Genomic DNA, 144,179 nt, shown 5'->3' on the forward strand with positions numbered 1-144,179 from the left:
GAACAATGACAGAAGGAAGGGTGAAGGCAAATGGAGGAGGGAGGAAGAGCGTGCGACAGCAGTTCCAAATTGAGAGGGAAAGGCGAAGAGTCGGTGGACGGTTGCCAGTTTGCCACGGTACACGAAGAGGCGCCCCGGCCTACACGTCCTTTCGGAAATTGTACAAAAGGACTCGCCGCCGTCTCACTGACATGTTGGAACGGGACCACATGTCAACGAAACATGGTGTGTAATTTCTCGTGCAAAATGCGATCTGGCCGCGTTGCCCCGAGGTGCCGCATTATTTCTCGACCTTTATTTTTTTAACATACAATCTGAGTGGATAGCTCCTGTGGTCATCACACGTGAGCGGATATATAGGTGGGCTAGGTGGGCAGGCGGTAAGTGCTAAAAGAGTTGATCTCGAAAAAAGAGTTGATCCAATGCTTGGTTTTGTTTGGATTTTCCAACTATGAACATTGGATAGAGTGAATCAATGGCTTACGTTCAAAGTTATTCTCATACTATAGAATGGTATACGAACGTGTAGATATTTGGTTGATTTTATATCGCTGAATAATATAAAATATTATGAGTGCAGACGCTCCACCCCAAGGTTTGTTGCTCCTTCTCGGTCGTCGGGAATCTATGTTCTTCCACTCTTTCGTTTAAGACATGAGCTTTGTTCATCCTTTTGCCGACACGCGGGACATCTATATGCCTCCATTTTACAAAATCATACTATATGCCTCCATGACACGCGGGAAATCTAGCATCAAGGTGGCGTGTCATGCAAGAAAATGGAGATATGCAGTGCGCAAGTGACTCGTGCACTTCGATGCCACCTAGTAATACGCAATATTTTTTTCTCCTCGATGGCACGTGAATAGTGCACGTACTCAATGACAGAGCACGGGATGGTAGCCATGGACATGGTCAGCCCTTTTTGAAGAAAGTACTAATAAATAACTTTGATGTGTCCCGTCAACTCGCAGAACGACGAGAAGCTTGCTTACTACGCCTTCTCCCTCGCCAATGCGTGCGTGGTGGCTCGCAGCACGAGGAGAAACTTTTGCTTACAAGCGGTGGACGTGCAATAGTTCATTTGGTGTCAGATTGCCAGAAGTACTACTGTAGTACCATCATTATTGTTCGACTTCCGGAAGAGGAGAAGAGCCAAGCGCAAGGTCACCTATTAACCTAGTACAGTACTACTATAGCCAAAGCTGGTCCACCTTTTTAGAGCATGGTTAATAAATATAGGCGTCTCTTGCAGCGGCACATCATTTAGAGCAAGTACTCTCTTCGTAGGAACAAAGGAAGTGAAACAAAAGTTGGAGTGGATGCTAGATTGCCAATTAAAACATGATTACATAGGAAAAAAAATCCTATAGCATTCTATCCTATGAATCAAACGACCAATGTAGGAAAATTATGAGGGGGTCTCGCCAGCAGTGTTCCTGGGCTCGCACCTAGCATCACGGTGGTCGAACTTGGAGTCATTCATCTGGTACACGTGGCATCTCAGATCTGGACACAAGGTGACGCGACCTCTCACTTCCTCCGCCATTTGAAGCGGCGCGCCGGTGGAGGGCTAGCATACTCCAATATTAGGTTGGCTCTATGTGATGTGGCAACTTCATATACTAACCGGATGCTGGCTATACTAATATGGTACTCACACTCCAAGAAGTGACTCGAAAACCATTCATAAATTGAGTCTATGACATGCATTTGCAACTGAAATGTACCATTCATTAAATACAACAAGTCATCAACACACAACAACAATGAGGATACATGTTGGATTATAGATTATTTCCAACAAAACATTCTAGCAAATACTAAAGTTTTCATCACACAACAAATAACAAGCAATGAAATGAACTTCAACTCAACCAATCCTCGGCGTTGGAAACGCTTGCTTTGAACCATAGGTGCTCTGGGAAGGGCCAGCTATTGTCAATATCGAGAGCAACGCAGGACTGATCATCCAGGCTGAAGCGGCATATATCAGGACCAGGGTAGGGAACCACCGAAATGTCCGAGGTATAGATACAGTTGCTTCTCATAAATGGTAGTAACGTTGTGTCAACAGCAGCTGGATCACCTTTCACCATCATCGGATAGTTTGGTCCAAGGAAGAGCGAGTTTGCTCCAAGACTATCAATACTGAACTAGGGAGAAGGTGTTGGCGCTAGCACACTAGTATCCGTCCTGAATACCATGCAACGGGTGTTGGAATAGGTCAGGAGAGGGCGACCATGGGAGACAACACCTGCTTCCTCAGTAGTAACAGTCTGAGTGCACTGTATACAAACAAGAAGAGGTGATCCATCAGAATTAGTTGCCAGGCGCCACTGAGTATATAAGTTCTGCTCCTCCTCATGCTCGTGATCATCACCATCGTCATCTCCCCCTTGCTTATAAATTTTTTCAAGTATAGGTGGTGGAATGTTCACAGGACCTTGGAAACACAAGAAGAAGGTTAATTAGTAAAGGGAAACTTGCTAACCCGCATGCATGTGGATGAAACAATTATAATTACGGTGGAAGACAAACGTATGGAAACTACGAGGATCCCATGCAAAAACAGTGCCACGAGTGGTGGCAGCAAACACAAGATCCTCGTATTCAATTGCATCATAGTACACATCCGTGTATAGAAATTGATTGTTGAGCAATATCCATCCAGTCGAACCACGAAGGACGGCAACAAGCTTGTCGAAGATAGCAACAACTTGATAGTTCTTGTAATTCCAAGAGCGGTTGGGAACTCGACAAATTGCTATCTTCAGTAGACGACAGTCACCATGATCGTATTTGAACATACGTAGATCATCTGTGTGCTCAACCTCAGGGCACTCGGAGATTTTTGGAAGTGGAATCCGCTGACGAGTGTACACATTCACAAGTTCCCACTCGCAATTGTACCCAATATAAACAACCCAATCTCCATTTGTGCCAGCCCAGGACTTACCCTTCAGCGATGGCATCTTGACATCACACGTATCATTATCAAGCGGCATCAACTTGCACAAGGCGAGGCCTCCGTCGTCCGTGCCCATGCGAACATGCTTATAGCGAAGAAGAACAAATGAGGTGAGGCTTGATTAGGTGGCTTTGCAAGAACTAGGGAGGAACACAAGTTATGTACTTTAGGCTAAACATATGAATTTAGAAGATCAACTTTTCCAATTGGACATAAACAAAAGCAAAGGGAGATCAAACCGCTCCTGGACCCTTGGGTTCCTTGTAATGATGTTATTAGTTGAGTCGAGAATGGGCTTGAACGAACCTGCCATGCTAGCCGAGGTGATGACGTCGCACCGATCAATGAGTTCCCCCACCACATCATCTTTCAGATCGGGGCAAGAATAACGGGGTCATTTCCAGCTTGTTCCCTCCATGGAGAAGACGATTGAAAAATGGCAGAAGGAAGGGTGAAGGCAAATGGAGGAGGGAGGAAGAGCGTGCGACAGCAGTTCCAAATCGAGAGGGAAAGGCGAAGAGTCGGTGGACGGTTGCCAGTTTGCCACGGTACACGAAGAGGCGCCCCGACCTACATGTCCTTTCAGAAATTGTACAAAAGGACTCGCCGTCGTCTCACTGACATGTTGGAACGGGACCACATGTCAACGAAACATGGTGTGTAATTTCTCGTGCAAAATGCGATCTGGCCGCGTTGGCCCGAGGTGCCGCATTATTTCTCGACCTTTATTTTTTTAATGCCGCACCGTTCAGTTTTGAAGCACGACTAACTGGTACTGTTTGCAGAGAAAATATAAACTACTCTACCACTACTCCACCTCCAGTACTAGTAGTATAAAAAAGATATATAGGCTGGAGCTTCAGAGCTTTCTTGCTAAGGGCTGCCCACTTGCTTCTCACACTATCACCCTCTCTCCAGATCTAAAAAAGACGACCTCTCTCCCCCTCCTCACCGGTGGTCACAGATCCGCCGGGGAAGAAAAGGACGTGCAGCGTTGACGCACTCGTCGTCGGCGAGCGAGGTCATGCACTGACGACAAGGCCGTCCTCTCAGACCTAGCGCCCGCGCGGGATGGCCTCCGTCCCCAAGCTCGCTGCCGTAGTGCGTGCGGAGGACGACGACCACGAGCGAAGCCACTTCCCGCCGACCCTCAGGTATGCTACCTCTTTTCGAACCAGACCCTTGTTCTATTGCCCCATCTGCACGAGCGCAGAATTTTGTTTGGGCAAAAACAAAATTAATTTGGCAGCACTTAGATCTTGCCCAGGCTCTAAACTTGAGCTGGCTCTGCCACTGTCGTTGCATGTGGATCTTTTTCCACTCCACCATCTTCCCAATTTCCTGTCCTCTGCTTTGTTGGTCATGCAGACGAAAACCTTAATTTGCACTATTAAAGGAAACCCTACTTCATGCAGACCAATCCATGTCTGGGTTGAATAAGGAAAGGAAGGGAGACTGTACTGTCCAAGAGAGTAGGCATCGTACCCGCATCTAGTCTAGGTTAAAAAGGGGAAAATCAGTAGCTAAGGAATGAGTCTCGTGTCTCTTGGTTGAAGAAGGGTAGAAAGGCATGACAACACAATAGAGAATGACCAGGTCGATCGGTTTGTTGTCCTCACATAGGAAAAAGGTGGCTAAAGAGAACAAAAATGGGACGTAATCCACATATGTTGCCTGGATATTTGTTGCTCTGGGCAACCATACCTCCCTCACCACTCTATGCGTCCGTGGAGGTACATCGTACTGGTGCGTCCACTGTCCGAATGGGTCTCCCATGCTCTTATTGCCACTTTTTTGCTGTTAGTATAACGCCAGCGGTAAAGTCAACCAATGCTACTGCTAAAGTGATGCCACATTTAACTAATGCCGCATTCAGTCTAATGCCACCGATAATTTTAAGCAATGCCATTTAATGTCTCTGGATTATTTCAGGGTTAGCTGTTGATTGTGGACGTATTAAAGATTTTTCAGCTAAGGCATTCTAATGTTGTTGCACAGCCAATATACCAACGATGAAACTTGTTACTACCTTCAGATTTTTGCACTGTTAATGCTTATAGATTACATACCACACTTTCATGAGATAAGTCAATTTTTTGTATAGTGTCACCAAAATGCCAAGGCGCTGATGTCATTTTATTTTGGTTAAACTGCACAAAAAATTATGAAGACAAGAGGAAAGGTCAAGAGTGGGCACCTCCTCCTTTGGCTATTGTATTGATTCGTTCGATCAATTTTTTATGTTTGATCGATTATCAAGATTGGGATAGCAATTTTCCATGTCCACTCGAGTTCGAAATGATATTTACCTTGAAGGTACATGGTTTGCAATTTTTTAATATTGTCATTAGTTAATAATGCTAGTTACCTTCAGACTTTTGTATTTGGTTTAATGCTCTTGCATAGCTAGTATACCAATGCTGAAACTTGTTACCTTTACATTTTGTATTGTTAATTCTTATAGAAATCTTCCAGTGCTAGAGCTTATGGAAATCTGTTCAGTAAAACCATTGTACTGTACCCTGTAATAAAATAACTACTCTACTGTTGCACTAGCCACTGGATTAGTGTATATTTGTACTATTCGAATGGTGTTGCATTAGCGTATGGACATATATAAAGTGTGGCAAGCTTTCCCAGATATGTGCTCAAGAAAACTACTACCTGTTTTTCTAAATACCGAACGTTTGGGTACTTTAAATTGAACTGCGAAAACGTCTTATATTAAGGAACAGAGGGTGTAGAGTTCACTCAAATTATCCCGGTAAAGCTAGTCACACCTTTGTTAAAATTAATGTTCATTATGTTATCGGAGGAGGTCTATATGTTTGTCTCTAATGCCTGTCGACTACATACCTGACATCATGATGTAATGTTAAGTCATTTTCTTTTGTACAGTGTCACTGAATTGTCAAGGCGGTGATGGCATTTTATTTTAGTTGAACTGCACAAAATATGCTTAAAAGAAGAGGAAAGGTCAGGAATCGATCATTCTTTCAGAAAGAACTATATATGCCTTTCTGACATCAGCCGCTGTTGCCTTATTTATTCCTTCAAACAGGTGGTTAGAAATAGTCTTGCTACCTTTTCCCATTAAGAAATTGGAATGCTTATATTTGTGAGTCTATGCTTCAACTAGTGCCACTTTTATAGTAATCACACTTCCAATATCTATGCAAACAGAGATGCTTGATTTTAGTGGAACTGCACAAAAAGTCCAACTGGTTCAACATTAGGAGCATGTTTTCTTCCAAACCTTTATATCCAATTGGTGGCACTATGAGCTGTTCATTACGAAGGTACATGGTTTGCTACTCTTTTTGTACTGTCATTAGATAGTAATACTAGTGGTTTGCATGTGAATTTATTGGTAGGGTGGACCTACATTGGAGGTGCAGGACAGGATTCAATGATTGGATGCTCAATTTCGGTTGTATCGATTTCACCTCTTCCATCACTGCGAACATGGATATCCTTGGTCTGATGAAGAATAGGCGCTATATTTCTGCTCTAAACCAGCAAATCAATTCAGTATGAAATTGTCCAGGGCAAAACATGACAGATGCTAAGCGGAAGAGACATGTTTAAACCGAAAATACAAGGTGGGGTATATGTTTACTAGCTGCTTGATATTTGTGCAGACAAAGATGTCTGCCCGTTGCTATTTGGCAAACACACAAAGTGACCGCAATTTTGGTTGAACTGCACAAGAGAATAGTATAGTCACTGCATGCAGTGCCATTTGAAAATAGACACAGAAAGATTGGATAGTCACTTCATGGACTGCAGAAAAGTAGTACTGTACTATTTATTGGCCAACACTAGGTGCTTCATTGCTTTGGTGTTATTATACAATGGGCATCATTTTGCCTAAGTTAAAGTTTGTATTCCGAAAATAGTCTCGCCGTGTGATCGAGAGAATACCAAATCATATTGCAGCGGATGTTCCTCCATCATGTGTGGTTCATTCTCATGGTTCCAGCTGTTGGTGAAACCACTTACGTTTGCAAGAGGAATTGTAGACTTCACAAACAAATTTGTCTTTCAGTATGTACTGAATGTTGGCCAAGAGAAGCATCCGTGTTAGTAGGAAGAACAAATGTTTTTTCTAGATCTTTGCTTTTGGAGCTACATATTTATATATGATCTGTGAATCATTGAGATGCAGTAACATGTTGATCTTATGTATGGGAATCGTACTAGTTGGTTTTGAATTTGGGCTACTAATGTGAACATATTACAATGCCAGGCCTGTGAGTCTCGTGTGAACATTTTGAACGGATCGGCTCTTACTGCTGTGCACAACATGATCCTTATTTCTGTATTCTCAGTGTTTACAAGTTACTAATAGTTCATTATTTATGTTCGCTCAGTGTTTACAAGTTACTGATCGATCACTAGCTAGCCTACTAATGCGCTCCTGGCAGTTTTAGTTCCGACGCAAGATCCGAAGTGGTAGTTTTTTGAATAAAAATGCCTACCTCTGAAGAAACTGACAAGCTGCTCTGAAGAAAATGCCATGTGAATCTGAAGAAATTGCCAGCAAAAACGTTCGCAAATGCCTTATCTCCCAGCGAACGTTCATTAGCTAATGCGATCGTACACGTACACCATCCGACCTACTCGATCCTACACGTACACTATCCGACCTACTCGATCCTACACGGATAAATAGCGGATCACGCACGTACTACCTCCTTTCCGGTTTGCAGGGCTCAATTCAAAAAACGACCTACTCGATCCTACACGAATAAATAGCGGATCACGCACGTACTACCTCCTTTCCGGTTTGCAGGGCTTAATTCAAAAATCTAACCAACCAAGGTAGATGATGAGTGGTGGAATCATTTTTGACAAGGAGGGAGTACCTCATCTGGATGATTCGAGTGCACTCGTTTGGCCATCATGCCGACGTGCGACCCAGCACGGACGGGATGCACCACTGAAGGGACGGGACGGCACAGTCATAATTTCAGTTTTTCTAGTTTTCCACGGCAAGCTGGCGCGCTAAGCCATGCCTGCTTATGCATTGAATTCCGATGACCGCGATGACCGTCGCGTTTCCCGCGACACGCTAGTTCGCCTACCTTCCGCCTATAATTACTGTTTCCCGGGCTTCTCCAGTGGCACCATCACCCAACTTGCCCCATCCTCATAAGCCTCCACCGGCCCGACGTCGCTCGCCACTTATCCTCGCTCTCGCCACGTCCGCCATGCCCCCGCCCGTCCGCAATAGGCGACACCGGAGGCGGTCACCGCCGGAACTAGTGTTCGGTTTTTCACCGGAAGGCAGACGGAGGAAGGAGGCATTCTATCGGTCTTTAGATGGCAATGCGGAGATCGAGGAGTTGTTGGAGCGTGACCGCCTGGCTGAGGAACAGGAGTTGTTGGAGCGCGACCGCTTGGCTGAGGAGCAGCGTATCGCCGATTTGCGCCGCCAGCGGGACATGGAGCAGCAGCGCACCGACTCTCTGAGTCATGAGCAGAGCGCCAGCAACTGTGCCGACTATGTGGAGGCCGGCGCCCGGCAAATAGCCCTGGAGGCTCTCGGGCACGCACGCGTTCTCAACGCCGATTTTTACTACCAGCTCGTCAAGTGGGTTTCCCGCTTAGAAGCCGAAGCTTCAGTGGACCACGTTGGCATGGAAAGGGCCAACGCGCGCGAGCAACGCGCCCTATCGCACCTCTGGCAAGTCCGAGGCGAGGCGGAGGACACCGGTGCCGGCGTTTAGCATGTACCGCAGATGGCGGGCGACATCGTCTAGTTAGTACTTGTACGCTACTAGAGTATTAGTGGGAGTAGATAGTTAACTTGGCTATGATGGTTGTCAACGTGGAAGTTCAGTACTCTATATGTTGATCAGACCTGTTACTTTGCTCTGAATGTTGAACTTTCCGTTTGAACGTATGGAATGGGCTATTATTTTTTTAAATGGGTTGTATTTGTCCTCCACGGGTTTAGAGGCTGACTTGTGGGCCTACCAAGTTGACGCATACACAATCAGGAGATGATTGTACGTGGAGAGGATGACAACAGGGACCCGCCAAGGTCATGGCAGTACGCGAGCAAGTGCCTCCTTATTTCAAGCCAATAAAAAATGGCTCCTCCTAATGGATTTCTGACATCTGGGTCCCATGCCATTGTCAACGTAGTCAATAAACGAGAGAATTGCACAACGAGCGGCTGACACCAGGGACCCAGCAGCTCGCCCAGTTATTTTTGTTTTGGGTTAATTTGATAAATGCCACTCCAAATCTGGTGTTTCCGAGAAATGCCACTATAATTTCCAAACTTTGAAAAATGCCATTTCATGCCATTTCCAGTGGCATTTTTTGAAGTCTGGAGTGGCGTTTTTCAAAGTTCGCAAATTGCAGTGGCGTTTTCCAAAGTTTGCAAAAATTGCAGTGGCATTTTTCAAAGTTTGGAAATTACAGTGGCATTTTTATGAATCGCCATAATTGGAGTGGCATTTATCTAATTTGTTTTTGAGACGGAAGCAGGGTGTCAACTGGGCACTCTGGCCTGTCTAGACAGCCTTTTCTTTTATGTTTACCACAGACCAACCCAGTAGTTTTTTTCTTTCTGAAAATGGCTAGCCCAGTTTTTTTTTTGTGATTTGCCAAGTAAGTCGCTTTGTCAGGCCTGTTGGGCTGCAAATCTTTCAAGACGAGGAGAGCTTCATTCGGCTGGACGAGAAAATGGCCTATCAGTAATGAGAAATGGGCTATACATTTTTAAAACACATCAAACCGACAATTAGTTTCAAATTTCTTTTTTTCATTTCGAGATTTTAAATTGCATTAATTTTTATGCGTGGACAATTTGTTGGATTTTATATTGATATACATTTATTTTTAAAATCAGTTTGAATGTGACTCAAAATTTTGGGATTAAAAACAGTTCGGACCGCACCGAAATATGCAAAATTCCGTATAATTTTTTAACCGTGGCCACAATATGGGCTGTAATGCTAACAAAAAGAATATGGGATCCAAAAAAACCTTAAGAATTAGCAAATGGGCTATAAATTATCAGAAATAATGGCAGATGGGCTATATGCTGTTTTCCACAGATTTGAGGCTTTCCTAAAAAAAGGTTGACGCACAAGCAGTGACTGTTGGATGTCCATCCAACGGCCGTCGTGCTTCTTCAATCTCTGCTCTTCCTGCTCCAGCCGCTCAAACAAGCGCCGGTGGGATTGCCTAATCCCTCCTCCCCGCGGCCGGCTGTGCTGCCGCGCAGGCCTCACCGCCCCACTGTACTGCCATCGCTGGCCTAGCCATCCCTCTACTCACCCACACCTGCTGTTATTCTCCGGCGACGGCAGACGAACCAGTAAACCCTCGTACAGTCGTACTCCCCTACGCGTGGGAAACAACTGCCGGGTCTTCCCTGCCTCCGTGTCGTTCCCTTCCTAGGCCTCGCCGTCGTCCACCGCCCTGGTGCTCTCGGCGCGTCCTGGCCAACGTGGTCAACGACCGACATGCATCTGAAGTGGACTGTACGTGGAGAGGCTGACAGCTGGGTCCACGACCGCACGCAAGGAAATGCCTCCTTATTATGCGCAAAATAGTGATTCCTCCACCTGACATCTGGGACCCACTGAAAGGGCCACTGTATTTCGCGAAAAAAATGTTACCGCCGCTGACAGCTCGGACCCACCAGCTATATCTTCGCACACAAGGAAGTGCGTCCTTATTACGCACAATAAAATGAATACTCCCCCTGCTAGCTGGGACCCAGTATAGTGCCAGGCTGACTTGTGGGCCTACTAAGTTGACGGGGACGGAGGGCTTTGTCAACTTAGTCAATATGCACGATTTTAGCTCCAGTGACCGTACGATGTCCATCCAACGGCCGTAGTGCTTCTTCAACCTCTGGTCTTGTTGCTCCAGCCGCCCAAAGCAGCGCCGGTCGTGCCGCATGCTCCTGCCTCCCGTGGCCGGCTGTGCTGCCGCGGAGGCCTCACCGCCCCCTACCATTCCCACCGCTGGCCAGGCCCTGCGGCGACGGCAGCCTCACACCGCAGCCGAACCAGTGAACCCTCGTACTCCTCTCCGCGCGGGCTTCCACTGCCGCGTCTTCCCTAACTCCACGTCATCCCCTTCCTAGGCCTCGCCGTCGTCCACCGCCCTGGTGCTCCCGGTGCGGTGTGGTCAACGTGGTCAAGGAACGGCTTCCATCGGACGTGGACTGTACGTGGAGAGGCTGACAGCTGGGTCCACGGTCGCAGCAAGGAAGTGCCTCCTTAGTACGCACAAAATAATTATTCCTCCACCTGACAGCAGGGACCCACCGGACGAGCAACTGTATTTCGCGAAAAAACGTTTCCCCCTGATTGCTGGGACCTACAGCTACATCTTCGCATGCAAGGAAGTGCGTCCGGGCAAAAAAAAAAACGATTTGGCCCCCTGACTGCTGGGACCCACCAGCTACATCTTCGCACGCAAGGAAGTGCCTGACAGTCGGGACCCACCTGGTCGAAGCATACGTAGCGTTGTCATTCTGGTTGCGAACGTGTACGTACATACTGGTCGTAGTAGAGGCGCACACGTGTCGTAGTACAGGCGTGCACGTAGCATGTACACGTACATACAACGGCCAGTGTGCAAGAAAGAAAATACGGCCACGTACGTACATACGGGCAGGGTCTCGAACGCCTACTCGCGCGTACGTACTGCCAGGGCTCGTGTACATGGCTGGGTCGGAACGGAGAAACAACGTCGCCGCCGTGTTCATGGGGAGCCAACCGGCTGGGTCGGAACGGAATGCGTCGTCGTGTTCATCGGGAGGGCTTGGACGGAACAGCCGATGGAAACGAGGCCTGGCGTATCGCAGAACGGAGGAAACAGCCTTGTGTTCGACCGGCCACGTTCGAAATGGGATCCTGTTCATCGGGAGGGGTCTAGCATACTGCAAAACGGAGGAAACGGACCTCCTACGGTCGAAACGGGCTCCTGTTCAACCACCCCTCCACGGGCTACTGTTCATCCTGCCCTCCACCGTCTACTGTTCATCCTGCCCTCCACGGGGTGGTCCTGTTCATCCAGCCCTCCACGGGGTCCTGTTCATCCAGCCCCAACCGGCTCGATCGATCGGGGTACTGTTCATCCAGAGGCAACGCCACGGGGTCCTGTTCATCCACCCCCACCGGGAACTGTTCATCCAAACCCCCCGCAACGCTCACTGTTCATCCAGAGGCAGCATCGATCGGCTTCAGTTAGCAGCAGTGGCGAAGGAATCGCTCGATCGGGTTCAGTTAACAGCCATCGATCGATCGCCCGGGTTCAGTAACGCGTAGCCTGCAGTGCAATCGCTCGGGTTCAGTTAGAGCCCAACGCCTCGCACCCACGCGCGTGCGTGTACAAGAGAAACGCGCATCACTCGGCCCCGACCACCCACCGTAACCAGGAACACCCCGATATTTTCCTCGCCCTCGCTTCTTCCACGGTTTTTTCCGTCATGGACGGCCCAAAGAATGTCATGCAGCCGCGTCTCCGGCCCGCCCAGGAAGAAAAGCCCATTTTCTGTCATGATTTTTTGTCATAGAAGTAGGACCCCACCACATCTATGATGATACCGGGTTTTGTCACAATTACCGTCATAGAAGTGTCATAAGTATGACAGAAAAGATTTTCGTTCGGCCCAAAATGTCACGGATGTGTATTTTTTGTAGTGAGTCCTGTTCATTGTGTCCCTAAGAAAGGAGGTATAACTGTTGTTCCTAATGATAAAAATGAACTCATTCCACAAAGAATTGTTACAGGCTATAGAATGGTAATTGATTTTAGAAAATTAAACAAAGCAACTAGAAAAGATCATTACCCTCTGCCTTTTATTGATCAAATGCTAGAAAGATTATCTAAGCACACACACTTTTGCTTCCTTGATGGATATTCTAGTTTTTCACAAATACCTGTTTCTCAACCTGATCAAGAAAAGACCACTTTCACTTGTCCCTTTGGAACTTATGCTTATAGACTTATGCCTTTCGGTTTATGCAATGCACCTGCTACCTTTCAAAGATGTATGACTGCTATATTCTCTAACTTTTGTGAAAAGATTGTTGAGGTTTTCATGGATGATTTCTCTATTTATGGGAAGTCTTTTGATGATTGTTTAAGCAATCTTAGCCAAGTTTTTCAGAGATGCGAGCAAACAAATATTGTCTTGAATTGGGAGAAGTGCCACTTTATGGTTAATGAAGGTATTGTCTTGGGTCATACAATTTCTGAAATATGCATTGAAGTGGACAAAGCTAAGGTCGATGCAATTGAGAAAATGCCATGTCCTAAAGATATCAAAGGTATTCGTAGTTTCTTAGGTCATGCTGGTTTCTATAGAAGATTTATCAAAGACTTTTCTAAAATCTCTAGGCCTCTTACGAATCTTTTGCAAAAGGATATTCCTTTTGTTTTTGATGATGATTGTTTAGAAGCCTTTGAAACACTCAAGAAAGCCTTAATTTCTGCACCTATTGTTCGACCACCTGATTGGAACTTGCCTTTTGAAATTATGTGTGATGCTAGTGATTATGGTGTTGGTGTTGTTCTAGGACAAAGAGTTGATAAGAAACTGAATGTTATTCATTATGCTAGTAAAACTCTAGATAGTGCTCAAAGAAATTATGCAACTACTGAAAAAGAATTCTTAGCAGTGGTGTTTGCTTGTGATAAATTTAGATCTTACATTGTTGATTGTCGGGGAAACGACACCTATGGGATCACGGGGAATCCCTTCTACGGTTGGCGGGCGTGGGGCTGTGGAAAGAGCAGGTTTAGAAGACCAACACGGGGGGTTTATCCAGGTTCGGGCCACGAGTGACGCGTAATACCCTACTCCTGCTGGTTGGTGTTTATCTGGTGTTCTTGGACTAGCTACAAAGCGTGCAGGGTTCAAAAAGTCCGAATCCTCTCTCAGTATGCCGCGGGCCTCCTTTTATAGTCAAAGGGGTTGCCACAGTGGCACACAGGAGGTGGAAAGTTGTACAGTGTACAAGCTTATCGCTTGACATCACCGGACAAAACGCATTAAATGCGCTACTTAGGTGTCCTCTTGCTTTATCGGGGACGGCAACGAAGCCCGTCCCGTCCGTCGCCGCTTTGCCTTGCTCCGACACGCGTCCAGGCCAACGAGGCGTGGAGCGCCACGTAGGCTGGCAGGCTGCTGAGCTGGTGTGGTGGTAGGGTCTTCACGAAGATCTGCATGCCACCACGCAGGTGCTTGACTAGATGGCTTAGGAGCCATGTACTGCCACGTGGGTACTTGCTTAGATGGTGGGTCGGCCGCTGAGCTGGGGCGATGACGGGGCGGCAAGCCCTTGCCGCGATCTTGCTGATATTCCCGGCAAGGGTCTTGCCGGGGCCTTGCGGGCTCCCTTGGCAAAAGTTTTGCCGGGGCCTTGTGGGTATATTCGGCAAGAGCCTTGCCGGGGCCTCGTGGGCATCCTCGGCAAGGAGCCTCGCTGTTGTCTTGTTTTCTGGTTCCTATCTAAGCCTCGCAGGCCCTTTGTCTTCACAAAGATCTGCATGCCACCATGCAGGCGCCTCCCGACCCTTGGTTCCAATGTCGTTGATGGTGTTGGAACTCTTAGGCTCAAGGGTGGCGGCCTCGCTGGTGTTACATAAGCTGCCCCGGCAAGGCTCTTGCTGGGGCTACGTAAGCTGCCCCGGCAAGGCTCTTGCCGGGGAAAGCCCACCTTGTCCCTTTGCTCCTCACGCCTCTGGCTTGGCGCTGCTCTGGTGGTCTTGTACTTTTGCTTCCTTCCTCTGCCCTGCTAAGTGTGGTCGTAGGCGCGGCTCTAACTGCCCGTGCACAAGTAAAGGGGTACAAAGAGGGCCCCTACTTTTGTACACCGACAGGAGCCCCCGGGCCTGGGCCACACATAAGCGCGGTGCGTTGTTGGGCTAGGCCCAGAACGGTGCACGGGCACGCGAGGTAGAGTTTTTACTGCAGTAACTCCCCTACTCGTTGCGCTTCCCCACGACCCGCGTTGGATGCGTGATGCGGGGGTCATGCGTGACGTGGGGGTCATGCGTGGGTCAGCCGCAGCGTGCTCGCGTCACGTCGCGGTGAATGGTAAAGAGGTGGCCCGCATTTTCCCCATAAAAAGGAAAAACCGCAAGGGTACTGCTCGTTTACCCTCTGCGCCCTCTCCAATCTCGGAACTGCCGTCCCCTCCTCTTCTTCCTCAAGCTCTTGTCGAAGTTCTTGCCCCTGCTCGCTGCTGCTGCGCCCCCATTGCCCTTGATTCTTCGCCCTCTCCCAGTTGCCATGGCGCCCAAGATAGGTAAGGGCAAGGGAGTGGTCAAAGATGACAGAGGGAAGGAGGCACCGGAGAGTGAGTTGGCGGTGCTGCGGACGCAGCACACCTATTTCCCCTTGACGGTCGATGCGGTCCACCTCAGGGACTACGTCAGGCCCTTGTGGGGGAGGAAGACGACGGGGCACCCCGCTACGCACATCATCCCCGCCGACTTTGCCAAGGCCAGCCCAAATCGTTACCCCTTCTTCATGGATTACTTCTCTTGCGGGCTCAGCCCCCTTTCTCTGATTTCTTCAACGACATCATGCACACCTACGGCTTTCACCTCCTCGACTTTACGCTGAATGCTGTGGCATGCATGGCCTTCTTCACCCACCTCTGCGAGGGCTTTGCCGGAGTGCTCCCCAGCACGACGCTCTTCCGCCACTACTTCTATCCTCGCATCCAGCCAGGGGACGCCATTTCTGGGTGCATCACCTGGATCCCGAGGATCCAGGAGAAGGGCATGTACCCAGAGGGTGCCCAGAAGGAGATGTGGGACAAGTGGTGGGGCCGGTGGCTCTGGATCAGGGAGAAGGATCCGTAGGAGTTTTGCCGAGTTCGTCAGAGCCCGCTGAGGGAGTCCTGGACTAAGGGGTCCTCGGGCGTCCGGCCTGTTGGACATGGGCCGGACTGATGGGCTGTGAGGATACAAGACCGAAGACTCTCACCCGTGTCTGGATGGGACTCTCCTTGGCGTGGAAGGCAAGCTTGGCATCCGGATAACCGACTTTGTACAACCCTAGTCCCCTCCTGTGTCTATATAAACCAGAGGGTTTAGTCCATAGGGACGATCATCATACTCATACATGCGAGACTTCTAGGGTTTTAGCCATTACGATCTCGTGGTAGATCAACTCTTGTAATTCTCATATTCATCAAGATCAATCAAGCAGGAAGTAGGGTATTACCTCCATAGAGAGGGCCCGAACCTGGGTAAACATCATGTCCCCTACTTCCTGTTACCATCGACCTTAGACGCACAGTTCGGGACCCCCTACCCGAGATCCGCCGGTTTTGACACCGACATTGGTGCTTTCATTAAGAGTTCCGCTGCATTGTCTTTAAGAGGTTCGATGGCCCCGTCAATCATCTACAACAATGCTGTCCAGGGGGAAATTTTTCTCCCCGGACAGATCTTCGTATTCGGCGGCTTCGCACTACGGGCCAACTCGCTCGGCCATCTAGAGCAGATCGACAGCTACGCCCCTGGCCATCAACTCAGGTTTGGAAGCTTGAACTACGTGGCTGATACCCGCGGAGACTTGATCTTCGACGGATTCGAGCCCATGGCAGCCGCTCCCTGCCGCAGCGATGAGCATGACCTAAATCTGCCATCGGACCATACCCAGGAGATTGTGCTTGTAAGTGCTCCGGTCCTAGATCCGGAGCAGATCGTGCCACCCGAGGACGAGAAGCTCAACCCCGCCACGGGAGCCGCAGACTCAGCGGCGCTGAAGCCGCACACAGATTCAACCTCGGGTGTGACCTACGTTACCGGAACCTCAGATTCGTCTCCGGTCTCAAGTTCCGAACTACGCGCGCCTGCGTCCGTCGAGCCCGATCAGGCATCAGTCATCAAATTCAGTGCCACGGACATCTTCCGGCACTCACCTTTAGGCGATGTGCTGAACTCATTAAAAACACTCTCCTTAGCAGGGGCCTCATAGCCGAATTATATCCGGTTCGTACTAGGGGTTGATGACGGGGAATTTCGCCTCCCACCCACCTCCCACTTCATAGCCACTTTCGAGGACTTAACCGACATGCTCGATTACGGCTCCGAAGACATCGATGGTATGGACGACGATGCCGGAGAAGAGGAAGCCAAAAACCCGCTGTTTACTGGACGCTGGACGGCCACCTCCTCGTATGACGTGTACATGGTGGATACACCCAAAGAGAATAGCGGCGATGACAAGGGAGACCCAGTCGAGGATAAACCTCCTGAGATACTACCAAAGCACCGACGTCAGGAACACCGCTCCAAGTCACGCCGTGGAAAAGACAGCAATACCGGCAGAGGAGAAAACAATACTCCGGATAATGCCGAAGACAATGAAGACCCCGTTGAACCAACTTCCGAACAGGACGAACGGGAAGACGGGCATGTTAGCCCTGATGAACAGGCCATAAATGAAGACTCGGAGGACAGTAATTATCTTCCGCTCTCCGAGGAGGAGGTGAGCCTCGGCAACGAGGATTTTATCGTGCCGGAGGAACCTCTCGAGCAGGAGCGCTTCAAGCGCCGGCTAATAGCCACTGCAAGGAGCCTAAAAAAGAAGCAGCAACAACTTCAAGTTGATTAAGACCTGCTCAACGATAGGTGGACTCATGTCCTGGCAGCCGAGGAATACGGCCTCGAGCGCCCAACCAAAAGTTATCCAAAGCGCAAATTGCTACCCCAGTTCGATGACGAGGCGCTGGAGCCCGTACCATCATCGCGCAATGCGGCTGATCGACCACCACATGGTTGGGACAAAGCGGCAACTCAAGCCGAACACCAGCCCATACTACCTCACCATAAAGGCAGAGATAAAACAGCTCGGGGACATACATATGACATGCGGCAGGACTTGGACAGTAGAGCAGGTCAGAACATATCGATCTATGGATCGCGGGGGCGTGCCCCGACACGCGACAACGGCTACCTAGCCGGACACAACAATCATAATCACGCCCGGGCCGAGAACTGCAGATGGACTCCATCCGAGCTACGTCGCGACGTGGCCCGATATAGAGGTGCCGCACACCCCATTTGCTTCACTGACGAGGTAATGGAGCATGAATTTCTAGAAGGGTTTAAACCCGTAAACATCGAATCATATGATGGGACAACAGACCCCACGGTATGGATCAGGATTTTCTTCTCCATATTCATATGGCCCGCGGTGATGATCTCCATGCCATCAAATACCTCCCACTAAAACTCAAAGGACCAGCTCGACACCGGTTGAATAGTCTGCCCAAAAACTCCGTTGGCAGCTGGGAGGACTTGGAAGAAGCCTTCCTCGACAACTTCCAAGGCACATATGTCTGACCTCCGGATGCCGACGACTTAAGTCATATAATTCAACAGCTCGGAGAGTCAGCCAGGAAATTCTGGACTAGGTTCCTAACCAAAAAGAGCCAGATCGTCGACTGTCCGGTTGCCGAAGCCCTAGCGGCCTTTAAACATAGCATCCGAGACGAATGGCTCGCCCGACATCTCGGCTAAGAGAAGCCAAAATCCATGGCAGCCCTCACGACGCTTATGACCCGCTTTTGCGCGGGTGAAGATAGCTGGCTAGCCCGTAGCAATAACAATGCAAGCGAACCTGGCACTTCGGAAGCCAGGAATAGCAACGGCAAGCCCCGACGCAACAGACACAAGCGTCGAAGCAATGGTGATAATACCGACGACACGGCGGTCAATGCCGGATTCAGTGGCTCCAAGTCCGGCCAGCGGAAGAAGCCGTTCAAAAGGAACAATTCGGGCTCATCTAGTTTGGACCGCATACTCGATCGTCCATGCCAGATACACGGCACCCCCGATAAACCAGCCAATCACAGCAACAGGAGTTGCTGGGTTTTTAAACAGGCCAGCAAGATAAATGCCGAGAACAAGGAGAAAGGGTCGCAAAGCGAGGACGATGATGAGGAGCCCCGTCCACCGAGCACAGGGGGACAAAAGAAGTCCCCCCCAGGTCAAAACGGTGAACATGATATACGCTACCCATATCCCCAAGAGGGAGCGCAAGCGCGCTCTCAGGGAAGTCTATGCGATAGAGCCAGTCGCCCCAAAATTTAATCCATGGTCGTCATGCCCCATCAGCTTCGATCGCAGGATCACCCGACTAGTATCCGTCATGGCGGTTCAGCCGCACTGGTCCTCGACCCAATAATTGATGGATTCCACTTGACGCGAGTCCTCATGGATGGTGGCAGCAGCCTCAATCTGCTCTACCAGGATACAGTGCGCAAAATGGGCATCGATCCATCGAGGATCAAACCCACAAAAACTACCTTTAAAGGAGTTATACCATGTTTAGAGGCCCGCTGCACGGGCTCAATCCCACTAGAGGTCGTCTTCGGATCCCCGGACAACTTCAGAAGCGAAGAGTATCGTCCCCTTCCGCAGTGGCTATCACACACTGCTCGGACGAATCGCATTCGCTCGATTCAATGCGGTGCCGCATTATGCTTATCTCAAGCTCAAGATGCCCGCACCACGCGGCGTCATAATAGTCAATGGAAACATGGAGCGCTCCCTCCGTACTGAAGAGCACACCGCGGCCCTAGCAGCGGAAGTACAGAGCGGCCTTCTAAGACATAATTCTAATTCAACAGCCAAGCTCACGGACACCGTCAAGCGAGTCCGGACTACTCTGCAGCATGACAATCCGGCTCACTAGGAGCTAGACTAGCAATTCGACCTCCGCCTCAGTCCCGACCAAGTGGCGGCATACGTATCACGCGTACATAATTATGCACTAAAATTACCATGGGCAGAGACGGAGGCATAACCAGATTGTGGTCCACAATACGGATCGACCTTCTCCGGACACACATACTTTCACTTTTCTTTTTATCCTTTTCAGGTTTCTTTTCCACAGGCCCCTCGCGGTGGCCTGCTCAGCGGTCCTTTCAAAGGACGGATATACCAAGGCGGCAAGTAGCACAAACTTCGTGAGGGGATTTCTAGATGTCGCCCTCGACGGTCATTCTACTTGTTTTCAGGACCCACACGCAAGCTCCCCCCTTGATCTTGGCATGTAAAATAGCCCGGGTGCTTCTCGCACTATTTGTACGAATACGTTTGACGTACTTATCTAATTATAATGAAAACTGTTTGCGGACCAACTTATGTGGCATTAGCTTACAATTTCATTTTCGTTATTCTTATCAACTGCGCATGTACACTCTGCTACGCTTTAATTTGCCAGGGGCTTCACTATGCTCCACATTACGGCAACAAAGTCCGAACACTTTTACAGTACAGTTCGGCGCCCCGAATTTCAGCATTATATGCATTGGCTCCGAATCATGTCTTTGGTCAATAGTTGGGTTGCCGGGCTCCTGTGCTTACTGCCTTACGTTCCGCTCTATTGGCTAGGGTAGTAAAGGGAGAACTACTACGATTGTGTCCTGGTTTATCCAGATGACCACCTTAGTAGAGAAAGCCGAAAACTGACCGTCATGATGCGGCGTGAGCCGGTCAGCTGTTCGGAGGTTACAAATCTTTTGTGATTTTTCCGCATTATGCTACGGATCGACCTCAGCCCGATCAGGTGTTTACAACACCCTAGTCCGGATTAAATGCTAACTAGGGGCTGCACCTACATTTTTATTGTCAAACTCCTATGGCTAAGTGAGAGTGGTAAAGCCACATAGTCCGATTGCCTGGTTCGTTGCGCTAAACACCTCCTTCAAGGACCAAATTTTTGGATCAAGAGTGTTTAGATTCCATCCCGAACACCCCTGTACTACCTACGTGGGGGCTTAAGCCGACGACTGGCCAACTCTTAGATTTAATAAAAACGGCCGCACATGAGGTAAAATTTTAAATAAAAAATAACAAGCATTATATTACATGACAACTTTTGTTCCAACATACAGGACATGATAACATGAAAGTATTTCATTCAAAGATAATGTCCTTAGAACACTGCTCCGCTATAGTGCGGGATCCCTCCAGGACATCTTCAAAATACCGCTCGGGCGTGCGGTGCTCCTTGCCAGTGGGCGGCCCCTCGGTCGCGAGCTTGATGGTGTTCATCTTCGCCCACTGCACCTTGACGTGGGCGAAGGCCATCCGCGCACACTCAATGCAGACCGACCGCTTGATGACGTCAAGCCGGGGGCATGCATTGACCAGCTGCTTCATGAGCCCGAAGTAGCTGCTGGGTATAGCTTCAGCGGGCCACAACTGGATTATTAAATCCTTCATGGCTAGTTCAGCCAGCCTATGCAGCTCGACCAGCTGTTTTAGCTGGTCGCTAAGGGAAACCGGATGTTCTGGCGCAAGATATTGCGATCAGAACAACTTCTCCGTCGAGCTCCCCTCTTCGGCTCGGAAGAACTCTGCAGCGTCGCCTACACTGCGCGGCAAATCTGCAAACGCTCCTGGAGAACTCCAAATCCGGGTTAGTAAGAGATACCTCTTCTTCAAATATTTGCTTTGCATAATGAAGGCCTTACCCGCCGTGATTTTCTTGGCCTCTCGGATCTCCTGGAGAGCGCCCTGGGCTTCAACCCGGGCATCTTCTGCGCTTTGGCAAGCCTTGGCGAGTTCAGTCTTATGGTCCGCAATGTTGCGCTCCATGGACTCGCATTTCTTGATGGCCTCCTGGAGCTCCAGCTGGACCTCATCAACCCTAGCCTCGTGTTTCTCACGGGCGGCTTGCTCCTTGGCCGCTCTTTCCTCGGCCTTGGCCAGCGCCTTCTTGAGGGTTTCCACCTCAATCGCCGCTCCTACAAATACCATGACACTATAGTCAACATAAATCATCAATCCTTTTCGATATACAGTAGGTCGTTACATACCTTGCTTCTCGTCCAACTGTTTCCTTGCTTGGCCGAGCTCCTCCTCGGCCCGCTCTAGTCTCTGCTTCAGTCCGGAGACTTCGGCAGCATGAGAGGTCGCGGCCAGCAGCGACGCCTGCTTATTCACATAGACATATATGGTTAGTCTCCTGTGAAAAACTATTCGATCCTCTGTTTGGCTATTCTTTCCGAACACCGGACGAAGTCTCAGGGGCTACTGTCTATACTGTGAGTTTCTTTTTACATAATTACGTCGCTTACCTCAAAGCCTGTCAGAAGGTGGGTGCAGGCTTCGGTTAGTCCGCTCTTAATGGACTGAACCCTTCCAATCACCGTACCCATGAGGGTGTGGTGTTCCTCCATGATAGAAGCGCCTCGCAGCGCTTCCATTAGTGTATCCGGTGCCTCTGGATGGACAGAGGTCACCGGTGGGATAGGTACACCTCCTTCTTTCAAAGGAGGTTGCCTGCTCGATTCCGGAGCCGTATGGGTCTCCGAAACGATATTCGGCTGGGGGCCGCACTGGATAGGCCCCCATCGCCAGTCTCCGGGGGGACTTGCTCCCCCAGGTGTCCGGCAGCCGAGGTCTCGCCCTCCGGCACCATCCTAACGGACCTCTGCGCCTTTCCCTGACCAGTAAAAGTCCTTCGGGACACCGCCTCGGTGTCGTCCATGGCCTTGGGAGAGGTGGCTGTCGGCAACGAATCGCTGTCCACAGCCTTTGGATCCAGCAAACCCCTCGATGAGGATCGCTGGGAACTGTTGAGGGACAGACTGGAGCACGTGATTCGACGCATTAGAATTACGAGATAGAGGAGTCGAACATATAAGTACGATAGAGCCCTCGAATACTTACGATCCGGCCGGGGGCTCCTCCCTGGGGCGCCATTGCTGTTGTCGGTGTCCGGCGCGGTGTCGTCCGCGAGGGAGGCTCTCCCCCTCTTGGACGCTTTGATCTCCAGACGCGTGGAGGCCATCCTTTTCTTCCTTCCCCCCTCAGGGGGGAGTCGCTTTCTTCCTCCTCCTCCTCCTCCTCCACGTCGGTGGCGGGTGAGGACCGAGTCTCGGCGTCTTCGGACGTCACGTCTGAAGTACCCTTGTGACGGAGGCTACTTCTGGCCCCCTTGGCCTTCTTCTCCGGCGCCTAGTAGGGCGCCGGAACTAGCATCTTTGTCAGGAGCAGAATTGCTGGGTCTTCGGGCAGGGAGCCGGACTCTGGATCAGCTCCGCCTTCTTCGTCCAGCCCTGAAAAAGTAAAGACAAGGAAGCTTAGACATGCCCCTTGAGTATGTAAGTAAAGGATACACCTTGAAAACATGGAAAAGCTTACCGGACTGGCGGGGTGGGTCAGGTTGTACCCACGGTCTTCGGTCTCCTTCCGCCAGGACTTGTCGGCCTTGAAGAGCACCTTCCAAATACCTTTGTGCCTCACGCCGAAGAAGTGTTGCAGGGTCTGGTGCTTGGCCGGATCAAACTCCCACAAATTGCAGGTATGGCTTTGGCATGGAAGGATCCGGCGAAAGAGCATTACCTGGATCACATTGACAAGCTTGATGTTCTTGTCGACCATGCTCCTGATGCGCGTTTGCAGCGCTATCAGCTCATCCGATGACGCCCAGTCTAGGCCCTTCTCTAGCCAGGAGGTGAGCTACATCGGGGCCCCGGACCTGAACTCGGGAGCCTCGGCCCAGGTGGTGTCACGGGGCTCTGTGACGTAGAACCACTGTTTTTGCCACCCTTTGACAGTCTCCACAAAAGTGCCTTTTGGCCATACGACGTTGGGCATCTTGCTCACCATGGCGCCTCCTGCTACCTCTTGAGCACTGCGTTGGTTTTCCCTTGAAGAGGAAAGGGTGATGCAGCAAAGTAGCGTAAGTATTTCCCTCAATTTTTTAGAACCAAGGTATCAATCCAGTAGGAGGCTACGCGCGAGTCCCTCGCACCTACACAAAACAAATAAATCCTCGCAACCAATGCGATAAGGGGTTGTCAATCCCTTCACGGTCACTTACGAGAGTGAGATCTGATAGATATGATTGGATAATATTTTTGGTATCTTTATGATAAAGATGCAAAATAAAATAAAAGCAAAGTAAAAAAGCAAAGGAAATAACTAAGTGTTGGAAGATTAATATGATGAAGATAGACCCGGGGGCCATAGGTTTCACTAGTGGCTTCTCTCAAGAGCATAAGTATTTTACGGTGGGTGAACGAATTATTGTTGAGCAATTGACAGAATTGAGCATAGTTATGAGAATATCTAGGTATGACCATGTATATAGGCATCACGTCCGAGACAAGTAGACCGACTCCTGCCTGCATCTACTACTATTACTCCACTCATCGACCGCTATCCAGCATGCATCTAGAGTATTAAGTTCATAGAAATAGAGTAACGCTTTAAGCAAGATGACATGATGTAGAGGGATAAATTCATGCAATATGATAAAAAAACCATCTTGTTATCCTCGATGGCAACAATACAATACGTGCCTTGCTGCCCCTACTGTCACTGGGAAAGGACACCGCAAGATTGAACCCAAAGCTAAGCACTTCTCCCATTGCAAGAAAGATCAATCTAGTAGGCCAAACCATAATTCAAAGAGACTTGCAAAGATAACCAATCATACATAAAAGAATTCAGAGAAGATTCAAATATTGTTCATAGATAATCTTGATCATAAACCCACAATTCATCGGTCTCAACAAACACACCGCAAAAAGAAGATTACATCGAATAGATCTCCACGAGAGAGGGGGAGAACATTGCATTGAGATCCAAAAAGAGAGAAGAAGTCATCTAGCTACTAACTATGGACCCGAAGGTCTGAGGTAAACTACTCACACTTCATCGGAGAGGCTATGGTGTTGATGTAGAAGCCCTCCGTGGTGGATGCCCCCTCCTGCGGAGCTCCGGAACAGGCCCCAAGATGGGATCTCATGGGTACAGAAGGTTGCGGCGGTGGAATTAGGTTTTTGGCTCCGTATCTGATCGTTTGGGGGTACGTAGGTATATATAGGAGGAAGGAGTACGTTGGTGGAGCAACATGGGGCCCACGAGGGTGGAGGGCGCGCCCTGGGGGGTAGGCGCGCCCCCCTACCTCGTGGCCTCCTCTTTTGTTTCTTGACGTAGGGTCCAAGTCTCCTGGATCATAATCTTCCTAAAAATCATGTTCCCGAAGGTTTCTTTCCGTTTGGACTCCGTTTGATATTCCTTTTCTGCGAAACTCTGAAATAGGCAAAAAACAGCAATTCTGGGCTGGGCCTCCGGTTAATAGGTTAATCCCAAAAATAATATAAAAGTGAATAATAAAGCCCAATAATGTCCAAAACAGTAGATAATATAGCACCGAGCAATCAAAAATTATAGATACGTTGGAGACGTATCACCTCCGCACTCTGCGTGTTGGCCGTCCACCACCTTCGGCTTCACATTGAAGATCTTCAGCCACAATCCGAAGTGGGGTGAGATGCGGAGGAAGGCCTCGCACATGACAATGCTGAGATATTGAGGAAGGAGTTGGGGGCCAGATCGTGGAAATCCACCCCATAGTAGAACATAAGTCCACGGACAAATGGGTGGAGTGGAAATCCCAGCCCACGGACGAAGTGGGGGATGAACACCACCCTCTCATGGGGCTCCGGGGTAGGGATGATCTGTCCCTCTATCGGAAGCCGGTGGGCGACCTCCTTGGCCAAATATCCGGCCTCCCGGAGCTGGGTGATGTCCTTCTCCTTGACGAAGGACACCATCCACTTGCCCTGCACTCCGGATCCGGACATGATCGGAGTGCTTTCTTGAGGCGGAAGAGATGAGGACTTGGACGCTGGAACTCGAGAATGGGTGGGCAGAGAAAGAGAGAAGGCGTGGGTGAAAGGGGGTGAATCCTTATCCCTTTATAAAGGCAACGAGTATCAAGCGCCTCCCCACTCGCCTTAAAACTCGTCTGTTTCCCAAGGGCCGTGCGAACGGCGCGGTTGGATTACCCACGCCCGTATTAATGAGAATCCCGCATTAAGGGGACACGATCTCTGCTTTGACAAGACGAGCCAGTAAAACCGCATCTCGAAATATGAAGCGGCAGGCTGAAAAACGGTTCGAAATAATGACCGGATGGTGATGTGGTGCCACACTACAAAAAGTTGTTAGTAGATTGGACTCGTGAAATATTATACTCTCTGCGGTTGTGTGTGGTACTTGTTTTGCAGAGCCAGACATGTTCTTTGTGTTCGAAGGCTGTTTTGGAGTATTCGGAGGAGGAACCCGCCTTGCAATGCCGAAGACAATCTGCGCGCCGGACACCTTGTCATTGAAGTCTGGTTCAGGGGCTACTGAGGGAGTCCTGGACTAAGGGGTCCTCGGGCGTCCGGCCTGTTGGACATGGGTCGGACTGATGGGCTATGAAGATACAAGACCGAAGACTCTCACCCGTGTCCGGATGGGACACTCCTTGGCATGGAAGGCAAGCTTGGCGTCCGGATATGAAGATTCCTTTCTCTATAACCGACTTTGTACAACCCTAGTCCCCTCCGGTGTCTATATAAACTGGAGGGTTTAGTCCATAGGGACGATCATCATACTCATACAGGCGAGACTTCTAGGGTTTTAGCCATTACGATCTCGTGGTAGATCAACTCTTGTAATACTCATATTCAACAAGATCAATCAAGCAGGAAGTAGGGTATTACCTCCATAGAGAGGGCCCGAACATGGGTAAACATCGTGTCCCCTATCTCCTGTTACCATCGACCTCAGATACACAGTTCGGGACCCCCTACCCGATATCCGCCGGTTTTGACACCGACACCTGCCGTCCCGCCGCAAGGACTGGAGCGACCTTGAAGCCAATGACAAGAAGCTCACGGTCGCCACCACCAGGATCCATCGCCTCACCATGGCCGGGCTCACCCTTGAGATGATTGGGGCCGATTTCATCCGTCGCCGAATCGCCCCGTTGCACAACAAGGGGAGACCGGCCTGGGACTTCAGGAATGCAGCTGATGTCATGAGGCTCCGCCCTGGCCTGAAGCACAACTTCACGGTGCTGGGGCATGCCCATTTTTGCCAGAGGCTCTTCCAGCTCAATGTGAATAGCGGCGGCAGGGCTGAGAGGACCGGCAAGGCCATCAAGGGGCCTCTGTTTGGGTTGCCGGCGGGAGTGGTCCCGCTGAGCAACAACTCTCGCCAGTCCGCTATCATCGTCATGATGCCGGACTTCAACGCGCACGGCCTCGACCCGGCCTGGGGCGAGCCGCCAGCAGAGAAGGTGCAGGAGTTTTTTCGACAACTTGTCGGAGAACTATGTCCACGACAAGCCGCTGCTCATCCGTGACACCACCAAGGAGGAGCTGGACTACATCACCGACAGGGCGGCGGAAGCGGCGCTTGCCAAGGAGGCCGGCAATATCAGCGCCGTGGAGGACGAGGCCGACGCGACCGCGGAGGAGAAGGAGCTCACCCAGTGGGCGGAGTCTGCCGGGGAGGCCAGCGGCGCCAGAGCCCCCCTCGTTGAAGACATGGTCGAGGAGTCGACCGAAGAAGAGGCCAAGGCTGTCAGCCCCTCGGTCGAAAGGAAGAGGCGCGTCCTGCGGCGGGCTAGCTCCGGCGAGCCGGTCCGGCCCGGCAGGACCGCGCAGCGGCAACAAGTTCAGGAGCAGTCCATGCGCCAGGCGAGGGCCGCAGCAACGAAGGCCGCGGCAGCAAAGAAGGCGGTGAAAACCGCCGTAGTGAAGAAGAAGGCGGCTGCCTCCTCCTCATCCAAATGGCGTCGGACCCCATCCCCTTCTCCTTCTCCTTCGGATGGCAACTCGGAGGTTAATTTTGACCTCGGGTCCTTCAGCCAGAAGAGGAAGAGGAGGCTAGTGTAAGAGGAGGTGGAGGACGAGTAAGTGCTTCGCCCTCCATCTCCTCCTGAACCCACGCCTATGCTATCCTTTTTTAACTTGATATTATCCTCACAGGGATGCGGAGACGTTGGCCCAGAGGGTGGCGAAGAGGGCCAGGGCCTCGACGGGCGACGAGCCCCCGACGAGCACTCCGCGCACGCTGGAGTTGGTGGTGATCAGCCCGGACAATAGCCCCCGATGCAGCCCCCGCTTCAGCCCCCAGTGTGAGTCCATTACTCACTTCCTGTCAGTGTGCGTTGGGGCACGATCCCTTGGTGCTAATCTTGCCGGGTTCGCAGGAGGAGAGTAGCAGCAGGAGTAGCCGCTGAGGGCCACCCCCAACACGCCGCCCCGTCAACCACGCTGCCCAGAGGGGTGGCCCCGACGAAGGCATCAAGCACCGAGCCCTCGCGCACAGAGGAGGTGAACTTGGGCGGCAATGGCTCCATCCCGGCAACAGACGTTGGCGGGGAGGGAAACACTTCTTCCTAGCTTGGCGCGGGTACGTGGCCTGCCTTCCGTCCCTGTGTTTTCTTGTTCTTGGACCTTGATTTTGGCCCCGTCTCATTCTCCTTCTTGGTATCCAGACCCTCCCTCGGCGGACCAGGAGGACATTGATGCCGTCATCGGGGAGGTCATCAAGGACGCCGAGGCCGAGGCTCACAAGATCGCTGCCGAGGAGGCCGCCGCTGAGGAGGCTGCCAAGGGGCCTGCCGGGGAGGCCGGCAAAGCCGCTGCCGAGGAGGCTGGCAAGGGGCCTGCCGGGGAGGGGGTGGCTGATGACCAAGCTTCCTCCCCTCCAGCCCCTGGCCCGGGCAAGTACTTGAAGGTGGGTGATGACCTGTTCGTCCACCTCCCGGGGACGGCGAGCACTAGGGCACCAATCGAGGGGGAGGTGTTCGACGACGAGGCACTCGCCACTGCCGGGCTTCAGGTCGTTGATGAACCGAGCGCCGGCGGTGGCGGTTCCCAAGATGAGCAGCTTCTCCGGGCCATGAGCGCCAACTTCCAGAAGCTCCAGGCGTTCCACCGTGCCCGCCTAGACAAGGCGAAGTCCAGGATGGCGGCAACAGACAAGGCGGAGGCGGATCTTGAGGAGCGCGTCGCCCAGACGCAGGGCCTGGTTCCGCGAGGCTCAGGAGGGACTGAAGGTTGCCTAGGACGAGCTGGCTGAGCGTAAACAGGAGCTCATCCTGAAGCAGGTCGACGTCGAGAAGGCCCAGGAGGCGGTGAAGGAACAGGCCGCCAAGGACGCGGCCTCTCGGCAATAGCACCAGGCTTTGTTGAACTCCCAGGAGGAGGAGCTTGCGGCCCGTGAGGAGGCGCTCACTGCCACATTCCGCGCCAAGGATGAGGAGGTCGAGAAGCTCATCGCGCAGCGTGCCCAGGAGCTGGAGCAGAGGCACAAGGAGGCACTCAATGCTCATGCCCTGGTCCATGCCGGCAAGGTGAAGGAACTCGAGCTGGAGCAGGAGGAGCTGAAGAAGGTGGCCTCGGAGCTGACGAAGGAGAGGGACACGGCCAACCGTTCTTCGGCAGATGCCCAGGCCGCAGTCTCCGACAAGGCCAAGCTGCTCTCCGAGGCCAACGACTCCATCAACGACCTTAAGCTGAAGGCGGACGGCTTGGAGGGGAAGCTCCCGGAGGCCGGGGCTCGTGAGGAGACCCTGAACAAGGCCCTGGAGGAGGAGAAACGACTGCAGAGGGATGGCGCCGCCGAGTACGAGGAGCACGCGAAGGGTGTAAACCTCTGGATCAGCCGCCTCGTCAACGTCGTGGAGAGGCTCACCGCACAGCTAGCCGCCATGGGCTTGCCGGATGTCAGGTACTCCCCGAAGCCGAACGTGAGCCCCAATGCCAGGCTGACCTTGTTGTTCGAGGGCGTCCTCGGAGCCCTGGAGCGGCTCCGCTCCAACCGAGCGACCTCTCTGGCCAATGAGGCCCGGAAGCTTTGCCGGGGCGCCCTGACCAAGGTCCTCACCAAGGTGGCGTACTGGAACCCCAACGTCGACTTCGCCGACGCGCTGGAGAGCCTACCGGGGGACGTGGACCTCGCGGCGCTCGAGGAGCGTATCGAGCCCATCATCAGGTGCGTCGACGGAGTCCAGAGGATGGAGGGCCAGCGCCGGGACTAGGCACCCCGTTTCTCATTGCCGCTGCGGGTTCATGACCAAGACAATTTTATCTTAAGTTAGAACCGCAACAATGATGGATGTAATATAACTCTGCAGTACTTTAAGATGAAACATGCTATCTTCCTGTATTGATCTTTTTTTGTACGTCTGCACCCTATGCACAGTAGGATAGGGTTCGCCGACGCGTAAACCCATGCTATGGCGCCTTGAGGACGGATCCTTAGCAGCCTGCCGGGGGGCGCTTGCTGCCAGGAAAACCACCTTGCCGTGCTCAGTGCGGCCACTTAAACTGTTGAGCGGACTCGAAACAGGGCAAGGGCGTTGCTAATAGCGGGCAGGCCACCTTGCCGTTCTCAGCGCGGCCGCTTGAACTGTTGAGCAGACTCGAAACAGAACAAGGGCATTGCTAATAGCGGAAGGGTCCCATGGCGTGCAGGTTTTCTGTACAAAGAGCAAGATCTTTCGAGGAGAATAACCTTATATTAAGAAGAATTGCTCAAAGTTACGCGTGACTTAGCTTTTTGCGGCCATGTAGATGGTCGTTGCAGCCGTAGACGGCACCAGAGTGCAGCCGATTGGCGTCGCCTTCTCTTCTCGGGCCATCGCGAAGAGGGCGTCGATACGTTGACTCCAAAACCGGATTTTCACAGCTTGCGCCCCCAACCTGGCGCGCTAAAGATGTCGGGGAAACGACACCTATGGGATCACGGGGAATCCCTTCTATGGTTGGCGGGCGAGGGGCTGTAGAAAGAGCGGGTTTAGAAGACCAACACGGGGGGTTTATCCAAGTTCGGGCCGCGAGTGATGCGTAATACCATACTCCTGCTGGTTGGTGTTTATCTACTGTTCTTGGACTAGCTACAAAGCGTGCAGGGTTCAAAAAGTCCGAATTCTCTCTCAGTATGCCGCAGGCCTCCTTTTATAGTCAAAGGGGCTGCCACAGTGGCACACAGGAGGTGGAAAGTTGTACAGTGTACAAGCTTATCGCCTGACATCACCGGACAAAACGCATTAAATGCGCTACTTAGGTGTCCTCTTGCTTTATCGGGGATGGCAACGAAGCCCGTCCCGTCCGTCACTGCTGTAACGCCCACGATGCGGCTATATCTCCCACGTGTCGAGGCACGACTTAGAGGCATAACCGCATTGTGGTATTGTCGCAAGAAGGGTTATCTTCACACAATCCCATGTAATGAATAAGAATGGGATAACGAGAGTTGGCTTACAATCGCCACTTCACACAATACATAAATTAATTCATACATCATCCAAAATCCACACATAGACCGACTACGGTCAAATCCAAATGAAAATAAGATAACCCCAAATGCTAGATCCCCGATCGTCCCAACTGGGCTCCACTACTGATCATCAGGAAAAGAAACATAGTAATGACCACGTTCCTCGTCGAACTCCCACTTGAGCTCGGTTGCGTCACCTGCACTGGCATCGTCGGTACCTACAACTGTTTTTGTAGAATCTGTGAGTCACGAGGACTCAGCAATCTCACACCCGCGAGATCAAGACTATTTAAGCTTATAGGAAAGGATGGGGTAATGAGGTGGAGCTGCAGCAGGCACTAAGCATATATGGTGGCTAACATACGCAAATGAGAGCGAGAAGAGAAGCAACGCAACGGTCGCGAAGCTAGAAATGATCAAGAAGTGATCCTGAAACTACTTACGTTCATGCATAACTCAAGCCGTGTTCACTTCCCGGACTCCGCCGAGAAGAGACCATCACGGCTACACACACGGTTGATGTATTTTAAATAAGTCAAGTGACAAGTTCTCTACAACCGGACATTAACAAATTCTCATCTGCCTCATAACCGCGGGCACGGCTTTCGAAAGATAATACCCTGCAGGGGTGTCCCAACTTAGCCCATTATAAGCTCTCACGGTCAACGAAGGATAAACCTTCTCCCAGGAAGACCCGATCAGTCTCGGAATCCCGGTTTACAAGACATTTCGACAATGGTAAAACAAGACCAGCAAAGCCACCCGAATGTGCCGACAAATCCCGATAGGAGCTGCACATATCTCGTTCTCAGGGCACACCGGATGGGCAAGACGTCGGGTTGGCATAGACCCTGGTTGCCCAAGGGGCGCCGGACATCACCCAGTTTGGGCCAGCACTCGAAGGAGCACTGGTCCGGGGGTTTAAAATAAAGATGACCCTCGGGCTCGCGAAAACCCAAGGGAAAAAGGTGGCAAATGGTAAAACCAAGGTTGGGCCTTGCTGGAAGAGTTTTATTCAAGGCGAACTGTCAAGGGGGTCCCATAAATCACCCAACCGCGTAAGGAACACAAACTCAAGGAACATAATATCGGTATGACGGAAACTAGGGCGGCAAGAGTGGAACAAAACACCAGGCATAAGGCCGAGCCTTCCACCCTTTACCAAATATATAGATGCATTAATTAAATAAGAGATATTGTGATATTCCATAATATCCATGTTCCAACATGGAACCAACTTCAACTTCACCTGCAACTAGCAACGCTATAAGAAGGGCTGAGCAAAAGCGGTAACTTAGCCAAACAACGGTTTGCTAGGAAAGGATGGTTAGAGGCTTGACATGGCAAATATGGGAGGCATGATATAGCAAGTGTTAGGTAGCGCAGCATAGCAATAGAACGAACAACTAGCAAAGCAAAGATAGAAGTGATATCGAGGGTATGATCATCTTGCCTGCAAGGTTCTCAGAGTTGTCGAAAGCTTGATCCTCGTAAGCGTACTCAACAGGTTCCTCGTTCACGAACTCGTCTCCCGGCTCTAACCACAGCAAGAACACAAGCAATGGAACCACAATCAATCACGGGAAATGCACAAGCAACATGATGCAAAACATGCATGATATGCGAGATGTGGTATGCGATGCATATGCGTGCTCCGGAAGAAAAATAATGAACAAGGTAGTAACTTGGCAAACCAAGTATGCCACTGGAAAGATGAGATGATTTCGGTCGAAATCGATATAAAGATCACCGGAAACGGATGTACGGTTTGCAAATGGCAAGCAAAACAAGAATGACACAAATCTGCGATTAACAGCATGATAGCACTTAGAATACATCATGTAACTATGCTACAACACCCCAACATAGCAACAAAGCATATGGCAGTAATCTACAGGAGATGCTTGACAAAAGATGAACACTGAGCTACGGCTAGATCGCACCACAACAGGTTCAAACAAGCATGGAAAAAGTGCAAAAGATATCAGGTTCACAGACTTGGTGAAATTACTGGACATGGCTGAAACAGCATCAGGTAGCAATGCTCAGAGCAAGCAAAACACATGCTACAGGAACTTAACATAGCAAAACAAGGCATTTCATGAATCTACTAAATGCATAGAACAAAAGTCTTTTACTGACCATGAGCCAAAAGGATCAGAAGATATGATGGCACTCATGTAAACATAGCAAGTTTCGTTAACAGGTTTCAGACTTTGCAGAAAACAGAGCATGGCAGTAACATAAATTATGAGGGCATCTTGGTGAGCTTGATTCACTCACCACAAAGCAATGCATGACAAAATAATCATACCTACAGCAAGATGGCATGTTTATGAAGCTAACCATGGCAAGAGCAAATATATAGCATGAAAGGATCAACTACAACAACCTTGGCAAAATTGAATATCATGTTGAGATTCTGCCAGAAATATTTTATAGCAAAAGTAGAGCAAGATTAAGACATGCTATGGCACTCCATAATTGCAAACAGGGGCAGGAATGGAAAGAGAACAACTATATCTACAAAACATCCTTACTGAACATGCCCAAAATAAGCATGGATCTCTCTATAGACACATGGATACATGGCAACAAAATAACAGCAGTCACAGACTTACCAAAATTCTAAGTCTCTGAAAACAGAAACATCATGAAGCCTAGTTTGCATGCTTGTGCTAGTCACCGCATAGATCACAAAAATACATGGCATACACCTCTGTAAAGATGGCATGGCATAGATCAAAACACCTGTAGAGCTCTTGCCCATAAGATGCACACATCAAATGCAACAAAAATTAACAAATCACCAAGTTCTGATAAGTAACAGCAGTTAACAGCATATAACACTCTTGCACCAGAGATTTGGGCATCAAGATGGACTCAAATGAACATGACATAATGGAACAAAATTAAGAGCATCTCGACGCGAACATTTCGATATATCATGCACGCAAAACGGAGTAGTATGCGATGAGATATGATGCGATGAACAGGAGCATATAATGTAAAAATCTCAGGACTTGGAGAAATTCGAGGGAGGGAGAAGTCAACCTAGACCCGATCTAGGGTTCGGGCTCGGCTCGGGCTCGCCCGAGAAGAGGCGGCGGCCGGCGGAGGAGAGGAGGGAGCCGGCAAAGGAGAGGGGCGGCGCTCGGGCGCGGGACTCGGGCGGCGCGGGCTCCTGCGGGTGAAGGCGACGGCGTCTCGGGAGGCGCGGAGGCGCGGCGGGGCGGCCGGAGCTCGCCGGCTCGGACGCGGCGACCGGCGAGGGCGGCGATGCGGCACTGGAGACGGGAGGGCGCGGGCGGCGGGGAAGCTGCGGGCGGCGAGAGGCGCGCGCGGGCCGGGAAGGCTTGCCCCGGGCCCGGGCGGGCTTCGGCGGCGGGGACGGCGACGCGCCACGTGTCGCGCTGGGGTTGGCGCAGGGCGGCGGCGCTGAAGCGTCCGGCGGCGGTGGACGTGTCCGGTGGCGGCGGGGGCGATTTTTGCTAGGGTTTCGACCCGGATTTCGGAGGGGGAGGTGTTGGGGATATAACTACTGGAGTCACCCGCCCAGGAGGGGCCGGGTTATGTTATGACGATCATCACATGAAGCCCAATATCAAGCTTGTGGATGGTGGTTCAGTAATGGGCCCAAGGCCTAGAGGCGGCTTAAGGCCCGTAGTGATAAACCGCCGTTAAGGCATGACTTGTAGTGTAAGGCAAGAATAGTTAAGAGTCCGAGCCGGACACTGTTTATAAGCCGGCCGGGACTCTGAGAGCCGCTGGGCGTTGACCTCTCTATATAAAGGGACGACCCAGCGGCGGTTCAGGACAAGTAAGATCAGACCGATAGCCAGGCATAGCGGTTTAGCTCCCTGGTCATTGAAACCCTAAGTAATTCCACCTCAACTGGAGTAGGCTTTTACCTTCACCGTAAGGGGCCGAACCAGTATAATCCTCGTTTCCTTTGTCCCATTTAACCCCTTTAAGCTTCCTAGTTGCGATGGCTCCACGACTAAGTCCTTGCATGAGGACACCTACCGTGACTATTCCACGACAGTTGGCGCCCACCGTGGGGCCAGCGCACGGTGGATTTGAGTTCTTGAAGGGCAGCTTCGAAGGGCTCAAGGGATACGCTGTGGGCCGGATGACCAAGAGTCGTCGCGGCAAGCTCTACATCAACGATGCAGGCTGGGGCCCCGACGCCGGCTCAATCGAGTACGGGTACCGGGTCCCCTTCGGCGGAATCCACGTTTTCATTGGCAAGATCGGCGAGCCGGGCCCTGAGCTGGACATCGGCACCGACCTCATCGAGACGGCTCAACGTGCGAGACCCGCCCGGACTCTGCCCGCCTTGAAACGTGCTTTCGTGGGATGCATCCACGGAGGACTCTCTGAAGGATCTAGATCTAGCGACGAGACGGCCGTCTGCTCTGATGATGAATCATCGACAGGTGAGACGGACTCGTTGTATCGACTTCAAGACGGCAGGCTTGGGGGTTGTCCCAATGGCAACAGTATTCCGGACCCTTCTGAGCCGCCAAGCCGGGTTGGAATCTTCATGGCCGGCACGCAACCTGTTCAAAACTCCACCGCTGGGGCAGGAGGGCCTGCGCACTCACCGGCTCAGGTACTGATGGATCTCACGGATAAGATGACTGCCCTGCTAACCACCACGGTCGTCCCAGCGGATCAAGCTCAGCATGATGCGGAGGTGGCACAGTTAAAGCTGGATATAGCACGAGCCAAGGAAGATCTGGCAGCGGAAGGAATCAGGATGGCTGCAGAATGGGCGGCTCTGGACGCCCAGACTCAACTGATTCAGGCGCAGTGTTTCCGGCTCACGATGGATCAGAACGCATCCAATGAGATCATGAGGAGGCATCAGAAGGCTCAATCTCGGCTCCCTCCGGTTTATGACCCTCGAAATCTCTTCAACATGCCCGGTGCAGGGCCCAGTAACCCGCCAGAAATCACAGCACCCGGAGCTGGAACGCCGGTTCAGCCGCAAGTGATGGGGCCTCCCCGTGTGAATACTGCCCTACCTCAATACGTGCCACTACCACCGGGTCATTATTCTAACCCGTTGGAAAACATGATCGCTGCAGCGGCGTGACTGGCGGCTCTCCCAATCGAGGGTGACTCTCCAACGGCGGTCGAAACCCGCAGGGTCAGAGAACTTCTTCAGACGGCTCTGGCACAACAGGAGGCATATTCATATAGCCGGGACAGGATTCATTCAACCCCTCGTCCAAACCGGAGCCCAAGTTATAGCAGACACATGGTTTCAGCGACCGGCTCAAGCAACGTCCGGCGCCATGACTTGCCAGCTGGCCATGGCCCGGCGCATAATGGAGCCTTTAACGCGGTAGACCAAGACAGAGCACGTCAAGAGGCGGAACAGGCGGCTCAGCTGACAGCTTACCAACCCCTCCCGGTTTATCCAACGGCTTCTATCGAGGCGGGCATAACTACGAGGACCGGAGGTGTCCCTTGTCTGGTGCCGGCTCTCCGTAACGAACGTCTGCCCAAGGATTTCAAAGGACCTAGGAAGGTACCTAATTACACGGCTGATTTACAGCCCGGAGCATGGATTGAAAGCTACGAGATGGCTATGGAGTTGCTGGAGGTCAGCGAAGCGGCAATGGCCAAATACTTCACCATGATGTTGGATGGGACTGCCCGCACTTGGTTGAAGGGACTGCCACCCAATTCCATCGGGTCATGGGCAGAGCTATAAGCCCGGTTCATCCAAAACTTCAAAGATACATGTAGGCAATCTATGTCAATTGTGGATTTGACTAACTGCAAACAGCAAGAAGGCGAGTCTACAACCCATTGGGTACGCCGAGTCAAAGAGATAATACATTCGTCTGATAAGATGGATGCCGGCTCTGCGGTCTTGATGTTGGAGCAAAATTGTCGTTTTGCGCCCCTGAAGATGAAGCTTGGGCGGCTCAACCGCGATTACAACGATATGGGTACGCTGATGGCGGCTCTGGTCAAGTACGCCGACTCTGATAGTACCAAGGATCCCGTGTCTGATGAGGAAAAGACAGGGAAGGGAAAGAAGAATGGCAATGGCAAGGGCCCTCAGCATAACCTGGCAAGTTAGGGAGGTAATAAGCGTAAGGCCGATGATGGTATGGAGTTTGTGGCCAACACCAACACGCAGGGTAACAATCACCGACGTAAGGGGAGACAACCTCCCCGGCCGGGCGGGTCCGGCCCAACGCTTGAGCAATTGTTAAATGAGCCCTGCCCAAGGCATGGCTCTAGGGAGAAGCCGGCCACTCATCTATGGAAAGACTGCGCGATCATGAAAGCTTTCAAGAATTCCAACATGTTCAACGGTAACAATGGGCAGGGCGGCGGCGGCTTTCATGGCCCGGGCGGCGGCTCAAATTCCAACTTTCAGAATTCTCAAGGTAATCAAGGTGGTTTTAACCAGCAATCTGGCCAGGGTAATCAGCAGCAGCAGCAGGGGGGTTACCAGACCCATCCAAAGCAGCTCAACAGTGGACAGTATCATGTATTTACTACCAGTTTGTGCAAGCGAGACCAGAAGCTGCATAAGAGGGCTGTAAACGCGGTTGAGCCGGCAGTTCCACGTTACTTGCGATGGTCTGAGCAGCCGATTGTATGGAGTAGGGAAGATCACCCTCCCCGGGTTGATAATCCAGGTCACCTAGCCTTGGTGGTGGCTCCTCAAGCTAGTGGGTATAAATTCACTAAGGTACTCATGGACGGAGGCAGTAGCATCAACATCCTCTATTATGAGACCTTCCGTCGTATGGGATTAACTGATAAAAACCTCAACCGGTCCAACACTGTTTTCCATGGTGTGGTGCCCGGTAAGTCAGCGTATCCAGTTGGTAAGATCGAGCTGGAAGTAGCCTTTGGAGATGAGTACAACTACAGGGCGGAAAAACTGACTTTTGAGGTGGTCAAAATAAGAAGCCCGTACCATGCTTTATTTGGGCGGCCGGCTTACGCCAAGTTCATGGCACGGCCGTGTTACGTATATTTGCAGCTCAAGATGCCGGGTCACAATGGGACCATTACGGTTCATGGCAGCCAAAAGATAGCCTTGGAGTGCGAGGAAGGTGACGCTGCTTACGCTGAATCTGTTTGTGTGACAGAGGAATTAAAGTTTTACAAGGATAATGTTGACCCGACAGATATGACGTCTCTGAAAAAGCCAACCATGGAGCATGAGCCGGTAATGAAATTTATGTCGGCCGATGAGACTAAGCTTGTTGACTTTGTTCCAGGTGACTAATCTAAGCAGTTCAGCATCAGCGCCAATCTGGATCCTAAATAGGAAGGCGCGCTCGTCGAGTTCATCCGTGAGAACCGGGACATCTTTGCATGGAAACCTTCTGACATGCCGGTTGTATCGAGAGAACTCGCTGAGCACACTCTTAATATTGATCCGAAATTTAAGTCAATCAAGCAATTTCTCCGGCGGTTTAATGAGGAGAGGCGGAAAGCCATTGGTGAGGAAGTAGCCCGGCTCTTGGCGGCCGGGTTCATCGTTGAAGTCTTTCATCCAGAATGGCTAGCTAACCCGGTGCTCATGCTCAAGAAGAACGGCACCTGGCGTATGTGTGTGGATTATACGGATTTAAACAAGGCTTGTCCGGCTGATCCTTTTGCTCTCCCCCGTATTGACCAAATTATTGATGCTACGGCGGGTTGTGAGCATTTAAGTTTTTTGGATGCTTACTCTGGCTGCCATCAGATTAAAATGGCAGTTAAGGACCAAGAGAAGACGACGTTCATTACCCCTTTTGGAGCCTTTTGTTATGTGTCTATGCTGTTTGGGCTCAAGAGTGCCCAGGCGACTTACCAGCGGTGTGTACAGAATTGTCTTCATAATCAGATTGGGCGCAACGTTCATGCCTATGTGGATGATATTGTGGTCAAATCCAGAGAGGAGACCTTGATAGATGATCTGAGAGAGACCTTTGATAATCTCCGGGTCTACAAGATGATGCTTAACCCAGCCAAGTGTGTTTTTGGTGTTCCTGCAGGCAAGCTCTTGGGTTTTCTGGTTTCTCACAGAGGCATTGAAGCTAACCCGGAGAAGATCAAGGCAATCACTTCTCTGGTTAAGCCGGCGTGCATAAATGAGGTCCAGCGTCTGGCGGGTTGCATCGCTGCTTTGAGTCGATTTATAAGCGGTTGGGCGAAAAGGCCATACCACTGTATCAGATGATGAAGAAAACAAATGACTTTGTCTGGAGTGATGCTGCTAATGCTGCTTTTGAGGATTTGAAAATTCAGTTAGCCGAGCCGCCAGTCCTTGCTGCTACTGTCGATAAGGAGCCCTTATTGTTGTATGTAGCTGCTAACACACGAGCCGTCAGTGTGGCCATCGTGGTGGAGCGCAAGGAGGCGGGTAAGGAACATCCGGTTCAGCGGCCGGTTTACTACGTCAGCGAAGTACTCATTGAGTCCAAGCAACGGTATCCACATTGGCAGAAGCTTGTTTATGGGGTGTTCATGGCAAGCCAGAAGCTTAAGCATTATTTCCAGGGCCACCCCATCATTGTGGTTAGTTCTGCTCCTCTAGGAGATATCATCCAAAACAGAGAAGCCACCGGAAGAGTTGCTAAGTGGGCCATTGAACTTGGGCCTCATGATTTAAAGTATGTGCCACGCACTGCTATCAAATCTCAAGCATTGGTAGACTTCATCAACGACTGGACAGAACTGCAGATGCCTGAGGAGAGACCAGATAACACATACTGGACTATTCACTTCGACGGGTCCAGGCAGTTGGAGGGCTCGGGGGCTGGAGTCGTTTTAGCTTCCCCTCGAGGTGACAAATTTCGTTATGTGCTACGGTTGATGTTTCCCTGTACTAACAATGCAGCTGAGTATGAGGCCTTACTCCATGGTCTTCGGATGGCTAAGGAGATGAACTTAAGCCGGGTGAGATGCTTTGGCGACTCAGATTTGGTGGCTCAACAGGTATCAGGCAAGTGGGATTCCAAGGACCCCCTCATGGCGGCTTATCGCCGTGAAGTTGATGCCATCGCCGGGCATTTTCAGGGTTATCAAGTGGAGCACATTGACCGCAGAAAGAATGAGGCGGCTGATGCCTTAAGCCGGCTGGGCTCTCAGCGAAAGCCGGTGCCGCCTAATACTTTCTTGGATATTCTGCATAACCCTTCTGTCAAGTTACCTACAGAGGAAGATTTGGTTATTCCTAACCCAGAAGCACAGTTGGTGGCGGCTCTTCACATCATCCCAGATTGGACAGTGCCATTCTTGTCTTACATGACCCAGGGAGAATTGCCTGAGGATGAAACTTTGGCCAGACAAATAACCCGGTGTTCTAAGTCAATGATAATTATCAATGGCGAGCTGCATCATTGTAGTGTTACCGGGGCTTTTCAGCATTGTGTTTCCCCTGAGGAGGGTCAAGAAATTTTACGAGAGGTTCACGAGGGGGATTGTGGCCATCATGCCGGCTCAAAATCCCTTGTGGCGAAAGCTTTTCGTCATGGTTTTTATTGGCTGACGGCTCATGCTGACGCAGAGGACTTAATCAGTAAATGTGATGGTTGTCAGAAGTTCTCAAGACGTGCTCACGTGCCGGCTCAAGAGTTGAGGATGATTCCAATCACTTGGCCGTTTGCAGTCTGGGGGCTTGATATGGTTGGGCCTTTCAAAAGGTCAAAGGATAAGAAGACCCACCTCTTGGTGGCGGTTGACAAGTTCACAAAGTGGGTTGAGGCAGAGCCGGTTAGTAAGTGTGATGCAGCCACGGCGGTTCAGTTCATGAAGAAGGTGATATTTCGCTTTGGTTTTCCACACAGCATTATAACTGACAATGGTACCAATCTGTCTAAAGGCGCCATGGAGGAATTTTGTCAACGAGAACATATACGGCTTGATGTTTCATCAGTAGCTCACCCCCAATCCAATGGTCAAGCTGAGAGAGCCAATCAGGAAATCTTGAAAGGCATCAAGCCCCGGCTTTTGGTCCCTTTGCAACGGACGCCGGGTTGTTGGGTGGAGGAGTTACCCTCTGTGTTATGGAGCATCAATACTACTCCTAACAGGTCTACGGGTTACACGCCTTTCTTCATGGTTTACGGAGCCGAGGCGGTTCTCCCTAGCGTCATCCGTCATGACTCGCCTCGAGTGGCGGCTTATGTCGAGGCGGACAATGAGCAAGCACGTCAAGACACTCTTGACTTGTTGGACGAACAACGTGACGTAGCAGCAGCTCGCTCGGCGATTTACCAACAAGACCTGCACCGCTATCACAGCCGCTGGGTTAAGTCCAGGACCTTTCAGGAAGGTGATTTGGTGCTCCGGCTCATCCAGGATCAAACAGATGCACACAAGCTATCCCCACCTTGGGAAGGGCCCTTTGTGGTCAGCAAGAACTTGCACAACGGGTCATACTACCTCATCGATATTCGAGAGCACAAAGATTCACGTAAGTCGGAGGAGGAGACCCGCCGGCCGTGGAATACAGCTCAGCTTCGGCCTTATTACACCTGAGCCACCGGCTCTCATAATGTACATTTCTATAGCCATCTATATATTATGATGAATAATAAAGCAGGACCTCTGTCTTTTTTTCCCCTCCAAAGGTAAATGTGTCATTGTTATTTTCATTATGATATCAGATGATCACTTGGAGGCTGATCCGGCTTATGATCGTATTCGAATCTAGCCGTTAAATATAAGATCACTCGGGGGCTTCCTGTTCAAACATAGGTCGTATTCGAACCAAAGAGAACATAGCTGTCGATACCCACTTGATTGGCATATTGCCGAGCTCACTGGGGAGTTTCTTGATCATATTTGAATCATAGCTCAACCCCCTTTGGGAACCGACGTGGGTCGTATTCGAATCAGCGTCGTTAAACAACTTTCAAGATCATTTGGGGGCTTCCTGTTCAAACATAGGTCGTATTCAAACCAAAGAGAACATAGCTGTCGGTACCCTCTTGATCGGCAACGCCAAAGCCACTGGGGGCTATATGATCGTATTCGAATCTTAGCTTAACCCCTTTGGGACGGTTCTCTGGTCATATTCGAATCAGAAGCCTCCAAATTTTTGAAGTCTCTATGTTGCAAACAAGTTCTTTTGATCACATCAAAAGTGTTCAAGGGTGGTTTTTATTCCACCGGTTTAACTTTGATCAATAAACGTTGATAGCACATAATAAACATTGTATGTGCTGGGGAACCGGAGCTGAGTTCTCAACCTCATTATTCGGGTTAAATAAACCGGAAGTGTACTTGAAGGATCACAGGTATGCTGTTATGGTTATCTCAAAGATATAATCGAGAACCGGTTTATTATGATTTTGATTCATATTCCGGGTTATATGTAAAATATATGACTCTCCATGCGGTAAGCCGCCAAGGGACTTGTGATTTGTTTTCTATGTAGGACAATTAAAGACAGCTCTTTACACATAAGGAAAGCAGAGGATCAAGCATAACCCGGAAGCATATAAAAGGGCAGCTTAAACAGTGTTGAGCGCTACACACGTGCGCAATGACACGACAAAATTAAGTATTTGTCCTACTCTATTACATGACTCCCCGAGTCCAAAAGGTGAGGCATTGTTTTTTAAGACAACCATGAGCCGCCTGAGAGCTCAAAGGTGCTGTTGGGCCGAAGCTTCCGGTTCATCCCTTTCCGCTCCTCCGGCTGTTTCCATGTCCTGGAAGGTTGATGATTTCCAGTCAATGCCACCCAAGGCTTCAAATTGAGCTTGATCATCAATTAACCCGGCCGGGTCGACTTCAGGGGCGAAGGTATGCTTACGAGTTGGCGGAATCAGGCTGATTGCTTCATAACGTGGTGTTGGGATCCTCTGATTCTCCGCGTCATAGCCCGGTTGATATTTGGTAAGATCTGTGTCATTACCAATCAGTGTGGCCACATGGCGTACGCTCTTCACGCAAGCGGCGAAGTCTTTCTGGTCAAATGGGGTGCTGTCCTCCTTTAGACTGGGATACCCAAGGGCGATGTCAGCCGGGTCTAGCTCAGGTAGAAATGCCTTGGCCCGGCTCAGAGCGGCTATGGCTCCGGCTCTTGCAGAAGCTCGTCTCAACTCTTGGAAGCGTTGAGGAAGTACGGCAAGCCGCCTGAGTACATCCGCCAGATGGGTGGGAACTTCATTTGATAGAGCCACAACGGCTAAGGCATGTTGTGACCCGGTGTAAAGTTGCTCCACCAAGGTATAAACTGCCTTTAGTTTTGTCAGCACGTTTTGATTAAGATTGGAGCTCCTGGGACCTGCATTGCAAAGTCAGGTAAGCTGATGACAATTGAACTGGCTAAACACTTACAGAGTAACTTACCAAAGATTGCGGAGACCATCTGAGATACATGGCGTTTTAAGCCGGATAGCTCGGCGGTTGTTTCAGCAAGAGTGGCCTCCGCCTGTTCGGCCCGGCTGAGTAAAGCAGTTTTTCATCTGCCCAGGCTTTTCTCTCTGCTTCAAACTTCTTCTTCAGTTTCTCTTGAGCAGATACACTGAATTCAAACTTGGAGTTGGCCTTTTGGGTTTCATTTTCTGGAGTCTTCAGGCGTTTCTTTAAATCAGAGATATCCGATTCAAATTGCTTGAAGGCGGCCTGTATAAATTCCGGGTCACAGTTAGGATGATTATAATGCAACATTAAGTCCCAAGCACTTTGCAAGCAAAGACACTTGGCACTTGGGGGCTAATGTATGCTGAAGAGCTCTATTTACAGTGGCGGTTCATGCAAATAAGTCCCAAGCACTTTGCAAGCAAAGGTACTTGGCACTTGGGGGCTAATGCATATTGCTGTTCAACTACTTGATTAAAACAAGGTAAGGACCGGTTCAGATATGCTGATTAAACCGGACCTTGAGTGCTGCCAGGTAAGCCGGTTTTCTTGCAGTGATTACTAAGCCGGTATTAAGTCTACAACATATTTTATCATAAGTAATAGACTTGGGGGCTGGCATGGTAAGTATAAACTATGGAGTAAGAAAGAGAGTTATACCTCAGATTTTTGCTGTATTTGTTTCACCATGTCAATCTCCAGATCCCGGCTGTTGTGCACTTGATTCACATAGCCAGAGACAATATCTTCGATGCTCAGATGAGCATAATCAGTGATGTCCAACTTGGCCCGGCGGCGTTCCAGAAGTTCTTCCTTGGCAGAGCACTTGGCCAGCACGGTAGGTCGTCCCGGTTCGACAAACTTAGTCCGGGTGATCTCAACGTCCGGATCATCTGGATGAGCCAGGCTGGGGATCTCCGGGTTCTCAGAACCTCCCATAGCTTGTTCAACAGTTGGGGCAGTGGTGGCATCAGGAGATGGTACAGCCGGCGACTCATCAATAGAGGCATCAGGAGCAGCCGTTCTGAGTTCCGGCTCAGCCAGGACCGGCTCTTCGGCCGGCTTATTTTTCTTCGCCCTCTTGCTGGGCTTCACTTGTACACTGGAAGTCAAAGGGTTAGTGCAAAAACATGAGTAAGATAAGCACAAAATCAACTGATCATCATTACCCGGGAGCGGTTTTGAAAGCCGGCAAGCTGGACTGCATTGAGTCGCCGGAGGAAGGCGAGTTCCCTGGTAGTTTGAGTCAGAAGAATTGAGTGGTTGACGAGGGACGCCCGCCAAAGGATACAAAGAATATAAGTCGGAGATAACCTCAGTCCGGCGCTTCCTTGATGCTTCGGGTAAGCCGGAGGAGAGGTCTGCATCTTTGCTGGTCCGGGGCTGCCTCCGTCTCTCGTAAATCTGTCGCTTCAAAAGAAATTGAGGATCTTGATAAGCTAAAGGATGTGAAAATCTTACTTTCCGGGTTACTCTTCGGACTTTCTGTCTCGGCAAAGGCTCGGAGTCGGAGGAAATTATAGTTACCTCTTCATTCACTTCATGACTTGCTCTGGTGTCCTCCTGCCGATAATCCGTGTCAATAAGATGATTAAAGAAGGAGCCTAAAGAATCAAGAGCTACCTCTGACTCGGAGGTGTCTTCCAGATGAAGCAGGTCCGAGGCGCTAGGTTTATTCCCCTTCTTACGGGGAGCGGCTTTCCTGGCGGCTTTCTTAACTTTTCGGGCTTTCTTGACAGCTTCGTGGTCATATTTGACCTTCCAGAATTTATCATTAGCCTGTAAAATACAACAAAGGTTAGTGAGTTAAGACAAAATCGTTAAAATGGAAGGTGAAGTATTCAGGTCAATGGTTTACCGCTGGAGCCGGGTTAGCGTTGCAGAAAGGGCTTAAGCCCACTCTCCCGCAATCTGCCAGGCTCTCGTTCAGAAGAGACTTGGTTGTATCATCAATGACGTCCTCAGGTAAGTCGTCTGGACTGTGCCGAAGAGGATCATCCTTCTGGCCCGTGTAATCACACATCAAGCCAGGGCGGCGGCTTAAACGAATCACCCGCCAGGCAATCCAGACCCGGACCAGATCAATGCCATTTAGGCCGTTCGCCAGAAGAGCTTTGATCTTGTTGATGGTGGGAGTAAGTGGTTGATGTTCAGCTTGAGATAATTTATCTGGTAAGGGGTGATTTGACTCCAGACGCAGGGCGCGAAAGCCGGGCAGAGGGTTCTCATCAGCCGGAGAAGTGTCTTGGCAGGAGAACCATGTCTGGTTCCAGTCTTTCGGGTGGCTTGGCGGCTCAGCATAAGGGAAGAGACAATCTCTCCGCCATTGGATTGAGATTCCACCGAGTTCCAAGCTAGGCCCGTTGGCACATTCATTCTGGCGGTTCAGATAAAATAACTCCCTAAAGAGTAGCAAGCTGGGTTCTTCTCCGAGGTACACCTCGCAGAATACTTGGAAGTTGCAGATGTTTGACACGGAGTTGGGTCCGATGTCTTGAGGTCGCAGATCAAAAAAATGCAGGATATCTCTGAAAAATTTGGAGCCGGGCAGAGCGAAACCCCGTTTCATGTGATCAGTGAAAATGACAACTTCCCCCTCCTTGGGATGAGGTTTCTCTTCTGACGGGTCAGGAGCACGATAAGACATGATCTCTTTCCTTGGCAGATAACCCGTCTTTACAAAATCAGCTAAGATGCTGTCAGTGATGTTGGATCTAACCCAGTTGCATGTGATGGGTGCTTTGGGAGCCTTAGGCGGCATTGTGAAAGATGGAAGCCTGTGACAAAATAAAATTTCCGGTTCAAATTTAAGCCGGAGGAAGATTTCAGTTCAGTATTCAAGATGGCGGCTTATGAAGGGGCCTAATGATATATGGCTAATTGTGTCAGGTTATTTAGGCCGCCGTGGATATCATGAGCAATTAAGTTATTTAACTCTATTATGAATGATCCGGAAATTTCGCAAAGCATGGCCTCTTTAAGCCGGCGATATGAGCCGCCATGGCTAACAGATGCAGTTTTCTGCCTAAGTGTTGCACAAACAAGTTTCACAGATTGCAGGGATTATTTTGGATCAAACGATCGTCCAGAAAAGAAAAATTTCTAGACCTAAAAACTGATACAGAGAAGTTCATAAGCTCTAAATGAGGTCTTTTTGCAAGCAAAAGGGATCTGCTAGTATTGAAAATGGGTGTGAAACGACTACCGCCGAAGTTATGTACTACTCTTGGATCAAAGGAGGCCGTTGTGGAAGAATTGCAAAGGAATCGCGAGGAACCACGAAGAACACAGAAGAACTCGCGAACCCTAATGTGGATCTAATATACGGGACGGCGAGGACTTACTGGTGCTGATGAGCAGCGGAGGTGCGCCGCGGTTCTCTGGTCAAGACAGGTCGATGCAGCGGCCTTGGTTGGTGCAGACGGGATGCGCGGCGGCGGCGGCGGAGCTCGGGCTCTGAGGCGTCAAGAGGAGGAAGACGATGGAAAGGGAAGAATGACGAAGACCTAAGGGCCGGGCCTACTTATAAGGGACGGCTGATGAATGGGCGCGAGAAACGAGGAGGCTGAAGACATGATTATCCAGCTGCAGAGACGCCTCGATTTTCGGGATAGTTATTAAGACAAGGATCCGTTGAGATACGTTAGGCAGAACGTGCATTAATGACAGATGACGTCACGGCGGGTTACAAAGAATCCAGAAGATGACGTCATGGCGGGTTATAGCCTTTGCGCAGACAGAAGCCAGAAGATTTTTTATTAAGGTATTGAAGATTGACATGAACCGGTTCAAATCAATCTGGGGCCTAATGTTGGGGATATAACTACTAGAGTCACCCGCCCAGGAGGGGCCGGGTTATGTTATGACGATCATCACATGAAGCCCAATATCAAGCTTGAGGATGGCGGTTCAGTAATGGGCCCAAGGCCTAGAGGCGGCTTAAGGCCCGTAGTGATAAACCGCCGTTAAGGCATGACTTGTAGTGTAAGGCAAGAATAGTTAAGAGTCCGAGCCGGACACTGTTTATAAGCCGGCCGGGACTCTGAGAGCCACTGGGCGTTGACCTCTCTATATAAAGGGACGACCCAGCGGCGGTTCAGGACAAGTAAGATCAGATCGATAGCCAGGCATAGCGGTTTAGCTCCCTGGTCATCGAAACCCTAAGTAATTCCACCTCAACTGGAGTAGGCTTTTACCTTCACCGTAAGGGGCCGAACTAGTATAATCCTCGTGTCCTTTGTCCCGTTTAACCCCTTTAAGCTTCCTAGTTGCGATGGCTCCACGACTAAGTCCTTGCACGAGGACACCTGCCGTGACTATTCCACGACAGGAGGTGTTTATATAGGTAGAAGGAGCTAGGAGAGTCCAAATGGGGCATGGTTTTTGCCCACACGATCGTGATCGAACGAACGAGAGCATGGAGGGGACTTAGAGGGGTTTTGGGCTGTTTGGAGGGGGGTTTTGCTGCAACACACAAAAGGCTTTTGCGGTTACCCGGTTAACCGTTGGAGCATCAAACGACCTCCAAATGGAACGAAACTTGACAGGTGGTCTACCGGTGGTATACCAAGGCCACTTGGCAAGCCTCGGTCCATTCCGAGAATGTTCAACACCCGCTCACGAAACGAAACAAGAGGGGTGCGCCTGTGCACGTGGGAGTGTCTGATTGCAAAACGTACAACGGGGAAAGTGCTCGGACGCATGAGACAAACACGTATGCAAATGAGATGCACATGATGACATGATATGAAATGCATGACATGAACAAAAATGCAAAACGAAAATGAAACCCAACCACGGAGGGAATATCATAACACATAGCCGAAAATGGCAAGAGTTGGAGTTACAAATATGGAAAGTTACATCCGGGGTGTTACAGCTGCTTCGCCTTGCTCCGACACGCGTCCAGGCCAATGAGGCATGCAGCGCCACGTAGGCTGGCAGGCTGCTGAGCTGGTGTGGTGGCAGGGTCTTCACGAGGATCTGCATGCCACCGTGCAGGTTCTTGACTAGTTGGCTTAGGAGCCACGTACTGCCACGTGGGTACTTGCTTAGATGGTGGGTCGGCCACTGAGCTGGGGCGGTGATGGGGCGGCAAGGCCTTGCCACCGTCTTGCTGATATTCCCGGCAAGGGTCTTGCCGGGGCCTTGCAGGCACCCTCGGCAAGAGTCTTGCCGGGGCCTCATGGGTATCTTCGGCAGGAGCCTTGCCGGGGCCTCGTGGGCATCCTCGGCAAGGAGCCTCGCTGTTGTCTTGTTTTCTGGTTCCTATCTAGGCCTTGCAGGCCCTTTGTCTTCATAAAGATTTGCATGCCACCATGCAGGCGCCTCCCGAGCCTTGGTTCCAAAGTCGTTGATGGTGTTGGAACTCTTAGGCTCAAGGGTGGCGGCCTCGCTGGTGTCGGGCAAGTTGCCCCGGTAAGGCTCTTGCCAGGGCTACGTAAGCTGCCCCAGCAAGGATCTTGCCGGGGAAAGCCCACCTTGTCCCTTTTCTCATGCACCTCTGGCTTGGCGCTGCTCTGGTGGTCTTGGACTTTTGCTTCCTTCCTCTGCCCTGCTAAGTGTGGTCGTAGGCGGGGATCTAACTGCCCGTGCACAAGTAAAGGGGTACAAAGAGGGCCCCTACTTTTGTACACCGACATTGATTCAAAAGTAATTGTTCACATTGATCATGCTGCTATTAAATATCTTATGGGAAAGAAAGATGCTAAACCTAGACTTATTCAATGGGTTCTCTTGCTACAAGAATTCAATTTACATATCACTGATAGGAAAGGAGCTGAGAACCGCGTAGCTGATTACTTGTCTAGGCTTGAAAATGTGCCTGATGACCCACTACCTATTGATGATAGTTTTCCTGATGAGCAGTTAGCTGCAATAAATGTTGCTCATAACACTCCTTGGTATGCTAACTATGCTAATTACATTGTTGCTAAATATTTACCACCTAGCTTTACATACCAACAAAAGAAAAAATTCTTTTATGATTTAAGACATTAATTTTGGGATGACCCACATCTTTATAAAGAAGGAGTAGATGGTATTATTAGATGTTATGTACCTGGGCATGAACAGGGACAAATCCTACGGAAATGTCACTCCGAAGCTTATGGAGGGCATCATGCTGGAGATAGAACTGCTCACAAGGTATTGCAATCTGGATTCTATTGGCCTACTCTCTTCAAGGATGCCCGTAAGTTCGTCTTATCTTGTGATGAATGCCAAAGACTAGGTAATATCGGTAAGCATCAAGAAATGCCTATGAATTATTCACTTGCTGTTGAACCATTTGATGTTTGGGGATTTGATTACATGGGACCTTTTCCTTCCTCTAATGGGTATACACATATTCTGGTTGCTGTTGATTATGTTAGTAAGTGGGTAGAAGCTATTCCAACTAGTAGTGCTGATCACAACACCTCTATTAAAATGCTTAAGGAAGTTATTTTCCCAAGGTTTGGAGTCCCTAGATACTTAATGACTGATGGTGGTTCACACTTTATTCATGGTGCTTTCCCTAAAATGCTTGCCAAGTATGATGTTAACCATAGAATTGCATCACCTTATCATCCTCAGTCTAGTGGTCAAGTTGAACTTAGTAATAGAGAAATAAAGTTAATTTTGCAAAAGACTGTCAATAGGTCCAGGAAGAATTGGTCTAAGAAATTAGATGATGCACTTTGGGCTTATAGAACAGCATACAAAAATCCTATGGGTATGTCATAAAATAGTTTATGGAAAAGCTTGTCATTTGCCTATAGAGTTAGAGCATAAAGCATATTGGGCAATCAAAGAGCTCAACTATGATTTCAAACTTGCTGGTGAAAAGAGGTTATTTGATATTAGTTCTTTAGATGAATGGAGAACCCAAGCTTATGGAAATGCAAAATTATTAAAAGAAAAGGTTAAAAGATGGCATGATAAAAGAATCCAAAAGCGTGAGTTTAAAGTAGGAGAATATGTTCTTTTGTACAACTCTGGTTTCAGATTCTTTGCAGGAAAACTCCTCTCAAAATGGGAAGGACCCTATGTTATCGAGGAGGTTTATCGGTCTGAAGCCATCAAAATAAATAATGCCGAAGGTACTAATCCGAAGGTTGTTAACGGGCAACGAGTAACACATTATATCTCAGGTACGCCCATTAATGTTGAAAGTAATATTATCCAAACTTTGACACCGGAAGAACACATAAAAGAGTCCTTCCAGAACACTCCAGAATATAAGGAGGTACGTGATACGTTAAGTAAACGGACTCCAAAAAATCCGCAAAAATATTTTTTGTCAGTTTTGGAATATTTAGAAAATAAGAAACTTCCGGGAAGCGTACCCTGGTGGTCACAAGACACCAGGGCGCGCCTGGCTTGCTAGGTGCGCCCAGTTGGGTTGTGCCCACCTGGGACACCTTCCAGACTCTGTTTTTCTTCTGTTTGCTTGTTTCCCAAGATAAAAAATCTTTATATACTCCCCGAACCTGTTGACCACCATATCACGGAGAAATCTTCTATTCTCTTTTTTTGCTGTTTTCGGTCAGATCTATCAAGCCAGGCATCATGTCTTCCTCCTCCTCCAACACCATGGAAGAAGATGCTTGGTTGATGAAGATTGAGCTGAAGAGGGAGGAGCCCACGGAAGCCATCAAGGGAGACAAGAGCAAGGAGGCTACCGTAGATCCACCCCCGGTGGATGAACAAGCACTGCCGGCCGAAGAGGAAGAAGAAGATATCCTTGAGCCTTACTATGCTCATCTTACCCCTACTGAGATTGCAGCTTTTCGGATCATTGAAACGGTCCGTGTGCAGAATAAATACCTCACTTGTGAAAATATTCTGCATCAAGAGCACATCATCTTCCTCCGGAGTATCATACGTAGATTGGAGAATCTCTTGATCCTGAAGGACAGGATCTCTTCATCATCACCACCACCTTCTTCTTCACCACCAAAAAAGAATTGAGTATCGGGTATGGGCACTCTCCTTGGCTTCCGCCAAGCTTGGGGGAGATGCCCCGGTATCGTATCATCCCCACTATCTTTTGCTTTTACTTATTTTAGCTTGATCTTTTGCTTTAGATGAATAAAAGTTTAGTTTGATCCTTTCTTTTCGAGAGTTTGCTTAGTGATCTATCCTTTGTAATCGTGTGCGAGATATATAATAAAGTTTAGTTTGCTTTTTTTTGCTTTCTTTACTTTCATGTTGTAAATAAAAAGAAAGGAAATAAATAAAAGAAAGGAAATAAATGAAAAAGATCATATGCTAATCTTATGGTAGGTGATGACACCACATACGGAAAAGTATAAGTAGAAAATTTTGTTAGAGATTGACAAACATAGCATTAGTCAATGATGCAACTCATGAAAGAATTAATAAGGGAAGAGAAGATTCACATATAAATATACTATCCTAGAAATCTTTTGTGATTGTGAGCCCTCATCAAAATATTATATGCCAAAATTATTGACGTTGGACAAGGAAGACAACCTAATGGTTTATGTTTGTTTATATTCACATAGAAGTCATATTGTCATGGATCCTTTAACATGTGGTGCTTGCCCCTATCTTTGCTAGCCGAAAATTCCGCACTAAGTAGAGATATTCCTTGTGCATCCAAAAACCCTTAAACCCAAATCTTATTTTCAAGAGTCCACCATAACTACCTAGGGATTGAGCAAGATCCCTCAAGTACGTTGTCATTGGTGCAAAAAGGCAATACAAATTGCTTCTAAATGTGTGACATCATTTATTGTAAGAGAAAATAGAGTGTTGCACAAACTTGTGATGGTGAAGAACAAAAGCGGCACACTGCATAATAAAGGTCGCTATCACAAGGGGCAATGCAACATGACGTTATTTTGCACTAAGGGGTTGAGCACACAAACAAATAAGTGCATGGAAACCTATGCTTCCCTCTGCGAAGGGCCTATCTTTTACTTTTATGTATTTACTTTTATGCAAAGAGTCAAAAGTATTCTCTCTATTCCTTTTTATTTTTCTCCTTTGGCAAGAATAATGTGGTGAGGAAAGATCTAAGCACATATGTCCAGTTGAATATAGATAGAATGAGTTATTATTGTTGACATCACCCTTGAGGTGAATACGTTGGGAGGCGAAACTACAAGCCCCTATCTTTCTATGTGTTCGGTTGAAACGTTTTGCTCATGTGTACGCGGGGAGTGTTAGCAATCATGGAAGACTATATGATGGTTGAGTATGTGGACTTGCCTAAAGGCTCCAATACGTGACCCTTCCTGAAAAGATGATGAATTGTAGTTGCAAAGTTGACCGAGAACATAGTTTGTTGGTTTCTAATAGAGTTTTTGCTTTATACTTCAATAGTGTGATGAATTGTCACTTGTTCATGAGAAGTCTATGATAAAAGTTCTATGATAAGAGTCTTATGTTTAAGTTTGTTGATGTAATAATAATCAACATGATGCTTCTATGTTCGTATTTTGTTTTTACCGACACCTCTCTCTCTAAGCATGTGGACATGTTTTTTGATTTTGGTTTTCGCTTGAGGACAAGTGAGGTCTAAGCTTGGGGGAGTTGATACGTCCATTTTGCATCATGTTTTCCTACTGTTATTTATGATGTTTTTATCCATAATAATGCTTTTTGGAGTAATTCTAATGCCTTTTCTCTCATAATATGCAAGGTACACACAAAGAGGGAGAATTCCGGCAGCTGGAAATCTAGACCTGAAAAAGCTACGTCAGGCCACCTACTCCGCACGACTCCAAACAAGCTAAAACTTCATGGAGATTTTTTATCAAATATATGATGAATATTGGAGCAAATAACTACCAGAGGGGGCCCACCAGGTGGGCACAACCCACCTAGGCGCGCCAGGGAGCCCAGGCGCGCCCTGGTGGGGTGTGCTCACCCAGGCCCACATCCGGTGCCCATCTTCTGGTATACAAGTCATTTTTTACCTAGAGAAAAATAAGGAGAGGACTTTCAGGACGGAGCGCCGCCGTCTCGAGGCGGAACTTGGCCAGGAGCACTTTTGCCCTCCGGCGAAGCGATTCCGCCGGGGGAACTTCACTCCCGGAGGGGGAAATCATCGTCATCATCATCATCATCACCAACAACTCTCCCATCTTGGGGAGGGCAATCTCCATCAACATCTTCAACAACACCATCTCATCTCAAACCCTAGTTCATCTCTTGTGTTCAATCTTGTTACCGGAACTATAGATTGGTGCTTGTGGGTGACTAGTAGTGTTGATTACATATTGTAGTTGATTACTATATGGTTTATTTGGTGGAAGATTATATGTTCAGATCCAATATGCTATTTAATACCCCTCTGATCTTGAGCATGATTATCATTTGTGAGTAGTTAATTTTGTTCTTGAGGTCACGGGAGAAATCTGTTGCAAGTAATCATTTGAACTTGACATGTGTTCGATATTTTGATAGTATGTATGTTGTGATTCCCTTAGTGGTGTCATGTGAACGTCGACTACATGACACTTCACCATATTTGGGCCTAAGGGAATGCATTGTGGAGTAGCAATTAGATGATGGGTTGTGAGAGTGACAAAAGCTCAAACCCCAGTTTATGCGCTATTCCGTAAGGGACCGATTGGATCCAAAAGTTCAATGCTATGGTTAGAATTTATTCTTAATACTTTTCTTGTAGTTGCGGATGCTTGCGGGAGGGTTAATCATAAGTAGGAGGTTTGTTCAAGTAAGAACAACACCTAAGCATTGGTCCACCCACATATCAAATTATCAAAGTACCGAACACAAATCAAACCAACATGGTGAAAGTGACTAGATGAAAATCCCGTGTACCCTCAAGAACGCTTTGCTTATCATAAGAGACCGCTTTGGCCTGTCCTTTGCCTCAAAAGGGTTGGGCTACCTTGCTGCACTTTTGCTACTATTATCGTTACTTGCTCGTTACAAATTATCTTGCTATCAAACTACTTTGTTACAAACAATTTCAGCACTTGCAGACATTACCTTGCTGAAAACCACTTGTCATTTCCTTCTGCTCCTCGTTGGGTTCGACACTCTTACTTATCAAAAAGAGCTACCATTGATCCCCTATACCCGTGGGTCATCAGCGTCTCTACGGACCCATTTCCGGCCCAAAATTGCACCTGAAATGCGTCGGCGCGGATGCGCCGCGCGTCCCCTCTGTGTCCGCCGCGACCCCGCATGTCGGCCTCCCAACTACCTCCTGATATGTCTCCAACGTATCTATAATTTTTGATTATTCCATGCTGTTTTATTATCAATCTTGGATGTTTTATAATCATTTTATAGTCATTTTATATCATTTTTGGTACTAACCTATTGACATAGTGCCAAGTGCCAGTTGCTGTTTTTTCCATGTTTTTTACATCGCAAGAAATCAATATCAGACGAAGTCCAAATGCCACGAAACTCCACGATGATATTTTATGAGCCAGAAGGAAGGCAATGGGCCCTGGTTGCACCTGGGGGGTGCCCCGAGGGCGGCACAACCCACCAGGCACGCCCTGGTGGGTTGTGCCCACCTCGAGTGCCCCCTGGACTGCCTCTTTGCTCTATAAATACCCCAAAAATGCCAGAACCCTAGGGGAGTCAATGAAATATTCATCCAGCCACCGCAGAGTCCAGAACCACCAGATCCAATCTAGACACCATCTCGGATGGGGTTCACCACTTGGTGCCTCTCCGATGATGCGTGAGTAGTTCTTTGTAGACCTTCGGGTCCGTAGTTAGTAGCTAGATGGCTTCCTCTCTCTCGCTGAATTTTCAATACAATGGTCTCTTGGAGATCCATATGATGTAACTCTTTTTGCGGTGTGTTTGTTGGGATCTGATGAACTTTGAGTTTATGATCAGTCATATCTTTTTGAGTTTCTTTGATCTCTTATATGCATGATCTCTTATAGCCTCGTATTTCTTCTCCGATATTTGGGTTTTGTTTGGCCAACTTGATCTATTTATCTTGCAATGGGAAGAGGTGCCCGGTAGTGGGTTCGATCTTACGGTGCTCGATCCCAGTGACAGAAAGGGAACCAACACGTATGTATGATTGCTACTAAGGATAAAAAGACGAGATCTATATCTACCACCATATAGATAAACGGATCTTGTCTACATCATGTCGTTGTTCTTATTGCATTACTCCGTTTTTCCATGAACTTAATACACTAGATGCATGCTGGATAGCGGTCGATGTGTGGAGTAATATTAGTAGATGCAGGCAGGAGTCGGTCTACTAATCTTGGACGTGATGCCTATGTAATGATCATTGCCTGGATATCGTCATAATTATTTGAGGTTCTATCAATTGCCCAACAGTAATTTGTTTACCCACCGCTTGCTATTTTTCTCGAGAGAAGCCACTAATGAAACCTACGGCCCTCGGGTCTTATTTCTCATATATTTGCTTGCGATCTATTTTTCTTTTGCATTTTTATTCAGATCTATTAAACCAAAAATACAAAAATACTTTGCTGCACTTTATTTTATTTGCGATCTAATATTTCAATCTATTACAATTTTCTCCTGTCTCCGCACCGTTTCTGGCGCCGTACCCCGAAAGGGATTGACAACCCCTTTAACACGTCGGGCTGCGAGTGTTTGTTATTTGTGTGCAGGAGTTGTTTACGTTGTGTTGCTTGGTTCTCCTACTAGTTCGATAACCTTGGTTTCATTTCTGAGGGAAATACCTACTGCCGCTGTGCTGCGTCATCCCTTCCTCTTTGGGGAAATACCGACGTAGCTTCAAGCGACATCACCTCCCGCGGTTATATTTTTGACGACCATCGACAACGGGCCCGCCTGGCAGTCACTACTAGGGAAATGCTTATACACAGGAGCTCACCAGTAGCACTTTTTGATAACCAGCACTGCTACTAATCACTTAGCAGTAGAGTTGTGGATGCATAACATGCTATTATTATAATTGCCAGACCGTTGCAGGTAGGCTAGGTATACTAGTAGCGCTTATACTTAAAAAGCGCTACTGCTATTGAACTTAGCAGTAGCGCTCTTTCCACAGGAGCGCTATGTCAGTGTAAAAACCGGCTGATCTCGGGTAGGGGGTCCCGAACTGCGCGTCTGAGGATCGAAGGTAACAGGAGGCAGGGGACACGACGTTTACCCAGGTTCGGGCCCTCTTAATGGAGGTAATACCCTACTTCCTGCTTGCTTGACTTTGATGAGTATAGAGGTTACAAGAGTTGATCTACCTCGAGATCGTAATGGCTAAACCCTAGATGTCTAGCCTGTATGATTATGATTGCCTCTACGGACTAAACCCTCTGGTTTATATAGACACTGGATGGGCCTAGGGTTGTACAGAGTCGGTTTACAGAGAAAGGAAACTTATCAAAATGCCAAGCTTGCCATCCACGCAAAGGAGAGTCCCATCCGGATATGGGGGAAGCCCTTCTATCTTGTATCTTCACGGCCCATCAGTCTGGCCCATGTCACATAGCCCGGACGCCCGGGGACCCCCTAATCCAGGACTCCCTCAGTAGCCCCTGAACCAGGCTTCAATGACGATGTGTCTGGCGTGCAGATTGTCTTCGGGATTGCAAGGCGGGTTCCTCCTCCGAATACTCCAAAGCAGCTGAACAAAAGAACTATATCCGGCTCTATGTAACAGTTACAACCCTGAACCACAAGGGTGAAATACTTAAACAAAATAAGTCATGTCAACTGACAACTTTTTTTGTGAGATGTTACGTTCTGTCCTTATTATTATTTTGCAACCTCCCGCTTCACGTTTCGAGGCGCGGCCTCCATTGACACGTCCTGTCAAAGCAGAGATTGTGTCCCCTTATTGTGGGATTCTCATCAATACGGGTTTGGGTAATCTAACCGTGCCGTTCGCACGACCCCTTGGGAATAAGCGAGTTTTAAGGCTTGTGACGGAGTGCTTGATATTCACTGCTTTTATAAGAGGATAAGGACCCATCTTTTTACCCCACGCCTTCTTCTTCCTCAGCCTTCCCATCCTCGAGCTCCAGCGCCCAAGCTTCAATCTTTCCCATCACCACCAATCACTCTAGCCATGTCCGGATCCGGCTCTCAAGGCAAGTGGGTGGCCTCCTCCGTGACGGAGAAGGACATCAAGGAGCTCCGGGTGGCGAGCTACTTGACAGCGGAAATCAAACACAGGCTCCCTGCCAAAGAGCAAGTTATCCCCACTCCAGAGCCCGCTGAGAGGGTTGTGTTCATCCCTCACTTCCTCCACGGACTAGGGTTTCCCCTCCACCCCTTTGTTCGAGGTCTCATGTTCTATCACGGGCTAGATTTTCATGGTCTAACCCCAAACTCCTTCCTCCACATTTCGGCATTCATCGTTGCGTGTGAGGCATTTCTCCGCATCACCCCACACTTCGGCCTGTGGCTCAAGGCTTTCAACGTGAAGCCGAAGGTGGTCGACGGAGAGCACGCGGATTGCGGCGGCACCATGGTGAGCAAACTCCCTGATACGTCTCCAACGTATCTCTAATTTTTGATTGTTCCATGCTATTATATTACCTGTTTTGGATGTTTACTGGGCTTTATTATACACTTTTATATTATTTTTGGGATTAACCTATTAACCGAAGGCCCAGTGCAAATTGCTGTTTTTTTGCCTATTTCAGTGTTTCGCAGAAAAGGAATATCAAACGGAATCCAAACGGAATGAAACCTTCGGGAGAGTGATTTTTGGAACAAACGTGATCCAGGAGACTTGGAGTGGACGTCAAGAAAGAAGTGAGGAGGCCACGAGGCAGGGAGGCGCGCCTACCCCCCTGGGCGCGCCCCCACCCTCATGGGCCCCTCGCAGCTCCACCGACCTACTTCTTCCTCCTATATATACCCATATACCCCGAAAACATCCAGGAGCACCACAAAACCCTATTTCCACCGCCGTAACCTTCTGTAACCGTGAGATCCCATCTTGGGGCCTTTTCCGGCGCTCCGTCGGAGGGGGAATCGATCACGGAGGGCTTCTACATCAACACCATAGCCTCTCCGATGATGTGTGAGTAGTTTACCACAAACCTTCGGGTCCATAGTTTTTAGCTAGATTGCTTCTTCTCTCTCTTTGGATCTCAATACAAAATTCTCCTCGATCTTCTTGGAGATCTATTCGATGTAATTCTTTTTGCGATGTGTTTGTCGAGATCCGATGAATTGTATAGGTTTATGATCAAGATTATCTATGAACAATATTTGAATGTTCTCTGAATTCTTTTATGTATGATTTGTTATCTTTGCAAGTCCCTTCGAATTATCAGTTTGGTTTGGCCTACTAGATTGATCTTTCTTGCAATGGGAGAAGTGCTTAGCTTTGGGTTCAATCTTGTGGTGTCCTTTCCCAGTGACAGCAGGGGCAGCAAGGCACGTATTGTATTGTTGCCATCGAGGATAAAAAGATGGGGTTTATATCATATTGCCTGAGTTTATCCCTATACATCATGTCATCTTGCCTAATGCGTTACTATGTTCTTATGAACTTAATACTCTAGATGCATGCTGGATAGCGGTCGATGTGTGGAGTAATAGTAGTAGATGCAGAATCGTTTCGGTCTACTTGTCGCGGACATGATGCCTATATACATGATCATGCCTAGATATTCTCATAACTATGCACTTTTCTATCAATTGCTCGACAGTAATTTGTTCACCCACCGTAATACCTATGCTATCTTGAGAGAAGCCACTAGTGAAACCTATGGCCCCCGGGTCTATTTTCCATCATATAAGTTTCCAATCTATTTTTACTTTGCAATCTTTACTTTCAATCTATATCATAAAAATACCAAAAATATTTATCTCATTATCTCTATCAGATCTCACTTTTGCAAGTGGTCGTGAAGGGATTGACAACCCCTTTATCGCGTTGGTTGCAAGGTTCTTATTTGTTTGTGTAGGTACGAGGCGACTTGTGTGTAGTCTCCTACTGGATTGATACCTTGGTTCTCAAAAACTGAGGGAGATACTTACGCTACTTTGTTGCATCACCCTTTCCTCTTCAAGGGTAAAACCAACGCAAGCTCAAGAGGCAGCAAGAAGGATTTCTGGCACTGTTGCCGACGAGATCTACGCCAAGTCAAGTCAAGTCAAGACATACCAAGTAACCATCACAACTCTTATCCCTCGCATTACATTATTTACCATTTGCCTCTCGTTTTCCTCTCCCCCACTTCACCTTTGCCTTTTCTTCGCCTTCTTCCCGTATGTATATTTGTTTGCGTTTCCATGTGCCTTCTATTTGCTTGCATCTTTGCTTGCTAAAAATCTATTGATATGGATCCACTTAAAGTGTTCTACTTGGATCATCTTCGATCCTTATGCGCTCGTGCTGAAACCCCAACTAGCCTAGTTGATGGGAAATCTTTAGATGAGCATGCTCATTTTGTGTGTCACCGTTTGTCTGAAAAAGGGAGACTCTTATGGGATCAAATAAACAGATTGATGTGTTATGCTTGGAATTTTTGTGAAATTTATGATTTTACTTGTTGCTCTAAGAACCCTAAAAAACACCTTCCCTACCTATGTGAATTTAATGATAATGAAATCTTATCTTCTTATGCAAAGGGTGTTTATAGTTACTATGATATCGAACAAACTGAAGAATTTGTTGCCTTTAAGGGTGCTTATGAAGTTGCTTCTTTGATTGAAAAGTATGATATTACTCTCCACGAATCTGAAATTTTTGACATACTTAAATATTGCTATGAAAACTACGCTCATAGTGTCTATGTCAAAGAATTTATTGAGAGAATGACTGTTGTTTTGGAATAAAATAATGATATGCATGAATCTATAGATAATGATGATTTCGATGATTTGATTGAAATATCCCTTAATGAACATGATGCTTGCTATTCTTGTGGCCATGATGCCAATATTTATGAAGATGAATTTGCTATAGTTGCTTATGTTAAACATGAGATCATTGCTATTGCACCCAGACTTGGTAGTTCCTTCGATAAAACGCTTGATTGCAATGATGTTATTATAAATTCTCTTAATGCCAATTGTGTTAATAATTTGCAAAACTCTAAGCTTGGGGATGCTAGTTTTTCTATGTCTACTATTTGTTGCAATGATCATGATTGGGGTGATTCTTTTTATGATCTTGAAAATTTATTTAAGCCACATGATGAATATGAGATTGATATTAGTGTTTGCAATAGTATTGAAAGTGGGTTTGGAAGAGTGTCAACTTTAGATTCCACATATTTGGAGAATGTTCAATCTTATGAAATTTTTGATAAAAGTGAGTTTGGAGAGTTCATGACTTTAGTCAATGTTAATCCCACTATTTTGGAAGAGCGTCAACTTTGCATACATGTGGATCGTGTTAAGAATATGTTTTGTGATAGCTATATTGTTGAATTTTCTTATGATCCTACATGTAATTATTATGAGAGAGGAAAATATGGTTGTAGAAATTTTCATGTTACTAAATTACCTCTCTTTATGTTGAGATTGCTATTGTTTCTTTCTGCTTCCTTGCATATGCTAGTTTTTGCTTGCCTTGATAATTTGTTTGCCTATAAGATGCCTATGCATAGGAACTATGTTAGACTTAGATGTGTTTGTCACGTGTTTTATGATACTCTCTTTGTGCTTCAATTCTTGTCTTTCATGTGAGCATCATTGAAATCTCAATGCCTAGCTAGGGGCGTTAAACGATAGCGCTTGTTGGGAGGCAACCCAATTTTATTTTTGTTTCTTGCTTTTTGATTCTGTTTAGCAATAAATAATTCATATAGCCTCTGTTTAGATGTGTTTTCATGTTTTAATTAGTGTTTGTGCCAATTAGAACCTTTGGGAAGACTTGGGTGAAGTGTTTTTGATCTTGCTGTAAAAAACAGAAACTTTAGCACTCACGAGATTAGCTGCCATTTTTTAATGGAGAGTGATTTTAGGTTGATTCTTTTTTCAGATGATTAATAGACAAATACCTCGCGTCCAGAAATTTATTTCAGAATTTTTGGAGTTCCAGAAGTATACGTTTAATACAGATTACTACAGACTGTTCTGTTTTTTGACAGATTCTGTTTTTCGTGTGTTGTTTGCTTATTTTGATGAATCTATGGCTAGTATCGGAGGGTATAAACCATAGAGAAGTTGGAATACAGTAGGTTTAACACCAATATAAATAAATAATGAATTCATTACAGTACATTGAAGTGGTGGTTTGTTTTCTTTCGCTAACGGAGCTCATGAGATTTTTCTGTTTAGTTTTGTGTTGTGAAGTTTTCAAGTTTTGGGTAAAGATTTGATGGATTATGGAATAAGGGGTGGCAAGAGACTAAGCTTGGGGATGACCAAGGCACCCAAAGGTAAAATTCAAGGACAACCAAAAGCCTAAGCTTGGGGATGCCCCGGAAGGCATCCCCTCTTTCGTCTTCATCTATCGGTAACTTTACTTGAGGCTATATTTTTATTCACCACATGATATGTGTTCTGCTTGGAGCGTCTTGTATGATTTGAGTCTTTGCTTTTTAGTTTACCACAATCATCCTTGCTGTACACACCTTTTGGGAAAGACACACATGAATCCGAATTTATTAGAATACTCTATGTGCTTCACTTATATCTTTTGAGCTAGATAATTTTGCTCTAGGGCTTCACTTATATCTTTTAGAGCAGGGTGGTGGTTTTATTTTCTAGAAATTATTGATCTCTCATGCTTCACTTATATCATCTTGAGAGTCCTTTAGAACAGCATGGTAATTTACTTTGGCTATAAAATTAATCCTAATATGATAGGCATCCAAGGTGGGTATAATAAAAACTTTCATAAAAGTGCATTGAATACTATGAGAAGTTTGATACTTGATGATTGTTTTGAGATATGAAGATGGTAATATTAGAGTCGTGCTAGTTGAGTAGTTGTGAATTTGAGAAATACTTGTGTTGAAGTTTGCAAGTCCCATAGCATGCACGTATGGTAAACGTTGTGTAACAAATTTGAAGCATGAGGTGTTCTTTGATTGTCATCCTTATGAGTGGCGGTCGGGGATGAGCGATGGTCTTCTCCTACCAATCTATCCCCCAAGGAGCATGCGCGTAATGCTTGGTTTTTGATGACTTGTAGATTTTTGCAATAAGTATGTGAGTTCTTTATGACTGATGTTGAGTCCTTGGATTATACGCACTCTCACCTTTCCATCGTTGCTAGCCTCTTCGGTACCGTGCATTGCCCTTTCTCACCTTGAGAGTTGGTGAAAACTTCGCCGGTGCATCGAAACCCCGTGATATGATACACTCTATCACACATAAACCTCCTTATATCTTCCTCAAAACAGCCTCCATACCTACCTATTATGGCATTTCCATAGCCATTCCGAGATATATTACCATGCAACTTTCCACCGTTTCATTTATGACACGCTTCATCATTGTCATATTGCCTTGCATGATCATGTAGTTGACATTGTATTTGTGGCAAAGCCACCATGCATAATTTATCATACATGTCACTCTTGATTCATTGCCCATCCCGGTACACAGCCAGAGGCATTTAGATAGAGTCATATTTTGTTCTAGTATCGAGTTGTAATCATTGAGTTGTAAATAAATAGAAGTGTGATGATCATCATTAATAGAGCATTGTCCCCAAAAAAAGAAGAAAGGCCAAATAAAAAAGAAAGAGAAAGGCCCCAAAAAAGAAAAAAAGGGACAATGCTACTATCCTTTTTTCCACACTTGTGCTTCAAAGTAGCACCATGATCTTTATGATAGAGAGTCTCTTGTTTTGTCACTTTCATATACTAGTGGGAATTTTTCATTATAGAACTTGGCTTGTACATTCCAACAATGGGCTTCCTCAAATTCCCTAGGTCTTCATGAGCAAGCAAGTTGGATGCACACCCACTTAGTTTCTTTTGTTGAGCGTTCATACATTTATAGCTCTAGTGCATCCATTGCATGGCAATCCCTACTCCTTGCATTGACATCAATTGATGGGCATCTCCCTAGCCCGTTGATTAGCCGCGTCAATGTGAGACTTTCTCTTTTTTGTCTTCTCCACATAACCCCCATCATTATACTCTATTCCACCTATAGTGTTATATCCATGGCTCACGCTCATTTATTGCGTGAAAGTTGAAAAAAGTTTGAGATTACTAAAGTGTGAAACAATTGCTTGGCTTGTTATCGGGGTTGTGCATGATGAGAGCATTCTTGTGTGACGAAAATGGAGCATGACCAAACTATATGATTTTGTAGGGATGAACTTTCTTTGGCCATGTTATTTTGAGAAGACATAATTGCTTAGTTAGTATGCTTGCAGTATTATTATTTTTATGTCAATATTAAACTTTTATCTTGAATCTCTCGGATCTGAACATTCATGCCACAATAAAGAGAATTACTTAGAAAATTATGTTAGGTAGCATTCCACATCAAAAATTCTGTTTTTATCATTTAACTACTCGAGGACGAGCATGAATTAAGCTTGGGGATGCTTGATACGTCTCCAACGTATCTATAATTTTTGATTGTTCCATGCTATTATATTACCTGTTTTGGATGTTTAATGGGCTTTATTATACACTTTTATATTATTTTTGGGATTAACCTATTAACCGAAGGCCCAGTGCAAATTGCTGTTTTTTGGCCTATTTCAGTATTTCGCAGAAAAGGAATATCAAATGGAATCCAAACGGAATGAAACCTTTGGGAGAGTGATTTTTGGAACAAACGTGATCCAGGAGACTTGGAGTGGACGTCAAGAAAGAAGCGTGGAGGCCACAAGGCAGGGAGGCGCGCCTGCCCCCCTGGGCACGCCCCTACCCTTGTGGGCCCCTCGCAGCTCCACCGACCTACTTCTTCCTCCTATATATACCCATATACCCCGAAAACATCCAGGAGCACCACGAAACCCTATTTCCACCACCGCAACCTTCTGTACCCGTGAGATCCCACCTTGGGGCCTTTTCCGGCACTCCGCCGGAGGGGGAATCAATCACGGAGGGCCTCTACATCAACACCATAGCCTCTCCGATGATGTGTGAGTAGTTTACCACAGACCTTCGGGTCCATAGTTATCAGCTAGATGGCTTCTTCTCTCTCTTTGGATCTCAATACAAAGTTCTCCTCGATCTTCTTGGAGATCTATTCGATGTAATTCTTTTTGCGGTGTGTTTGTCGAGATCCGATGAATTGTGGGTTTATGATCAAGATTATCTATGAACAATATTTTAATCTTCTCTGAATTCTTTTATGTATGATTTGTTATCTTTGCAAGTCTCTTTGAATTATCAGTTTGGTTTGGCCTACTGGATTGATCTTTCTTGCAATGGGAGAAGTGCTTAGCTTTGGGTTCAATCTTGCGGTGTCCTTTCCTAGTGATAGCAGGGGCAGCAAGGCACATATTGTATTGTCGCCATCGAGGATAAAAAGATGGGGTTTATACCATATTGCTTGAGTTTATCCCTCTACATCATGTCATCTTGCCTAATGCGTTACTATGTTCTTATGAACTTAATACTCTAGATGCATGCTGGATAGTGGTCGATGTGTGGAGTAATAGTAGTAGATGCAGAATCGTTTCGGTCTACTTGTCGCGGACGTGATGCCTATATACATGATCATGCCTAGATATTCTCATAACTATGCACTTTTCTATCAATTGCTCGACAGTAATTTGTTCACCCACCGTAATACTTATGCTATCTTGAGAGAAGCCACTAGTGAAACCTATGGCCCTCGGGTCTATTTTCCATCATGTAAGTTTGCAATCTATTTTTACTTTGCAATCTTTACTTTCAATCTATATCATAAAAATACCAAAAATATTTATCTTATTATCTCTATAAGATCTCACTTTTGCAAGTGGCCGTGAAGGGATTGACAACCCCTTTATCGCGTTGGTTGCAAGGTTCTTATTTGTTTGTGTAGGTACGAGGCGACTTGTGTGTACTCTCCTACTGGATTGATACCTTGGTTCTCAAAAAACTGAGGGAAATACTTACGCTACTTTGTTGCATCACCCTTTCCTCTTCAAGGGAAAAACCAACGCAAGATCAAGAGGTAGCACTCCCCAACGTTACCTGGCCCAGAGGGGCCTTCGTGGAGACCATCAAGACATGGCAGCAGGAGTGGTTCTACATCACCGAACCTCGCGGCACCAAGTGGGCGGTCGCTCCTGCTTTCAGATCCGGACCCCCACTGCGGCTTGCGTCGTGGACCAACAAGGGCCTGGACTGGGGATCATCTGACGAGGTGTTGAAGCTGCAAAAGCGCATCAAAAGTATCATAGAGAAGGACACCAGCCTCACTGACGTGATCCAGGTGATGCTCATCCGCCGAACCCTTCCCTGCCAACGCCGACCTCTCCGCATGTGGGAGTTCAATCCGGAAGGGCCACGGACCCTGCAGTGATTCTTCGGCATGACGCACGAAGCAATCTGGAAGCTGCTCTTCAAGACTCAAAAGTCGTGGCCACAGACGTTCGAGGACATCGGCCTTGACTGCAATCATCCGGCTTCCCCGGTAAGTGCTATATTTCCGAACATAACTTAGTTCATCAATCAAAAGGGGTGTACTAAGACTTCCGTCCTATAACAGGGCTCGACAAAGAAGGCGGATCGGATCAGGTGTCCGGCTCCACTTCCCAAAAACCTAGCTGATCCTCTGTTAATGAGGATCCTGGTCCCGGTGCCCTATCAGGCGCCGGAGAAAAAAGCCAAGAAGAAGAGCAAGGAGGCCAAAGGTGGCCTCCGCCGTAAAGGTACTTCGGAGGCAGTGTCCGGAGAGACCGACTCTCACTCCTCCCACGAGGAAGATGAAAATGAAGAGGAGGAGGAGGCAGAAAACAATTCTCCTCCTAAGGGGAGGAGGAAGAAAAGGGCAGCCTCTGTAGATCCAGAGGCAGAGGCGTCCAAGAGGGGGAAAATATCCCTCCCGGATGGCTCAGATTCGGATGCTGAAGCCATCCCCGAGTGGCGCCCCAGGCCGAAGCCCCTTGCCACATCGTAAGTACACGAGGGTGCCTTTCATATACCCAATCCTTATTATTGTAATTTAACACATTGTATGTTGCAGTCCGGCCTGCGATCTCCCAAAAATCATCGGAGGGGAATTCTTTGGATCCGAAGATGATGGAGAGCGAGTCGCCTCCGCGAGCCTCCCCGCCTATCACCACGGACGACACCGAAGTGTTGTCCCGAAGGGCCTCTCCGGGCCACGAAGCGGTACGGGAGTTCGCCAAAACGGCGCCAGAGGGTAACGCCTTGGCCGCTGAAAACACGGGGGGAACAATCCCCATGGAGACTGACGGCGGGGGCCTTGACAAGTCTGACCCCCAGCCGAACACTATTCTGGAAACCCAAGTGGCTCCGAAATCGAATAAGCGACCCCCTTCAAGGGAGTGCCAACTCCAGCGGCAACCACCACTAATCCGGAGGCGCCGAACACACTGATGGAGGCACTGCAACGTGCTTCCATCATGGAGGAGCACCGCACCCTGATGGGTGTGGTGGTTGAAAAGGTTCAGTCCACCAAGAGCAGGCTGAACGAGGCCTTCACTAGCCTGCTAACAGGCTTCAAGGTATGCGATGTAATATTCCTGACCGCTTTTCATATGAAAATATGCCTGTATATAGATAGTAGCCCCTGAGACTCTCTTCTTCTTTTGAAAAAGGGCGAGCAGAGGATCAATAATATTCGCAGGAGATAATGTACTGTTATATGTTGAGAAGCAGGCTTCACTGTTAGCGGCAACCGCCTAGGCCGCCGAAGTATCCGATCTTAAGCGTAAGCTAGGGCTGGCCCATGAGGATCTCGTCCGCATCAACAAGAGATTTGATGAAGCGCAAGGTATGCTTCAGAATATTTCATTTATTCCTGTATTAATATGCAGATTCTGAGTCGAAGCTCATGCGCTGCTATGTGTATGATTGCAGGCAGTGCTGCTGCGGTCGAGACCCTTTGGGGTGAACTTGCCTAGGCCAAGGAGCAGGCAAGGGTGAACAAAACGGTCACTGATAAAGCGGACGAGGACTTGAAGTCCGAGCAGGTCGTCCGCCACTGATACAAGGAGCGGGTGACCGAAGTGGAGCAAGCGCTCAAGGATGCCGCCAGCAAGTGCGAGTCCCTAGAGGAGAAGAATAATGCCCAGGCGACCGACCTTGCCAAGGCCCTTCAAGAGGCCGAGGAGGCGCGGGCCGAATCCTGAGCGACGCGTGAGGAGATCAAGCAGGCCGGACAGATAGCGGCTGGTAAGCCCTTTCTCTTACAGAGTAAATTCGGAAATCAAAAGTATTTCTTGCTCACTCGACTGTGGAGTGCTCCAGACGCCTTTGCGGATCTTACGAAGAGTGTCGCCGATGTCGCGCAGTTCTTCCGGGCCCAGGAGGGGCACACGATGGAGAAGCTATTCTGGTCACAGTTTGCGGTGCAGGAGCGCCCAACGCTATTGAATGACCAGATGGCGCAGTTGGCCGAGCTGCATAGGATGTCCGGACTGGCCATGAGGGATGTCATAGTCCGGCTGTGGCCAGCCGAACCTGTCCCAAGCGGCTATTTTGGCCTGGTGCAGCGACTCATTGACGCACTGCCCCGAATTGACCTGGTCAAGCGATCGTCATGTATAGAAGGTGCGCGGCTGGCCTTTGCCCGTGTGAAGATGCATTGGGCGAAAATGAAGGCCGCCGTCGTGGCAGTTGAGGGTCCGCCCGGAGGCAAGGACCACTGCAAGCCGGAGCGCTATTTTGAAGACGTCTTGGAGGGTGCCCGCTTGATAGAGGGCCAGTGCTCGAAGGACATCATGTTCGAGTGAATGTATCCGAACTGCCCAGATGTTGTGTAAACCAAGGCTTTGTAATATATTTATGCTTTTTATCTTAGTGTTTTTTCTCGTGTGCAGCCGTTTTATCCCTGAGAGTTTGCTAGACGTCGGCTTCAGCCCCCACGTAGATACTACGGTGGTGTTCGGATAACACATAACCACACTTGTCCCAACGTCTTGGTCCGTGAAGGAGGTGTCGGTGCGGCGAACCAGGCAATCGGACTATGCGGCTTTATCACTCTCACTTAGCCATAGGAGTTTGACAATGGGACTGTAAGATAGCCCCTGGTGCATATGCGGCTATCCGAACTTGGATGCCTTAAGCGCGTGACTGGAAAGAGCCATTCCTTCATGTAATACAGTAGAAATCACTAGAGATTTAGTAGGTCGCCGAATTGCTGACCAGCTCTCGCCGCACCATGACAGTCAGTTTTCGGCTTTCTCTACTGAGGTGCTTGACCGGACGAACCAGAAACACAATCGCAGTAGTTCTCCCATTATTACCTTAGCTGAACAAGCGGAACGTAAGGTGGTAATCACAGGAGACGGGCAACCCAACTATTGACCAAAGACATGATTCGGAGCCGATGCATATAATGCCATATTCGGGACGCCAAAATATACTATAAAAGTGTTCAGACTTCTTTTGTTTGAAAAATATACGTGGCCAGATAGGGCCCCTAGCGTTTTGAATCATGCCGAGGTGTATACGATAATCTGCTAAGACTTCTTTTGTCGGGAACGAGTGTGTCTCGTCCCCTACCTGCTAAGAGGCGTCGGGTTCCCAATTCATCCGTTCCTCAGGGGGATTCTGGAGTACTATGGCCTCCAACTGCACAACTTCAGTCGTCCTCCATTCTGCATATCGCGGGCTATGTCGCCCTTTGCGAGCTATTCCTGGGTTGTGAGGCCCACTTCGAACTGTGGAGAAGGCTATTCTGCCTTGTCCCACGTAATCATGAAGGATCAATATTTGAAGTGGGCGGAGCCGAAATATGGCGCATTGCTGAGACCGGATACCTATCCGGCACATCGAAGAAGGCGTCCGAGGAGTGGCCTTCTGAGTGGTTCTACATCGAGGACGTCGTACTTCCAGACCCAGTCCGGAGAGGTCTTCCGGAGTTCACAAGTGTTCCTTTGAAGAAACGCCATAGCTGGCGCCCTCGGAGCCTCGAAGAGGAAGATAGTGCGGAAGTTCACCAATTCTTGAGCAAGATAAGGATGCTCGCCCAGTCTAGATATACGATAGTCGAAGTAATGGCGACCTCCATAGTGCGGGGGGTCCAGACACTCCAATACAGAGGACTTCCCATGTGGCACTACAATGGGGAAGATGACGCCTCCCGCTGCGGCAGGAAGGGTCCAGACACTCCTGCCGCCCTAGCCAAAATATTGGCCGAACTGTTCAAAGGGGAGGAAGAGGAGTTCCTGTGTGTTAAGCACAGAGAAGGATATTATATGTACAGTCCTCCCAGCTGGGTAAGCCCCCAACTCTTCTGCTCTACTCATTCCACTCCCTGAGCCACGTTCAATGAATATTAACCCGTCCATTTATAACAGCACTGGCGAAAGATTTCCGAGGGGCTTCACAGCCCCGCCCCGCAGCCCGAGGGCCACAATCGGGACCTTGACCGCAGATTCGAAGAGGATCCGGATATATTTGTGGTGCTCGAGAATGGGGTGTTTTACCAAACGAGCTACAACGGCACAGAAGTGGCCATCATCGCCGACTATCCCAGTCTTCTCCTCGCTTCACACGTAAGTAATCAGGAGACACCTTGTCCAAAAGAGTTCTCTCATTCTACCTCACCCACCGCACTGTCCTGTGCTCAAAAGGGGAGGCATTCGACGTGCCATGCTGCCCCAGGGGTATCTCCAAAGAGGCTGGTCCCTACGTCGGGCAAGCCTTCGAAGAGGAAGGCAAACAAAGATACAGCCGAGCCTTCACCAAAGAGGTATAGATTCACAAATACGTTTCTGTAGCAGTCGCATCCAACTGTGATTTTTATGTTTGCCCTATATCAGGAACAGGGTTTGTCGGACTATGTCCGGGGATCCAGCCAGTCGCACTCCCAACACCCGGGATCCGGTCCCAGCCGAGGAGACGGGGGTTGATAGGGGAGCGTGCCGGACTGTCCTTCGGCTGAGGGTTCGGAAGATATGTCCGTCACCAACTCGGAAGTGGAGAGCGCCATGAATCATCGGCGCCGGAGGGCCGTTTTATGAGATCCTTGCTTCTCAAAAGAAGCGTTCAGTGCCTTCAGCTCAGCTGATGCGTACATCCGGGCTGCTCGGGATGGTCTTAACAGGGCCACGGAGCATCATTTAAAAGATGTACAAGTAAGTTTAATTTGTCTGAATATGGTAACCATATGCCAGTAGCCCCCGAGACTTGAAGCAGTTGGTACAAGTGATTTAAGGATCGTTGTATACCCAGATTCTGACAGAGAAGAACAATCTGCTAGCCCAAGAGCTGGAGAAGTGTCGGACACAGCTAACTACTGCAACCACCGAACTGGAATAGTCCAAGAAGGCGTCGTCTGGTAATATTCCCCTCCATTGAGAAATAATAATGGTGTACCAGCTTGTGCTAATACTGTTCCTTATCCTAACAGGATCGTCCAACCAATTGGAAGTGAAGCCGAAAGCCGCTGAAACGGGCGAGAAAGAGGCAAAAAGGCTACACACCGCAGGCGAGCGCGTTCTGACCCGAGTCAGAGAGGAGAAAAACAAGCTCCAGGATCAGAACATCCAGCTAGGCGAGGAACTAAAAGATGTGCGGGCCCAGCTGGCCGACTCCATGAAGGAGAATAAAATGCTGCGAGGCGGCCTATTCAGTATGTGGCCGAACTTACCTTATGATAGTTCGGAGATGCAAGGAACTGATAGATGTATGTTTGCAGGTATGCTGACGGGCCGTCCCGAAGAGGAGACGTCTGGATTGTTGGGCGATCTGCTGCAAGGGCTGTCGCACATGCACGAGCAAGCCCGACAGGCAATGCGGATTGTTGCCGAGGCCTTATGGCCATCCGCCTCCCCTCCAGCAAGCATGGAGGAGCTTTAAGAGCTATTCAAGGGAGCGCGGCGGCGTATCCGATTATGGAAAATATTGGTCTGCCGGGAGGGTGCGCGAGAGGCCTGGGCCATGGTGAAGACACGGTATACCAAGCTTGATCCAAATCGCATGGCCCGGGTCAGACCTCTAGGGTAAAACGGAAAAGAAGTTCCCGTTAATTTGGTGTATGACCAAGTTGCCAAGTATTCCGAACAGGATTGTAAATTAGACAGCCTGTTGGATGGTATAGAGGAGGAAATTTATGAGTCCAAGTGACTGTGTACTTTCCTTGATATATGTAACTCTAGCTGAATTGTAAAACTATTGCCATGGCAGACCTTTTCGCTTCGGCCTCTGGACCCGAAGGAGCGGAGTGCTTCCGAATACCAGTGCGGCCGAATAGACCAGGGTATGCGTGGAAACCAGGCGTAGGGGTCATAGTTGCTTGAACAGACAAGTTGTATCCGGCTAGTTATGTTATATTACGTTAAGACTGTAAGAAACATCTTCCAGAGAGAATAGTTCCGTTAAAGGTTCCTTTCCCTGGGTGTGCATGCGTTAAAGTGCATGTCCGAACTGTGATTGAAAAATCGCAGTATATTTAACTTCTGGGGGTTCACAATGGACTGAATGCAAAAAACATCTCTAATTCACCAACCGAATATTCCCTTAAGAACGCTAGCTTTCGTCTTCACCCAGTCTGAGGTACACGTCAGGATGACCCGGCAGTAACAATCACAGAGGTGATCCCTTTATGCCCTAGCAGAACTAACGGGAACGTAGGGCATAAGCACATGAGCCAGGCAACCCAGCTTGGCCAAAACTTAAGTCATATCGATGCATATAATGGCAAAGAAGAGGTACATATGGAAAAAGCGCATATGTGATGAGCTTGATGCTCGGGAAATAATAATAGCAAGCTTCTGATTAAGAAGCCCCCAGGTATAATGGACGTACATTTTTAAAGATGTATGCGTCAGGCGCGGACGGTCTAACCGCATGAAAGCTGTAAGGCTGAAGAGAAAAAAAAAGAAAAGAGAGAGAAAGAATAAAAAAGTATTATGGAAACAGCAGGGAGAAGGAGACGAACAAAGAGTTCGGCGCTTAGGCATAGAATCTTCGGAGTCTGGCCGCGTTCCAGGGGTTCGACTCGAGGCGATTGTCTGATGCATCATGCAGGCGATACGCTCCTCCGATGAGAACTTCGTCAATGAAGAAGGGACTCTCCCATTTGGGCTTGAGTTTGTCCTTTTTCTTCTCCGGCAAGCGTAGAACGAGTTCGCCAACATTATAAGTCTTGGCCCGTACGTCTCTGCTTTGATATCTGCGGGCCTGTTGTTGACAAAATGCGGAACGGGCTTTTGCAACGTCGCGCTCCTCCTCCAGGGCGTCTAGGCTGTCCTGCCGATCGAGCTCGGCCTCTCTCTCTTCGTACATGCGCACCCGAGGTGAGTCATGTATAATGTCGCAGGGTAGCACAGCCTCTGCGCCATACACCATGAAAAAAAGGTGTGTATCCGGTAGTGCGATTGGGCGTGGTCCGCAGCCCCCAGAGTACGAAGTCGAGCTCCTCAACCCAGTGTTTGTCTGATTCCTTCAAAGACCGCACCAGCCTGGGTTTGATGCCGCTCATAATAAGACCATTGGCCTGTTCGACTTGACCATTTGTTTGCGGGTGATAGACGGAGGCGTAATCAAGCTTAATGCCCAGATTGGCGCACCAAATTTTTACCTCATCGGCTGTGAAGTTGGAGCCGTTATCGGTGATGATGTTGTGTGGAACACCATAACGGTGTACAACACCATATATAAAGTCTATTACTGGTCCGGCTTCGGCTGTTTTAACTGGTTTGGCCTCTATCCACTTGGTGAATTTGTCCACCATGACCAACATATATTTTTTCTTATGGCTTCCTCCTTTAAGGGGTCCGAGCATATCAAGCCCCCAGACCGCGAAAGGCCAATTGGGGATTGTTTGCAGAGCGGTAGGTGGCATATGGCTCTGGTTGGCGAAGAGCTGGCATCCGACGCAACGTTGGATAAGGTCCTGCGCGTCTGCTCGGGCCGTCGGCCGGAAGGCCTTGCTAACAAGGGCCCGAGCTGCGGCGTGGTGGCCGCCGAGGCCGGCATGAATTTCAGCCAAGAGCTGCCGCCCCTCCTCCTCGGAGATACATCTTTGAAGGACTCCGATAGCACTTTTCTTGTAGAGCTCTCCTTTCTGAACCTTGTAGGCCTTTGAACACCGGATAATGCGGCGGGCCTCGTTCTGATCTTCAGGGAGTTCCTTCCTATTGAGGTAGGCCAAGAAGGGTTCAGTCCATGGGGCAATTATTGCCATAATGAGATGGGCCGATGGTGTTACTTCTGTGGCTGAGCCTCCGATGGTATCGGTGTGTTCGGAATCTGGGGTTGTGTTGGGGTTCGGACTGGTATTGCCGCTCTCCCCTTGCCACGACACATGTGGCTTGAAGAGCCTTTCTAGAAAGATGTTAGGTGGGATGGGGTCGCACTTGGCGCCGATGCAAGCAAGGACGTCCGCCGCTTGATTACTTTCTCGAGCCACGTGATGAAACTCGAGCCCCTCGCACCGAGCCGACATTTTCAGGACGACATTGCGGTAAGCCGCCATCTTCGGATCTTTGGCGTCAAAATCTCCATTTATTTGAGATATGGCTAGGTTTGAGTCCCCGCGCACTTCTAGGTGTTGTATGCCCATGGAGACGGCCATCCGAAGACCATGCAATAAGGCCTCGTATTCGGCTGCGTTGTTGGAGTCTGTATATAATATTTGGAGTACGTACTAAACTGCATCTCCTGTGGGGGACGTTAAAACGACGCCCGCTCCTAATCCTGCCAGCATTTTGGAGCCGTCGAAATACATAACCCAGTTTGAATAAGTGCCGTACTCTTTAGGGAGTTTGGCCTCTGTCCATTCGGCGACGAAGTCCGCTAGTACTTGGGATTTAATGGCCCGACGCAGTTTGTATGTTATGTCGAATGGAAGGAGCTCGATGGCCCATTTGGCAATCTGGCCCGTAGCATTGCGGTTGTTTATTATATCATTGAGTGGTACTTCGGAAGCCACCGTGATAGAACACTCCTGGAAGTAGTGTCATAGCCGGGATGCCATGAAGACCGCGTATGCTATTTTTTGATAATGAGGGTACCGTGATTTGCATGGTGTGAGGACAGTGGATACATAGTATACCAGCTTCTGAAGTGGGAATTTGTGTCCGTCCTGTTCTCGTTCGACGACGAGTACGGCGCTCGCCACCTGGTGTGTTGCCGATATGTATAATAACATTGGTTCGCCGACGTTCAGTGCGGCCAGGATTGGGTTACTCGCCAAAAGGGTTTTTATTCCTTCTAGTCCGGCCGTTGCCGCGTCCGTCCACTCGAAGTGATTGGTGCGCCGTAGAAGATGATAGAGTGGCAATGCCTTTTCTCCCAATCGGGAAATAAAGCGGCTTAGAGCTGGCACGCAACCGACGAGTTTTTGGACCTGTTTAAGGTCCATTGGCGTAGTCAATTGTGACAGAGCTCGGATTTTGACTGGATTTGCTTCAATTCCTCTATTTGAAATGATGAAGCCCAGCAACTTCCCGGCGGGGACACCGAAAACACACTTCTCCGAATTGAGCTTGATGTCATATGCACGAAGGTTGTTGAATATAAGATGTAGATCGTCTATGAGTGTTTCGACGTGTCTAGTTTTAATGACCACGTCGTCCACATATGCTTCAACTGTCTTGCTGATCTGTTTCTCCAGGCATGTTTGGATCATGCGTTGATAGGTGGCGCCGGCGTTTTTGAGCCCGAAGGGCATGGTGTTGAAGCAGAAAGGCCCATATGGGGTAATGAATGCCGTTGCGGCTTGATCGGACTCCTTCATCTTGATCTGATGGTATCCGGAGTATGCGTCGAGGAAACACAGTGAATCATGTCCTGCGGTTGCATCAATGATCTGATCGATACGAGGGAGGGGGAAAGGATCCTTAGGGCAAGCCTTGTTGAGGTCTTTGAAATCGACGCATAGGCGCCAGGATTTATCCTTCTTTGGTACCATCACCAGGTTTGCCAGCCAGTCCGGGTGTTTGATTTCTCTGATGAATCTGGCTTTGAGTAACTTGGCTAGCTCTTCTCCCATAGCTTGTCGTTTGGGTTCGTAAAAACGCCGCAGTGTTTGTTTGACCGGTTTATATCCCTTGAAGATATTGAGGCTGTGTTCGGCTAGCTTGCGTGGGATTCCTGGCATGTCAGAAGGGTGCCAGGCGAATATGTCCCAGTTTTCACGCAGGAACTCTCGTAGCGCGGCATCGACCGTTTGATCGAGTTGTGCCCCGATAGACGCTGTCTAGTTGGGGTCCGTTGGATGGACCTGGAATTTGACCATTTCCTCTACCGGCTTGAAGGAGGTGGATTTGGGTCGTTTGTCTAGGATCACATCGTCCCTGTTCACCATGGAGCGCAGTGCGGTTAACTCTTCGGCTGCGAGGGCTTCAGATAAGGCCTTAAGGGCGAGGGATGCGGTTTTATTTTCGGCGCGGAGTGCTATGTCCGGATCACTGGCGAGAGTGATTGTGCCGTTGGGCCCGGGCATCTTAAGCTTCATGTACCCGTAATGAGGTATAGCTTGGAAGCTTGTAAATGCATCTCGCCCCAAGAGGGCGTGATATCCGCTGTTGAAAGGGGCCACTTGGAAGGTTATCTCTTCGGACCGATAATTCTCTGGCGCGCCAAATACCATGTCAAGTGTGATTTTTCCCGCACACCGCGCCTCTCAACTAGGAATGATTCCTCGAAAGGTCGTGCTGCTGTGCTCGATGCGGCTCCTGTCTATTTCCATTTTGTGGAGTGTGTCCTCATAAATGAGGTTTAGTCTGCTGCCGCCGTCCATGAGAACCTTGGTGAGCCGAAAGCCGTCCACAATTGGACTGAGGACCAAGGCGGCTGGTGCTCGGACTATCCTGTATTTTGGTTTGTCACTGGCATTAAAAGTTATAGCCGTGTCGTTCCAGGGGTTTATTGCTACGATTTGGCAGACTTCGGCGAGTTCGCGGAGTGCCCTTTTGCGCCTATTGTTTGAGGCAAATGTCTCAAAGACCGTCAACACTTTGAGGTTGTCATCTTCCGGGGGGTGTTGTTCTGGGGTATTCTTGGTGAGGATATCCTCGCCGCTCTTGGCCACTTGCCGGAGTATCCAACATGCTCTAAGGCTATGGGTTGGTATGTTATCCGGCGTTGTGTATATTTTGCATGGCCCATCGAGCCATCCTTCCAGAACAGTTCCGCGCCCCGTAGTGGGCTTGTATTTCTTTTCTATTTGATCGTGCGTGCCACGAGGGTGTGCCCTTTTTGCCTAGACGAGGGGTTTAGTTGGGACCAATAATTCCCAGCTAGCCGCCTGAGTTTTCCAGGTGCTTTCCATTGCGCTGTACTTCTGTACGATAGTTGCCAAGTCAGCGAAGTGTGATATTCAACGGCGGTTGATGGCATTGAGGATTCCCTTGTCCGTGCAATTGGTGCGGAATGCTGAGATCGCGTCTTCGTCGCGGCAATCCTTAATCTTGCTTTTGACAAGAAGGAATCTGGCCCAGAAGTGATGGACCGTTTCCTGAGACTGCTGTTGTATGCTCATGAGAGCGCTTGTGTCCGGGTGGGTGGATTTAAATCCGAACCCTGACCCAATTTTAAATCCGGAGTTTGAAGATCTTTTGGATTTGACAGTTCGGGCATATCGACCGATTCTCTAGGCTTGTCGCCCGACTCTACGTTCGAAGGGCAAGGCATGTCTTTCTCCCGGAGAGTATCCGGCTCTTCGAGATCGGCGATCCGAATATAGTTCGTCTTCAAGATAGAGGAAGGGTGGTCTTGCTCCTCGACTACCGCTACCTGGTGGGTGATCGGCGGAGTTTTAATTTCTCTCTGGTCGGGTCTAAGCCCAATCCGATCGTAATCTGTAGCGACCCCCAAGGCGGCAATGCGATCTAGGAGTTCGTTTAAAGATGATAACTCCGTTGGATCCATCTGGCTGGAGTATTCGGGATCCACGCTTAGGCGATTTTCGATGACCCGAGAGGTCATCGTCGGACCGAGGGCCGAGCTGGCGGTCATGACAAAGCCGCCGAGCCGGAGGGTTTGGCCTGAGGCCAGGGCACCTCCGGAGGTAATATTTTCCTTGACAACAAGGAGAGCCATCGACCCTTTTTGACGACGTCGCAGTGGAACTCTCAATTGAAGCACCAATGTCCGTGTCAAAACCGGCGGATCTCGGGTAGGGGGTCCCGAACTATGCATCTAAGGTCGATGGTAACAGGAGATGGGGGACACAATGTTTACCCAGGTTCAGGCCCTCTATGGAGGTAATACCCTACTTCCTGCTTGATTGATCTTGATGAATATGAGTATTACAAGAGTTGATCTACCACGAGATCATAATGGCTAAAACCCTAAAAGCCTAGCCTGTATCGCTATGATCGTCTGTCTAAGGACCTGGCCCTCCGGTTTATATAGACACCGAAGGGATCTAGGGTTACATAAGGTCAGTTACAGAGAAAGGAATCTTCACATCGTGGACGCCAAGCTTGCCTTCCACGCCAAAGAGAGTCCCATCCGGACAGAGGTAGAGTCTTCGGTCTTCGTATCTTTACAGCCTATCAGTCCGGCCCATGGCTAATAGGCCGGACGCCCGAGGACCCCTTAGTCCAGTACTCCCTCAATCGGATAGGCGGATGATACGTCTCCATCGTATATAGTTTTCCAAACACTTTTGCCCTTGTTTTGGACTCTAACTTGCATGATTTGAATGGAACTAACCCAGACTGATGCTGTTTTTAGCAGAATTTCCATGGTGTTATTTTTGTGCACAAATAAAAGTTCTCGGGATGACCTGAAACTTCACGGAGAATATTTTTGGAATATATAAAAAATATTGGAGAAAGAATCAACACCAGGGGGCCCACACCCTGTCCATGAGGGTGGGGGGCGCGCCCCCTGCCTTGTGGGCCCCCTGGAGCTCCACCGACCTCAACTCCAACTCTATATATTCACGTTCGGGGAGAAAAAAATCAGAGAGAAGGATTCATCGCGTTTTACGATACGGAGCCACTAGCAAGCCCTAATCTCTCTTGGGAGGGCTGATCTGGAGTCCGTTCGGGGCTCCGGAGAGGGGAATCCGTCGCCGTCGTTATCATCAACCTTCCTCCATCACCAATTTCATGATGCTCACCGCCGTGCGTGAGTAATTCCATCGTAGGCTTGCTGAACGGTGATGGGTTGGATGAGATTTATCATGTAATCGAGTTAGTTTTGTTAGGGTTTGATCCCTAGTATCCATTATGTTCTGAGATTGATGTTGCTATGACTTTGCTATGCTTAATGCTTGTCCCTAGGGCCCGAGTGCCATGATTTCATATTTGAACCTATTATGTTTTCATGAATATATGTGAGTTCTTGATCCTATCTTGCAAGTGAATAGTCACCTACTATGTTGTAACGCCCACGATGCGGCTATATCTCCCACGTGTCGAGGCACGACTTAGAGGCATAACCGCATAGTGGTTTTGTCGCAAGAAGGGTCATCTTCACACAATCCCATGTAATGAACAAGAATGGGATAAAGAGTTGGCTTACAATCGCCACTTCACACAATACATAAATATCATTCATACATCATCCAAAATACAATCATATAGACCGACTACGGCCAAAATCCAGATGAAAATAAGACAACCCCAAATGCTAGATCCCCGATCGTCCCAACTGGGCTCCACTACTGATCATCAGGAAAAGACACATAATAACGACCACGTTCCTCGTCGAACTCCCACTTGAGATCGACGCCATCATCTGCACTGGCATCGTCGGCACCTGCAACTGGTTTTGGAAGTATCTGTGAGTCACGGGGACTCAGCAATCTCACACCCGCGAGATCAAGACTATTTAAGCTTATAGGACAAGGAGGTGCAAGAGGTGGAGCTGCAGCGGCAAAAGCATATATGGTGGCTAACTTGCGCAAATGAGAGCGAGAAGAGAAGCAAAGGAACGGACGTCATCTAGCAATGACCAAGAAGAGGTCCTGAACACCTACTTACGTCATACATAACACAAACCGTGTTCACTTCCCGGACTCCGCCGAGAAGAGACCATCACGGCTACACACGCACTTGGTGTATTTTAATTGGGTCAAGTGACAAGTTATCTACAACCGGACATTAACAAACTCCCATCTGCCTCATAACCGCGGGCACGGCTTTCGAAAGATAATACCCTGCAGGGGTGTCCCAACTTAGCCCATCATAAGCTCTCACGGTCAACGAAGGATAAACCTTCTCCCGGAAAGACCCGATCAGTCTCGGAATCCCGGTTTACAAGACATCTCGACAATGGTAAAACAAGACCAGCAAAGCCTCCCGAATGTGCCGACAAATCCCGATAGGAGCTGCACATATCTCGTTCTCAGGGCACACCGGATTGTCCAAGCTTCCGATAGGCCAGACCAGAGTTGCCCCTGGTGGCCACCGGCGACTGACAGTTTGGACCAATACTCAGAGGAGCACTGGCCCGGGGGGGGGGGTTTAAAATAAAGATGACCCTCGGGCTCTAGAAAACCCGGGGGAAAAAGGTATAGGTCGCAAATGGTAAAACCAAGGTTGGGCCTTGCTGGAGGAGTTTTATTCAAGGCGAACTATCAAGGGGGTCCCATAAATCACCCGACCGCGTAAGGAACGCAAACTCAAGGAACATAATCCCGGTAAAACAGTAACTAGGGCGGCAAGAGTGGAACAAAACACCAGGCATAAGGCCGAGCCTTCCACCCTTAACCAAAATATATAGATGCATTAATTAAATAAGAGATATTGTGATATCCCAACATATCCATGTTCCGACATGGAACAAACTTCAACTTTACCTGCAACTAGCAACGCTATAAGAGGGGTTGAGCAAAAGCGGTAACTTAGCCAAACAACGGTTTGCTAGGAAAGGATGGTTAGGGGCTGACATGGCTAAATAGGAGACATGATATAGCAAGTGATAGGTAGCGGAGCATGGCAATAGAGCGAACAACTAGCATAGCAAAGATAGAAGTGATTTCGAGGGGTGGTCATCTTGCCTGCAAGGTTCTCAGAGTTGTCGAAAGCTTGATCCTCATAAGCGTACTCGACAGGTTCCTCGTTCACGAACTCGTCTCCCGGCTCTACCCAAGACAAGAACACAAACAAACGGAACCACAATCAACAACGAGAAAAGCACAAGCAACATGATGCAAAACATGTATGATATGCAAGATATGATATGCGATGCATATGCGTGCTCCGGAAGGAAAATGATGAACATGGCAGTAACTTGGCAAATCAAGCATGCCACTGGAAAGATGAGATGATTTCGGTCGAAATCGATATAAAGATCACCGGAATCGGATGCACGGTTTGCAAATGGCAAGCAAAACAAGAATGACACTAATCTGCGATAAACAGCAAGATAGCACTTAAAATACAACAAGTAACAATGCTACAGCACCCCAACATAGCAAAAAAGCACATGGCAGTAATCTACAGGAGATGCTTGACAAAAGATGAACACTGAGCTACGGCTAGTTCACAACATATCAAGCTCAAACAAGCATGGCAAAAGTGCAAAAGATTACAGGTTCACAAACTTAGTGAAAAACTGGACATGGCAGAAATCAGCATCAGGTAGCAATGTTCAGAGCACGAAATCAACATGCTACAGGAACTTAACATAGCAAAACAAGGCATGGTAGTGTTCTACTAAATGCACATGACATATGTGTTATGATCCGGCAACCCCGAAGTGACAATAATCGGGACCACTCCCAGTGATGACTGTAGTTTGAGCAGTTCATGTATTCACTAAGTGTTAATGCTTTGGTCTGGTACTCTATTAAAAGGAGGCCTTAATATCCCTTAGTTTCCAATAGGACCCCGCTGCCACGGGAGGGTAGGACAAAATATGTCATGCAAGTTCTTTTCCATAAGCACGTATGACTATATTCGGAATACATGCCTACATTACATTGATGAACTGGAGCTAGTTCTGTGTCACCCTATGTTATAACTATTGCATGAGGAATCGCATCCGACATAATTATCCATTAGTGATCCAATGCCTACGAGCTTTTCACATATTGATCTTTGCTTACTTACTTTACCGTTGCCACTGTTTCAATTACTACAAAACTGCTACTGTTACTTTTGCCACCGTTACCGTTACTTCCATACTACTTTGCTACTAAATACTTTGCTGCAGATATTAAGTTTTCCAGGTGTGGTTGAATTGACAAATCAACTGCTAATACTTGAGAATATTCTTTGGCTCCCCTTGTGTCAAATCAATAAATTTGGGTTGAATACTCTACCCTCAAAAACTGTTGCGATCCCCTATACTTGTGGGTTATCAAGACTATTTTCTGGCGCCGTTACCGAGGAGCATAGCTCTATTCTTTGAGTCACTTGGGGTTTATATCTGTTGATCACTATGAGGAACTTGAAAGACGAAAAACCAAGATTTATCCCTCAACTACGAGGGGAGGTAAGGAACTGCCATCTAGCTCTGTACTTGATTCACCTTCTGTTTTGAGTAAACTTGCGACACCTAAACCTACTCCTGCTATTGATTCTGATATGTCGCATGCTATTGATGATGCCACTTCTGCCATGCATGATACTTATGATGAAACTACTTCTATGCTTGATAATACTGTGCCATTAGGTGAATTTCTTGATGAACAACTTGCTAGGGTTAGAGAGAATGAAATTATTGAAACTGATAATATTGATGAAAGTGATGATGAAGATTCTCCCCCTAGATATGAATTGCTTGATGTGCCTGAGGGTTATGTTATGGATGAGGAAACTGCTAGAGACTTTTTTGCTTGCAAAGATAGATATGATCTTAAGAAACTGTTAGCTAAGCTGAAAGAATACTTTCAATGCTAGAATGAAATATGACCATGCTTTTGCTACTTCACCTATCTGTATTGCTGATAAGGATTATGATTTCTCTATCGACCCTGAGTTAATTACTTTGGTTGAATCTGATCCTTTTTATGGCTATGAATCTGAAACGTTTGTGGCACATCTTACTAAATTGAATGATATAGCCACCCTATTCACTAATGAGGAAAAAAATCGTTACTACTATATCCTTAAGTTATTTTCGTTCTCATTAAAGGGTGATGCTAAAACATGGTTTAATTCTCTTGATCCTGGTTGTGTGCGTAGTCCCCAGGATATAATTTATTACTTCTCTGCTAAGCTCATAAGAAACAAGTTGCCTTAAGGGAAATATATAATTTTGTGCAAATTGAAGAAGAGAGTCTCCCACAAGCTTGGGGGAGGCTTCTCCGGTTACTTAATGCTTTGCCTGATCATCCTCTCAAGAAAAATGAAATACTTGATATCTTTTATAATGGACTAACCGATGCTTCCAGAGACCACCTGGATAGTTGTGCTGGTTGTGTTTTCAGGGAAAGAACCGTTGATCAAGCTGAATTGCTATTGAATAATATGTTGAGTAATGATAATAATTGGACACTTCCTGAACCAACTCCTAAACCGGCTCCGAAGAAAAGGGGTATTCTATTTCTCAGTCCTGAAGATATGCAAGAGGCAAAGAAATCTATGAAAGAAAAGGGTATTAAAGCTGAAGATGTTAAGAATTTACCACCTATTGAAGAAATACATGGTCTTGATAACCCGACACAGGTAGTAGAGGTAAGTTCTCTCTATAGATTTGATAAGGGTGAAATCCCATCTACTAAGTTTGCTAGCCAATGCTTGGATGAGTTTGATAATTTTATTGTTAAACAAGAAAACTTCAATGCTTATGTTGGTAGACAATCCAAACGTAATGCTTATATGATGGAACACTTGAGTGATTGTATGTCTAGAGTTAAAGGTGAACTTAAACTTATTAGTAAACATGCTTCTACGGTTACCACTCAAGTAGAACAAGTGCTTAAAGCTCAAAATTATTTGCTCAATGAATTAAATAATAAGAAAAATGATAATCCTGTTAGAGTTATGACTAGAGGGGGTAAAATGACTCAGGAACCTTTGTATCCTAAGGGCCACCCTAAGATAATTGAGCAAGCTTCTCAGAGAACTAATGTTGATGCACCTAGTTCTTCTAAGAAGAAGAAAAAGAAAAATGATAGAACTTTGTATACTTCCAGTGAACATGTTGTTGACACACCTGAGAATCCCAATGATATTTCTATTTCTGATGCTGAAACACAATCTGGTAATGAACATGAACCTAGTGATAATGTTAATGATGATGTTCATGTTGATGCTCAACCTAGTAATAACAATGATGTAGATATTGAACCTGCTATTGATCTTGATAACCCACAATCAAAGAATCAACGTTATGATAAGAAAGACTTCGTTGCTAGAAAGCACGGTAAAGAAAGAGAACCATGGGTTCAGAAACCCATGCCTTTTCCTCCTAAACCATCCTAGAAAAAGGATGATGAGGATTTTGAGCGCTTTGCTGAAATGATTAGATCTATCTTTTTGCGTATGCGTTTCACTGATATGCTTAAAATGAATCCTTATGCTAAGTATATGAAAGATATTGTTACAAATAAAAGAAAGATACCGGAAGCTGAAATTTCCACCATGCTTGCTAATTATACTTTTAAAGATGGAATACCTAAGAAACTAGGAGATCCAGGAGTACCAACTATACCATGCTCCATCAAAAGAAGCTATGTTAAAACTGCTTTATGTGATCTTGGAGCCGGTGTTAGTGTTATGCCTCTCTCTTTATATCGTAGACTTGATTTGAATAAGTTGACACCTGCTGAAATATCTTTGCAAATGGCCGATAAATCAACTGCTATACCTGTCGGTATTTGTGAGGATATGCCTGTTGTGGTTGCAAACGTTACTATTTTAACGGACTTTGTTATTCTTGATATTCCCGAGGACGATAGTATCTCGATTGTCCTTGGTAGACCCTTTTTGATTACTGCAAGGGCTGTTATTGATTGCAACAAAGGCAATGTCACTTTTCATGTTAATGGTAATGAGCATACGGTACACTTTCCGAGGAAACAACCTCAAGTCCACAGTATAAATTCTATTGGAAAAACTTCAACAATTACTATTGGAGGTTTTGAATTTCCTCTTCCTATTGTCAAGAAGAAATATGATATTCTTATTGTTGAGGATGTGCATATCCCCGTTGAGGTAACCTAGTGTTATTCGAAAATTCTCCGGTTTCATGCGATTCGGAAAGAGTTTGTTAACAAGACTTGATCAACCTTGTTAGTGGATCCTTTTGATGAGCATGAGATGGATGAAGTTAGAAAGCACAACTCTCTGTACCCTCCTTTTACTTTCTATTATTTAGATTAAATAAAGCAAAAATAGTATTTTCTGTCTGTTTTCTGAATTATCCTTGCAATAAAAAATACCCCGAAAATAAAAGTTCTCCAAATGTCCCGAAAATGAAACATGATTTTTTGTAGAATATTTAAGAATATCTGGCACTGAGAACATAACAGAGGGAGCCACCACCTGGCCACGAGGGCACAGGGCGCGCCCACCCCCCTGGGGCCCGCCCCTGCCTCATGGACCCCACATGGCCCCCCTCCACTTATTCTTGCATCCACACACTCCGTCTTCCTCCAGAAAAAATCATCCACCAGCTCAAACCCGAGTTCTAGCTCATCTTGCTGCGATTTTCGATCTCCTTGCTCAAAGCTCCACTCACAAAACTGCTTTGGGGGATCGTTCTTCGGTATGTGACTCCTCCAATGGTTCAATTAGTTTTTGTTCTAGTGCTTTATTTATTGCAATTTTTTGCTGCTTAGGTGACCCTGTTCTTGAGCTTGCATGTCAAATTTATATGGTCCCAAGTAGTTCTAATGCATGATATAGCCTCTAGGCACTTGTGGGAGTAGTTGCTATCAATCTTGTTGAGTTTGGTTCACTTTTATTTTGGGTCACTAAAAATTTCAGAAATTTTTCAGAGGGAGAAAATGTTGAAGAGATTGTTGAGAGGCTCTTCGAGCTGAAGCTCGAAGGATAAGCAAAGTGAAGAGGATAAGAAGCCGAAATATAATCTTCCTCGCACCGCGGAAGTTCGGCCGTGTGAATGGCCTTGTGATGAGTTCTTGTGAGCCGCCGGAATTTATGAAGATTTTTATTAGTTGGCTGAGAATGCAGGCCTCACCGACTTCCTCCACGACCAGCTCGAATAGTATCTCGTACTCACTAATATTTTTGTGCTTAATTTTCATTTCCATGCTAGGAGATCACCACCTTCGGTATATTTTTATTTATATGATGAGTTTAAGGAGATGTCACTCTATGATTTGTGCGTGGCTTGCAAGTTGCCTATTGAGGGCAGTGTCGAGGAACTACATCCTAGTGATGTGGCAGAATTCATTGATGAAATTGCTGTAGGGGAAAAGAGAAAAGTGTCAGATGCAATAACTACTAGTATACATTTTCCTGTTCTACATTACTATGCAATATTTGCTAGTAGATGTTTAATTGGTCGCGGGAACAGTGGGGGCCTCAGTGCTCCTGACCTCGCCATTTTGCGCCATGCTTTAATCCGTGAGAGAACTTTCAGTTTAGGTGCTATGGTTGCTAAACGGTTGAGTCTAAACCATATAAGGGGCCCCATTTTTGGAGGTATCTTTGCTTCGCGTCTTGCTAAATATTTTGAGATACCTATTAGACACTATGAGAAAGAAGTAAAGGTGTTGCCCCTTATTTTCTTAGACTACAAAAGTATGGTAGCACATGATTTTTTTTGCGATGGTAAGGAGAAGAGACTCATTTATAACCTGGTATTCAGTGAAAAGACTTGTCAGATTATTACCCTGCCTGCACCTACTTTGTTTAACATTTATTCAGGCACATACATCATCCTGCCTGATGATATTTATGCATATTGGGAGCGAACATGATCCCCAGAGCCTGAGCCATCTCCTGACCCTTATCGGTAGTCTGTTTATCAGTGGGATCCGGAGGAGATCGCCAACCAGTGGCACCCAGAGGACACTCCTCCGTATACCAGAGAGAGTAGCTTTGATCCATGGGCATAGACCAACTTAGGCCAAAAGCCTAAGCTTGGGGGAGTACGTATTTCTCACCGACATTACATTCATGTTCACACACTCACGCCAATTGTCGGTGCTCATACTTTTTCACTGTAATATCCATGCTAGTTTATTTTCTGTTTTAAGCCTTCTTCTTGTGTGTTTGAATAACCTTAAGAAAAACCAAAAAAATTAGTTGTAGTTTTTAGCTAGTTTACTTTCCATGCCTGTAGTAGTAGCAATTAAAAGAAAACCCAAAAAGATTTCTCGTTCTTCTTTTGCTTGTTGGGAGCTTTCCCGTGTAAATAGTTTTATTTTATTTCTTTTCTTTGGGGGTCGAGAGGAGAAGACCATGATGAAAATGTTAAGCGGTTCTTATATGCATTATTGTTGATTTAACAAAGAGCCCATGTTACCTTGTCTTCTCCTGTGTATTAAATGCTCGCAGATTCCAGCTTAGTCCAATGCACGTGCACTATTATTATTATCCACACCGTTTGGTCGTGCAAGTGAAAGGCAATGATGACGATATATGATGGACTGATTGAGATGAGAGAAGCTGGTATGAACTCGACCTATCTTGTTTTTGTAAATATGATTAGTTCATCATTCCTGATTCAGCCTATTATGAATGAAACATGTTTGCAATGACAATTAGAGATTATAGTTGCTCATGCCATGCTTAATTAGCTAGGATTTTATAATTGTTTACCTTGCGTGCCAACATGCTATTAAAATGGTTGTGATGTGGTATGATAGGGTGGTATCCTCCTTTGAACGATTCGAGTGGCTTGACTTGGCACTTGTTCACGCATGTAGTTGAAACAAAATCAACATAGCCTCCATGATATTTATGTTCATGGTGAATTATATCCTACTCATGCTTGCACTCAATGTTTATTAATTTTAATGCATGTTCATGACTGTTGTCGCTCTCTAGCTGGTCGCTTCCCAGTCTTTTTCTAGCCTTCACTTGTACTAAGCGGAAATACTGCTTGTGCATCCTCTTCTATAAACCCCAAAGTTATTCCATATGAGTCCACCATACCTTCCTATATGCGGTATCTACCTGCCGTTCCAAGTAAATTTGTATGTGCCAAACTCTAAACCTTCAAATGAAATTCTATTTTGTATGCTCGAATAGCTCATGTACCAACTAGGGCTGTCTGTATCTTCCATGCTAGGTGGGTTATTCCCATGAGGGGTGGACTCCGCTCCTCACTCACGAGAAAATGGCCGGTCACAGGGATGCCAGTCCCATGCTCAAATCAAAATAATTGCAAACAAAACTCCCCGAGGACTGTTGTTAGTTGGAGGCACCCGTTGTTTCGGGCAAGCCATGGATTGATGCTTGTTGGTGGTGGGGGAGTATAAACTTTACCATTTTGTTTGGGAACCGCCTATAATGTGTGTAGCATGGTAGATATCGAGATCTCTCGGTTGTTATGTTGACAATGAAAGTATGCCGCTCAAAATATTATTTATCTCTATTTTAAAATCGAGCTTTGGCACCTCTACAAATCCCTGCTTCCCTCTACAAAGGGCCTATCTATTTACTTTTATGTTGAGTCATCACCCTCTTATTAAAAAACACCAGTTGGAGAGCACCGCTGTCATTTGCATGCATTACTATTAGTTTACATTTGAGTATGACTGGATCTCTTTTACCATGAATTACAATGTTTAGTCAGTCCTTGATCTTCAGAGGTGCTCTGCATTTATGTTTTGCTTTCTCAAAAACGGCTAGCGAGATACCATCTTGTTATATCATATTACGATTGTTTTGAAAAAGTGTTTTCATCCGAGATTTGTTATTATTGCTCGCTAGTTGATTATGCCATTGATATGACTAAACATGACACCTAAGTGTTATTGTGAATATGATTAGTTCACAATCTTTGCTGAAAACTTGAATGCTGGCTTTACATATTTACAACAACAAGAGCAAACAGAGTTTGTAAAAGTTTTTCTTTATCACTTTCAGTTTGTCAACTGAATTGCTTGAGGACAAGCAAAGGTTTAAGCTTGGGGGAGTTGATACGTCTCCATCGTATCTACTTTTCCAAACACTTTTGCCCTTGTTTTGGACTCTAACTTGCATGATTTGAATGGAACTAACCCGGACTGACGCTGTTTTCAGCAGAATTACCATGGTGTTATTTTTGTGCAGAAATAAAAGTTCTGGGAATGACTTGAAACTTCACGGAGAATATTTTTGGAATATATAAAAAATACTGGCGAAAGAATCAACACCAGGGGGCCCACACCCTGTCCGCGAGGGTGGGGGCGCGCCCCCTGCCTCGTGGGCCCCCTGGAGCTCCACCGACCTCAACTCCAACTCTATATATTCACGTTCGGGGAGAAAAAAAAATCAAAGAGAAGGATTCATCGCGTTTTACGATACGGAGCCGCCGCCAAGCCCTAATCTCTCTCGGGAGGGCTGATTTGAAGTCCGTTCGGGGCTCCGGAGATGTAACGCCCGGATAATTAAGCTACGGTAATTCTCTGCTAATGATGCCACATCAGCGCTGTTACTGTTGCAAATCTCGCTTAGATTCAAATCGGTTCAATTTCAAATTTAAATTAGCACCAAAAATAAAAGTTTTCAAATATCAAAACTAAAATGTGCGAACTATGGCAAGTAATTCATAAATATTATTGGTGAAGAAACCATGTTTTTATAAAAGGTTTAAATGCCTTAAAATAATTAAAACAGTGGCAATCATAATTAATTAAATGCCTTTCTAATTTATAAAATTAGAGACCATTTTATTTGGGACTAGAACTTTTTGTGACAAAGGGTTAAACTAAAACATTAATTTAGATGTTGGTCTCATATTTTTACAAAACAAAAATATGCTAATAGTAAAATAAAAACAGTAAATAAAAATGAACAAAAAAAAAGAAAAACACAAACAAAAGTAAAAAACAAAAGAAACCCCCCTTCCCCTGGGCCAAATGGACCAGCTGGCCTCACTGGCCGAGCCTGGCCGACCCCCCAGCTCCGTGCCTCCCCCTCCCTGTTCACAGGGGGGATCGTGGGCATGGCCGATGCCCGCCACGGCATCGATCGACACCGTGGCGGCCATCCACCGGCGAACCCCCACCTACAAATAGGTCCGGCCCCCTCCCGTCGCCGAACCCTAATCCCCTCTCCCTCCTTCACGCGCCCCTCGCCCTTCCGCTCCAGATCCACTTCGGTCATGTCCCATCGTCGCCATGGCCGACCACGTCCTCGTGCCCACCGCGCTCCCTGGCGCCTGAGGCCTCGTCCTTCTACTTCGTCGTCGTCCCCTACTTCATCTACGTCGACGGGATCGAGCTCGTCCTCGTCTTCGCCACCGTCTCTTCTCTGACGAACACCGCCATCGTCCTGCTGCTACTAATCCGACGCCGGCCACCTCTGCTGCTCCTAAGCCACTCGACGGGCCTCCTTGCGCCTGCTCGGTGAGCGCCACTCCCTCTCTCTCCTTTTCCCCGCCTTGGAACGCCGTCGTAGCCCGTTATCGCCCCGCTCCTGGAGCCACCGCAGCTCGCGGTCACCGCGGTTTCGCCCGTGCTCCCCACGCCCCGGACCTCTCCCCGTCCGCCTGCTCACTGCTCTGCTGCCCAGCGCTGCACGCCCGCGCGCACGCCGTCGTCGTGTCGTGGCCGTCACCCTGACCCCGTGCTCGCTGCGGCCTGCACACGCCTAGCGTCGTCTGCGCTCCGCTACAACAACTGCTTCGGACCACCGCGACCTCGCCTCGCTCACCCCACTCCATCTCGCCCTTGCTGCCTCGCTTGCGCGGACGCGGCCACCTCGCGCGCACCCGAACAGCGACCAGCGCCATCCATGCGCTGCTCTACTGCTGCTACTCCCGGCTCCTACCCTCCTCTGTTGCAGCTGCCCGCTGCCGCCGCTTACTTGTTGCTGCCCCGTGCTGCCGCAACTCTCCAGCCGCCGCACCGCCCGTGTATGAGCTCCGGCAGCCGCCGTTGCCTGCTGCTGCACCGCCGCGCGCCGTGCTCGTCCGCCGCCGTCGCAGCTCGTCGGCCCCGTCCCTGCGCGCTTGCCCCGCTCCGCTGCTTGCTGCTCCGCCTTTGCCGCCATGGTCGAACGCCCCGCCCGTCTGTCGCTCTGCGCCCCGCCGACGGCCACCCTCGCCCGGGCTCGCCGGCTCCACTGCCGCCGCCGCCCCACACTTCTCGCCCGCGGCGCCCAACGGACTTCCCCGTCGCTCGGCGACCTCGCCATGCGCCCGAGCAGCTTTCGTCTCGCACGCACCCGTCGGGCGCCGATGCACCCGTTAGCACCGCCTGTTTGGCCCCAGTGGCCTATGGGCCCCACGCCAAAAAAAGAAAGAAAAGAAAGAAAAAAGATATATTAATTATAATTATAATTAATTAATTAATCAATTAATTAACTTAATTAAAAATTGCTTGATTAGCTGAACAGTAGTTAACCTACTAAATTAATTATCCAATCAGTAATTAGTTAGGTCTGTCTATGACAGGGGGCCCCACGCCCTGTTGACCAGTCAAACTTTGACTGGTCAACTCGGACCCCCTGGCCCACCTGTAGGCCACTGGGTACAGTTCTGTGTACCCTATGCTGGGTGCATCTAGCATTTTAGCATTTATTTTCGAATTATTATTAATTTCAGAATATTGCTAAAACTTTAGAAAATCATAGAAAATAATCCGTAACTCGGATGAAAAAGTTTTATACATGAAAGTTTCTCAGAAAAATATGACGAATCGGAATACACTCTCCGTTCATTCATCACGTGCTCCTAGCATAGTGAACACCAAACTTTTCCCCTCCGGTTCGTCCGTCCAAAAATGCCTAACTCCGGGAAAACTTTCCGGATGTATCATGTAGCACCGCGTTAGAACACCCCTAGCCCTGCGTGTTACCGCCGTCATGCATCTGTGTTGCATCTGTTTGTATTATATTTACTGTTTCTCCCACCTCTTCTCTTCGGTAGACCCCGAGACCGCTGTTGATGCCCCTGTGATCGACTACGTCGACGACGACCCTTCTTCCCTTTTTGCGGAGCTTCCAGGCAAGCCCCCCCTTTGATCATACCGATATCGCCCATTCCATTCTGTCATGCTTGCATTAGATTTTGCTACTGTAATTGATTGCTCCTATTATGATGCATGGCCTGCTTTTGTAACCTGCTCATTGTACCTTACCTGCTTATCCTAAACTGCTTAGTATAGGTTTGTTAGAGATCCATCAGTGACCCCCACCTTGTCCTTGTTGCCCTTGCTTCATCATCGACGACTTGATCAACATGATCGACGACCAGAGCCTGACACCTCACATCACATCACGACCCTTTTGTTGCTCGACTCTGCAGAGCTACTATCGAGTGCCGAGGGTGAGACCTCACAACGCACTCCTGATGACAACTCTGTAGTGTAGCTATTCGGTCGTGGTCAACGAGGGTGGTTCCTCCTTCACCATTCCCGATACGGCTCTGTCATGCAACCCCTCAAGTGTGAACCTCGAGGGTGGTTCCTCTTACGTTCACCTTGATGATTACATCGAGTGGAATTCACCGAGGGTGATTCCTCGGGTTTTCCCCTTGATGTTTGGACACACGGTTACCTTGAATTTACTTGAGACCTTTGGGAAAGTCGGGCGGGCCCGGAGAGCACCCACAAGATGGTTACGAGGCACGGCCGGGCAAGCAGGCCGCCCCCGAGTGGGCTGGGCTAGCCCTTGCCGTATTTCCTCGAGACGGGGCGACGGGGTCACATTATCGTGAGTCTCTGCTCGTCTCCGCAAGCTAATAATACACTATGGTTTGGGTATTTGTTCTGAGTTGGCCTTTGGCCTTTACGCACTAACCACCATCCGAGAATAGTTATGGGCCTCGACGTCGTGGTATCAGCCGAAGCTTTGTCAGACGTCCAATTCAGCATTATGGCCGGGCCGGATTGCGCCATCCAGGCAGAGGTGGTGCTAGTATCCCCTTGCGCACAACGACCCAGAGTGCAACGGGCAATGGGCCCAGACCCCGGAGTGCTTAGGATGTAGACTGGCGGGGACCTCTCTACTGAGCCTAGGTAGGGCTGCGACGTGTTGATTTTCCGAGGCCGGGCATTGACCCAGAAAAGTGTGTCCGGCCAGAGTAATCAAGCGTGTTGGAAAATGTGGTGTACCCCTGCAGGGAAGTTTATCTATTAATAGCCGTGTCCACGGTAACGGACGTTCAGACTTATATCCTGATCTTTTACAACTAGAAATGGATACTTGAGATATGTGGCTCCGGGATTGCTTTCTCGCAGGGAGTCGAGGAAGGATCTCTGGGCCTTAATGTTACAACATGCTTGTTAAATTAAACTGCTATTCTTTACTCTTCTACTTGCTACAAGATGCGTGGAGCTGCTTGAAGATGCTAGTCTTCGATAGGCTAGGCCTTCCCCTCTATTCTGGCATTCTGCAGTTCAGTCCACAGATACAGCCCTTCCATTTGATACCAATGCATACTTAGTATAGATCTGATGCTTGCGAGTACTTTAAATGAGTACTCACGGTTGCTTTGCTACCCCTTTTCCCCTTCTTTCTTCTTTCCGGTTGATGCAACCAGTTGGTGGATCCCTGGAGCCAGATGCTACCGCCGACGGATACTACTACATGGAGACCGCCGACGACCAGGAGTAGTTAGGAGGTCCGAGGCAGGAGGCCTTGCCTCTTCGATCGTTGTTGCTTTTGTGTTTGCCTTCTTAAGGCAGCCTTGTCTAACCTATGTCTGTACTCAGATATTGTTGCTTCCGCTGACTCTTGTGTATCGAGCTTGTATTCGAGCCCTCGAGGCCCCTGGCTTGTAATATGAAGCTTGTATTATTTTATTTGTGTCTAGAGTTGTGTTGTGATATCTTCCCGTGAGTCCTTGATCTTGATCGTACACATTTGCATGTATGATTAGTGTACGGTCGAATCGGGGGCGTCACAGGAGAGGGGAATCCGTCGCCGTCGTTATCATCAACCTTCCTCCATCACCAATTTCATGATGCTCACCGCCGTGCGTGAGTAATTCCATCGCAGGCTTGCTGGACGGTGATGGGTTGGATGAGATTTATCATGTAATCGAGTTAGTTTTGTTAGGGTTTGATCCCTAGTATCCATTATGTTCTGAGATTGATGTTGCTATGACTTTGCTATGCTTAATGCTTGTCCCTAGGGCCCGAGTGCCATGATTTCATATTTGAACCTATTATGTTTTCATGAATATATGTGAGTTCTTGATCCTATCTTGCAAGTCAATAGTCACCTACTATGTGTTATGATCCGGCAACCCCGAAGTGACAATAATCGGGACCACTCCCGGTGATGACCGTAGTTTGAGCAGTTCATGTATTCACTAAGTGTTAATGCTTTGGTCCGGTACTCTATTAAAAGGAGGCCTTAATATCCCTTAGTTTCCAATAGGACCCCGCTGCCACGGGAGGGTAGGACAAAAGATTTCATGCAAGTTCTTTTCCATAAGCATGTATGACTATATTCGGAATACATGCCTACATTACATTGATGAACTGGAGCTAGTTCTGTGTCACCCTATGTTATAACTGTTGCATGAGGAATCACATCCGACATAATTATCCATCACTGATCCAATTCCTACGAGCTTTTCACATATTGATCTTTGTTAGTTACTTTACCGTTGCCACTGTTACAATTACTACAAAACTGCTACTGTTACTTTTGCCACCGTTACCGTTACTTCCATACTACTTTGCTACTAAATACTTTGCTGCAGATATTAAGTTTTCCGGGTGTGGTTGAATTGACAACTCAACTGCTAATACTTGAGAATATTCTTTGGCTCCCCTTATGTCGAATCAATAAATTTGGGTTGAATACTCTACCCTCGAAAACTGTTGCGATCCCCTATACTTGTGGGTTTTCAGCGGACCATGGGTTGAATTTTGGGGTGACTGGCTCTATGGCATAGATGTCCCATAGTGCGCGCTTGCGCTCCCGCTTAAGGTTATGAGTAACATAGATCATATTCACCGTTTTGACCTTGGGGGGGGGGGGATTTTTTCTGCCCCCCTGTGTTTGGTGCGCGAGGCTCTTCATCGTCGTCCTCGCTGGGCGGTCCTTTCCCCTTATGTTCGGTGTTTAGCTTACCTGCCTGTTTAAAGACCCAACAATTTCTGTTGGTATGATTGGCAGGCTTGTCAGGGGTGCCATGAATTTGGCAAGGCCGATCGAGTATTCTGTCCAAACTAGATGGACCATCCTTGTTTCCTTTGAATGGCTTCTTCTGCTGACCGGGTTTAGAGCCACTGAATCCGGCGTTGACCGCCGTGTCTTTGGTATCTTCGTTGTTGCTTTGACGCTTGTGTTTGTTGCGTCGTGGCTTGCCGTTGCCATCTCTGGCTTCGGAGGTGCGAGGGTCGCTGGTATTGTTGCTTCTACGAGCGAGCCAGCTGTCTTCTCCCGCGCAAAAGCGGGTCATGAGTGCGGTAAGGGCTGCCATGGACTTTGGTTTTTCTTGGCCGAGGTGTCGGGCGAGCCACTCGTCCCAGACGCTATGTTCAAAGGCCGCGAGGGCTTCGGCGTCCGGACAATCCACAATTTGGTTCTTTTTAATTAAGAACCTGGTCCAGAGCTTCCGGGCTGAGTCTCCGGGTTGCTGGACTATGTGACTAAGGTCATCAGCGTCTGGAGGCCGAACATAGGTACCTTGGAAGTTATCTCTAAAGTCATCTTCCAAATCTTCCCAGCTACCAATAGAGTTTTCTGGGAGGCTGTTTAACCAGTGTCGTGTTGGTCCCTTGAGCTTTAAGGGGAGGTATTTGATGGCATGGAGATCGTCACCGCGGGCCATGTGGATATGGAGAAGGAAATCTTCAATCCATACTGCAGGGTCTGTTGTTCCATCGTATGATTCAATGTTCACGTGTTTAAACCCTTCTGGGAACTGGTGCTCCATTACCTCATCGGTGAAGCATAAGGGGTGTGCGGTGCCTCTGTATCAGGCGACGTCATGAGGCAGTTAAGATGAAGTCCGTATGCAGTTTTTGGCCCGGGTGAGGTTGTGCCTGTTGCGCCAGGCCTGACGGTAGTCTTCTCGCGTTGGGGCACGCCCCCTTGATCCATAGATCGATCTGGTTTGGCCTGCTCTATTGTCCAGGTCCTGCCATAGGTTGTAGGTGTATCCTGGAGCCGCTGTCTCTCTGCCTCTACGGCGAGGTGGTGTGGGTTGGTGTTCACCATAGGTGGCTGCTTTATCTCGTCCACGTGGTGGCCGGTCTGGTTCATCAGCACGGTCGTGTCTTGACGGTATGGGCTCAACAGCCTCATCGTCAAATTGTGGAAGTAGCCGACGCTTCAGATAGCTCTTTGTTTGGCGTTGAAGGCCGTACTCTTCCGCAGCCAGGACTTGGGTCCATCTGTCGTTAAGTGTATCCTGTTCGGTTTGGACGTGTTGCTGCTTCTTTTTCAAGCTTCTTGCAGTGGCGATTAGCTGGCGCTTAAAGCGCTCCTACTCGAGTGGTTCCTCTAGCACGATAAAGTCTTCGTCGCCGAGGCTCACATCATCCTTGGAGATTGGTAGATTGTTACTATCCCCTGAGTCCTCGTTCCGTTACTGGATCGTCAGGGTTAACTTGCCCATCCTCCCAATCATCCTGTTCGGATGTTGGCTCGACAGGGGCTTCAGGGTCTTCGGCATTCTCCGGAGTGTTATTATTTCTGGTGCCGGTATTGCTGTCTTTTTTGCGACGCGGTTTTGAGCGGCGCCGCTGACGTCGACGCTTTGGAGGTGCTTCAGCAGGCTTGTCCTCAGCCGGATCCTTCCTGCCATCGTCGTCATCCTCTTTGGGTGTGTCCACCATATACACATCATATGTGGAGGTGGTCGTCCAACGTCCGGTAAACGGCGGGTCTTGGCCTTGTTCATCTCCGGCATCGTCGTCCATGTCGTCGATGTCTTTAGAGGCGTAGTCCAGCATGTAGGTTAAATCTTTGACACTGGCTATGAAGTGGGTGGTGGGTGGGACGTAAAATTCCCCGCTCTCAGCCCCTAGTCCGGGCTGGCCGTAGTTCGGAAGTGATTTCTCTGTAATAGCGAGGGATCGCATTAAGTCCAAAGCCTTGCTTAAGAGCGAGGTCTGGACGGGTAAACGAGAGTTCGCGGGGCTGGCCGGGGCGGAGGCCTCCTGGCCGTGCTTGCTTGGCGCGGACTTCGAGAGTTCGGATCTGGAGTCCAGGGGCGAGTCCGGCCTTTCAATGATAGGGGGAACCTGGATTGATTTTGAGTTCACCGTGGACACGATCGCCTCCAGATCCTTGATAATGCGGTTTGCAGCGGAGAGTCCGGTGGGCTCCAAACTCCCGTCTTCGGACCTGATGGTTTGCCCCGGATCTAAGGCCAGAGCGGTGGTCGGGGCCGCGAACCCTTCGAAGATCAAGTCTCCCCAGATACCAGTGACATAATTTAGGTTCCCGAAACTCATCTGGTGACCAGGGGCGTAGCTGTCAATCTGTTCAAGGTGGCCAATCGAGTTGCCACGTAGTGCGAAGCCGCCGAATACGAAAATTTCACCGGGGACGAAAGTCTCCCCCAAAACATCATCATTGTAGATGATCGATCGAGCCATCGAACCTTCTGTCGACGGCACAGTGGAACTCTCAATGAAAGCACCAATGTCAGTGTCAAAACCGGCTGATCTCAGGTAGGGGGTCCTAAACTGTGCGTGTGAGGATCGAAGGTAACAGGAGGCAGGGACACAATGTTTACCCAGGTTTGGGCCCTCTTAATGGAGGTAATACCCTACTTCCTGCTTGATTGACTTTGATGAGTAGAGAGGTTACAAGAGTCGATCTACCTCGAGATCGTAATGGCTAAACCCTAGATGTCTAGCCTATATGATTATGATTGCCTCTACGGACTAAACCCTCCGGTTTATAAAGACACCGGAGGGGCCTAGGGTTGTACAGAGTCGGTTTACAGAGAAAGGAAACTTCTTATCCGAATGCCAAGCTTGCCATCCACGCAAAGGAGAGTCCCATCCGGATGCGGGGGAAGGCCTTCTATCTTGTATCTTCATGGCCCATCAGTCCGGCCCATGTCACATAGCCCGGACGCCCAGGGACCCCCTAATTCAGGACTCCCTCACGCTACTGCTATGTACCTTAGTTGTAGCGTTGTTTTCCTTCCAGCGCTACTACTACGTGTACCTTATCCACCAGCGCGCGTCCCTGCCTCTCCACTCGCATTCTCACTCGCCCAACTCCGCCACGCGCCGTCGCCGCCGTCGCCCACAAGCGCCCCCTAGGTAACTCCCTCACTCCCTCTCCGCCCTCCTCCTCCCTCCGGCGGCCCCCTCCTCCTCCCTCCAGCGCCCCCCTCCTCCTCTCTTCTCCTCCCCTTCCCCCTCCTCCTCCTCCCTCCGGCGGCGCCCTCCTCCTCCCTCCAGCGGCCCCTTCCTCCTCCCTTCTCCTCCTCCTCCCTCCGGCGGCCCGCTCCTCCTCCCTCCGGCGGCCTCCACCTCCTCCCTCCTCATCCTCCCTCCTCCTCCCCCTCCCTCCTCTTGCTCTCTCCTCCACCTCTGTAACGCCCCGAGACCGACGCTCCAGATGGCTTCCATGTTTTTCGTCGTTGTCATGTGTTTCGTTTGTTTCTTGCATTCATCATGTCATCATTTGCATTGCATCGGCACTCGTTGCCGTCATTGTTTTTAAAACTTGCATCCGCTCGTAGTTGTCGCGTCCCCCTTGCTTTTGTTGACCGTTCCAAGACCAACCTTGTTCTTCATTTTCCCTCTTGCCTAAACCGGAGTCTCTCTGTAAAGTGCACAGACCCCCTCGTGCGCGCGTCCGAAACTCCCTTGAACCCGAACCACTCAGTCGTGACCGTTGGATCCGGATCATCCCCAAACATCCCAAAGATATCTTCGGTTTCTTATTTAGGCTTCCTAACCTACTTTTCTCGACCGCCCGATTTCGATCGGACGGACCGGATTAACCCCCAACTAAAACCCACTTGCTATATAAACAGCCTAACCTAAACCTAGCTGTCCAATCCCTCCATCCTCCTCTCCGCCGCCACTAGCTCCACCTGGTCTCCCCCTTCCTCGGGATCCCCGATCCAATCCATCCACCCCACCCGGCCGAACCAACCACCTCCTCGTTTTGCATCCCCGACCGACCAAGCAGCCCAGCCAATCGCGCGCCTCCTTCCTCGAGCAGGAGCTCGACCTGCTACCGGCGACCACCACCGGCGACAAGAACAAGACCGCTACCCCGTTTCCCTTCCCCTTCTTTTCCCTCTCTGGTTTCCTCTCCCTCTGCTCATCCCTCTGCTCGTTTCCTTTGGACAGGGGACCTCCATGGACGAACGCCAAGGCTGCCAAGAGGATCCGGACGCCGCCGGCTTGCCTCTGCTCCGCCTCCCCTCGCCAAATCTGCTCCGTTCCCGGCGCCCTCCGCCTCGCTTGCCATGGGAGCTCCAAGCAGACGCCTTCCAGGGGCCTCCCGTCCGCGTGGGACCTCCAACCAATGCCTCGGGTCCCTTCTGACCGCCGACGCCCCTTCCTCATCCCGATCCTGCAGCCGCTGACCTCGTCGGTGAGCATTCAGGTCGCCCCGTCAGGCCTTTCCCATCCCACTGCGTCTCTCTCTCATTCCCTTCCCCTACTTCTCTGAACTCTCTGTCTTTTCTTCAGGCAACAGCAGCCTCCTTCAAGCTCGTCGCCTCAAGCCCCTGCTTCGTCTCCTCCTACGTGGATCCATTCGCCCTCGCTTTGTTCCCGCGGGTTCAGGCGCGATCCGGCCGGGAAGAGCCCCGCCGCTGCGACCTCCTGCCTCCTGCCGCCATGGCGCCACTGCCGTTCTTCTTCAGCGAGATGCAGCAGCGCTGCATCAAGCGCACGGCCACCACGCGCGTGGGTCACCTGCTGGACTCCAGATCTGGCCCAGCCAGCGCCCTCCTCCCGACCGGGCCGAGAGCCCATGGTGAGCCTCCCAAGTTCCTGTAGCCCCAGTCGCTGCCCTGTTCAAGATTCGGCCCAGTGGATGTTTTTTTACCTGTCTGCGACTTTGCTAATTATCCAGGAAAACAGGTTTGCAGAAAAACCCTCATGTTCATACATATCATATCTCACAAACTATGCATCATCTATAAAAACTTCTTATATGTAAAGTGCTTAGAATTTCATCTAGTTTCATAATATGCAACTTTCATCCATGTTTAAAATGTTTAAGTTGCTGTTTACATTTATTTTGCATAAATGCCATGCTAAATGATTTATTTCATAACTAAATAACCGTAGCTCCAAATTTAATAAACTTTATATGTAAATGGGGTAGAAAAATGCCTAGTTTAACATGGTGCACCTTATTTTGCTGTTTAACAACATTAAATTTGTGTTTAGGGCAGAACAGTATCAAATCTAAAATATGGACATGGGGATTTTTCGGAATTGTTATTTGTTATTTCCGGCCTCATTTAAACTTGCCTAAATAGATAGTTTTATTATGCTTCACCTCTTGCCATGCTTAACCACAGTTAATGTTGTTGGGTACATAAACGGGAGAGAACTAAATAATTGATGTGGTGTTTTGTCAATATGCAACTCGTTGCATATTGAGCTCCACTTAATTTGTAGTATTGTTTGTTGCATTTTGCCATGCCATGCCTCATTTAAACCGGACATGCATCATACTTGATTGTGCATCATGCCATGTTTATGATTGTGTGTTTACCATGTTGTTTGCTTCTTTCCGGTTTGCTTCTCTTGTTAGCTTCGGTTTCGTTCTGGAGTTGTGAGGGTTCGTTCGACTCCGTCTGTTTGTCTTCTTCATGGACTTGATCTTCTTCCTAGCGGAATTTCAGGCATGATGACCATACCCTCGAAATCACTTCTATCTTTGCTTGCTAGTTGTTCGCTCTATTGCTATGCCGCGCTACCTACCACTTGCTATATCATGCCTCCCATATTGCCAAGTCAAGCCTCTAACCATCCTTTCCTAGCAAACTGTTGCTTGGCTAAGTTACCGCTTTTGCTCAGCCCCTCTTATAGCGTTGCTAGTTGCAGGTGAAGATGAAGTTGGTTCCATGTTGGAACATGATTATGTTGGGATATCACAATATTTCTTATTTAATTAATGCATCTATATACTTGGTAAAGGGTGGAAGGCCCGGCCTTATGCCTGGTGTTTTGTTCCACTCTTGCCGCCCTAATTTCAGTCATACCGGTGTTATGTTCCTTGATTTTGCGTTCCTCACGCGGTTGGGGATTTATAGGACCCCCTTGATAGTTTGCTTTGAATAAAACTCCTCCAGCAAGGCCCAACCTTGGTTTTAACATTTGCCACCTAAGCCTTTTTCCCTTGGGTTCTGCAGACTCAAGCGCCACCTCGGGGAAACTTGAGGCCTGGTTTTAGTTGTACGGATTGCTCATCCGGTGTGCTTTGAGAATGAGATATGTGGAGCTCCTATCGGGATTTGTCGGCACATTCGGGTGGTCTTGCTGGTCTTGTTTTACCATTGTCGAAATGTCTTGTAACCGGGATTCCGAGTCTGATCGGGTCTTCCCGGGAGAAGGAACATCCTTCGTTGACCGTGAGAGCTTGTGATAGGCTAAGTTAGGACACCCCTGCAGGGTATAAACTTTTGAAAGCCGTGCCCGCGGTTATGTGGCAGATGGGAATTTGTTAATGTCTGGTTGTAGAGAACTTGACACTTGACTTAATTAAAATGCATCAACCGCGTGTGTAGCCGTGATGGTCTCTTTTCAGCGAAGTCCGGGAAGTGAACACGGTTCTTGGGTTATGTTTGAACGTAAGTAGTTTCAGGATCACTTCTTGATCACTTCTAGCTTCTCGACCGTTGCGTTGCTTCTCTTCTCGCTCTCATTTGCGTATGTTAGCCACCATATATGCTTAGTGCTTGCTGCAGCACCACCTCACTACCCTTTCCTACCCATTAGCTTAAATAGTCTTGATCTCGCGAGTGTGAGATTGCTGAGTCCTCGTGGCTCACAGATACTTCGAAACAGTTGCAGGTGTCGATGATACCAGTGCAGATGACGCAACCGAGCTCAAGTGGGAGCTCGATGAAGATCTTGTTCATTGTGTTGTTTCGTTTCCTGTTGATCAGTAGTGGAGCCTAGTTGGGACGATCGGGGATCTAGCATTTGGGGTTGTCTTCTTTTATTTTGGTTCCGTAGTCGGACCTTGATTGTACTCTGAATGATGTATGTTTAATTTATGTATTGTGTGAAGTGGCGATTGTAATCCAACTCTTTATCCCATTCTTGTTCATTACATGGGATTGTGTGAAGATGACCCTTCTTGCGACAGAACCACCATACGGTTATGCCTCCAAGTCGTGCCTCGACACGTGGGAGATATAGCCGCATCGTGGGCGTTACAAGTTGGTATCAGAGCCATCCCCGACTTAGGAGCCCCCTGCTTGATCGAATCGCTGGCGTTGTTGAGTCTAGAACAAAAATGTTTTGAGTCTTAGGATTATATATATCGGAGAGTAGGATTCTTTTTACTCCTCAGTCCCTTCGTCGCTCTGGTGAGGTCTCCTGACGTAGAAGTTTTGACTTTCCTCTCCTTAAATTTCACTAAAAGAAATTTAGGATCACGCGGGTATGTTGGAATCGTTCTGATGGTTTTGTGACGAGAACATTGTTCTTGGTGCCTCCTGACATTTAGGGGTTGTGGCAGTGTCCCGGGGAGTTGAGCTCCGAGGTGTTGTCGTCACAATTTTATCGTTGCAATTCTGGAATACCTGAGTTTCGCCGACATCGAAAATCTCTTTTATGCAGTTGTTGGTGACATCACCTCGACGCCACCCAGTACTGGGGTGGGAGTTCGGGAGTATTGCCATAACTCGTATAACGGATGCTTTTCGAAGGTTGAGGTACACGATTTCCGGAGTTTTCTTGGTTATGTGTTGACGGATGGATACAACTGGATCTAGGTATTGTTAGTTTGGGTGAGATATATTGCGTCCCCTTATCCCCAACACCAGATTGCATAACCAGAAAGTTTTGGGAGTTTATAAGTGGGAATTCAAGTATCTCGTAGGATATCTTTCCAACACACACATGATACGATATGGGATCTATCATATGTTTGTTTCCGGCTTATTCTGCCAGCCAAATCCTTTGTTTTGTTTTAAGTTGTGGTATCCGAGTTGCTTCAATGTCAAGTGTTGATTCCATACCTTTTCTAAGCGGTGTACTCATATTTCTATGTGGATGCTAATCCTTCTTGTTCATCAAGGTTGTCTTTTCAATTCTTTTCAACCGGTGTGCTTCTCTTCAAGTGGATCTGATCATTGCAACATTCGCAAGATCATCCCTTAGTTTTTCTCAACGGTGTTTGTTTCAACCGTCCCAAGTTGCCTTCGTTTTTCCCGCCCTCCCACCCTTTTCGTCAAGGACTCATATATCCCTAACCAAGTATCCATTTTATTGAGTGAAGTTTCTTCATTCTTTTCCTTTAATGTTTTTATCCGGTGATTTCTCATGAAGACGCTAAGGAAGCTTCAACCTTATCATTGTTCCATTCTAATTTTCTTCTCCGGTGGATTTAATTCAAGATTTCGGTGTTGATCTTATCCCTTTTCCTCTTTTCACAATGCTTTCCCTTTCCGGTGCACCAATTAATCATTCACCTCTCGCTATTCATTTGTTCCGGAGTGTTGAAGATATCTCAGAAGATTCAAGTTTCTATTCTCAGTTCACTCAAGTTCTTTTGAGGATGCTATCTCATTCAAGCCATTTAATTCAACCGGTGCAATCTCTCTTTTCAAGCAATCGTTCAACGGTGGTTCTTTTGAGTGGGCCCTAACCCACAGGTCTTTTTCCAGGATCTTACCTGACTCTTCTAATTTTCCCGGAGCTTCTAAAATTCTTTTCAAAGTTTGACGTAAGAATGGGTTATCATCAGTCATATGTCTTTCTCCAAGATCTTTCAAATTCTTTTCATCGTTGGTTCAACCTTTATATTTTTCATCCCGGAGTATCTCAACAATTGTCAAGGTGGTTCTCATCATCATTCTCAACATGTGAAGACCGAAGAAGAATTGCTCTTGAATCTTGGTCCGTTCTCTTGAAGATTCATGGTTCTAGCTTCATGCCATCCTCTCATAATTGTTTTCGATTGCGAGAATTCTTTTCACCCATCCGGAGCATTTCAGGAGTCTTTTCAGTTTGATTCTCCGGAGCCATCATCTTAGAATTATTCATTCTCAGCTTTCAGATCTCATTCTCCAAATCTTACCGGTGCATCATTCAAGTATTCTCTAATCAGCTCGTCATCTATTCGTTCACTTGGATCTATATCCCCTCAAGTATCTTCATTCGTTTTCAAATTCTTCCCGGTGAATTGTGCCTTTGCTACTTTGATTTTCAAATTCTTACAGTGGTTCGTTCAAGAGTTCTTTTTTTCTTGGTTATCATATCAGTTCATTCGTTCTTTCCAAATCCTACCGGCGGATCGTTGAAGACTTTTCTCAAGTTTACGCTATATCTCTCTTAGTCCTTTCTACGAGAATAAGTAGTTTGCCAAATCCGTTGCTTGTCATCATTCTAAATTGGTGAAGGATACGCATAATGTAATTCTTATTCATGTTTCATTGAGTAAAATTCAATTCCTTATTCCGGAGGTTCATCAAAATTCTCGGTTTCAATTGTTCATCTTTCTTTTCGGAGTTCCAAGTTTTTCTCGGTTATATCATCGCGAAGCTCCATCTAATCATTGCAAGGCTTCAAACTTATTTTTTTTCATCCTTCACTTTTTTGATCATTCCTTTATTACCGGAGTTCTTCATGGAGGCCACATGATGGTTTGTCAAGGATTCTTTTCATTCTTCAATTGTTCTTCAAGATCTCTCTCGAAGTTAAGATCCGCCAAGCGATACTCTCAAATAAACATGGTGCTCAACACATGTTTTGTTTTGAGGAGTTCAAGTATTCTTCATCTTGCATTCCGAAGTGCAATTCTCTCAACTTATCTTTGGAGATGGTGTTATATCTTTCTTGACAATTTCCATTCATGTTCCATGATTCACATGTTGTCAAGAATGAGGTATTTTAAATCCATCAATCTCTTCGTTGGAGTTATCTTGGTAGAGGTTTCATCTAAAGCCTTTCCTAAGGAATGTTGCCAATTGTGGTGCTTATCAATGATCCAAGTTTTCTCCTATCCTCTTGGTGAAAGAAGTTTGTCATCTCGTTGGTGTTATCGCTTATATTAGTTGTTTCCGTAGTGGCAGAATTTCGCCTCAATTTTGAGAAGTTTTCCATAAGCCCACCACAAGCTTATTTGTTTTGTTGTTGGTTTTACAACAACTCCGTTCTAACTTTCTTGGAAGGGTGCTTTCCAAGATCATTTGTGGCAGAAGTTGGCATTTTCTTCTCCATTCCTTTATTCCAATGATCTATCTTCTATTTTTCTTCCAGAGGCATGGTGATGTTGCTCTCTTCGCTCATCATCTCGAATTGTGAGGATCGTGTTCTTTTCTTACTTATCCATTTAACCAGAGTGTTGTGTCTATCATTCCTCTTTTAACCGGAGTCTCATCCAAGTGCTTTCATTTTGCCAAGTTCATATTCTATCCCTTCCATTTTCCAACTGGAGCGTTATCGTAATTGATCATTATCGTTCCTTGTACATCTCGTTTCAACCGGAGTGCTTGCATGTACTTCTCGGATATTGTTCATGTCATTCATAGCTTTGCAAACTCCAAGGTTCACATGGTGTTCCTTGTTTCTCTTTTCTACCGGTGTGCTTTCATATTCCTTTTGATTTGTTAAGCTCTTGTTTCATATTCTTCAACCTACAAAGGTTCTCGCAATGTTCCTTGTTCCTCTTTGATAACGGAGTGTTTTCAATCTCGTTCATCTCCCTAGGATTCTCTCTTTTCGTTCGTTCAATCTCTCAAGGTTCGTGGTTTCACTCGTTTGTCAAAGAAGCAACTTAGCTTTACCTCTTCTCTTCCTCTTCCGCTTTTCTCCGGTGCCGTCCTTAGATCTCGGGATGAGATCCTCTTGTAGTGGTGCAGTGTTGTAACGCCCCGAGACTGACGCTCCAGACGGCTTCCATGTTTTTCGTCGTTGTCATGTGTTTCGTTTGTTTCTTGCATTCATCATGTCATCATTTGCATTGCATTGGCACTCGTTGTCGTCATTGTTTTTAAAACTTGCATCCGCTCGTAGTTGTCGCGTCCCCCCTTCCTTTTGTTGACCGTTCCGAGACCAACCTTGTTCTTCATTTTCCCTCTTGCCTAAACCGGAGTCTCTCTGTAAAGTGCACAGACCCCCTCGTGCGCGCGTCCGAAACTCCCTTGAACCCGAACCACTCAGTCGTGACCGTTGGATCCGGATCATCCCCAAACATCCCAAAGATATCTTCGGTTTCTTATTTAGGCTTCCTAACCTACTTTTCTCGACCGCCCGATTTCGATCGGACGGACCGGATTAACCCCCAACTAAAACCCACTTGCTATATAAACAGCCTAACCTAAACCTAGCTGTCCAATCCCTCCATCCTCCTCTCCGCCGCCACTAGCTCCACCTGGTCTCCCCCTTCCTCGGGATCCCCGATCCAATCCATCCAACCCACCCGGCCGAACCAACCACCTCCTCGTTTTGCATCCCCGACCGACCAAGCAGCCCAGCCCCTCGCGCGCCTCCTTCCTCGAGCAGGAGCTCGACCTGCTACCGGCGACCACCACCGGCGACAAGAACAAGACCGCTACCCCGTTTCCCTTCCCCTTCTTTTCCCTCTCTGGTTTCCTCTACCTCTGCTCATCCCTCTGCTCGTTTCCTTTGGACAGGGGACCTCCATGGACGAACGCCAAGGCTGCCAAGAGGATCCGGACGCCGCCGGCTTGCCTCTGCTCCGCCTCCCCTCGCCAAATCTGCTCCGTTCCCGGCGCCCTCCGCCTCGCTTGCCGTGGGAGCTCCAAGCAGACGCCTTCCAGGGGCCTCCCGTCTGCGTGGGACCTCCAACCAATGCCTCGGGTCCCTTCTGACCGCTGACGCCCCTTCCTCATCCCGATCCTGCAGCCGCTGACCTCGTCGGTGAGCATTCAGGTCGCCCCGTCAGGCCTTTCCCATCCCACTGCGTCTCTCTCTCATTCCCTTCCCCTACTTCTCTCCGAACTCTCTGTCTTTTCTTCAGGCAACAGCAGCCTCCTTCAAGCTCGTCGCCTCAAGCCCCTGCTTCGTCTCCTCCTACGTGGATCCATTCGCCCTCGCTTTGTTCCCGCGGGTTCAGGCGCGATCCGGCCGGGAAGAGCCCCGCCGCTGCGACCTCCTGCCTCCTGCCGCCATGGCGCCACTGCCGTTCTTCTTCAGCGAGATGCAGCAGCGCTGCATCAAGCGCACGGCCACCACGCGCGTGGGTCACCTGCTGGACTCCAGATCTGGCCCAGCCAGCGCCCTCCTCCCGACCGGGCCGAGAGCCCATGGTGAGCCTCCCAAGTTCCTGTAGCCCCAGTCCCTGCCCTGTTCAAGATTCGGCCCAGTGGATGTTTTTTTACCTGTCTGCGACTTTGCTAATTATCCAGGAAAACAGGTTTGCAGAAAAACCCTCATGTTCATACATATCATATCTCACAAACTATGCATCATCTATAAAAACTTCTTATATGTAAAGTGCTTAGAATTTCATCTAGTTTCATAATATGCAACTTTCATCCATGTTTAAAATGTTTAAGTTGCTGTTTACATTTATTTTGCATAAATGCCATGCTAAATGATTTATTTCATAACTAAATAACCGTAGCTCCAAATTTAATAAACTTTATATGTAAATGGGGTAGAAAAATGCCCAGTTTAACATGGTGCACCTTATTTTGCTGTTTAACAACATTAAAATTGTGTTTAGGGCAGAACAGTAGCAAATCTAAAATATGGACATGGGGATTTTTCGGAATTGTTATTTGTTATTTCCGGCCTCATTTAAACTTGCCTAAATAGATAGTTTTATTATGCTTCACCTCTTGCCATGCTTAACCACAGTTAATTTTGTTGGGTACATAAACGGGAGAGAACTAAATAATTGATGTGGTGTTTTGTCAATATGCAACTCGTTGCATATTGAGCTCCACTTAATTTGTAGTATTGTTTGTTGCATTTTTCCATGCCATGCCTCATTTAAACCGGACATGCATCATACTTGATTGTGCATCATGCCATGTTTATGATTGTGTATTTACCATGTTGTTTTCTTCTTTCTGGTTTGCTTCTCTTGTTAGCTTCGGTTTCGTTCCAGAGTTGTGAGGGTTCGTTCGACTCCGTCTGTTTGTCTTCTTCATGGACTTGATCTTCTTCCTAGCGGAATTTCAGGCATGATGACCATACCCTCGAAATCACTTCTATCTTTGCTTGCTAGTTGTTCGCTCTATTGCTATGCCGCGCTACCTACCACTTGCTATATCATGCCTCCCATATTGCCAAGTCAAGCCTCTAACCATCCTTTCCTAGCAAACCGTTGCTTGGCTAAGTTACCGCTTTTGCTCAGCCCCTCTTATAGCATTGCTAGTTGCAGGTGAAGATGAAGTTGGTCCCATGTTGGAACATGATTATGTTGGGATATCACAATATCTCTTATTCAATTAATGCATCTATATACTTGGTAAAGGGTGGAAGGCTCGGCCTTATGCCTGGTGTTTTGTTCCACTCTTGCCGCCCTAGTTTCCGTCATACCGGTGTTATGTTCCTTGATTTTGCGTTCCTTACGCGGTTGGGGATTTATGGGACCCCCTTGACAGTTCGCTATGAATAAAACTCCTCCAGCAAGGCCCAACCTTGGTTTTAACATTTGCCACCTAAGCCTTTTTCCCTTGGGTTTTGCAGACTCAAGGGTCATCTTTATTTTAACCCTCCCGGGCCAGTGCTCCTCCGATTGTTGGTCCAAACTAGAGCCCTTTGCAGCGCCACCTCGGGGAAACTTGAGGCCTGGTTTTAGTTGTACGGATTGCTCATCCGGTGTGCCCTGAGAACGAGATATGTGCAGCTCCTATCGGGATTTGTCGGCACATTCGGGTGGTCTTGCTGGTCTTGTTTTACCATTGTCGAAATGTCTTGTAACCGGGATTCCGAGTCTGATCGGGTCTTCCCGGGAGAAGGAATATCCTTCGTTGACCGTGAGAGCTTGTGATGGGCTAAGTTGGGACACCCCTGCAGGGTATAAACTTTCGAAAGTCGTGCCCGCGGTTATGTGGCAGATGGGAATTTGTTAATGTCCGGTTGTAGAGAACTTGACACTTGACTTAATTAAAATGCATCAACCGCATGGGTAGCCGTGATGGTCTCTTTTCGGCGGAGTCCGGGAAGTGAACACGGTTCTTGGGTTATATTTGAACGTAAGTAGTTTCAGGATCACTTCTTGATCACTTCTAGCTTCTCGACCGTTGCGTTGCTTCTCTTCTCGCTCTCATTTGCGTATGTTAGCCACCATATATGCTTAGTGCTTGCTGCAGCACCACCTCACTACCCTTTCCTACCCATTAGCTTAAATAGTCTTGATCTCGCGGGTGTGAGATTGCTGAGTCGTCGTGGCTCACAGATACTTCCAAACAGTTGCAGGTGCCGATGATACCAGTGCAGATGACGCAACCGAGCTCAAGTGGGAGCTCGATGAAGATCTTGTTCGTTGTGTTGTTTCGTTTCCTGTTGATCAGTAGTGGAGCCCAGTTGGGACGATCGGGGATCTAGCATTTGGGGTTGTCTTCTTTTATTTTGGTTCCGTAGTCGGACCTTGATTGTACTCTGAATGATGTATGTTTAATTTATGTATTGTGTGAAGTGGCGATTGTAAGCCAACTCTTTGTGCCATTCTTGTTCATTACATGGGATTGTGTGAAGATGACCCTTCTTGCGACAAAACCACCATGCGGTTATGCCGCCAAGTCGTGCCTCGACACGTGGGAGATATAGCCGCATCATGGGAGTTACACCCTCCCTCCTCCTGCTCTCTCCTCCTCCCTGCTCCTCCCACCTCCTCCTCCTGCTTTCTTTAATAAAAAGTTTTTTAGTAATAGAATTTAAGAATAATTTTTTTAGTACTAGGGTTTATGAGGATATATAGAAGATGGATGGAACTAGTTGATCTATCTATATATAGTAAATGCTTAATTAGTTGAACTAGTTGAATCAATAGAACTAGTTTATTTTTAGTAAGAAAATTTAGGTATATGAGATTTGATGATCTAATTAAAATTTTACTATAGAACTAGTTTATTTTTAGTAAGAAAATTAATAGAACTAGTTTATTTTTAGTAAGTGCTTAGTTGAACTAGTTAAATTAATAGAACTAGTTGAATTTATGTCATTATCACTTTGTCATCAAAGAATTCTATATGAGATTTGATGATCTAATTAAAATTTTACTCGGTGGATATGCAGGCTTTGTAGAGCCGTGTCTCCTTGGAGTGATCGTCATCTGAGCTACCTCTAGCTACTTCCTCTACACCCGAGTCTGTGAGCTAAAAGTCCACCTCCTCATTCTCTACTCCTCGGTGTGTTGAATAGAGTAGAACTAGGGTATTTAGTCGGTGAGCTCATGTGCGAATGCTTATGATAATTGATCTAGATGGAATTGCAAGTTTAAGGATCGTTGTATGTGTATGGACATCTTTGTATCGCAGGGAAAATCCGAGTGGCCTATGTTTTGCCGGAGTGTTGATTCATTTCCGTTCCGGCAAATTTCAGGCGCTCGATATGTCCTATTTTGGCAAAGGTCATGCATGATTTTTTCATGAATTTAAGCATGACTTGTGCTAGAATATGTAGGAAATATCGAGTGCCCCGGATTTGCTAGAGAGAGAATTAAATGACATTTTGAGTTGACTTTAAGTCTGTCGGGGCTCCATATACATGACAGTCGAAAAATCAGTGAGGGAGAGTCTCCACCATATATGAGAGAAGAAGAATGCCGACTGTTGTCCTAGGGGTCGCTTCTCCTTCTTCTCTTTGTGGTAGACCTTTGTTATGCACTAGGGGAAGAAGAAGTAGCGACCATCATCGATGGTCGAAAAATCGGTGAGGGAGTGTCCACCATATATGAGAGAAGAAGAATGCCGACTGTTGTCGTGGGGGTCGCTTCTCTTTCTTTTCCTTGTGTTAGATATTTGTAATGCACTAGGGAAAGGAGGAGTAGCGACCATCACCGACAGTCGCAATATCAGAGAGGGAGTGCCCACCATATACGTGAGATGAGAGTTTAGGAAGGAAGACTTGACAGACCTAAAGTCAACCCGTTGCATATTGAGTAATAGTGATCTGTGTGTTGAGTTTCCTGGTAGTTGCCTTCGATCAATTTTCAATTAATGTTTCAAATATGAACATAGGAAATGTCTGACGACGAAAAGGATTTCGGTATGTGTGAATACTGCGAAGACGAGCGTGTCCTGTGCGACAGACATTTCCTAGTTGGTGGTAGCGCTTCAGCATCAAGCTGGATGAGACCTTCGAAGTGGATACAGTAAGTCACAATGACAAGTCTTTTTTTCATAATTAAGCATGACTTCTACTTCTTTTGCTTCAACTTATAATTTTATTTTTTTTTACTTTTCTACCAGTGTATCCCCTGCCATGTAAGAATGTATGTCTTGGATAAGATTGGTTTCAGTCCTATGAAAACTATGGAGGTAAAGAGAGTTCACTTGAGGACTGAGCATGGTTATACTTTTGCCGCAAAATTGTACAATGGAGACACCTACACCTATTTTAAATGCAAAAATTGGAGAGCACTATGCAAGGCTTATGCATTTGAGCCTGGTATGCTTATCACCTTTGATATTCATCCGGAAGATGATATTGAAGGTAATATCGACATCTGGGTCGATGTGCAGACGCCTCCAGTTCTACCATTATGTGAGTTTCTCAACCATATTTATGTCTTGGATATTGTTTATTCAAAAATAGTTGACAACTAATTTCTATTGACAGCTTATTTCCATTCAAGCAAACATGTCCGGCGCTTGGTAGACATGACCTACTACTGTCCCGGGGCTGAACTAAACTGCGAGGAGATAAGTCATTATGTTTCATGGCTTGAGGATCTTGATACTGTCAAGACAAATTATTTTCCTGGACTTCAAAATCTTAGTACTCAAAACGTGCGACCACTAGCGTGCGTATTGAACTACGGTCACATCTATTTAGGAAAGATGGTAAGATTTTTACTATTTGTCCTCAGTGCATCTTTTGCATACATTATTTTTAAGCTAAGCTTCATTGCTAAGTATGTTACTACGACATTCTTCAACAGGGACTCCCGATGATAGTTGTGCCTCATTGGATCGAGGCTAAAGGTCACATGAAAATGCTTAGCTTACGGCCAAGACATTCTACATTGCACATGAGGGCATTCATGATTTCTAAAAGCGAGCAAGTCTTAATAGTCAAAGACTGGAGCAAAATTGTGAAGGATCGCAGAGAAGTACTAGGGGGGCCGCAATCAGAAGCGCAGCCCACAATTAGGAGACAGGTTCATCTGCATGCTCCAATATGATGAAGCAGGAGTGCTACACATGTTCTATGCTATTTTACCTGAGAGAGAGCAGCAGGAGTGATTAGCTAGCTAGAATGAGTTTGAAGATGATGATGTGCTACACTATGACTGATGATTAAATAGCTAGTGTTGGTGGTAATGACTATGATGATTATTATTAGCTAGTGTTGGTGGGGATTAGATAGCTACCGTAGCTAGTGTTGGTGGTGATTAGCTAGCTAGAATGAGTTTGAAGACGATGATGTGCTACACTATAACTATGATGATTAAATAGTTAGTGTTGATCGTAATGACTATGATGATGATTAAATAGCTTGTATAGGCGGATTAGATTCAAGTGGAGGCAACATGTGGTGCGCCACATGTTGCCTCCACTTGAACCGCATGTTGCCTCCACTTGAACCTAATCCACCTTCATTTCACACACTGTTGTATATACTAACTAATCATGATCATAAAATCATATGAAGAAAGTAATGTATATAAAACATATACAAATACAGCGAAAATAAGCTGCAATTAAATAAATAGGAAAATCAACAGCGCTTTTACAACAAGAGCATTACTGCTAACTAGGTGTGCTACCAGTTAGCTATAGCGCCTTACTAGTGCTAGTAGCTCTAAAATCAGCGCTACTACTAAGGTTTTTCCTAGTAGTGAGTGTGTAGAAGGGCCGCGTGCCCGTCCTTTTTAATGGATGCGTGCGGCGGAGCCGGCCCCATCCACAACCCCCATCCACATCTGGCCGTCTTTGCGCCCTCGCCGGCGACCAGGAAACCCTAGCCAACTAGCAGCAAACCCTAGCCAGCCAGCCATGGGATTCTTCAATGGGAAGGGAGGGAAGAAGAAGTTCAGCGCCGGAGCGAGCTCTTCCCGCGGGTGGCCTGCTACGTTGCCGCTGGCTAGACGCGGCACGCCACCGCAGGAGCGGGAACGACTGTCCATCCCAGTCCACCAGGCGCGGTGGCACTGGCAGTACCGCCAGCCCACGCCGTATCCAGATGTCAACCTGCCGCACGACTGGCATCTGGACCCGCAGCGCATCCCCATCCCGGCAGCGCCTCGGTCCGTGCGGGCGCATGTTGAGGGGTTCGCCGGCGGCGATTGTTCCTCACGCCGGAGCATCGCGCCATGCGTGAGTACGGTCGAGTCTCCCCCAACTGGGAGCGCTGGTTTGCGCTAGAGCACGAGGAGGAGCGCCGCTTTGGCGTCCACATCAACCACGACCTTCCACCGCCGCCCCTGCGGGTACAGTCGAAGGAAGAGGAGGCGGAGGCGGAGTACCAGGCCGCCCTCGAGGAGGCCCTGCAACACGCCTTGGAGGCGAGTCGGCTCGAGGAGGACGCCCATTGGGATGGGCTGGAGCAAGCCCTTGCTTTGTTCGCGGCGGGTAACTCCGTCCAGGCGCCCCTGTTCGTGCCGCCACCGCCGTCGGCGCCGCCCTTTGTCGAGCCCAAGGCCGAGCCGAAGCCGACGCGCGAGCCAACGCCCACGCGCAAGTGGTCACCACCGCCCCCCACTTGGCCGGAGGAGTCCTACTCGTGGATCGGCAAGCTCCGCGAGTGGGTGAGCGCGCCTCCCTGCTACTTCGCCTCCACGTCGGAAGAAGAGGAGGCCCACCTTGAGCGCTGGAAGGCGCATTGGCTCGCCGAGGAGAGGGCCGACGGCGAGCGGCTGATGTGATATGAGCAGATGCTGCGCCGCGACGAGGAGGCTCTGCGGCTTGAGGAGGAGGAGCGCGGCCGCCTGGCCACTATGCCGCCGTAGCAGCAGACACCGGAGGAGGCTGCCCTGGCGGCCTATCAAGATGCGTTCGGTTGGGCTGGGCCTTCCTCCGTCTTCATTGACCTTATCGGCGGCGAGGACGACGACGGCAAGGGCAAGGGCAAGGCGGTCATGTAGGGCAACGTGCGGGCATTTATTAGAGTTTTTTTCTAGTTGTTTAAGTGGACTTTGGCTAGCGTTTGATCAATCATTTATGTATAATTATGTTTAATTAGTCAGTTTCCGCCATGTCGGGATAACTGAGTTTGCTTTTCATGGGCGCACCTACCGACCTAAATGAAAAACCGGACACGCACGTCCGTCTCACAAATCCAAATGGACAAAAAGCGGACAAAGTGCTCATTTGTTTGAGTCGGCGCATTGGAATTGTTCTTAATCACTTCTTTTAATAAATCCAGATCCGTCGGGCAGACTTGAAAAGACCGAGTTTATGGTTGGTTGCTGGTTTCTCGGGTGACAGCAGCGACGACACTGCCAAACTTGCCGCAGCAGCAGCATAAATAGCAGAACATCCAACTTGGTAGGTACCCCCCCTAGGATCTTTCTTCTCCCTTCAACTTTGCCGTTTCCTGGCCGGCTGAGTGGATGCCTGGAAAAAGCTGGATGCTGTATCAGCTTCGGTTTCTGGACGGAAATGAACGGCCGTGATCTAGCATCGACATCCATATTCCCGGTGCCCCGTCCACCGACGAACAACGTGTGCAGCACGCATGGATCTAGATGCATCGCTTCCCTTGCAAGCAGCGCCGTATTTCATCCGACCCAAGTTCATTGATAGTATTGCTTATTAATCTATTTGCTGACATCATAAATGTTTGCTTATATTATTAATTTTTGTGGGTGAAATGTTTGCTTATATTAAGACCGTGTACTTAAATTTAGGTGAAGACAGAATCCGTATCGGTTCCGGTAAATTAGGTTCCTGTTTTGGTACACGAAGGAAACAAGAAAATCATACTCTCCTACCCGTGAAAAGAAGAAGAAAAGCACACTCTTCGATTTAAAGGAAGTTCATAAGGATTTATGAGAACATTTTACTTTTCCAGAAAAGAACATGATTTGTTTGAAAGTTTAGATGCTCATTTATCGAACTAAAAAACTGTACTAAGTTTTTGTGTGGATTATTTTCATGAAAATTCAGTGTCTCTTTGTAATAGTTATTCTAATAAAAGAAATTTGTTATTGATTAATAATGAAATATCAAGGTGAAGACATAATCCGTATCGGTTCCGGTCGGCGGCAGGGGCTCGCGTGCAGCCTGGGGTGCGCACCGTCGGCGGTGGCGCTAGGAGGCGGCGCGAGCGGCATGGTGGCGTGGGTGGCGGTGGTCCGGGTCAGTCGCGGTCAATCTGGGCGCGAGAGCTCCATGTCCAGATCTGGCTCCCCTTTGTGCAGTCGCTCACTCACTCTGCCGGTGCTCCCGATGGCCGCCTCTGGAGGATGATGGCGGGGCGGAGATGCGGGGCGGTGCGGCGTGGCCGCATGGACGGCGAGGTGGAGAAGGTGAGCTGTTGTGCTTGGTCTGTGAGGCTTCATGGCGTCCAGATTTGGTATTTCCCGTGGCAGCAGCTCGCTCGGGCGGCGGCTTTCCGTGGCCACGGCCGGGGGGGGGGGGGTCGGCGGTGGATGCAGCCGGCGGGGTTTGATGTGGCGGTGGTGGAGATGTGTGGCCGGGTTGCGAGTTTGGGTGCTGGTGGCAGCCAAGGCTGCTCTAACTCCTTCTGTGTGGATGCTCGAGGTGAGCGGCTGTGTCTTCGGAGCTTCTTGCTGGACCTGGCGGTGACGCTCGCCGTGAACGGCAGGAGGGTAGGGTGGTCTTGTTTTGCTGGAATTAAGAGCTGGCATCTACGGAGATGACCGGGATGGGGATGCTTCAGGCGAAAGCCTTGTGCCGACCTTGTCGGCAAGGATGACGGCGACGCCTTTGGGCGCCGCTTCCCTTCTTGAAGGGTCATTGGGGAGCTGCTGCCACCCGCTCATTCGTGTGCTTCGGGCGAAAGCCTTAGATCCTTCATTGGATCGGACAACGATGGCATCTCAATGTCGTTCTCCCCCTTGGGGGCGTCATTTTTTGGAGCCACGAAATCCATTGTTGGTTGCTTGATGTCTGGGTAGTAGAGGTTGTTGGGTGGTTGGAATGTTCCGTGGTGGCGGTGGAAGTAATCTGTGGCGGCGGCTGGTGCCTTGGTCATCCCGGTGCTGTTGATTGACCTCTCTTGGGAGCTCGTGGCAGCGGTGAGGTCTCGGTGTTCGGTGCCCTTCGACGGCGCGTGAGGTTTTGTTGCTTTGCATAGTGCTCTGACTCCCTCTAATTGTGATGGTGGCCATGGTGTGGCCTAGAGGAGGTGCAGGGGCTATCTCGGCAGAGCATTGCCCTTCGGCACGGTCTGTGGCTCTCTCTGTCGTGACGTGGCTAGGCAATGGGATGCCTTTTGATGGTAGCTGCGACTTCCTAGCTCTTCAAGGTGTGAGTGATCGCAGGGCAGCGGGTGACTTCTTCTCTGCGTCTTCTCGGCAATGAGTCTCCTTTCGACTGATCCAACAAAGCTAGCTCCCGCTCTTCTCGGTTCGCATAGTGTTGATGGATGCTAAGTTCTCGGTGTCAGTTGCTTGTTGTAGCTTGTTTCCTGGTTCTTCCTTGTTGTTCCTTATTTCTTCTTTTGTGTGCTGGGTGTTACACTTGTGTAGCCGTTGTGTTGGTACCTCAGTCTTAATTATGATAATGAAAATGGTTCAGGCCGGCGTAAGCCCGCCGTAGCTCCGTAAAAAAAAGTAGTATGCACAAAACCAACACCAACGAACAAATTTGTCGCCATGGCGACAAAGAGCAAAGTCATACAAGACTCCAGATATGCCTAGATCAACGAAATGTAGAAACCATTATCGGCACCAGTCATAGCTTGACAACACAATGACTCGTGTAAGGTTCTACAAAAGCAACACCTTCAGAAAGGGAACATCACATGAGCACCATCGTCGCCGAATTCAACCTCGAAGGGCAGAGCATGGGTTTCCACCCTGAAGATCAAGTCCGAACAAACTCCAAGCAAAGTCTTCAATAAGGTAACAATGCAAAGAGTTGCCATTGTCAGGTATGACCAACTAGGGTCAGACCCAGAGTTTTCACCCCAAGAGTTTGAGACCGGGTACTCGAGAAGCACCACCAAAACGAATTCCACCTATATTGTTGCCTCCGCTTTCCACGTTCCCGGTAGCTACATGTGTGCATGGTCACTACACGAGATTCCATGTGAGTGATGACCATGCCCGCACAAGTAGGCACTCAAGCTACAACAAGTGCTGCTTGCCAAACAAACGTCAAACAATGAAAGCTCGTTGATAACCCATAACTGTAGGGGGTCTATTGTAGATCTTTTCAATAAGTAAGAATGTCGAACCCAATAAGGGGCAAAAGGAATTGGTCAACAAAAATCAGAAATGATTCGCTTTAGTAGTTGCAAAGATTGTTTGATGGTTTGTTTGGTCGCAAGATTAATTCCAAGAATGTAAATTATAACAAAAGTGCAATGGTGCAAGCAACTTGACCAATCCGTAATTGTGCTAAGGACAAGACACTTGTATTACTTATAGGGATCAAATCAACCTCGAGGACACATGAGAATTTTACAAAGTTACATTCTCTAATTCCATTGAGTTAACTTCCGTTGCCTTGATAATTGTTGTGTGGTGAACCTATGCTAATGTATTGTTCTTACGTGGCCAACATACATATGATTACCCCCTATATGCAACCATCCGCAAATACAAGAAGAGTAACTAATATAACATCTAACATAGCATTAAACTTTAGGGTTCCAATAACCCTTTATCACTATAAGAAAACGACACCTGTGACATTTGTCTCGAACAAAAATATTTTCTATCATGGAAGTGATACTAGAGAATAATACTAACGGAAACACACATTGTCATGTATGTGTTGGCCACATATTCTATGACAAATAATCATGACAAAAAATGGAATTTTCGTCCTGTGCGAGCCAACTAGGCACCTAGATGATATTCTTTGGGCCTCCATGACATAAAAAATTCTGGTAGAAGTGAGTGCAAGAATTTTTCGACATTTTCTCGGATGAGTTATGCCTCGCTCATTACACAGTGGCTAGAGGCATAGTAGTTTGCGCTATCGTGCGGGACTTTTGTATCACTAAACCCGATCGATCGATGCACGACTAGATCTATGCTCATGCGCGGTAGTTGGGGGCCTCTAATCGATTGATTGATGCTTGTGCGCGATAGAACTTCGAGGCTCCCATTGCATGTGACAGAGTTTTGGATTAGGAGGTGCTCGGTACGTCGTTTGCCCGATCTCTGGGTTGGGCTGAGGACCACCCCACTAAGCCTATCATTGGTGGGCTTCGTTTGTCTGAACCAGAAGGATCAAGAAGGAATAACACAAAGACTTGGTGTATACTCCAAGACATAGATATAGACCGCGACACGTTTGCCTCGTAGGTACGGCCACCCATGTGTAAACCCTAGGTACCCCAGTGTCTATATAAACCAATGTAATCCACTCGACGGAATATTACACTCGGATATCCCAATTCCACTCGACCTGATAACAACACTCGACCATACAAAGAATCACTCGAAGCACAGAAGGCCAAGAGTCACCCCCGGATGGCAACGGTCAGGCATTCACTCCGTCGTCATAAAGATCATTAATAGCAGGCGTTACCAGTAACGTCCCAGTCTTAACACATTGAACCCTGTGTAACCGAGGGCTGCGAGGGGCCTGGTGCACTCTATATAAGCCACCCCTCCTCTGGCACAAGGGTTCGCACCCCCTGTAACTTCAACACATATCTAGTCGACTAGCCTCTGCGGCACGGAGACGTAGGGTTGTTACCTCCTCTGAGAGGGTCCTGAACTCATAAACTCGTGTGTACAACCTCGCCGTAGCTAGGGCACTTCCTCCTCCTACGTACCCCCTACTCTTACTGCCAGACTCATTCCCACTACAGTTGGCGCCCACCGTGGGGTAGGCATCTTAGCGACTTTCGGTGAGGTTGCAGTTTTTTTATCTCCATCAACATGGTTTCTGGCAGTGCTTTATCCCTGGGCCACGAGGTCCGCCTCGGAGCGCTCGTCTTCATCGCCGACGACTTCGCCTGGCTCTAGGAAGCCCCCCTCGACGTTGAGACTCTCTCCGTCCACGGGGCAATGCACTTTCGCGCGAGTGCTTGCGGCGTCCTCCTACGGCAGCCATCGACCAAGTATCGGTCGACTCCCACGGCATCCTCGCTCCCCGCTGTTCGTCGTCGCAAGCGATCTAGTCGATCGGCTCCAGCGGTGGGTGAAGCATGCGGTGGCTCGCCAGTCGACCACCCCTCAAGTCGCAGCAATCGAGCCTGACGAATCTCTCTACGGATCATTTGATCTGTCGACTGGTCACTCGGACACTCTTTCCGAGTGCGAGAGCAACGACCCGGCGGTGGAAGTCCTCATGGTCAACTCCCAGCGCAGCCCGCCCAGATTTCACCGCGGCGGCGGCGGCAGTGGTGACCTGTCGCGCGATCATGACGAATACTATCCCCAAGCCCTCACTGCGGAGCAGAGGGAGGAGCTGCATCACCGCAATGTCCAGGTACTCCAGACCCCCATCGTTGGGGAGACCTCCGAGGCTCGGACCTTGGAGGCTGCGTGCTTAGCCACCTTGGCTGAGCGTTCGCGTCTGGAGAATCTCCCGCAGGCACCCGACGAACGCGCCCGTCAGCAGATCCCTGGATCCAGTCGACGGCCATGACAACTTTTCCGACTGAACCTCGGGAAGAACCTCAGGTATACCGTACTCCGATCCAAAATCTTACAGTAGCAGCACGTATAGCAGAGTCAATTCGGCTGTCACGTTCAGAAGCTGGTAGAGGTTTGCTGCAGATCTGAGCGCTGCTCCGAGCAGCAAGGGAACAAAACTCGTCTGTTTCTCAGTCGCGCAACAGAATCCATAGCAGATCGTTGGTTGTGGACACAGTTCAGTCGACACATAGCCCGAGATAGCCTCCGCGGCGTGAAGATCGTGGTTACCGCCAAGATCAGTACCTTGGTCGAGGCCACGGGCAGTTTGATCCACGATATCCTCGTGATGACCACCGTCGAGTGCCTACGCCCCCTCCGAGGGGTGACGCGGCTTGAAGCTACGTCGGTATTTCCCCAAAGAGGAAGGGATGATGCAACACATCGGCAGTAGGTATTTCCCTCAGTTATGAGACCAAGGTTTACGAACCAGTAGGAGAACCAAGCAACAATACGTAAACAACTCCTGCACACAAATAACAAATACTCGCAACCCGACGTGTAAAAGGGGTTGTCAACCCCTTTCGGGTAGCGGTGTCGGAAATTGGCAAACGGACGTGATAAAAATATGATAGATTGGATCGCGGGAACGCGAGATAAAATAAATAAGAATAAATTGCAGCAAGGTATTTTTGTATTTTTGGTTTAATAGATCTGAAAATAAAAGGCAAATAAATTGGATCGCAAAGGCAAATAATATGAGAAAGAGACCCGGGGGCCGTAGGTTTCACTAGTGGCTTCTCTCGAGAAAAATAGCAAACAGTGGGTAAACAAACTACTGTTGGGCAATTGATAGAACTTCAAATAATCATGACGATATCCAGGCAATGATCAATATATAGGCATCACGTCCAAGATTAGTAGACCGACTCCTGCCTGCATCTACTACTATTACTCCACACATCGACCGCTATCCAGCATGCATCAAGTGTATTAAGTTCATGGAGAAACGGAGTAATGCAATAAGAACAATGACATGATGTAGACAAGATCTATTTATGTAGAAATAGACCCCATTGTTTTATCCTTAGTAGCAACGATACATACATGTCGGTTCCCCTTCTGTCACCGGGATCAAGCACCGTAAGATCGAACCCACTACAAAGCACCTCTTCCCATTGCAAGATAAATAGATCAAGTTGGCCAAACAAAACCCAAATATCGGAGAAGAAATACGAGGCTATAAGCAATCATGCATATAAGAGATCAAAGAAACTCAAATAACTTTCATGGATAAAAAGATAGATCTGATAATAAACTCAAAGTTCAACCGATCCCAAGAAACACACTGCAAAAAGAGTTACATCATATGGATCTCCAAGAGACCATTGTATTGAGAATCAAACGAGAGAGAGGAAGCCATCTAGCTACTAACTACGGACCCGAAGGTCTACAAAGAACTACTCACGCATCATCGGAGAGGCACCAATGGAAGTGGTGAACCCCTCCGTGATAGTGTCTAGATTGGATCTGGTGGTTCTGGACTCTGCGGCGGCTGGAATTGATTTTCGTCGACTCCCCTACGGTTTCCGGAATATTGGGGTATTTATAGAGTAAACAGGCGGTCCGGGGGACACCCGAGGTGGGAACAACTCACCAAGGCGCGCCTGGGCCTCCAGGCGTGCCCTGGTGGGTTGTGCTGCCCTCGGAGCAGCCCCCAGGTGCTTCTTCGGCCCACTGGATGTCTTCTAGTCCAAAACAAATCTCCAAAAAGTTTCGCTGCGTTTGGACTCCCTTTGGTATTGATTTCCTGCGATGTAAAAAACATGCAGAAAGAACAACTCGCACTTGGCACTATGTCAATATGTTAGTACCAAAAAATGATATAAAATGACTATAAAATGATTATAAAACATCCAAGAATGGTAATATAACAACATGAAACAATCAAAAATTATAGATACGTTGGAGACGTATCAGCATCCCCAAGCTTAATTCCTGCTCGTCCTCGAGTAGGTAAATGATAAAAACAGAATTTTTGATGTGGAATGCTGCCTAACATGTCATCTGATATTCTTTTCTTTATAGCATGGACATTTGGACTTTTATGTGATTCAAAGCAATAGTCTAGTTTTGATATGATAACTTAAATACTCAAGCATACCAACAAGAAACCATGTCTTTCAAAATATCAACGCTAAAATAAGTTATCCCTAGCCCATCATGCTCAATCATTGATCCATTAATGAAACACACTCGCATATTAACTACACCCAATACTCAAGTACGATCATAGTGCCTCCTAGTTGGTGCTTTTATAAGAGAAGATGGAGACTCAAATTGAAAATAAAAATTGCATAAAGTAAAAGGAAGGCCCTTCGCGGAGGGAAGTAGGGATTTGTAGAGGTGCTAGAGCTCAAAGCGAAAAACTTAGAGATAAAAACATTTTGGAGGTGTGCCTTTCCCACCAATGAAAACGACTTAGAGTTCCCAACACTTTCCATGCTAGATATATCATAGGCGGTTCCCAAACAGAAAATAAAGTTTATTCCTTTTGTCACCATACTTTCACTTTCCATGGCTAACCGTATCCATGGGTGCCTTCCATACCAACACTTTCCAAGGAATTTATTATTTGACAACATAAAGTAAATTCATTTTCATTTCGGGACTGGGTATCCCTAATACCTTTGCCTTAATCTCGTGCAATGACAAGTGAATAAACACTCATCGTGAGAATAACACATCTAGCATGGAAAATATTAGCCACCCTTCACCGCCTCACGGGCGGTACGAGCACACAAAAGAGAAATTTATTTTGAATATTAGAGATGGCACATACAAATTTGCTTGGAACAGCAAAAGAATACCGCATATAGGTAGATATAGTGGACTCATATGGCAAAACTGGTTTAAAGGATTTTGGAAGCACAAGTAGTGATCATACTTAGTGCAAAATGAAGGCTAGCAAAAGATTGAGAAGCGACCTACCAAGAAACGAATAATCTCATAAGCGAGCATTAAGCATAATTAACACCGAATAATGCACCACAAGTAGGATATAATTTCATTGCATGACTATTGACTTTCGTGCTTGCATCGGGAATCACGAACCTTAACACCAATATTTTTACTAAAGCATAATTACTCATCAACATGACTCACATATCACATCATCATATCTCAAAACTATTACTTAGAATCAAGTTCATTTTGTCCAATGATCTTCATGAAAGTTTTTATTATATCCTTCTTTGTAACACCCCGGATGTAACTTTCTATATTTGTAACTCCAACTCTTGCCGTTTTCGGCTATGTGCTATGATATTCCCTCCGTGGTCGGGTTTTGCCTTTCGTTTTGCATTTTGTCCATGTCATGCATATCATATCATGTCATCATGTGCATTGCATTTGCATACGTGTTCGTCTCATGCATCCGAGCATTTTCCCCGTTGTCCGTTTTGCAATCCGGCGCTCCCTCCCACCTCCTCTGGCGCACCCCTCTTGTTTTCTTTCGTGACCGGGTGTCAAACGTTCTCGGAATGGACCGAGGCTTGTCAAGTGGCCTTGGTATACCACCGGGAGACCACCGGTCAAGTTTCGTTCCATTTGGAGGTCGTTTGGTAGTCCAACGGTTAACCGGGTAACCGCAGATGCCTCTGTGTGTTGCAGCAAAACCCCATCCCTAAACAGCCCAAAACCTAGCCAACTCTCTTCCATGCTGTAGGTCGTTCGATCACGATCGTGTGGGCGAAAACCGCACCTCATTTGTACTCTCCTAGCTCCCTCTACCTATAAAACTCCTTCCCCCTCCGAATTTTTCCACAGATCAAACCCTAACCTTCGTCCCTCCGCGCGCCGGACGTGTCCGCCCGCGCCGGACGGAAACCCGCCGCCGCCCGCAGCCAGTGGGGGCGCGCCACGTCACCCCGGGCGCCCCACTTCGCCGCCCCGCGCCGCGGCCCGCCAGGCCCACCGCGGGCCCGCGCGAGCCCGCCGCCGCTTGCCTCCGCCCGACGCCCGCCGCTCCTTCCTCCTCCTCCAGCGCCGCCCCGTCGCCTCGGCGCCGCCGCGCCGTCTCGCCGGCCGCCGCCTCCCGCGGGTCGCCGTCCGCGCGCCCCGGCCCCGCCCTGCTGGACCCCGCCGCCGCCTGCCTCCTCTCCTCCGGCCGTCGCCGCCTCCCCGCCGGGCTTCTCTCTTCCGGCCGTCGACATCGTTCGCCGGCGAGCTCGAGCTCGAGAGCCTCGGCCAGATCTGGATCGAGCACTGTGCGTTGACTTTTTCCCGAGACCCCGAGATATTTCCAAGTCTTTGAATTTTACGATATGTACACATGTTCACAACATCACAACTCTCTGCATATAGCTCCGTTTCGCGCGTGTGATATGTCAAATTGTTCGTCTCGTGATGCTCTACATTTTGTTAAATTGCACCATGTTCATTAGAGGCCATTTTGATGCCCAAATCTCTGGTGCAAGAGTGCTAGTTGCTGTTATCTGCTGGTTCTTAACAGAACTTGGAGATTTGTTATTTTTGTATCATTTAATCTGTGCATCTTATTGGCATGGGCTCTACATGTGTTTTGTTGTATGCCATGCCATCTTTCCAGTGGTGTATGCCATGTAGTTTTGTGATCTCTGTGGTTACTAGCACAAGCATGCAAACTAGGCTCCGTAATGTTTCTGATTTCAGGGACTTAGTAATTTCTCCAAGTCTTTGTCTACTATTATTTTGTTGCCATGTAAACTTGATGCTACAGAGAGATTCATGCATATTTTGGAGATGTTCAGTAAGGATGTTTTGTATATATTGTTGTAATTGATCGATTCCTGCCTTTGTTTGCAATTATGGAGTTCCATAGCATGACTCAATCTTGCTCTAATTTTGCTATAAAATATTTCTGGCAGATTGTTTACGTGTTATTCAATTTTGCCAAGCTTGTTGTAGTTGTTTCATACATGCTATGTACTTGCTCTTGCCATGGATAGCTTCATAAACATGCCATAGTGCTGTAGGTATGCTTGTTTTGTCATGCATTGCTTTGTGGTGAGTGCATCAAGCTCACAAAGATGCCTTCATATTATTGTTTCTGCCATGCTCTGTTTTCTGCTAAGTCTGAAACCTGTTAACGAAACTTGCTATGTTTACATGCTGGCTATCATATCTTCTGGTCCTTTTTGGCTTAAGTAAGGGACTTTTGTCATATGAATTTAGTAGAATACTGACATGCCTTGTTTTGCCATGTTAATTTCCTGTAGCATGTTGTTTTCGTGCTCTGAACATTGCTACCTGATGCTGTTTCTGCCATGCCCAGTAATTTCACCAAGTCTGTGAACCTGTTATCTTTTGCACTTTTGCCATGCTTGTTTGAGCCTGTTATGTTGTGAACTAGCCATAGCTCAGTGTTCATCTTTTGTCAAGCATCTCCTGTAGATTACTGCCATATGCTTTGTTGCTATGTTGGAGTGCTGTAACATTGTTACTTGTTGCATTTTAAGTGCTATCATGCTGTTAATCGCAGATTCGTGTCATTCTTGTTTTGCTTGCCATTTGCAAACCGTGCATCCGTTTCCGGTGATCTTTATATCGATTTCGACCAAAATCATCTCATCTTTCCAGTGGCATGATTGGTTTGCCAAGTTACTGCCTTGTTCATCATTTTCCTTCCGGAGCACGCATATGCATCGCATATCATATCTTGCATATCATACATGTTTTGCATCATGTTGCTTGTGCATTCCCCGTGATTGATTGTGGTTCCGTTGCTTGTGTTCTTGTCTTGGGTAGAGCCGGGAGACGAGTTCGTGAACGAGGAACCTGTTGAGTACGCTTACGAGGATCAAGCTTTCGACAACTCTGAGAACCTTGCAGGCAAGATGACCACCCCTCGAAATCACTTCTATCTTTGCTTTGCTAGTTGTTCGCTCTATTGCCATGCTGCGCTACCTACCACTTGCTATATCATGCCTCCCATATTTCCATGTCAGCCTCTAACCATCCTTTCCTAGCAAACCGTTGTTTGGCTAAGTTACCGCTTTTGCTCAGCCCTTCTTATAGCATTGCTAGTTGCAGGTGAAGTTAAAGTTTGTTCCATGTTGGAACATGGATATGTTGGGATATCATGATATCTCTTGTTTAATTAATGCATCTATATATTTTGGTAAAGGGTGGAAGGCTCGGGCTTATGCCTGGTGTTTTGTTCCACTCTTGCCGCCCTAGTTTCTGTCATACCGGTATTATGTTCCTTGAGTTTGTGTTCCTTACGCGGTCGGGTGATTTATGGGACCCCCTTGACAGTTCGCCTTGAATAAAACTCCTCCAGCAAGGCCCAACCTTGGTTTTACCATTTGCCACCTAAGCCTTTCCCCCGGGTTTTCGCAAGCCCGAGGGTCATCTTATTTTAACCCCCCCGGGCCAGTGCTCCTTCGAGTGTTGGTCCGAACTGAGTAGACTGCGGGGCCCCCTCCTGGAAACTCGAGGTCTGGTTTTACTCGTAGGATGTCTCATCCGGTGTGCCCTGAGAACGAGATATGTGCAGCTCCTATCGGGATTTGTCGGCGCATCGGGCGGCTTTGCTGGTCTTGTTTTACCATTGTCGAAATGTCTTGTAAACCGGGATTCCGAGACTGATCGGGTTTTTCCGGGAGAAGGTTTATCCTTCGTTGACCATGAGAGCTTATGATGGGCTAAGTTGGGACACCCCTGCAGGGTTTTATCTTTCGAAAGCCGTGCCCGCGGTTATGAGGCAGATGGGAATTTGTTAATGCCCGGTTGTAGAGAACTTGTCACTTGACCCAATTAAAATACATCAACTGCGTGTGTAGCCGTGATGGTCTCTTCTCGGCGGAGTCCGGGAAGTGAACACGGTTTGAGTTATGAATGACGTAAGTAGGAGTTCAGGATCACTTCTTGGTCATTGCTAGATGACGACCGTTCCGTTGCTTCTCTTCTCGCTCTCTCTTGCGTATGTTAGCCACCATATATGCATATTGCCGCTGCAGCTCCACCTCATTACACCATCCTTTCCTATAAGCTTAAATAGTCTTGATCTCGCGGGTGTGAGATTGCTGAGTCCTCATGACTCACAGATTCTACCAAAACAGTTGCAGGTGCCGACGATGCCAGTGCAGATGATGGGATCGATCTCAAGTGGGAGTTCGATGAGGAACGTGGTCGTTACTATGTGTCTTTTCCTGATGATCAGTAGTGGAGCCCAGTTGGGACGATCGGGGATCTAGCATTTGGGGTTATCTTATTTTCATTTGGATCTTGACCGTAGTCGGTCTATGTGTGTATTTTGGATGATGTATGAATTATATTTATGTATTGTGTGAAGTGGCGATTGTAAGCCAACTCTTTATCCCATTCTTGTTCATTACATGGGATTGTGTGAAGATGACCCTTCTTGCGACAAAACCACTATGCGGTTATGCCTCTAAGTCGTGCCTCGACACGTGGGAGTTATAGCCGCATCGTGGGCGTTACATTCTTGAATATCTATCACTTTGGAACTAAGTTTCATGTGTTGCTTTTGATAAGCTCATACAAATATAAGTGAAGATCATGAGCATAATACTTCTGTCTTTCAAATTAATTTAAGTGAAGGAAGAGAGAATTTCTTCAAAAAAATTGCTAACTCTCAAATAAATCTAAATGAAGCAATAGAGCATTTCTTCAAAAAGAACTAAGCACACCATGCTCAAAAGGATATAACTGAAGCACTAGAGCAAATCCATAGCTCATAAAAATTTAAGTGAAGCATAGAGAGCAATTTTATTTGGCTCTCTCAAATAGGTGTGTCCAGCAAGGATTCAAGACTTAAAAAGCAAAACAAAACAAGAAAAGACTCATATCATACAAGACGCTCAAAGCAAAACTCATAGTATGTGACGAATAAAAATATAGCTTCGAGTAAAATACTGATGGTTGTTAGAAGAAAGAGGGGATGCCACTCGGGGCATCCCCAAGCTTAGTTGCTTGCTTCTCTTTTGATAATAACTCGGGGTGCCATGGGCATCCCCAAGCTTAGGCTCTTTTTACTCCTGATTCCTTCATCCATCATAAGATAACCCAAAACTAGAAAACTTCAATCTCACAAAGCTCCAACAAAACCTTCGTGAGATCCGTTAGTATAAGAAATCAAAACTACAATAAGTACTGTAGAAAACCAATCCATATTTTATTCTTGCATTATATCTACTGTATTCCAAATTTTCTATGGCAAAAAGACATCAAAGAAAACCATAGAATCATCAAAACAAGCACACAACGCAAAGAAAACAGAATCTGTCAAAAACAGAACGGTCTGTAGTAATCTGAATATTTCGAATACTTCTATAACTCCAAAAATTCTGAAAAAATTAGGACCACGTGAGAAATTTGTATATTAATCTTCTGGAAAAATAATTGGTATTTTATCACGCCTGGTTAAAAATAATAATTGTTTTCGTGAGCGCAAAATTTTCTGTTTTTAAGCAAGATCAAGCAACTATCACCCAAGAAGATCCTAAAGGTTTTACTTGGCACAAACACTAAATAAAACACAATAATAACAGTAGCATAATTGTGCTAACACTCAAGAACATAAAGCAAAAAGCGAAAATAAATTGTATTCATTGGGTTGCCTCCCAACAAGCGTTATTTCACGCCCCTAGCTAGGCATAAAGCAAGGATCTAAGTTTTGTCATCCTTGTTTCGAGATCCATAAGATGCCCTCATGATTGATTCATAAGGTGGCCTAGTTCTTGTTCTAGGGAAGTGTTCCATACCCTTCCTTAGTGGAAATTGGAACTTAATATCGCCTTCTTTCATATCAATCATGACACCGATAGTGCGTAAAAACGGTCTACCAAGAATAATTGGGCAAGACGGATTGCAATCAATATCAAGAACAATAAAATATATGGGCACATAATTCCTATTTGCAAGAATAAGAACATCATTAATTCTTCCCTTAGGCTTTTTAATAGTAGAATCTGCTAAGTGCAAATTTAAAGAGAATTCTTCAAAATCAGTAAGACCAAGCACACCACATAAAGATTTTGAAATTGTGGAAACACTAGCACCCAAGTCAAACAAAGAAAAACACTCATATTTTTTAATCTTGACTTTGATAGTAGGTTCCCATTCATCATGTAATTTTCTAGGAATTGAAACTTCTAATTCCAACTTTTCTTCAAAAGCTTTCATCATAGCATCGACAATATGTTTAGTAAAAGCTTTATTTTGTTCATAAGCATGGGGTGAATTTATCATGGATTGCAACAAAGAAATACAATCATTTAAAGAGCAACTATCATAATTAAAGTCTTTGTAATCCAAAAGAGTGGGCACATCACTAGTTAAAGTCTTGACCTCTTCAAACCCACTTCTATCAATTTTGTCAACAAGATTTTCACCCTCCAAATTATCGGGACGCCTTCTAGCTAAAGTTGACTCTTCTCCAGTCCCTTTTTCATCAATCTTAACTTTACTAAACAAGGAATCAATAGAAGAAACACCAATCATTTTAAGATCTTCATCACTTTTACGAAAGGAATCACTAGAAAACGCTTCTTCTAAAAATTCTCTTCTAGCTCTAAGCATAGCGGTTCTTTTCATACTTTCATCCATGGAAACATTAAGATATTTAATTGATTCCTCAACTTTAGGCACAAAAAATTTTCATCTTGAGATTTTCCACATCATGAGAAATTCTATGAACACTTCTAGACAAATCATCAATCTTATTCAACTTTTCTTCTATAGTAGTGTTGATAAATTCTTTAATATTATTCTCAAGATCAGAGGTATTCCTATTATTAGTATTATAAGATTGATTGCCATAGGAATTACTATAATTATTAGAGGAATTACTAGGAAAAGGCCTAGGATTAAAATTACCTCTATAAGCATTGTTATTGAAATTATTTCGCAAGATAAAATTCACATCTACGGCATCACTATTTTGCTCAATCAAAGTAGACAAAGGCATATCATTGAAATCAATGGGAGCACTTTTACTAGCAACCAATTTCATAAGAGCATCGACTTTTTCACTCAAAGAAGAAATTTCTTCAACCGAATTAACTTTTTTACTAGTAGGAGCTCTTTCGCTATGCCATTGTGAATTATTTGCCATAATATTATCAAGCAATTTGGTGGCTTCACCCAAAGTAATTTCCATAAAAGTACCACCCGCGGCGGAATCTAAAAGATTACGAGAAACAAAATTCAACCCCGCATAAATTTTTTGTATGATCCTCCAAAGATTTAACCCATGAGTTGGGCAATTCCTTAGCATCATTTTCATCCTTTCCCAAGATTGTGCAACATGCTCATGTTCAAGTTGCTTGAAATTCATGATCTGGGTTCTAAGGGAAATAATTTTTGCGGGCGAAAAATACTTAGTGATAAAAGCATCTTTGCACTTATTCCAAGAATTGATACTATTGCAAGGCAAAGAAGAAAACCAAATTTTTGCAGAATCACGCAAAGAAAACAGAAATGGTTTCATCTTCACAACATCATTGTCCACATCTTTTTTCTTTTTCATATCGCATAATTCCATGAAGGTATTAAGAAGGGACGCGCCATCCTCATTAGGAGTACCGAAAAATTGATCTTTCATAACAAGATTCAGCAAAGCAGTATTAATATCACAAGATTCCGCACTAGTGGCGGGAGGAGCAATCGGAGTGCCAATAAAATCATTGTTGTTGGTATTTGAGAAATCACACAACTTGGTGTTCTCTTGAGTCATTGTGACTACGCAACAAGATTGCACTCAAAAACAGATTCGGCAAGAAAGTGGCGAACGAAAAAGAGGGCGAATAAAACAGCAAATTTTTGTGATGTGGGGGAGAGGAAAACGAGAGGCAAATAGCAAATAATGTAAATTGCCAGGAGATGAGATTTGTGATTAGGAACCTGGTATATGTTGAAGATCCTCCCCTGCAACGGCGCCAGAAATTCCTTTTGTTGCAGCTTGAAGCTACGTTGGTATTTCCCCAAAGAGGAAGGGGTGATGCAACACAGCGGCGGTATGTATTTCCCTCATTTATTAGACCATGGTTATTGAACCAGTAGGAGAACCAAGCAACAATACGTAAACAGCTCCCGCACAGAAATAACAAATACTCGCAACCTGACGTGTAAAAGGGGTTGTCAATCCCTTTCGGGTAGCGGTGCCGGAAATTGGCAAACGAACGTGATAGAAATATGATAGATTGGATTGCGGGAAAGCGAGATAAAATAAATAAGAATAAATTGCAGCAAGGTATTTTTGTATTTTTGGTTTAATAGATCCTAAAATAAAAGGCAAATAAAATGGATCGCAAAGGCAAATAATATGAGAAACAGACCCGGGGGCCGTAGGTTTCACTAGTGGCCTCTCTCGAGAAAAATAGCAAATGGTGGGTAAACAAATTACTGTTGGGCAATTGATAGAACTTCAAATAATCATGACGATATCCAGGCAATGATCATTATATAGGCATGATAACCCACAAGTATAGGGGATCGCAACAGTTTTCGAGGGTAAAGTATTTAACCCAAATTTATAGCTTCGACACAAGGGAAGCCAAAGAATGTTGGAAGGTATTGGCAGCTGAGTTGTCAATTCAAGCACACCTGGAGATTAATTATCTGCAGCAAAGTGATCAGTAGCACAGTAATATGATAGTTTTGATAGTAGTGACAGCAGTAACGGTAACGGTAACAGTGATAGCAGTAATTTCGTAGCAAGTGTAACAGTGATGATAGCAGTAGTAACGCAGCAAGATCAATAAGGATAAATTCGTAGGCATTGGATCGGTGATTTGTTGGATGATATTCATCATGTGACAGTTATAACCTAGGGCGATACGGCACTAGCTCCAGTTCATCGATATAATGTAGGCATGTATTCCGTAAATAGTCATACGTGCTTTATTAAAAGAACTTGCATGACATCTTTTGTCCTACCCTCCCGTGACAGCAGGGTCCATATTGGAAACTAAGGGATATTAAGGCCTCCTTTTAATAGAGAACTGGAACAAAGCATTAACACATAGTGAATACATGAACTCCTAAAACTACGGTCATCACCGAGAGTGGGCCCGATTGTTGTCACTCCGGGGTTGTCGGATCATTGCCGTAGTAGGTGACAATAACTTGCAAGATCGGATCTAAAACATGGATATAATGATGAATTCATAAACGGTTCAGATCCGAGTGCATGGCACCCGGGCCCAAAGTGAAAAGCATTAAGCATAGCAAAGTCATAGAAACATCAATCTAAGAACATAGTGGATACTAGGGATCGGGCCCTAACAAAACTAACTCGATTACATGATGAATCTCATCCAACGCCTTACCGACCAGTGAGCCTATGAAGGAATTACTCACTCCCGGTGGGGAGCATCATGGAATTGGCGATGGAGAAGGGTTGGTGATGACAAAGAACGAAGATTCCCCTCTCCGGAGCCGCAAACGGACTCCAGATCTGCCCTCCCGAGGAAGAACAGGGCTTGGCGGCGGCTCCGTCTCGTGGATCGTGATAATTCTTTTTCCTTGATTTTTTCTAGAATAATGTGAATTTATAGTATCAGGGGGTCGTCAGCGCGGCTACCAGGTGGGTACAGCCCACCTGGGCGCGCCAGGAGAGGGGGGCGCGCCCTGGTGGGTTGTGCCCACCTAGGTGCCCCTCTTCAGCAGGTCTTGGCTCCAGAAATTCTTATTATTGATATAAAAATACTCGCAAAGTTTCGTTCCATCCGAGAACTTTTATTTCTGCACAAAAACAACACCATGGTAGTTCTGCTGAAAACAACGTCAGTGTGGGGTTAGTTTCATTCAAATCATGCAAATTAGAGTCCAAAACAAGAGGAAAAGCATGAGAAAAAGTAGATACGTTGGATACGTGGGATCACGTCCAATATTAGTAGACCGACTGCTGCCTGCATCTACTACTATTACTCCACACATCGACCGCTATCCAGCATGCATCTAGTGTATTAAGTTCATGGAGAAACGGAGTAATGCAATAAGAACGATGACATGATGTAGACAAGATCTATTTATGTAGAAATATACCCCATCGTTTTATCCTTAGTAGCAACGATACATATTTGTCAGTTCCCCTGCTGTCACTGGGATCAAGCACCGTAAGATCGAACCCACTACAAAGCACCTTTTCCCATTGCAAGATAAATAGATCAAGTTGGCCAAACAAAACCCAAATATCGGAGAAGAAATACGAGGCTATAAGCAACTCAAATAACTTTCATGGATAAAAAGATAGATCTGGTCATAAACTCAAAGTTCATCCGATCCCAACAAACATACGCAAAAAGAGTTACATCATATGGATCTCCAAGAGACCATTGTATTGAGAATCAAACGAGAGAGATGAAGCCATCTAGCTACTAACTACGGACCCGAAGGTCTACAAAGAACTACTCACGCATCATCGAAGAGGCACCAATGGAAGTGGTGAACCCCTCCGTGATGGTGTCTAGATTGGATCTGGTGGTTCTAGACTCTGCGGCGGCTGGAATTGATTTTCGTCGACTCCCCTAGGGTTTCTGGAATATTGGGGTATTTATAGAGTAAAGAGGCGGTCCGAGGGGCACCCGAGGTGGGCACAACTCACCAGGGCGCGCCTGGGCCTCCAGGCGCACTCTGGTGGGTTGTGCTCCCCTCGGAGCAGCCCCCAGATGCTTCTTTGGCCCACTGGATGTCTTCTGGTCCAAAAACATCTCCAAAAAGTGTCACTGCGTTTGGACTATGTTTGGTATTGATTTCCTGTGATGTAAAAACATGGAGAAAATAGCAACTGGCACTTGGCACTATGTCAATAGGTTAGTACCAAAATGATATAAAATGACTATAAAATGATTATAAAACATCCAAGAATGATAATATAACAACATGTAATAATCAAAAATTATAGATACGTAGGAGACGTATCAAGGGTCGGGTCATACGCGCCCCGGCGGTATGACGACAAGTGCCCGTATGGTGATGAGCGGAGGATTCCAGTCGACTCAAGAGAGCCTAGTTTCGATGCGAGCTCAGTCCTTGTACAAGGTTTGGTTGATAGAGGTTGAGCAAACAGAGAAGGCCAAGACAGAGATCGTCCGATTGGTAACAGAGCATTTGTTTCGGGCCCCGAGTGTTTCAGCAGAGCCATCCGACCCGCTGAGATCTCGCCTAACTTTAGATTGGCTGCTGGTGTCAGCAAGTTCACCGGTGTGTCGAAGCCAGACACTTGGCTAGAAGATTACCAAGTGGCAGTGCAGATTGGTGGAGGCAATGATGATGTAGCCACTAAGCGCCTCCCCTTGATGCTTGAGGGCTCAGCCAAAACTTGGTTGAATCAGCTGGCCCTTGGAAGTATTTTCTGTTGGGAAGATTTGGCCAGAGTGTTCATCAAAACATTCAAAGGCACTTGCAAGCGACCTGCTGGGCTGACTGAATTGCAACACTGCATTCAGAAGCCGAATGAAACTTTGAGAGACTTCATCCAGAGATGGACTACCCTTCACCATGTGGTGGAAAATGTGTCAGAGCACTAGGCAGTTTGCGCCTTCAAGGAGGGCATCCGGTACAGAGAGCTCATCTTGAAGTTCGGTCATTCCGGAGACATGTCTCTGAGTCGAATGATGGAAATAGCCACTCGGTATGCAAACGACAAAGAGGAAGACCGACTCCGCAATGGCAAGGGGAAACCAGTCGACCAGGACACCGGAGGTGGAAACACCAGTCAGAAGCAAAAACCGTAAAGCTGAACCTGCAAGTCCCGCCAAGGCCGCGGTTCTGTATCAAGGAAAGTTCAAGGGAAAACCTAAGGGGCCGTGGGTGCCCAAAAAGGTGAAAGATCAGTCTTGCCAGGACATCCTGGATTTGCCGTGTCACATCCACATGGAAAAGGATGAAGAGGGTAACCTGATTCTGCCCAAGAATACCACTCGACAATGTCGACTCCTGATTCAGCAGTTCCGAGAAGGTCAGCCCACTGAGAAGGACTCTGATAAGGATGAAGAGAAAGAAGAAGAGGATGGTTACCCCAATATCAACGCTACTTTGGTGATTTTTGCTGACGTAGAGAGCAAAAGTCGACTAAAGGTCATTAACAGAGAAGTGAACATGGTTGCTCTGGCAACTACGACGTACTTGAAGTGGTCGAAGACTCCCATTACATTCGACCAATCTGATCATGCAGCGCACGTTGCTACCCCCAGGCGGCAAGCGTTGGTGGTCGACCCACTCGTTGGGGGCACCCGACTGACTAAAGTTCTTATGGATGGTGGCAGTGGTCTGAACATTCTGTATGCTGAGACCCTCCAAGGGATTGGCATTCCGATGTCCAAACTCAGTGAGAGCAACATGTAGTTCCACAGTGTCATCTCGGGAAAGAAGGCAAAGTCACTCGGGCAGATTGCTCTTGATGTGGTTTTCGGTGATTCCAAGAATTACCACAAGGAGAAGTTGACGTTTGAGTTAGTGGATTTCCACAGTGCCTATCATGCTATATTGGGTAGGCCCGCATATGCTCGTTTCATGGCCCGGCCATGTTATGTGTATCTTAAGTTGAAGATGCCTGGACCCATAGGTGTGATCACTGTCACGGGAAATCGGTAGAGAGCAGAGGAGTGCCTCCAGAAAGGCTCCAAAATTGTTGATGAGCAAATAGCGGTGGTCGAGCTGGAAGAATACAAGAAAACACCAATCCGAGTGATTTGTTGCGAGCCAAGAAGCCTGCTTCAGAGTCAACATTTCAGTCGGCCGGTGAAACAAAGCCAGTCCACATTCACCCGGAAGACCCCTTTGCTGTTCTGACCCACATTTCAGCGACACTCGACAGCAAATAGGAAGAAGCGCTCATCCAGTTCCTCCGTGAGAACTGGGACATCTTCGCATGGAAACCATCAGACATGCCGGGTGTGCGCAGAGGAATGGCTGAGCATAGTTTGCGTGTCGACCCAAAAGCAAAACCTATCAAGGAACACCTCTGTCGGTCCGCCGTGGAGAAGAAGAAGGCGATTGGTGAGGAAGTGGCTCGGCTCCTGTCAGCTGAGTTCATCCGCGAGATATACCACTCCGAGTGGCTCGCCAATGTCATCATGGTCCCCAAGAAAGATGATTCACTTCGTATGTGTATTGACTTCAAGCATATCAATCGGGCCTGCCCGAAAGATCACTTTCCTCTCCCCCGCATCGATCAGATTGTAGACTCGACTGCGGGGTGTGAGCATTTGTCTTTTTTGGATGCATATTCCGGGTATCATCAGATCCACTGTATGGACCTGATGAAATAAATACGGTCTTCATCACCCCATTCGGGTGTTTTTCCTATGTCACCATGCCTTTTGGTCTCAAGAATGCTGGTGCCACATTCATGCGCATGATCCAGAAGTACCTGCTCACTCAAATTAGTCGGAACGTGGAAGCATGCATGGGTGACATCATGGTCAAATCACGCAAGAGTTCCGACCTGCTGACTGACCTCGCTGAAACCTTGGCCAATTTAATAAGATATGACATCAAGCTTAATCCATCCAAGTGCACATTCGAAGTCCCAGGAGGGAAGTTGCTCGGTTTTCTCGTTTACGAACGAGGGTTCGACGCAAACCCAGAAAAGATTGGAGCAATTCTCCGAATGAAACGCCCTGTGCGTGTGCATGATGTTCAAAAGCTTACATGTTGTTTGGTTGCATCGAGTCGATTCATTTCTCGCGGTGAAAAGGCATTACCTCTTTACCGACTGATGAAAAAGCCTGATACATTCGAGTGGACTCCTGAAGCTGAAGCAGCGTTTGTAGAGCTCAAAGCCTTGCTTTCCACCTAGCTGGTGCTTGTTGCCCCAGTCAGCAAAGATCCTCTGTTGTTATATATTGCAGCCACTGGACAGGTTGTTAGCACAGTGGTCACAGTCGAGCGGGAGGAAGAAGGCAAAGCCTATAAAGTTCAATGCCTGGTGTATTACACTTTTGAAGTCTTGAATCCGTCCAAGCAAACGTATCCACATTACCAAAAGCTTGTCTATGGAATCTACTTGACTGCGAAGAAAGTTGCACATTACTTCGGAGACCACTCGATTACAGTCGTCAGCGACGCTCCGTTATCTGAAATTTTGAACAATCGAGATGCAACCGGTCGAGTGGCTAAGTGGGCAATTGAACTTCTTCCCCTGGATATCAAGTTTGAAGCCAAAAGGGCAATCAAATCCCAAGCAATCACAGATTTCCTGGCCGAGTGGATCGAGCAACAGCAGTCGACCAAGTTCACTCGGAACACTGGACCATGTTCTTCGATGGGTCCAAGATGCTAAACGGTTCTGGTGCTGGATTGGTCCTAGTATCCCCATGGGGTGACAAACTCAGTTATGTTCTCCAGATTCACTTCGATTCCTTCAATAATGAGGCCGAGTACGAAGCACTTCTCTACGGGTTGTGTCGTGGTTTTGTCACGGCAGATGTCCTAGAGAATGGACTTAGTCGTGGAGCCATCGCTACGGGTTTAACTTAAAGGGGTTAAAGCGGACAAGGGACGCAAGAGAGTTTATACTGGTTCGGCCCCTTGCGGTGAAGGTAAAAGCCTACGATCCAGTTGTTGTGGGATTTCTTGGGTTTCGATGACCAGGGAGCAAATACGCTTTGCCTGAGTCTCGAGTTGTTGTCTGTTGTCCTTGAACCGCCGCCGGGTCGTCCCCTTATATACATGGGTTGACGCCCTTCGGTTTACAGAATCCCGAGGCCGGCTCATAAACGTGTCCGGCTCGGTCTCTGCTCTTTCTATCTTACAACACAAGTTTACATATCAATACCGGTCTATGTCTACAGGCCTTAAACCGGCTTTGGGCCCTGGGCCTTCATAAAGCATCATCGTCTGTCTTCATGGGCTTTAGATACAATGATCTACTTATGGGGTTAACCCGGCCTCTCCTGGTCGGTTTACGCCCAGTGGTAATATCCCCAACATTAGGCCCCAGATTGATTTGAACTGGTTCATGTCAATCCTCAATACTTAAGAATTTTTTTCTTCAACATCTTCACATAATTTTGTGAACCGTCGTGAGGTCACCTTCCAGTACCATGGTAAACCGCCATGACGTCATCTATTATTTAAAACTATGTATAACCCATCTTCATTAATGGGCCTCCGAGGATCGAGGTAACAGAGCTGTCACACACCCCATTTTTCGGGCTCCTCGATTCTCGTGCCTGCCTTTTATCCATTCATCTTATAAATAGGGCCGAGGGGTCACTTTCACTTTTCCCCCTCGTGCCTCTTCGCGTCATCGTCTTCCTCGCGCCGACCGACCCTCAGGCTCTGCCGCCGCCGTCGTCCTTCGCCTCTGCTTCGACAAAGGCCGCTGCATCAACCTGACCATATCAGAGAAACGCGGTGATCCTCCGCTGCTTCCTCCTGCACCAGTAAGTTCCTCTTCTCCTCGCCCTAGATCCGCCATTAGGGTTCGGTGTTCTTCATAGCTTGAAGCTGTTCTTCCTTCAGTAATACCAATGGCCAGTTAGATCTGACTGTTTTCAGCGCCTTTTGTAGTTTAAACTCCTTTCTTCTTGTTAAGGCATCTGCTTGATATCAAACTCATCTGAACTTACTGAACTTTTTGAGCGCTTGATATTAGACCAGAATATATTTTGATTATCCAGCGCACGGCAGATCTGAAATTCCCATGCCAAACTGTGGAACTTGTTTTTCCTTCACTTATACATCTTTAGACTTATACCTTTAATACCAGATTAGGCGGTTTAACCTCATAGAAAAAATGATGACCCAGTAGATACCATTAGTCCCCTGTTGAACCGCCAATGCATTTATCGTTGTACTGCTTCCATTATCACACTCCGGTTTACGAATAACCAACTCCGGTTTAACAATATGCTTGCATCCTTATACCGCCTTATAGTTGTCCACTATAAATCTTAAACCGGTAATAATCATGTTTCAGATTTTCATTGCCATGGCCAAGCAAGTCTATGAATGCAATTGGGCTCCTTCTCGAGTAACCGAAGAGCAGTTAAACAACTGTGTTAAAACGGGCGCTTTATCCAAGAAAGATGTCATCCACTGGAGGGTCCCTGGCCCGGAAAATCCTCCTATACCCAAGGATGGAGAGGTAGTTGTGTTTGCTGATCACCTGAGTCGAGGTTTTAGCCCTCCCGGTTCAAAAAAATTCCAGGATGTACTGGCCAGTTTTCAACTGCGCCCTCAAGACATCGGTCCAAATTCTGTGACCAACATGTGCCACTTCCAAGTCTTCTGTGAGGCTTATCTACAAGAGGAACCTACAGTCGAACTGTTTAGGGATTTCTTTCACTTAAACCGTCGCACAGAATTCACGGATGGACCCAATACTGAATTGGGCGGAATGGCGGTTCAGAAAAGGAAGGAAGTCACTTTCCCTCATCCCAAGCTCCACAGTCACCCCAAAGAGTGGAACCAGACCTGGTTTTATTGCAAGGATACATCTCCACCTGATGAAAACCCCCTGCCGGGTTACCGCCGTGTACGCCTTAGCAATACACGTCCTTTTCCTCAGAGGTTGACTGCAAAAGAAAGGGCCAACTATGCTCCTCAACTATCAAAGCTTAGAGCCTTCATGGCGAACGGTTTGACAGGAGTTGATCTTGCTCATTGTTGGATAAGCTGGAGTATTCTGCCCTTAAGCCGGCGCTCCAGTTTGATGTGTGAGTACACGGGGAGTTTGAAGGATGCTCAACGACACATTGAAATTCAGCTTACAGATGCGGAAGTTACTGAGGCTGTAAAGAAGATGCTGAACGAACCGGAGGCTGTCTGTGCCCAAACCGGACTACTCCCTTTCCGCACCTTCAGCAAACCGCCAGCTGTAAGAATCATATAATCTTTTTATCTTAAGTTGCTTCTGTCCAAATGTTTTATGAAAGCGTGACTACTTTTTGACAGGGTAATGATCCGTTCTGGAACAAGAAACCTCAAGAAAAACCGGCAAAGCCGCAAGACAAAACGGCCAAGCCACTTCGCCCAAAGACCAAGGTTGTTAAGAAACCTGCCAAGAAAAGGACCACTGCATCCTCCGATCTACCAGCTGGTGACGATGTGGGTAATCCGAAATCAGAGGTAGAACTTGACTCTCTTGGTTCATTTTTCATACACCTCATTGACAATGATTATTATCAGGACGACGCTGAAGGCAGTCATGCTGATGATGTAGAGGTAATCACTCTTTCCTCCGATTCAGATCCTCTTCCAACATCAAAAATCCGTAGAGCAAATCAGAAAGTAAAATTTTCTCACCCCCTTGCTTACTTGGACCCAAACTTTCTTTTGAAGACACATCAGCACGAAGCTCGCCGCACAACCCGGCACAGCGGCCAGGTAGTTACCTCCGCCGGTTTACCGAACACTCCGGTTCGGAAACGCCGATCAGAGGTCTCTTATCCCCTTGACACTTCATGCCCCAAAGCGGGTTGTTTCCGTCAGCCTCTTAACCCGTCTGATTCAAATTATCAGGGTACTTCTCACTCATCTTCTGGCGAGTCGTCGGCCACAAAGCTTCCACCCCTCAAAACAGTTCTTGGGTGAGCCATACACTTATTTTTATCCTTGATATGTTATTTTAATATATACTGTACTGATCCTCATGTTTATCTTTGTCAGCGCCAAGCCCAGACCCAGCAAGAAGGCTCGGTTGAATAAACCGGCTGATGAGAACGTGGTTGTTGAACCGGAGAAGCCTCTAGATCCTGAAGAGACCAACGTTGATGCCATACTGAATGACCCACCGCCTCAAGATCATGACTTTGTTGCTGAGCAAGTAGAAGTTGACACCACAAGCCATGCTGACCAGCCAACCAGCCCTGTCCGAACTGATGACAAACCGGCAAGTCCAGTTAAAAATACTGACAAACCGCCAACCCCAGTAACGGCTGCTGATGACAAAGATGATGACGTTATGATTACTGGCACTGGCCATACCACTCCTGGCAATCCTGTCGCTTTGTCAAAGCATACTGCCAAAGACGAGCTCTCTGCAATTGGCAAAGGCAAATGGGACGCTGATTTGTCAAATTATGCCCATCTGAATGCTCAAGACCTTCACTCCGGCTTCTTGAACCGTCTGTACACCAGCCGTGACTATGAAGCCGGTTTGATAAATTTGATGAAGGAACAATGAGGTAACTACATAAGTGTTTCTCTCTTACATTCAATTGTAGCTTATTAACTCCAGTAGCCCCCCAAGTGACGGTTTAGGATACCAATCTAAACCGGGACTTAGTAACAATTTCCTGTTTGCAACAATGCATCTTAACTTCACTGATGTAGCCCCCAAGGGCCGGTTCAACTTTATAAAGATGAACCGGGACTTTGTAAAAGAATTCCCATATCAGCAATTATGAGCAAACACACATTAGCCCCCAAGTGCCAAGTTTAATACTTGTATTGTGCTTGGGACTTGTAGAAATTTCTGATAAGGAGCAAATATGCATTAGCCCCCAAGTACCAAGGGCATAACTTGTTATGTGCTTGGTACTTAAAATATGTACTGTCAACTCATTATATATCTGTCTCTTTATAGGCTGAACTAAGCAAGAAGGAAAGCCAGACCGCTGATCTACAAGAGAACCTCAAATCCCAGCAAGCTGAAACCTCCAAAGCTAGGGAGGAGTTGACCAGCGCCTTAGCTGCTATGGAAAAGCTAAAGGAGAGCTTCAACAAGGAGCGGGTGGATTGGAACACAGAGAAATCCGCTTTGTGAAAAAGAGCTGAAGACGCAGAAGCAGCTCTCAAACCGGTGGTAGACGAGCTAACTGGTGTAAAGCGGCAAGTACATGCTATGACCACTGCTGTGTTTGGTAAGCATACTTGCTTTATACTTTCAACATATCTTCCCATGTGTTGCTGGTTTACTGACGTTTATAATGATGCAGGAACTCGTATTAGCCATCTGGGCTCTGACGTACAGAAGAAATTGAAAGCGGCCTATACTCTGATAGAGCAGCTGTATACCGGTGCGCAGCGGATCATCTGCACCGCTTCACACAATAAACCTCCTCCAACATTGATCAAGGACACCTTAGAAAGGCCATCCATGCTGCCTGCCCGGGTTGAAGAACTAAAGAAAGCTGCGGCAAGGGCCGGAGCTCTGACCGCTCTAACCCGGGCAAAGGCGTGGGTGCCTGATCTTGATCCGGTGGATGTGGCTAAAGGCTTCCCAAGATTAAAAGAAGACGGATCAGAATTTGGCCAGGAGGATCTCCGCGCCATAAACCGGGAAGTACGTCCACTGGCTTGTCAATTGGCTGAAGAAGCTGATCTCTCATACTATCAGGCAAGTTATGATGACAAGAACAGACGGGTTGCTGCACCAATTCCGGAAGCGCAAAATCTGATCCCTCCAATGTGTAAGCACACTTATGCCCTTGATATTGAACCGTCCACCCTTAGAAGCGACGAAGCTGTGTTCCAAGCGTTAACTGGAGTCGACTGGACAACTATTGACTTCCAGCCGCTGGGTAGAGACAAAGAGGATGAACCGGTGCAAGATGACCCGCAGGCGTCAGGTCAAGCTGGTGACCAATCATAATCCGGAGGCCGGTTTAGCCTTCTACATGCTGCAACACGTATTTGAGAAAACAATTATCCTTTTGGGCACTGAAATGCCTTGTAATAGGCTAGTTAAAACACTTGGTCTGTTATGCCTTCGTGCATATTTATCTGCGACTGATGCTTGCTTAATCTGACATGCTTAAGATATGATGTTCATAATCCATAGCCATTTATTCAAGCTGTTCCTGCAGATAAGAAGCTTAAAGCGCCCTGGCGGTTTACCACCGGGCGGGTCATGATACCCAAATACATATATATGACCAAGGTTTATAACCAAGGTTGTAAAGATAACCAAATATGGAAATATATGATACCTGTGACCTTTAGGCATAATGTTGGCTGACCAACTTTGTAGTGAGGGTCATAACCCTAATCTGGAGTATAAGTAACTCCTGTTATATGACATTGGTTGACAATAAAACCGTTCTGGGTTATGATAAACACCGGTTTATTCTATACTGGTGACTTTGAGTCAAAACCAGACCGGGCTGATAGTCTCCGGATTATAACTTGATCATGTACTGACAACTTGTAGTTGACAGCCTAAACGGGTTGATAAACACCGGTTTGAAAACATCACAAATCTTATCAAAAGAAAGAAAAACTTAGCAAAAGGCAAATAAAACCGTTGTAGTTGAGGTTTTCACGGGTTGCCAGGCCCCAAATTCGAGGCTTTTCATGGGCTGCCAGGCCACTGAGTTAAACCATTTTTTGCAAAGCCTTTTAAGATGGTCCTCAATCCTTAACCAATCATCGTTTTAACTTGACAAGTTCAGGGTCTTCATTTTAGAGTAACTTGTCAAAGTTCGAAGGGTCATACCAGGTTTACCTGGGCGGAGTGACTTACTTAAATAGGCAGGTTAACCCGGGGTTTTAGGTGTATACACTAGGCTTCCAAGCCATGGCTTGATAGCCTATTACAAGTGTAGATTCTTTGTTCATTTTGACAGCAAAGAATCCCCAAGTAACATTTTGAGCTGTTCTCAGTGGGTGCCTATGTTTGAGTTGTTGTTTTTCAACACTCTCTTTGGCCCCGGATTGATTTGGCTTTGAGCCGATCAAGAGGTGTGACTATGGTTCGGATACGACCAAGCCCCCAAGTGATGCTGTGGCATTACGCCGATCAAGAGGTGTAGCTATGGTTCGGATACGACCAAGCCCCCAAGTGATGTAACATAAAGCTTTGAGAAGCTGAATCAAGGGGTAAACCGAACGCCGCTTTATAAACAGAAGCTCCATGTAACCACACATGATGTAAGAAAAAACAACAGATACCCCGCTTTAGCTGAGGTTCCGGTTTGTTATATTGATCATAATATATACATTGTCATAATATGTACATAAGCAAAGCCTATGGCTCAAGTATAGTAAGGCCGAAGATGAGCAATATTCCACGGCTGGTTGGTCTCCTCCTCCGATTTGCGTGAGTCTTTGCGCTCTCGAACATCGATTAGGTAGTATGACCCATTGTGTAGATTCTTGTTGACCACAAAGGGTCCTTCCCAAGGGGGGATAGCTTGTGCATATCCGCCTGATCCTGGATGAGTCGAAGCACCAAATTGCCTTCTTGACAGGTTCTGGTTCTAACCCGACGGCTATGATAACGACGCAGATCTTGCTGATAAATCGCCGAACGGGCTGCCGCCATGTCACGCTCCTCATCTAACAGGTCAAGAGCTTCCTGTCGTGCCCTCTTGTTTTCAGCTTCAACATATGCCGCTACACGAGGTGATTCATGACGGATGTTACTAGGAAGAACCGCTTCCGCTCCATAAACCATGAAGAACGGCGTGTATCCTGTCGATCTGTTGGGTGTGGTATTGATGCTCCATAACACAGAAGGTAACTCTTCCACCCAACAACCCGGCGTCCGTTGCAAAGGAACCATAAGCCGGGGTTTGATGCCTCTCAAGATCTCTTGATTGGCCCTCTCCTCTTGACCATTGGACTGGGGGTGAGCCACTGATGATACGTCAAGCCGGATGTGCTCACGTTGACAGAACTCCTTCATGGCACCCTTTGACAGATTGGTACCATTGTCCGTTATAATGCTGTGTGGAAAGCCAAACCGGAAGATCACCTTTTTGATGAATTGAACCGCCGTAGCTGCATCACACTTACTAACTGGCTCTGCCTCCACCCACTTTGTGAACTTATCAACCGCCACCAAAAGGTGGGTCTTCTTGTCCTTGGATCTCTTGAAAGGCCCGACCATGTCCAACCCCCAAGTTGCAAACGGCCAGGTGATTGGAATCATCCTCAATTCTTGAGCCA

The sequence above is a fragment of the Aegilops tauschii genome, chromosome 3 (assembly GCF_002575655.3).
Source record: "Aegilops tauschii subsp. strangulata cultivar AL8/78 chromosome 3, Aet v6.0, whole genome shotgun sequence".
NCBI classification, from domain to species: Eukaryota; Viridiplantae; Streptophyta; class Magnoliopsida; order Poales; family Poaceae; genus Aegilops; species Aegilops tauschii.